The 126,486-nt window shown below is 42.3% G+C and overlaps 1 protein-coding gene and 1 non-coding gene across 3 annotated transcripts; one reads left to right on the top strand and one right to left on the bottom strand.

The window, feature by feature from the left end:
- The first annotated feature begins 2,454 nt into the window (after positions 1 to 2,454).
- LOC133764992 (U1 spliceosomal RNA) lies at positions 2,455 to 2,620 on the top strand. The gene has a single exon (XR_009866552.1). It is a non-coding gene; the product is annotated as a U1 spliceosomal RNA (small nuclear RNA).
- A 37,067-nt stretch (positions 2,621 to 39,687) lies between these two features.
- On the bottom strand, positions 39,688 to 114,307 carry ZC3H12C (zinc finger CCCH-type containing 12C). 2 transcript variants are annotated; one of them, XM_062196970.1, is made up of 6 exons: positions 114,218 to 114,307; positions 73,488 to 74,242; positions 52,788 to 52,927; positions 46,346 to 46,580; positions 42,900 to 43,006; positions 39,688 to 42,266 (listed from the first exon to the last, which is right to left on the bottom strand). In XM_062196970.1, exons 1-6 carry the CDS (start codon positions 114,239 to 114,241, stop codon positions 40,870 to 40,872), a joined length of 2,658 nt encoding a protein of 885 aa, XP_062052954.1. In that variant the 5' UTR covers positions 114,242 to 114,307; the 3' UTR covers positions 39,688 to 40,869. The 2 variants fall into 2 exon arrangements, with proteins under 2 accessions (XP_062052954.1, XP_062052955.1); XM_062196971.1 differs by lacking the exon at positions 114,218 to 114,307 and adding an exon at positions 114,003 to 114,073.
- Positions 114,308 to 126,486: the final 12,179 nt, after the last annotated feature.

Raw genomic sequence — 126,486 nt, 5'->3', positions numbered from 1 at the left:
CTCAAAGCCAGAAACATCTGGTGTCAAAAGAGGATTTTTATATACTGTTGTGCTTTATATTTAGTTTGTCTCTAAGAACGAGAATTATCACTTATAAAGTTATCAGACTTTTTTTGCAACTCTTTTTTTTTGACAGGCAGAGTTAGTGAGAAAGACAGAGAGAAAGGTCTTCCTTCCGTTGGTTCACACCCTCCCCCCCCCCAATGGCCGCTACAGCTGGCACTGTGCTGATCCGAAGCCAGGAGCTTCCTCCTGGTCTTCCATGCGGGTGCAGGGCCCAAGCACTTGGGCCATCCTCCACTGCATTCCTGGGCCACAGCAGAGAGCTGGACAGGAAGAGGAGCAACTGGGACAGAACTGGCGCCCCAACCAGGACTAGAACCCGGAGTACTGGCGCTGCAGGCGGAGGATTAGTCTAGTGAGCCGCAATGCCGGCTGCAACTCATTCTTGTTTATCATTAGAAGGATGTTCAGGGTATAAAAACCATTCCTACCTACATTATGTCCCAATTTTTATCACCTTGTTGCTTGGTGATTTTTAATAAACTTTTAAATTCCAAAAGCATCCCATTCTTTGCACAATAAAAAAATTTGTATTTTATTTAAAAGGCTTGAAATAAAATTATAAGGAATTATTAATGTTAGCATTAATTTACTGAACTGATAAAGCTTAGACATCATTAAGAGGAAAAAGTTAAATGTGGAACTGCAATGAGTGTTTTAAGTTTATTTTAAATGAGAACTGTATTTACATCTTTTATGCTTTAACTACAAATAATATACCTATCATATTTTAATGTAGTCTATCACATAGAGTGAATTTCAAAAACTCAGTGGATTCTTCAGATGTTTTTGGTAGCTTATATAATCTGGCAATCCAATTTCCTTCTAACACTGTCAGGTTGGAAAAATAGGCTCAAAACTGATCCATATGTTGAAGGTTATCACATTATCATCCTTTTCTTCAATTGAGTATTTTTTTTTTTTTATTTTTTTGACAGAGTGGATAGTGAGAGAGAAAGAGAGAAAGGTCTTCCTTTGCCATTGGTTCACCCTCCAATGGCCGCTGTGGCCGGTGCACTGCGCTGACCCGATGGCAGGAGCCAGGTGCTTCTCCTGGTCTCCCATGGGGTGCAGGGCCCAAGCACTTGGGCCATCCTCCACTGCCTTCCCCGGCCATAGCAGAGAGCTGGCCTGGAAGAGGGGCAACTGGGACAGAATCCGGCGCCCTGACCGGGACTAGAACCCGGTGTGCTGGCGCCACACGGCGCCGGCCTTCAATTGAGTAATTTTAACTCCCACTTTTTCGTTAGTACATCAACTTCTTAGTATGTTTATCTGTCAAGATTTTAAGAGCTGCCATTTTCCCTGTGGCAAGACCATGAGTCCCTATTTTATTTCCTCAATACTTTGACCTCCTTTAAATTCTTCATGTAAGAGTTTTCTGATTTGGGTTTGCATACACTGCTTTAGAAAGGGAAGTATCCATCATTATTTCCTGCAGAATTTTGATGTTAAAGATGGGCACTAAAACTATTAACATCTGGTACATCCCTAAAATTCAGGTTAGAGTTTGGCTCTATAGTAGCCACTCAGTGGTACCAGGCTCTTTATTTAGCAAATTCAGTTTAACGTATTGGGGCATTACAGGTAAGATTTAGATTGACTTGTTGACCCTTTGTTTTGGTTTGTCATAATGGAAGTTCAAACTTTTATCTTAGCTGTTACATTATTTACATTTTTCTATTACAATAATTTAAAATGGCAGTGCGATATTGCTGATTTGTGTTATTTGTATGCCCAGATTCCTCCATGCTATTGTAGCTAGCGCCAGTTGCTTCCATCCATGCAATTGTTATTTTTATTACTCTAATTGTTCTTCACTTTTATTTTAATGATCATTTTAGAATGTTGGATTCATTTTGATATTTATGCATGTCACTTAGTTCCTAAAAACAGTGGTACTGATTTTATAAGTAAATCTTACAGCCAAATGTCTATTTTCCTAAATGGGATCAGGGTCTCTTGAGATTATTTGATATTAAAGCAAGGTTATTTCTTTGGATGAATGAAGTGTATGAAATTCTTGCACTGTATTATATAATGTATGCCACGATATCTATCCCTTTTATTTTTTTAACAATTTTTCCCAACATTTTAAAATAAGTTGTTCTGATCTTATTTTAGAACTAGAAATGCATATATTTCTTAGACTCAATAAGGCAGTTTCTCCTCCCTTCATTTTTTTTAATGTATTCTGAAAAATCTATGAAATGAAAATTTTAGCTCTTTTGGCTTAAAGTTGCATGACGAATTAAACTGCTACAACAAAAGGAAGACCATTAGCAGGAAACAGTGACGAACAGAATGAGTACTCAGGTTTCTCAAATGTCTTGTTCTTGGGTAACCTACTTAATTTTCCTTTTATAGGTGAAATTTTAAATAAAGGTTAATATGCTTACCTGGCAGGGGAGATACCATGATCACGAAGGTGGTTTTCCCAGGGCGAGGCTCATCCATTGCACTCCGCCGGATGGGCTGGCCCCTTCGATTTCCCTAAATGCAGGAAACTCGACTGGCGTAATTTGTGGTAGTAGGGACTGCGTTTTCACTCTCCCCTGAATAACAACAAACAACAAAATAGAGGTTAATAAAGATAACCGAAAAGAAAACTTCATAATATTTTAAGTTTGGTATAGGACTGACAAACCAATCAAGTATAATATCTGATGATACCTGTATTAAATACTGAGAAATTGAACGGAGTTAGAGTTTTCAGTTGAATCATGTTTCTTTTCAATCTAACATAAAATTTGCCATCTTAATCATTTTCAAGTGCAGAGTTCAGTTGCCTTAAGTACGTTGGCAATGTTGTGCAACCATCAGCACTCTAGAACTTTTCATCCTTCGTCCTTGGTCCCTGGTGCCTGGTAAACCACCATTCTCCTTTTGCTTCTGAATTTGTCGTTTCTGGGTACCTCATCAAAGTGAATTCATAATGTCTATCCTTCTGTTCGTGACTTAATGTTTTAAAGGTTAATTCATTTAACATGTGTCAGGGTTTTCCTCTTAGAAGTGCATAACCCATTGTAGGTATACTCCACATGTCTGTCGATTTGTAGGTCCCTGCTCATTTGGGTGGTTTCCACTTTTTCAGTACTGTGAATAATGCTGCCGTGAATACTGGTGTACAGATTCTGTTAGATTTCTGCCTTCAGTGCTTTGGGGCAGATACCCAGAAATGGAATTGCTGGATAATAAGGTAATTCAGTGTTAAATTTTTTGAGGATGTGCTATACTATTCTCCACAGCAGTTACAGTATTTTATATTCTTAACAGCAATGCACAAAGGTACTAATTTTTCCTTAGCGCCTCACCAACAATATTTTCTGTGTGTGTGTGTGGTGGTGGTTTGCTTCCTTGTGTTTTTTTTTTTTTTTTTTTTTTTTTTTTTGACAGGCAGAGTTAGAGACAGAGAGAAAGGTCTTCCTTCCATTGGTTCACTCCTCAAATGGCCACCACAGCCTGTGTGCTGTGCCGATCCGAAGCCAGGAGCCAGGCACTTCCTCCTGGTCTCCCATGCGGGTGCAGGGCCCAAGCACCTGGGCCATCCTCCACTGCCTTCCTGCGCCACAGCAGAGAGCTGGACTGGAAGAGGCGCAGCCGGCGCCGCAGGTGGAGGATTAGGCTAGTGAGCCGCAGCGCCAGCCTGCTTCCTTGCTTTTGATAATAGGTATCCTAGTAGTGAAGTGGTATCTCATTCTGGTTTCGATTTGCATTTCCGTGAATTTCCCACATCACAAAAGATGTTAGACATCAGTACTATTGGTCATTTGTGTATCTTTGGAGAAATGTCTATTCAAATTTTGTTAATTTTTCATTTGAATTAAATTTTGTTATAGGGCTCCTTAATTTTGAGGAGTCAATATTTTTTTTGAAAGGCAGAGTGATAGGAAGAGACAGGTACTTTCCTTCCACTGGTTCATTCCCCACTTACTTGCAATAGCCAGGGTTAGACCAGATAGAAGTCAGAAGCCAGGAACTCCATCTGGTTTTCTCACGTGGGTGGCAGGAACCCAACTATCTACCACCATCATCTGCTGCCTCCCAGTTACATTAGCAGGAGGCTAGACAGAAAATGCTGAGTAGCTAGGACTTGAACCAAGCTGTGAGATACAGGATGTGGGCTTTGCAAGGAGTGGCTTTATCCATTGCTCCACTATGCCTGCCCTTAGGAAACTGGATGTTAATCTAAAATATGTTAGCTGCAAGTATTTTCTCCCAGGTTTTGGGTTGTCTGTCAGTAGTCACGTGTCCTTTGGTTGGCAAAAGGTTTTAATTTTGATGTGTCCCATTTTGTCGTTGCTGCCTATGCTTTTGGTTTTGTTTAAGAGGGAAAAAATATCTCTAATGAAGATTATTACTGAAGAGGTGATAACATATAGTGGTCAGTCTGGAGTTGATGGAGTTAAGAGAAGTCAATAGAACAGAGAACCTGGGTTGCTGTATTCTGACCAGGCTAGCGTAGGTTTGGTCAGTTATTTATGGAGCTTTGAGTCCTGTGCTGAGGTGGTTTAGTTTGATTTATGGCTTTCGAGAGGCACAGCTACAGAATGGAACAGTTACCTTGCTCAGAAAAAGAGAATTCATGTAGCCTTGTGTGAGATAGAGCACAAAGTGCAGAGACTATAAAAACAAATACGTGTACTGTGGTTATCTGAGAAAAGGCAGTGGCTGCAGCTTGGGAATAAACATTGTTAAGAATTTGAAGACTATATCTCTAAATCTAACTTGCTCTCTTGTTTGCTACATGTAAGTATACTTACTCTTGTGCTTGTTTCCTAAATTACCTCTTGAGACACTTAAGACTTTCTCTTCTTTTACTCAATAACTTTTGGGGGATGGGTTTTGTGGGTTCTTTTGTTTAAGATTTATTTATTTGAAAGAGTTGCAGACAGAGGGAGAGATCACCCATCTGCAAGTTCACTCCCCAGATAGCCACAATGGCCAGGGCTGGGCCGGGCAGAAACTATCTAGAATCTCGTTCCAAATCTTACATGCTGCAAATCTTACTTGACTTTGAATAACTGATTTCATAGTTCTGGATCAGATTGTTTGACAGTATTTTTCTGGAGTCACCTATGGATGCTTTCATGCCAGATGTACTGTCTTCTCAGAAGTGTTACTGAAAGGATTAATATCTGTGCTTTTGGGTTACTAATACTTGTTTATAGTGGAAAAACTTACATTAGAGTGGAGCTTAAAACAGTTTTATCCAACTCCTTCCTACTTAGATGATCCTGATGATGTAGAGGCTGGGCGGGGTGGGAAAATTAAAGGGGGAGTGACTGAAGAAACCTGAAGGGTGTTTTCAAACAGACTTTAGCAATTAGCCTTTTAGGTCGTTTTAAGTGGTTACAGCTACCAATACACCACTCTGAAGATTATCTCAGAACACAACATGCCCAACTATAACTGGTTACAACAGCTTCTGCAAATTTTTTTAAGTTGAGGTTACTCAATTATGCTCATCAACATGGCTTTTGATTGAGATATGCTGTGGTTCATCTGCTTATGCCTAACTGGTCTCAGATGTTTTCTTCTGACTTGCTTATTTACCTCCGATAGTTCCTAATACAAGTTGCGATCTAGTTCTCAATTGTAGGTCATAAGGGTTGAATATTGGTAGATGAGTCTTTTGGTATTCAGAGAGGCAGATAGCTTTTCACTAATTGTGAAATGTATCTTACAAATTATTGTTAGGTAGATGAAGTATAGAATTTTACAACTTTCTAACCTGTGTATTTTAAAAGCATTTCCATTGAAAGATGTAAAATATATTCAATAGTCTGTTTACTTTTTATTTCATTAATATTTACAAATGCTGTTAGTCATAGTAGCACATTGGGTTTTTTTGTTGTTTTTTTTTTAAAGATTTATTTATTTGAAAGTTATACAGAGAGAGGAGAGGCAGAGAGAGAGGTCTTCCATCTGATGGTTCACTCCCCAGATGGCCACCATGGCTGTAGCTGTGCCGATCTGAAGCCAGGTGCTTCTGGGTCTCCCCCGTGGGTGCAGGGGCCCCAAGGACTTGGGCCATCTTATGCTTTCCCAGGCCATAGCAGAGAGCTGGATTGGAAGTGGAGCACCCAGGTCTCGAACCCGTGCCCATATGGGATGCCGGCGCTTCAGGCCAGGGCGTTAACCCACTGTGCCACAGCGCCAGCCCCCACATTTGGGTTTCTTAACTGTCAGCTTAGATAAACCATCTGTAGTTTATTTCTAAGAAATACTAACATCTTTTAAAAGAAGCTGATCTTAAGTCTGAACGCTGTTGCTGGTGTAGCAGTTAAGGTGCTGCTCGGGACACTTAAATCCCGTAGCAGAGTGCCTGGGTTCGAGTCCTGACTGCACTCCCGACTCCAGCTTCCTGCTACTGTGCACCCTGGCAGAAGCAAGTGATGCACCCATGTGGGAGCCCTGGATTGAGTTCCTGGCTCCCAGCCCTTGCTGTTGCAGGTAGTTGGGGAGTCAATCAGCAGGTTGAAGTTCTCTCATTGCCTGTCTCTTCCTCTCAGATTTTTTTTTTTTTTTTAAGGTAGCGAGGGAAAGCATCATTCTGCCAATCCTTCTCATAGCTTTATTTTATATTCTTTTTACACATACTTTTTTTTCTCTCATATTTTTTAAAATGTTGGTAGTTATTTATAAAATTGAATCCCTGCCATTTAGTAATTTTATATAAATTTTTAAAATAACTTGAGGTATATCTCTATTTTTTAAAAACTTGAGTACCAGAAAATCCAAGGTCTAGAATTAGACCTTAAACCTCTGGATATAGTTTAATGTACTGGACAACGGTGCCTTCTAAGCTCTTATTTTAGGGGTAAATACATGAATTTGGAGGGCATGGGTTGTATCAAAGTTTTTTTTAAAGATTGATTTATTGGGGCTGATGCTGTGGTGTAGTGGGTAAAGCTGCCACCTGTGGTGCCAGCATCCCATATGGGTGCCGATTCGAATCCAGCCTGCTCCACTTCTGATCCAGCTCCCTGTTAATGTGCCTGGGGAAGCAGCAGAAGATGGCTCAGTTACTTGGGTCCCTGCACCCATCTGGGAGACTCAGAAGAAACTCTTGGCTCCAGGCTTCGGACTGGCCCAGCTCCAGCCATGGCAGCCATTTGGAGAGTGAACCAGCAGGTGGAAGATCTCTGTACTCTTTCAAATAAATCTTTTAAAAAAATGTATTCATCCATTTGAAAGAGCATTACAGGTTGTAGCTTTACCTGCTGTGCCCCAATGCAGGGCTCCTATATCAAAGTTTTGTATAACAAATATATCTGTTGGAAAAGTAGTTTCGCATCTTCAGAGGAGGTTATTGGTATGCACATTTTTGAAATGTTCTCAAACATTAGGCTTTAAACGTGTTCTACATCACTAGTGTCCTGTATGTAGGTAGGAAATAGTTCTGTGCCGTTTCTTATATATAAGCCATTATGTATTAGCTCTTGGACAAAGGATTTTCAATTGAATGGTGTTATTTATGAAAGGAATGCTGAGATGGAAGGCAAGGAGGCATGGCTCTTTCCCCATTTCATAAAATTAAGACATACACATGTACATCCATAAAGTTACTCATTTGTTCAATGAATTACAGAGGTGTCACTTTTCTTACAAAGCATTAAGTTTGGGAGAGGGATAAGACTGTCAAAGAAATTATAAAGTCAGGGAGTTGAGACATGCACTCATTCAGGTATAGATAGTAATGCGAACGCCAGAATGAAAGCGCTGCCAAATCCAGCCTCCTGCTCATGTGTGCACTGGGAGGCAGCAGGTGATGGTCAAATTCTTCAGTCCCTGTCACTCATGTGGAAGAGCTGAATTCAATTCCTGGCCTTTGGCTTCTGATCCAGTCTACAGACATTTGGGGAAGGAGCCAGCAGATGGAAACCTGCTCTTAAAGAACTGATTTTACAAAAAAAGGGCAGGAATTAGAAAAATCAGAGGGCAGATAGTTAACATTCATAAATATCAAAGTTACCTGAAGCTTATCTTTCTGAAGTTAAGAAAAATGATTTTAGACTATAGGTTTTAGGTAAAATAGTGCTCTCCGTGCCTGTAAACTTGGCCTTAGTTCTTAAGTGACTGGAGCCACATATTTTAGGGGATTACAACTATGTGTTTCAAAAGTGCTAACAGGGCTGGCGCCACGGCTCACTAGGCTAATCCTCTGCCTGCGGCACCGGCACACCGGGTTCTAGTCCTGGTTGTGGCACTGCTTCTGTCTCAGTTGCTCCTCTTCCTGTCCAGCTCTCTGCTGTGGCCCCGGAGTGCAGTGGAGGATGGCCCAAGTGCTTGGGCCCTGCACCCGCATGGGAGACCAGGAGAAGCACCTGACTCCTGGCTTCCGATAGGTGCAGCGCACCGGCCGTAGTGGCCACTTAGGTGGTGAACCAATGGAAAAAGGAAGACCTTTCTCTCTCTCTTTCTCCTAACTCTGCCTGTCAAAAAAAAAAGTGCTAACAGTTCATGCTGAAGAAACATCAGTCTTAGTGATCTCCCTCTTCCCTGAGAGCCGCACTAAATTCCAAGTTTGTGCAGCAGAGGGGCTCAGAAGCCCCCGGCTTGAGGTGGTCACCATCTTTCGCCTGCTGCTTCAGCTACTCTGCAATGCTGCGCTCTGCTCCCTGCCATGTCTGCCTAGCTTCTCTGGCCATGCTCAGACATTCTCAGTACTCAGATCACCACCTTGACAGCCCAGCGAATCCCCGACCCAGGGGTGCTTGCCCAGATTGGCCTTCCTTTTCAGCAAATGTTTTGTTACAGAAAATGTTTAGATCTAGACTTTTTTTCAGTTCAGAGCACAATACATACAGTGCCAGTCTGATGGGCATTCAGTTGTTAGGCTAGAGGTGAGGCAGCATAATGTGGGAGTAATGGTATTGGTTTGAGATTCCCACATCGGGTTTGAATCCTGACAAGGCCACTGCCAGTTTTGTGACCTTGGGAATCCACTCAGCCATCTAATTTTTTTTTTTTTTTTTTAAGGGAGTACTCCCGATAGCTGGTTCACTCCCCCCAAATGCTTGCACTCATGTTGGGCCAGACCCAATGTAGAAGCTGGGAACTCAGTCCAGGTCTCCCATAAGGCTGGCAGGGTTTCAATTGAGCCATCATCTGCTGCCTTCCAGGGCGTGCATTAGCAGGAAGCTGGAATCAGGGGCAGAGCCTGGACTTGAACTCAGGCCCTCTGGTACGGGATGCAAGCATTCCTACTGGCAGTTTGACTAGGCCAGCCACCTGCTCCCACTTAGCCATTTTGAACCCAACCTTATCTGTTCAATGGGAGTAACATTGTTAATCTTGGGAACGCTGTTTGTTATAGTAAACATGGAGCACTGTGCCTGCAGCCTTGGCATGTGGCAGGTGTTAATAAATACTAACTCCGGCCATCTTGTTTCAAGTTTTGACAGTCCATCGGGATTGTGGGTATTGGTGTTTGTGCCCTGGTCCTTTAGCTTCCGTTTTTTTAATGCTGTTTGTTCAGATTCTCCCAGAAGGTATTGCTCAACATGTTTACTGAGCATTTTCCAGGCCCTGTGCCCAGTGTGTGGACATGACAACAGGGTCTATCCTAAGCAGTAAATAGTTTGTACTTTACTCCCACTAATCAAAATACACAGGTGTGTGTCTCCGTGTGTGTGCTGACTAGTGAGGTTCCCTCGTCAACCTGTTAGAGCATTCCTAGGCTCAGTACCATCCTTGGCTCTTGGTGACTGTACCCAGTGGCACTGCTTCCGCTAGCACTTGTGTGCCGAAATCCCTAGCTCCAGCCAAAACTTCCCCCATCAACTTCAGACATATATCAAGTTCTGTATACATTTCCCCTTTGATGCCCAAAAAGCACATCAAACCAAACTCAAGATGGCCCCCATTCAACTTGCTCCTGCCTCCACTTTCCCCTTCTTGGGTGACGAATGCCAAGCCCATTCTTCCAGTTCAGTCAAGTCAAACCTTTGACCATGCCCATGCCTTCTTTTTCTCTCATAATCAACATTCAATCTCTAAATAGTAGCTCCTTATTCAAAATAGAGGCGATATCCAGAACACGACCACGTCACACGTCCTCCACGGCTGCCATCCTGTTCTAACCACAGGATTGCTTGGAGCGTCCAAGAGTCTTCCCTTGCACTTTCTCGAGTCCGTCCTTGTGGTTTTACAGTCTTCTAAGACAGTAGCTTTAAACAGCTAAGTCAGATCATGTCCCTTTCAAAATGCTCCAGGTTTTTTCATCAGTAAAAGCCATGTCTTCCTTACGGTCTTTTACAGCCCAGCATGATCTCTGCACATCATCTACTCATTTCCACTCTCATTAAACTGAATTCACACCGGCTTTGCTGGCACTCTTTAAGCCAGCCGCTCCGACCCGTGCCTCAGCCTGAGACGCTTGTACCCAGCTGTTTTTATGATTCACTCCCTTGCTGCCTTCCAGGATTTTACTTCCATGTTACCTCAATGAGTCCTTCTCCTACCACCCTATTTAAAATCCCATCTGCCCCGATGTTCCCTGTCCATTTCCTTATTTTTCTCTATAGCATTTACCATCTAGCATGTTAAGTATTTTTACCTAGTTGAACTGTTTATTGTCTGTCTCTTCCCGTTAGACTGTAAGCTCCACCAGGGCTGGAATTCGGTTTCCAACGCTGATCTAAACTTAGTTAATAGGCACTAGGCCAAATACATGAAATCGCCAATTCTTGGCCATCTTTGATTTATAAAAGCAATTCTGTATCTACTTCCTACAATGGAAGAATCAAGGGACTGAGTTGGGGGAAAATTATGGAGATGATAATCAGGGATGGGAAGGTGAGAAAAGCTGTGTAGGGCTGGCGTGGCCATTCCCACCTCAAAGGAGAAAACCAGCTGCTCCTGTTCTTGACATAAGTCAGGGTGATGCTAATGCTAGTGGGAGCAGACGAGCACAGCGCCCCCGGGGCTGCATCTGCCGGGGAGCTCACGGCCTCTCTAACGGATGTGAGTGCGGTGGGGGAGCAGGGGTGGCAGCAGCCCCTCAACTGCAGTAACCTACTGTTTTGATACCTCCCATCTTCCCAGATAAGCCACAAAATAGCTTCTGAAGAAAAGCATTGAGAGATTTTAAGTTGAAATAAAACTTTGTGCAATTTCCAATGATAATGTCAGGTCCTTCAAAAATTTTAGGAAATGTTTTGCAAGCCAAACGTACGTAATGTGCAGTTGCTTGCCAGAAGTGGTCCATTGGACACCAACTTAGAATCTTTGCCTTAAAGGATTCCAGGTAGAGGGAACAGCATATGCAAAGACGTTGAGGGAAGAGAAGGTTTGAGCTGTTTAAGGAAGAGTAAGGAGGTGGCAGGCACAGAGCTGAGCGAACCCAGCTGAGAGGGGTGTGGGAGGTGAATCTGGAGAGGAGCGAGGTCACAAGCAGCTTTCCATGCCACAGTGAGAAGCCTGCAGGGTCTACGCCAAATGTCCTGGTTTGACCCTAGAGGACAAACACATGGCTGTCAGAAAGAAGCGAAGAAAAGGCAAATTCAATGCCAGGGTGAGGAGGAGAAGGCACAGGCGTGTCAGGACGGAAGTGTAGCAAGAGGAGGCCGACACAGCTTGGCCCCCACCCGGCGAGCTGTGTACTCTGGGGCCGCACTGGCTGCGTCTGCCTGCAGGCAGCAGTGCCTTTTCCTGATGGGCACCAGCACGGCATGAAGGCCTGCAGGCATCCTTAAAGGCGGTGCCTTCTCCCATTTTAGAGTTCTGGAACCTGCCCAGAGACAACCACAGCGGCAGAGTCCGTGGGTGGATGTGGGTTTTCTTAGAAGCGGAGGCCATTCAATGTAAAGCCAACTGAAAGAGGTTGATGTGCCCTTAAAAGACTGTCTCGTCTGCACAGCACAAAAGAATGTTTCCACTCATTTAGAGGCCAAAGAAAAATGCTTTCAATATTGAGTGTAAGTTGAGTACAGGTAGCCGCGACCTGGAGATCAAACCTGTCGAACAAGACCAGGCTCATTCAGCTGTTCCTTGTGGGACAGTGACTCCCATCTGGCCAGAGCTCAGGGCTCATTTGCAAGATGAGGTGAATCCAGCATAAAGAGTTAAAGTCAAAATATATGATTTCCTCTTGTATGGGAGAAAAAAGATGTCTTTTTTTTAATTTACTGTTAAGACTTGAAATCAAGAAGGAGTTGAGCTCAAGAGGTCTTAGAAACCTAGAGAAGAAGGAAATAGGAGAAGTGGAGATAGATGGGGAGAGCAATAGGCTTTCCTGACCACCTAGTAGGTGTTGAATGAAATAGTTCAGAAACCTAGGGGGCAAGACCTTGGTGGGGGGAATTGATCCAGTCGAGAAAGAATTCAAGAGGTGGGGCATTAGAGGGCGGAAGCCTGGCGAGCTTCCAGATAGGGAAGAGGCTGGGGAGGAAAGTGGTCAGCCTTGTAGTGTAACTGGACCGCCTGGGTTCATGTCTGGAGGAGGAAAAGGCCAAGTAAGCTCTCAGATCTGAATGCACTAGGATGTTTACTTACAATTCTCCACAGTGTTTTTTTCTTTTTGTCACTTTTTAGAATATTTGAAGAGAGCACAGTAACATTCTTACAGATGCTCAATGTGATTTACTTGATTTGTTTTATAGATAAAAATGGATCAGCTTTCACTTTCCTTCCTTATGATTTTTCAAACTATTAGATTGTTGCCTGTGGAATTAAAATGGAAATTGAATTTTTAAGAAAAAAAGAAAACCACTACAGTTGCCTATATTTGCCTTTGGCTTGATAGATTCTAATTATCAAATTAGAGCACGGGTTGACACACTGAAGGTAAAATACTAAGTATCCATGGCTCTGTCCCAGACACGCACCTCTGTTGCTGTATACAAACTCAGCTACAGGCGTATGCAAATAAATGTGCATGCTATGTTCTCATAAACCTTTATGTAGAGACACCTAAGTTTGAATTTCATAATTTTCATGTGTTGTGAAATATCTTTTGATTTTTAAGAAATGTGGGGAAAACATTCTTAAATTACAGGCCACACAACACCAGGGAGGAGGCTGGATTTGATCCAGGAGCCACAGTTCACTGCTCCCCAATTCAAAGGACTTAGAACGCAGTCACGTTCTTCCAAGGGCCGGCGGTGTCGCTTCTCGGCTCTCTGCACTTTGATGTCATGGGACAGGAGTGTTCCTTCACTGTAATGAGATCTTATGCACCTGAACAGTGTTAGCAGAAGTAGCAGCCAGCACTGTGGGAGAAATGTAGCTGCTGCTTTTACTCAGCCTGAGCGTACCCATGGGCCTTTCTGCATGGATGGCTCCTTGGAGACCAATGGTTAATCACCAAAGATCACTGCAACAAATGGAAACTTTTCTCCAATTATTGCAGTATGAAAGCTTCCATCACTGTGTGACTGTTCTTAACACTTAAAAACTATATAGGGGTATATGTTTTATATATATGATACATATACATTATACAAGGAGACTTCGAAAATTTATGGACAACTGGAATTAAATTTAGGAGAAAACATTTGAGATCTATGCATAGGTTTTTCATAATGCATATTTTGTATGAACATTTTGAAGACCTTCAGGTATAAGGGAATTCTCTTAGTTAGCTCAAGATAAGCTAAGAGAAATCTGGCAGACGCCAAAACCATTCTTTCGAAGAGAAGACATGAAAGGCCCATAAGTTTAAGAAAAATTCACACCTAAAATAGTGATCAAGAAAAAGCAAATTAAAAGCACCATAAGGTACTGTCTGAATCTTATCAAGTTGACTGAATTCAAAAAGCAGAGTGATAGCAGTGTGAAGTGTGGCTGTATCCTTACTTTGGCAAACAGTTTGATGGTTACATGGTAAGCATACTCTGACACTCAGTTCCCCTCCCTGGCTTCTACTGCCCAAATAGGAGTACTATTGCTTATAATCATTGGGAGATGTGAGTAGAAGATGATATATACAGCTATAATATATTTATTCTAAAAATTATATGAGAAGCAAAGAACCAGGGCTCCCTTCTGCACCGATTCTCTCCCCCAAATGCCTGCAACAGCCAGAGGCCACGGCTAGTACCCAGGAATGATCCACATCTACCACATGGTCGGCAGAAAACCTATCATTTTAGCCATCAGCACTGTTGCCTCCAAGCGTCTACATTAGCAAGATGCTAGAATCAGGAGTGGAGCTGGGAGTCAAACCAAGGTATTCCAATATGGGGTGCAGGTGTCTCAACTGCTCAGCATCTGCTCCAGCTATGCTGTTCATAAACCTAGGAAGACTGAAAACAATCCAAACGTTCATCATCAGGGGAATGGGTACATTTTAGTGCATTCATAAAATACACTGACAGTAGTGAAAATCAATGAATCACAACCAAAGTCATGAAAATGTGTGTGTATATGTAATGAAGCCATCAGAGTTTTCCCCAAAGTTCATAGAAAATGGAATTAAAAGTTTATTTTGGTGCAAAGAACTTTGAAATTCATACATAATCTTTTTAAAAAGATGTATATTTATCTGAAGGCAGAGTTACAGAGAGGCAGAGTTACAGAGAGGCAGAGAGAGAGAGAGAATCTTCCATCCGCTGGCTTACTCCCCAAATAGCCGTAACAGCCAGAGCTGGGCCGATCTGAAGCCAGGAGCTTCTTCCAGGTCTCCCACGCAGGTGGGGCTGAAGGACTTGGGCCATCTTCTACTGCTTTCCCAGGCCAGAGCAGAGAGCTAGATTGGAAGTGGAGCAGCTGGGACTCGAACAGGCAGCCATATGAGATGCCAGCACTACAGGCAGCGGCTTTAACCACAGTACCAGCCCCCTTACATAATTTTTTAATAATACATTTTCTGTTAAGTTTTGAAGATCCTAAATTAGCATGAATTCCAAAATTTTTTGCACCAACATAAATTTAATGTGATTTGCATAAAATTTTTGAAGTTCTCTCATACTCTGATAGTTTTTGACATTTACATGTCTTACAGACCTCACCTTCCACGTTGTGCCTTGTCTTTTTATCTTTATGGTTTTTGGATGAATAAAACTTTTAAATTTTACTTATTTTATAAATCTTTCTCCATATGATATGTGGAGATTTTTTTTCCCTGTATGTGTGTTAAGAATTTCTTCTCTTGAGGTCATGAAAATATTCTATATATTCATCTAACAGTTTTGTGTTTTAAAATTTCTTCTAAAAGTTATTTTTACATTAAAATCTTAAGCTAAAAATAATTTACATATGATATGAAATATGGATCCATTTTGTCCTTTCTGGAAGAACGGCTGCTTTACAGCTAATTTAACAGTTCATCCTTTCTTTACTGATTGCATTCCTTTCCCGTATCAGCCTCTCTTCTGTTCCATCGGTCAGTGTCGCTGCCTGTCAGTCAACACCATTCTGTCCTGATTACTACAGCTTCCTTTAAAACTTTTTTCATTTATTTATTTGAGAGACAGGAAAAGAGAGGGAGAGACCTCCCATCTGCTTGTTCACTCCTCAAATGCCCACGAGCTGGGAACTCAATCTGGGTCCCACCTGCTGCCTCCCAGGGAGTGCACTAGCAGACAGCTGAACTCAGGAGTGGAGTTGGGACTGGAACCCAGGTAGTCTGATAGGGTATTCAGGTGTCCCAAGTGGTGTTTTAATTGCTATACCAAATACCCACCCTACTATTGCCTTTTTTTTTTTTTTTTTTTTGACAGGCAGAGTGGATAGTGAGAGAGAGAGACAGAGAGAAAGGTCTTCCTTTTTGCCGTTGGTTCACCCTCCAATGGCCGCTGCGGCCGGCGCATTGTGCTGATCCGAAGCCAGGAGCCAGGTGCTTCTCCTGGTCTCCCATGCAGGTGCAGGGCCTAAGGACTTGGGCCATCCTCCACTGCCTTCCTGGGCCATAGCAGAGAGCTGGCCTGGAAGAGAGGCAACCGGGATAGAATCCGGTGCCCCACTGGGACTAGAACCCAGGGTGCCGGCGCCGCAAGGCGGAGGATTAGCCTGTTAAGCCACGGCGCTGGCCCCTACTATTGCCTTTTTAAAAACAATATTTGAAAGGCAGTGAATTTCAAAAAGGCAGAGGCAGAGAGGCAGGCAGAGAGAGAGAGAGAGAAGGAGGGGACAAGGAGGGAGAGAGGGAGGGGGAGAGAGAGAGAAAAAAAAAAGAGAAAAAAACACAGAGGGAGAAGTCTTCCATCCACTGATTCACTCCCCAAATGGCCACAGTGGCTGGAGTTGGGCCAATCTGAAGCCAGGAACCAGGTGCGTCTTCCTGATCTCCCAGTTGGGTGCAGGGGCCCAAGCACTCAGGCCATTCTCCACTGCCCTCCCAGGTGCACCAACAGGGAGCTGGATCGGAAATGGAGAAGCTGGGACTTGAACTGGAGCCCACATGGGGTGGTAGCACGGCAGGTGGAGGCTTTACCTGCTATGCCACAGCGCTGGCCCCCTACTATTGCTTTTTAATGAGCCTTTGTATCTGATTGAGCTTTCTTGAAAAGTTTCTCCATATTGTTTTTTTATACTAAATTCCTGACTACTTTGGGCCTTTGTTATTCTATAGAAATTATAGATTTTAAATTGTAGGAAGGGGCCAGCACTGTGGTGTAGCAGGTAAAGTCATGTCTGTGGTGCATCTCATATGGCCGCCAGTTCAAGTCCTGTCTGCTCCACTTCCAATGCAGCTCTTTGCTGTAGCCTGGGAAAGCAGTAGAAGATGGCCCAACTCCTTGGAGCCCTGCATCCATGTGGAAGACCTGGAAGAAACTCCTGGCTCTTGGCTTTGGATCGGCCCAGCTCTGGCTGCTGTGGCCTTCTAGGGAGTGAACCAGCCGATGGAAGACCTCTCTCTGTCTCACACCCTCTAGCTCTCTTAAATAAATCTTTAAAAAATAAACTGTAGCAAAAAAATTAGTAGGACTTTCGGCCAGAAATAATTTGGGGAGAAATGACATGTGTGTAATCTTAAACATTTCCAGTGATAAATATGTTTTATCTCTCCATTGACTTAAGTCTTCCTTAATGCCCATCTGTGAAAGTGTTTAATTTTTTTCATGGTCATGCATTTCTCTATTTAGATTTCTTACTAAGCATGTAACTTTTTGCTCTCTATTTAAGAGTCGCATTTGAAAACTTTCTGTGACTGATGCAGAGAGATTCAACTGACTTTCATTTTCTGACCTTAAATTAAGAAATCTTGTCTAGTTCCTATGGTTTCTAGTGATTTGCCAACATTCAGTATTCCATCTAGTCATCTGCAAATGTTGACAGTTTTCAGTCTCTCTTCCCAATCCAGAAAGCTTTAGTTCTTTCTTATCCTACTGTGTCTATGACGGAAGCTTCTAGTCCAACGCTGGACATCAGTGGCTCCTGGTTTCAGATGGAAGAGGAATGCTTCTAACATCTTTAACATGTTGCCATTAAAGATGTTTTCTCTAGGTTTTTGGTGGAAGAACTTTATCAGATTAGTGAAACTTTATACTGTGCCTATTTTTTTTTAATGAAAAGGTTTTAAGATGTAATATTTAATGTAATATTTTAATATTATAGTTAATATTTTTAATATTTAAGCTGTTTCAGTTCCTGGAATAACTAGGTATGTGTCCCAACCTAAGGTTTCACACCACTCATGCTGTGAGTGTCCTGTCCAGCTAATTTGCCTGTATCTCCCCTACTTCTTCCCCTTTGTTGCGGGTTTCAACCAAACGTCTAATCTCATGGCACCACCTGGTGGCCAGCTTGAGGCACTTCTGACAGCGCCTTGCCGCCTTTCCTTCCCTGTTAGGGAAGCCTATGCGTGCGGCTTCCCGCGTTGGAACTGTGTACTCCTTTAATTCTCTTCTTTCACAAGCCTTACATTTCTCCGCTCTACTTTCCCATACTCCTTTCTTCCGTTGTTCTAAATTTCTCCCTGGACAGCCACAAAACCCATTTTATTCTTTTCTGCGTCCCATTACATGTCTGACCTAGTCACAGCTCTTCCTGGTGACCAGGAACAAAACACAGCTGTGAATCCCGACAGGACATGCGATGCAGCACAGTGCCAGCTCTGCAGACCCCCACGTCCTTGACAATACTTAACTCCCTTAAGATGTGCTTACATTTCTAGTGCTGCTTAGTCACCTTCTAATAAATTTTTCCCAGCTTAGCATCAAGGTCACATACTAACAAACAACAACAATCATAAAGTTGCTACTGTGGTTTTCAGCAAGCACAGCCCACCACACACCCCTAGGTACAGTACACAGCCCCCCTCCCCAACCAGCATCAGCAGTTCTAATTGCCTAACCCACAAGTGTAAGAAAAACTTTTTAAAAAAAGATTTAGTTATTTATTTGAAAGAGTTACACACACACACACAGAGAGAAAGAGAGAAAGAGAGAGAGAGAGAGAGAGAAAGAGAGAGAGAGAGAGAGAGAGGTCTTTCATCTGCTGATTCATTCCCTGATTGGCTGCAATGGCCAGAGCTGTGTCGATCTGAAGCCAGGAGCTTCTTCCAGGTCTTCCATGCAGGTGCAGGGGCCCAAGGACTTGGGCCATCTTCCACTACTTTCCCAGGCCATAGCAGAGAGCTGGATTGGAAGTGGAGCTGCCAGGACTCGAACCAGCGTACATATAGGATGCTGGCACTGCAGGCAGTGGCTTTACCTACTATGCCACAGCTCCCGCCCCAGGAAAAACTTTCAACAATGTTCTCAGTCACTTAGCAGTTTCCTGGTTGAGTTAATCACATCTTCATCTTTGGTGTATTTAAGCCTCGTCTCTGGGGCTGGCAGGTGGGTCAGCTGAGGCTGGAGGCCAGAGGCGGCGCTGGAGCTCACCTCTTAGGCACCAGCATATGAAGGTGTCTGGGGGGAGGCTGCGCTCACTGTACTAACCCATCCCAGTCTTCCAGGAGGCAGGCAGGACTAGTATTTTGAAAGTTTAGTCGAAGCTAGCAGCTACTGATTTCAAAGCTCATTTCACCAAGTGTTGTGCATGTGTTAGTCTGCTTGGTCCTGAAGCTTCAACAATGCCTGGAATCAGAGAGAGAGAATGTCCAATAAAATATGAAATCGTGAAGTCAGCATTACTCTCTAACGAAGCGCTGCCCTCTGTGGCTTTGGAGACTGTCATTCTCGGGAACTGGATGAGTTTGTGCCGAGTAGCTGCACCGTTAGCATTGATTTAAAAGGGAGATTTAAAGTCACCTCCACACTCTCATAGTAGATGGGAGTTGCGAAGGTGGATTGAAAAAAAGAACAAGGTTAAAGATGGTTACTGTTCGTGCGGCCTTTTGGTCGGCCAGTCAGCCCCCCACAATCCAGGGTGGCAAGGGTGCGCCTGGTGTTCTGGACCGCTGAGCAGGCAGGGTCCACCCTTCCCACTGGACTTCCTTTTGTTGTTTTGCTAACTGCTTTCTAACCTCTGATGTCTCTCTTGAAAGGTGGGGACCCAAGCTGTACGCCTTGTTCCAGATGCGCTCTTGCCAAAGCACTATCAAGCAGATGTAGCCGTCAGGAGGAAGGCTCCCATCCTCGCTAGGTAAGTGCAATTGGCAGCCAGCGCTGTGCCAGCCCACCTGCCCGAGGTGTCCACTGCCAGGATGCTGGCGGGGCCCTGTTCACCCGTAAGCCACAGCCTTCCGAGTGGTGAATCTGAAGTCACAGGAGCTGACCGAGACCCGCCTCCGGCACTGCACCATCTGCCTGCAGCCCCTCCCGCCTCTTTCTCCGCAGCTGGCGTGTCTGGGGTGCTCCGTCACAGAAGAGTGTCTTGCTCCAGCTTCATTTTGAGGTCAGCTGGAGTGTATGCAGAAGAGATTCTACTTGTAACCCCGATGAGCTAATCATGTGTGACGCTTGACAGTGTTCTCTGGCCCCTGGGGGAGCCTCTCCTCGCAGGAGTCAGAACAAGAGTCCCACAGTGCAAGCTCTCACACACACGACTGTGTTCTGTGGGGAGGTTTTTACGTCATATTAAATACTCAGATATACTTACAAAGTGCTGTACATTCCTATTGGGTAGAAAAATCAAGGAATTGGTTCATAAGCCAGGTTAGTGTTGACCTCAATTTGGTAATATTTCCAAATCACTTTTAGCGTGATTTCTATGCTGACAGGTTGTTTTCAAATGCTGACATTTCGTAGGCAGAGACTACTTTGAGCAATTCTGTTTTTAATGAACGTACAGCAGCACACTTTGGTTTGTGGCTCTTCGAGGGGCTCACTTCCTCCAACTTGCCAGTCAGGTCTCCCAGAGCTCTATAAACCTCAGTCTAGCTGAATGTGGATATATTTGAGACAAAACTGTAAGATTTGGAGTACGTGTCTATAACAGCAATATGATGGTTCCATTTTTTACGTGTGTTTGCTTAAGGGGGGAAATTTTTAGAAACCATTTGCTTCTTTGGCCTTGAAGTTTGGATATCTGCGAAGCGAGTTTAAGGTCACACGCACAGCACTCTGTTTCCCGACACCATGGAAACACGCTTTGCTTCAGAATCCACTGGAGGGCTGTGGCACATCCATCACCGTTTGTTCTCACTGCTTTGGAAAGGGGCGTACTTGGTGGAGAATTCGCAGAATCGGCTGGTCTCATTCCTGGTGTTTGAGCTACACATCCTTAGTGGTCTCTGCATTGCCACCAGCAATACCATTTCCTCCAACGCACATTTCAACCATTTCCTCCAATGCACAAATTCACTCACCCAACTCTTTGCAATTTGTTTGCTGATTGGCAAAAGCCTTCAAATTAAAATTTGCCTGATGCTTTCCAATTTTCCCTCCTCGCTTTTCAGCATTAATGGTTTTGCTTTTCAGAGGAAATCCTTGGAGTCAGTCTGACTCTGAGCTAAAGTCATCAGAAGTACAAAAAGAAAGTTGCATGCGTGACTCACCAGAAAAGATCAAATGAGACAAAGAGATCGTGAATTATCCGGAGACGAGTGGATGACGGAATCAAGGGAGCTGGCAAGTGCCACCTCCTTCAGCTTGAAATGTCACATACTTGGCAGCCTTGGAAGAACTGCTGGGCCCTTCCTTGGTTGATTATTGTGTTACTGACCCAAGATTAAAAAAAAAAAAAAAAAGGACAGGGACTTCCGAGTGGTTTTTTGTCCTCCTCCCACTGTCCTCAGGGCTCGGGCAGCCCACGGCTCTGTCATCCTGTCTTCCCCGTGCCCGGCTGCGGGCCTGAGGAATGATGGCAGTGAGGAATTAGAGGTGACATCTAAAGCCAAGGACAAGAGCTAGCTGCTCAGTTTCTTCAGGGCTAGAACTCCCGAAAGCCTCGGGACCAGGCAGCACCAGAGGCCGGCGCGGTCTGACACATGTCGGCCATGGGCCTCTTGCTGGGAGAGCTTGGCCTCGCCCTTCCTCCAATGCACTCAGCTCATCTGCAGCTTAAGGCCTGGGTTCACCCGCCCTGAAGGCTGTCTCTAGGGTCACAGGGAGCAGATGTCAGTGAGGTGGGCCCGTTCCTTGGACACACGTGCCTCCCAGGCTGCTCAACTCCTTCTCTTGGGGTTCTCGTCACAGAGTTTCCTGCGACGGTGAGGTGAAAGGCAGGCTGTTTATCCCCCGATCTTTTGTCTACATCATAATCCTGGATGGGGACACTGCAGGTATCTACTTGGTTAGATTCCTTATGAGATCAAAACCAGCGTGGTCCGCTGAGGGCAGAGTGCAGGCTTTGTGAGAGCACTTTGAGTGTGGCCCAGTCGGCGCGTGGCGGCCCCTTCCTCGGCCACACTCCATTCCTCTCGCCATTCGGTAATAAACTCGCCTGCGGCGAGTGAACATACAGCGTGCAGAAAGGTGCTTGGGCTCAAGCGGTTCTCAGCTTCGTTCTGGTCACAGTGTAGATTGTGCCGTCTTGCCTGACACTCCTGCTGTGTGTCTTCCCGCAGGTTCCTGGCAGCTGACATAAGGCGAGCTGCAGGACGAGCTGCAGGACGAGGACGTGCCCAGAACGCCTGCTGTCCTGAATGTGTGTGTCCCCCAATGTCCGGAGTCCTGGCTGGAACTGGAGGCACCGGGACTCAGCCCCTGTCCTGGGGCCCTGCTGTCCATTCGCACCTCATCTTGGTCAGCTGTCCCTTTTCCCTTTCTTGTTCTTTCTCTGTCTCTGCAAGCCCCGCCCAGTTGCCTTTCCTAGGGACAACCCTTAGGAAGATGGCCCAGGACCTGGGAACTCCACACTACACCTGCAGCTCCAATGCAGCATACACTGCACCTGTTTTCACGGCATCATCTGCCAAACAGAACCTACTTTTTTTTCAGCCCCTGCATGACTAGCTTATAAGGGGAGTCTAGAGAGAGAATTTACAACATTTTTCCACTTTTTCAAAAAACCTAAAGTATGCGACTTCCTCTCAGCTCTGAACTGAGAGCGATTGCTGGTGTGCAGCTCCACTGTGCACACAGCCTTGGAATCTGCAGAAATCCATGCCACGTCCCCATTCCTGTCCGGCTGTTTGTATAATTGTATATAAGTGTAGCAATAAATCTATTCTACCACCCACCTGCGGCTTCCTGTGCACTGGACTCTGCAGCCTGATGGGAGGCGGTGCCTGTCACCCTCTCCAGGGATTGCCCTCCTGGCCTCGCTGCCCCGTCTCAGGTTCTAGGCATCTCCAATTTCATCAAGTGTTCATTTGGAGTTGGCCAGTGTTTGGAGAAAAGAGGGTTGAAGAGAATAGAGTGGCAGAGCCGGGATGTGAAGTGACATTACTAATTCACAAGATGGCACCGGTCCTGGCACTCAGAGGTGGTTTGAATGTCTAAGGACTGAGGCTCAGAGGATTGGGTGACAGCTTGTGACACGAGTCGGCAGTTTTAATAGCCGCTCTTTGAGTTCTTCACGCACGCACGGCGCAGTGATGGCGTGACGGGCACAAAGGTAGCCTTCAACGATTTTCAGAAAAACCACACAAAATATGCCAACCTGACACGGAATCTTCCATCTGTCACTGATGTTTTTCAAGGACGCTAAATCTGTCTAGCTGTTTTAGAGACAGCCTCCTCCTACAAAGGACATATTAAGTAGGTAACCTTTTATTTGGCAGACAGAATAGTTTGTCTAATGTCAAGGAATATTGTTCCCGAACTGGTTTGTCATAGTTTATTTGAAATCTCTGGTTGTCAGGCATTTTTTTGTAACTTGAAAGGCAACCACGTTCTTTGTTGTGGTTTCTTATCAAATTGCTGTTTCTCGGGTCTCTCCAATGTAGGTAGAAGCTGGCATAGAGTCATTCAGTACTAAGGCCTGGGGATGCAATGCAACCAAAGTTGAAATGTCCTGCAGCAGGCGTCTGCAGCACGTGAAAAGACCATTATTCAGGTACTGCAAATATAGGGGCTGCGGGGCCAGTGTTGCAGTGGGGTGCGTTAAGTTGCCACCTGCAACTCTGGCATCCCACAGCAGAGTGCTAGTTCGAGTCCCAGCTGTTCCACTTCTGGTCCAGCTTCCTGCTAACGTGCCTGGAAAAGCAGTGGACGATGGTTCAAGCACATAGGCCCCTGCCACCCATGCAGGAGACATGGATGGTGTTCCTGGTTCATGGCTTCTGCCTGGCCACTCAGGGAGACAACTAGCAGATGGAAGCTCTCTGACAATCTCCCTTTTAAATAAATAAAATTTAAAAATACATATATATGGACTGGAGGGGCCTTAAGGCAGACATCTGTTGAGCCCTTTGTAGCACTGAGCAGGGACCTGTCTGAAGGATTGTATCACATCTGTTCTTCCTCTAACCTCTTAACGGATCCGTGAGAACCTGAGGTCCAGGCCAAAGACACAGGAGGCAGACTGGGCTGCTGCCCTCCATAGCAGATCCCATGGGCTCCCACTCTTCTTAACTTTCTCTACACCTTGTTTCTGGATAGCGATACAGGATACAATTACTTGAGGAGATAGGGAATAAGCTAGCAGTGACTTCTGGTTATAATACAGTAAGAGATGACCCCAAAGACAGATAATGCTGCAGAAATCCAAAGTTCGTACATTTTTACTTTAGGGAGTTGTGGAGCACTGAAGCTTTTCAGGCTAGGGGGTTCACACCTGGGCACGGCCATGGCTCTGCCACTAGTTAGTGGCGAGGCCTTGGACAGGAAACTCCAATGCTTCGGGCCTTTGATGCCTCCACTATAAAATGAGGTGTTTGGACCCAGTGATTTGAAGACCTTGTCTGTGCTTCGAGCTTCTCTTGTTTCGGGAAAGGAAAGAGAGGAGCATATTCTGAACACTAAAGACAAAGGACAGGAGATGGCAAAACAGGCACTTGATGGGCTCAAGAGAGCTAGGCAGATTGCTTCTACTCAAGTGCTAAGAATGCATCAAGGGGCTAGCACTGTGGCGCAGCAGGTTAAAGCCCCAGCCTGCAGCACCTGCATCCCACATGGGTGCCAGTTCCAGTCCCAGCTGCTCCGCTTCCCATCCAGCTCTATGCTATGGCCTGGGAAAGCAGCGGAAAATGGCCCACGTGCTTGGGCCCCTGCATTCATGCGGGAGACCTGGAAGAAGCTTCTGGCTCCTGGCTTTGAATTGGCACAGCTCTGGCTGTTGTGGCCAATTGGGGAGTGAACCAGCAGATGGATTACCTCTCTTTCTCTCTCTCCCTCTCTCTTTGTAATTCTTTTAAATTAATAAAATCTTAAAAAGAAAAGAAATGCATCAAGCTAATAGCTCACAGCAGCACCTAGTCAAAGCCCTTCCAGGACACAGCGTCAGTGCTCACTCTTCACGTCCTGCCCATGTCTGCTTGGCTCTCCCTTGTCCCAAGCAGAAAGACTAAATGCAGGCTTCTGTTGTCACAGCGACAGGCAGGTAGGAAGCAGAAACTCAGGACGATACTGAAAGGAACATTCCGCAGGACACTTCAATCCAGCAGAGTTTATCTGAGCCAAGGAAGATGACTTGTGAGTTGAGTGGCTCCCAGAACCAGAGCAGGTTCCAAGAACAATGTGATCAGTCAGCATTTACAGGAAAACAGAAGTGAGATGTGGAAAACGACTAAATGGGTTACAGCCTACTCACTGGGTTAATGGGTCACAGCTTAACGAGTTACATACAGCTATTGGATCTGCTACAGGCCCCTGAAGCCAACCAGAGCCCAGTCACTGGGATGAAATTCTTCATTGGCTTGATCTGCTGGGCCCAGTGCAGGTGCCTTGTTCAGCTCCGTGGCTTCCCACAGCTAGGACAAGCAGTTGCCTGAAACCAAGGCCCTGTCCCTCATGGCTCTGATGGACCCACTATCAGGCCTTAGTCTTTCCCCTTAACTCGCAGTTGCTCTGTTTCCACTTTAATGACCCCAAGTTAGCTCCTTACTAAAAATGAGCTCATTAAGGAAGTGGCGCATGGGTCAGGCTGGCCCCACAAGAACCTAGATTACAAGACACGGAGTTCAATTATCACCGTATAGTTACATCCTAATGTCAGACCCCGCTTTGCGACGCTTCACAGGAGCGCCAGGCCTTCATCGCAGTTATAACCAGCAACCCAGAGACCCCAGACCGAGGAATTCCCTTTCCATCACAGCACCTCCGAAGAACATGCCAGCCTCCTATCACGGACCAACCAGAGGCGCACACACCCGAGCTAATCACGCACTGCTTTCGAAGACTCACTCCTGCCCTTGGAGAGTCTGGGGAATGAGCCAGAACTGTGCTGTCTGCCTGCCCCCGCCCCTTCTGTGCTTTCTTCCACCAGCGCAATGCCAGTGGTGGGCGAGCTGCATGGACAGCACACCCATGAATTGCCCACAGCCACCAAACCCACCAGGGGCAGGAAGAGCATCCGATGGCCCTTGGAACTGTGGGAATCCAGTCCAGGTCACCTTCTATGTCCAACTCAGAGAGCAAAGTTGGTGGGGAGGAAGGGCGAGTCGGTTCTGACGACTAATAACCCACAACGACCCTGCAGGAACACCTTGGTGGGGAGGTCTCCCCTGCACCACACATACCCTGGGGCTTGCGGCTCACTCCTGTCCCACAAGGGTGCAAGAGCCATTTGGCTGCAAGTGTGGCAAGGCACCCGTGTAGCCCAGGGCTGTGCCTGGACTTCCCCGCCAGACTTGCCAGCTGCAGGAAGCACAGGGCTTCCCTACCCCTTGCTTTACAGAGGCATCCCCAGGCGCTCACCTGGGCCGGGTGCGTCTCACATCTGGCGCTCCCTACTAAGAAGCAAGCCCGCTGCCCCAGGCCGAGTGGGCGGTCTCCAGCTCTGGCTGCTTTAGCAAGGAGAAAGGCGGTCTCCCAGCCTCCGCCTGCTTCTTCTCCTGCCATCTCCCTCCATTGTCTGAGCACAGCGCTCTCACCGCATCCGAATCACCTGCGGCACTTGTCAAAACGCAGGCGCTGGGTTCCACTCCGAGTTTCTGATTCAGCAACTCACAGGTGGGGCCCAGGAACTGACCTTCCTAACAGGTTCCCAGGTGAGACCAAGGCTGGGGGATCAGGGACTGCACTTAAGACCCAAGTGGCTGGCGGAAGGCGGTCTATTTGTTGCTCCTTGCAGAATCTAGAAGGACCCAATGTTCTCCAGGCTGTCTGACCCAGCTGGGCGTCCTCTCTCACCTGGGGCCAGCAAACATCTCTGAGTCAGTATGAGTAACTCCGAGAAATCAATAGCGTCTTCCAGCCCACGGCCTTGGGGAGAAACAAACGCTTCCAAGTAGAACACAACATGAACCAACGCCAGCTCTCCATCAGTCCTGCCGGGGTGATCTGAAAACACTCCGAGAGGGAGACGCTGTGGTACTGTGCTCCAACCTTGGGAACACTGTGCAGGACTTTCTAATCACGAGGTTTTAAAACCTTTTCACTGAAATATGACAACCCAACCGTCGCAGATTAGGGAGGAGTGTGATGGATTGTCCCACACGGAGCACAAGCCCTCCAACAGAGGCCCCGCCCCCGGACGTCCCGGCCCGCCGCGCCATCAGCCCAAATTCAAACAAGATAGCCAAGTTCCACCTGGCTTGCACCTGGTATAAATGAGGTCGTTCAGCAGGCACCCTTTAACCCCTGTTTTCTTTTGCTCAACCGACACACGAATTCCTAAAGATGTTTTATACAGTCTGCCTTGTTGCTGACCACAGCACACAAGCACCTGTCATAGGCTGCCCGCCGCCTACCCAGCCCTTCCAGGCTCCCAGCCAGCGCGGAGGTCCCCGGGGAGCCAGTCCCCTCTGCAAATGTCAGCACCTGGACTTCCCCCGTCCCCCCACGTCTTCCTGCAAGCGTCCCTTCTCTTCTCTGTCCGCTTCTATTAGTCAGAAAGGGCCAGGCTCTACTGCCCCCCCCCCCCACCTCCATGGCAAAGGCCCCTTCCTGGCCCTGTGGGCATTTAGGGGCGTCTGGTGCCTCGCACCTCCTCGAAGGTCCGGCTTTCATCACCGCGCTGTTTCAGGATCACAGGATCACACGACCCCTCTCCGCTACAAGGGCACTGGGGAAGGTAGGGAGCCCAGGGCCCCTGGCGCCAGAGTATTCGATCGAGAGAACACGGGACACTGTGCTTTATAAAGTAAAGAAGGTTCCGGCTCACCGTTCTCGTGTCTGGAGGGTCCAAACAGCCTGTATGGCAATCAGGAGAGGGGTCCTGGCTGGGTCAGAGCGTGGCGACAAAGGGAACCAGCTACATGCAGAAGGGGCCAGGCACGCACGGCCTCCCTGGGCAACACGCACACTCTCTCTCACTGATTTCCTCTGCGGAAATGACGTCAACCCTCTCCCTCTTGGAGGCTGGTGCTCCCATGACCCCTCACCTGCCCCTAGGCCTCACCTCGTCCACTATCTCACCACCGTCTCCGCACCACGGCCCTGAGCTTCCAGCATACAAGTGTCGGGGTTCACACTCAGCGCCCACAAGCCACAGTAGTGTAATTTGCACACAAATCTCCAGACTTGTGAGGACTTGGGATGGGTGGGGGGCTGGCGACCAGTGGGTAGAGGCCGCGATGCAGGAAAGCCTCCTATAATGCACAGGACGGCCCCCAGCCCCCACCGCAGAGAAGGACCCCGGCCCTAAACAGCAACAGCTGTGCGGCGAGAGCCCCGCAGCGCGGTGCTGCTCCACCTGCTCCAGCTGGATCCCCACAGCGGGGGAAGTAAGGCCAGGCTGGGCTGTAGCCTGTGGCCCACGGCCCTGGCCTCTTCCGTGGCCCCGAAGACTCTAGAAGAAACGAAGCGTGGGAGAGAGCGCCTTAGGGGGAGGTGGGAGAACAGGGTCCTGTTCCCAGGCTCCAACACAGCAGGCTGCAGGGGACACGGCTTCCCAGCCGACTGGCGACTCCTCCCTCCGCTCTGAGACCAGCTGGCCACCCCTGCAGGGCGCGCTCAGGCCCCTTGTACCTGGAACCGCCCCGTATTTCTTCATCATTGTTTTTGGTTGGTGGTGGAACCAGGGCTGCCTAACCCACATTAGCAAGTCCAAGACGTCGCTCTTCACTGTCCGCACAGAGGAGCGGCTTCTCTGGTCCGTGCCCAGCACCGTCTGGAACAAGACATGGTCCAAGTCCGCTTCTACCATTTCCTGCTGTGTGGCGTTAGTCAAGTCACTGACTGTTTCCAGATTCCAACTTCTACATCCGTAAAAGAATGAATTGATCATTAGAATGCACGTACAATTTTTTTTTTCCCCAAATAAGTAAAATCTGTGAGTGCTTAGGACTCAGTGTCACTCAGCAAAGCTATGCGAGTGTCCTGGGTCCCTGGGGGCAGCCTGCTCACCCTGCCCTGGGGGACGGTTGCTGGGCAGAAAAGAAGAGACCTGGTACAAGTTCTGAGAGAGGACAGCACACGGCAAGCAGGACCAGAGAGAATACCAGCCTCCGGCCATTCAACAAATATTCACCATCACTCCGAGTCCCTGGCACTGCTCTCAACACTGGAGCTGGGAAGGAAAGCCTGGGCCATGGCGCAGAACAGGACGGGGTCCAGTCTGCCTGGGACATGGCGTGATGAGAACGGGAGGACAAGGGGCCTCCGCGCATTGGGCTCATGTGTCTTGGAGAATGAACTCTGTACCCCTGCGGAGATGAGGGAGGAAGCGCCCGGCGGCTGAACCTGCACAGTGACGGGCACAGCAGGGCAAGGTGCAGGTCTCCAGCTGGGAGACCTGTCTTTTGGCACCAATTACAAGGGCACTACAAAATGTTCATGGAAAATTAAAAGGTACTTTCATTTTGGTGCAAAAGATTTTGAAAGCCATAGTTTATTTTTTCCATAATATACATTTCCATGAATTTTTTGAAGATTCCTTTCATGCATGAATTTATATATGTATGTATATGTATATATATATATGTATATGTATATATATATATATATATGGTGCCAAAAAGGCTTATCTTCAAATTGTATCTTGCACAAATTTTTCTGAAGTACTCTCAGGTGTCCTAGGGTCTGGTGCTGGACATTCTACCCAGGTATATTATTTAATTGCATTGACAACCCTATGAGGTGGGTAAAAAGATTCCCTCTGCAACAGAGGAAGCAGCTGGGCTTCAAAGTTAAGGACCTGGGGCAGGGTTGGGTGCCAGCGGTGGTAGGCTGCTGCTTGGGATGCCAGCATACCACACCAGAATGCTGGCATCTAGTCTTGGCTCCACTCCTTGGGAAGCTAATGTGCACTCTGGGAGGCAGCAGGTGACAGTTCAAGTGCCTGGATCCCTGTCACCTACATGGAAGACCTTGTTTGAGTTCCTGACTTCAACCTGTCTCAGCCCTGGCTACTGTGGGCATTTGAGGAGCGAAGCAGCAGATGCAGGAGCTGTTTCCGTCTTTGTCTTTTCCTCTGTTCCTCTGTACCCCATCACCTCTCCTTCTCCCAACAGAAGTTGCCTGCAATCTGTAAATGAAGTTCTTAGGAGATGGCGGAGACACTTCCAAACTCTCTTTCCTGTCTGTCTTCAGTGTTCCCCTGCAACCTCTGGTTGGGGCCAGTGAGGAAGTAAGAGTTGAGACTGCTCACTTTTCCTGATGACTGAGTTAGGAGGCGATGGTGGGATGCAGAAGGCAGGAGCTGGGAGGGCCTCGGCCTGGGCAGAGGCTCTGGGCTTTGTAACTCGCCTAGCCCTCCGTGCTGTACTCCCTTACCACCTGGGGGCCCAGGGCCTGCCTCCTGCCATCAGGAACAGAGGCAAAGGAGTCAGCTTTACTAGCAGGTGCCTGGAACTCAGCTCCTCCCTGTGTCATTGGCAGTGTTTCCATGGGCATCCCATTCACCAGGGCTCTGGGCATTTTGTCTTCCTCTTGTTCATTTGGTAACATCTGTAGCAAACTCACAGATCTCAGAGTTCATTGAATAGCTTTTCATGCAGCTACCAAATTGTATTTGCCATCTTCCCTCATCTTTCCACGTGTATATTTGATGCAATTATTCAAATGAATGATAATTGCATCCTTGAAGTGGGGAGAGAAGAGCTTGGAAGGCTGACATGTGAGAAAGCCCAGGTGTCCTGGGGGGCTGGGGCTGAGGGTTCCAGCGCTGGCCTCTGGACCAGAGTGGGAAGTGCATTCAGGCCTTGGATGTTGTCTTCTTTCAGTATTCTGTCCCTCACTGAGTTCTCCTGGGGAACTGGGGAGGGAGTCTGCTTGGCCACCTGATTAAACTTGTCCTATTTCTAATCTCACGCTGAGTGTGTGCCAGTAGAAGGCACGGGGAAATGCAAAAGGCGGCAGCTTCAACCTAAAAGCTGTTGAGCTGGCATTGGGCGTTGTCAGCAGTCCTGGAGCAGAACCCCAGAGGGGCTCTGTGCATGTGTGGAAACGCTCGGAATCCAAGGAGTTCTAGGAGCACACAGGATCCTCAGGAGTGGAGACGGCAGCCCAGCCTCTCAGATGACTCCCTTCCCGCAGACAACTCACCAGTCACCGTCACTGCGGCAGTGGCCCCGGGGTCAGCCGGCCACCACCTCAAGGCTCAGGGCAGCCGGGTCTCTGGGTAAGTCTTTCCTGCAACACCAGGGGCATCTTTGTCCTGACTCCTCACGGGAATGCAGAGGGCTGGAGGTGCGTGGATAGATGGCAGCAGAGAAACCAGAGCTCCGGTTCCTCCTTTCCGGTGTTCCCCAGCTTTCAAGGGAAGGCGCAACAGGCTTAAGAACAGTATAACAGGTGCAGTATAACTGGCTTTCATTCCTCATCATACCAAGGCTGAGCAGGGACCTTTCCCAGCACATAGTGAAGTGGGGGAAGAGAATGTTGGACTGCACTCACCGGCTGCCCTTGAGTCAACACTTTGCCCTTTTTGAGCCTTACCATTCTCACTTTTAAAAGAGGGACGGTAAATAAACATTTTAAGTAGGGGCAATACCTGTTCCATGGTTTTATGTAAAAATACAGTATTAGAGCTTCAAACATGAGTGCTCTCTGCCAGCTGGGTCTCTCCCACTTTGAGCACCGCAGTGACAAGCTGGGAGGAAATGCTTACACGCAGAATCCTCCAGTGCCACCTGACATCTCCCCGGAAGTAAGCACCGTCCACCTGAGACGGCGAGCAACCATGGCACCAACTGTCCCAGTTGGCTCTGCAGGATTTTTTAAAGATTTATTTTTATTTGAGTGGCAGACAGAGAGAGAGAGAGAGAGAGAGAGAGAGAGAGAGAGGCAGAGGAGGAGAGGGAGAGAAGGGGAGAGGGAGAGAAGGGGAGAGGGGGACAGGGGGAGAGTGAGGGGGGAGAGGGAGAGGGAGAGAGAGAGAGACTTCCATCTGCTAGTTCACTCCCCAAATGGCAGCAATAAGCAGAGCTGGGCCCATCTGAAGCCAGGAGCTTCTTCCGGGTCTCCCATGTGGGTGCAAGGGCCCAAGCACTTGAGTCATCTTCCTCTTCTTTCCCAGGTGCATTAGCAAGGAGCTGAATAAAAAGTAGAGCAGCCAGGACTTGAATCAGTGCCTGTATATGATGCTGGCATTGCAGGTGGCAGCTTAACCTGCTACGCCCCAGCGCAGGTCCCTGCAGGTTCTTACAGAAAGGGACTAATCTGCCCTTTCACGTAGGTCAGCAGTCTGTGGGTGGAGGGAAAAGGTGCAGACAGGTTTGCTGGGGGTCAGCTTCAGGAGTGAATGTGGACTTCAAAGGGAGTCAGTCATGTACTCCAGGAGCTGCTGGACTGAGATTCTGGAATGTTCACATTCTTTCCTGTAATCATTACTTGTTAGTGCATTTGTTTTCCTTTGGTGAGATTTAGGAAATCTCTCAAGCCAGGAGGAGCCTGCTGATGGGAGCACCAAGGAGATGGACTGCGGAACTGTCTGAGGGGCGGAATGTCACATCTGAGGTCCTGAAAGTAGCCCTCACCATGGAACATACTGGATCAGAGGCAGCTTACCTGCACAGACACGGAGGGCTCTGATGAGAACGCCTGAAAATGGCCATGCCCTCTTTTACTTCTGGAACGCACACTAAGGTTCTGTTTGTCTGATGGCATTACGGGAGCAGGGCCCTCCTTGCTGTCTCTAATGACTCCCCAGCTGCCACGTCAAGGATGAGTCAAGGGTGTGTGTGGGGAGAACAGAGTTGGGGATTCGCCCTCTTAATTCTTAGGGTGGTGCCAGGCAGAGTTAGACAGTGAGAGAGAGAGACAGAGAGTTATAGACAGTGAGAGAGAGACAGAGAGGTCTTCCTTCCGTTGGTTCACTCCCCTAATGGCTGCCACGGCTGGCGCTGCGCCAATGGAAGCCAGGAGCTGGGTACTTCCTCCCGGTCTCCCATGCAGGTGCAGGGCCCAAGCACTTGGGCCATCCTCCACTGCCCTCCTGAGCCACAGCAGAGAGCTGGCCTGGAAGAGGAGCAACCAGGACAGAATCTGGTGCCCCAACCAGGACTAGAACCCAGAGTACCGGCGCCGCAGGTGGAGGATTAGCCTAGTGAGCCACCGCATCAGCCAAAAAAGGAAATCTTAAAAACACCATATGAACACCATAGACTTGACAGCAGCTACATACATTCAACTGGGGAGAGGCCCAACTGTTTTGTTTTGAATGAAATTCAAATAATAATGATAAATTCACCATGATAGTCACTTTAATAGCTCTCTCCCTTCCAAATGTGACTTCATTCATCAATGTGTATTAACCCTTTCTCTTTAGACAATAGTACCAGGTGGGGAAGAAACAGTTCCAGCTGGGGGAAGTACCTTTGGAGCCTCTCCCAACCTAATGCTTACCTTGGACAGGCTGAGTTCTCTGTCAATCAATAATTGAATCTGCACAGAGTCAAAGTAAACTGTCTACATCTCTAAGACCCCCAAACAGCTTAAGATAATTAAGTGAGCAAAAAAGCAAACCTGAAGCAGTTTAGGAAACACAAGAAAAGCAAATGTCTGAAAAATGAAGGAGGGAAAACACACTGTATGAAATACCATTTTCTTATAGCCTGACATAGAACCCAAGTGTGTTAAATCAGGATCATTATAATGTTTTGGTACTGTCACCAAATCTGAACTAGAGTACTCTCATTGGTAGAAAATTATTACAACTACGGAGTCAGGGAGGCATTTTCTAGAATATAAGAAAAAAAATGAAGATTCCTCTTTTACTTTACCAGCAGTGGGTAAATGCAGCATTGTTCTTATGCCCACCGCCATCACCGCCGTGTACAAGGGATCTTTAAAGTTACTGCTGGGCAAGTGTGGTGCAGGTTAAGTGCCTGTTTGGGACACCTGCATCCCTTCTCTGAATGCCTGGGTCATGTCCACCATTTCCAGAAGTGCCTCAGAAGGGAGTGGAAGATGGCCCACCTGCTTGGGTCCTTGCCTTGCATGTGGGAGACTGGGATAGAGTTCCTGGCTCCTAACTTGGTCTGACCCAGCCCCAGCTGTTGCGGATGTTTTGGGAGTGAACCAGTGGATAGAAGCTCTCTGCATCTCAACCTTTCAAATACATACATAAATAAATTTTTTAAAATTTTTTTTTTTTTTGTATTTGAGAGGTATAGTTATAGACACAGAGAAGGAGACGGAGAGAAAGGATTTCCATCCATTGGTTCACTTCCCAAATGGCAGCAATGGCCAGAGTTGGGCCCATTCGAAGCCAGGAGCTTCTTCCGGGTCTCCCATGTGGATGCAGGGGCCCAAGCAGTTGGATCATCTTCTACTGCTTTTCCAGGCCATAAGCAGAGAGCCGGATTGAAAGAGGAGCAGCAATATAGGATACTGGCAAAGCAGATGGAGACTTAGCCTATTATGCCACAGTGCCAGCCCCAACAGATGTTTTTAAAAAGAGTTACTGAGAAAGTTGGGCTCGTGTATTACAAAAAGCTGTGCCCATCCCAATTTATCTTTTCATTCCTTTTCTCCTTGACATTTTGAAGTTCTCTCATACTTAAAGGTAATAAGCCTGTGAGATAGGCACTCATATTTTACAACCAAATCTGAAAGATGTTGAAAGATGGTTTGTCCACATGCTACATGCTGTATGAGACCCCTTGTCTCTCCCCACCACACATAGCATGAGCGGGTCCAGGACGCAAACACAATCCAGGAGTACCCGCCCCCTGCAGTCTCTCCCAATCCATGGAGGCCTTGGTCAGAAGCAGACCATCTCCCCACAGCCATCGATGTGCTTCGGCCTCCAGATAGCCATGTCCAAGGAAGCCCTTGAAGGGAGACCCCACTTGCTGCTCCTTGTCTGCTCCCAGGGCCACTCAGGTGGCTTCACACAGCTCGGAGCTCAGTGAGAGCAAAGCCTCAGCCCGGCACACAGTACCACACCAAGAGGACCTCTGCGGTCGTCGTCCATCACCGGCCAGCCTTGGCGATCCGAGAAACTACGGGGCCATCCCCTGATAAGCAACCCATTTCAACCAGCACGCTCAGCCAGAGACCTGGAGGCACTTCTAAATCACCAGAAACAATCGCCTTAGAGACAGATGGGAAAACACTCACCGCAGCACATAACTTCCATTTGCACAGGAACTAATTATGCTTCTAACACACTGATCCTGCACATGTGCTTACACCACAGCACACTGATGATGCTATTAACACTGAACACAGGAAGCTGCAGGGCTGAAGCCCAGTGTGCTCACTTATTTAGCATCTGTGCTCCCAAGGGCTCGCTTACTCCACGGAACAAAAACAAACCACCACATAAAACACGGATTTTTAAATTTTTTCCCTTCAGTGAAACAATCACATAGCTGCTCTAATATGGATTTCCAGTAGGACTAAAACACTGCTTTTGGAATTGTAAAAATTTCATTACAAAAACACACAGCACAGACGGAGGATAACTAGAATCACGTCAGTTTATCAGAGGGTTGCTCTCAACACATTCTTTGCCTCACTTTTCCTATATGAAAAGTTTGCAGGATCAAATTGAAAATTCTACTATCAGCACACAACTATGGTCTATGAGAAAAAACCTAAAAAGAAAACCTAAAATAAGTAATCTGCTATGTCTCTGCAGAAATTTGCATGTTTGTGAGTGTTTAATATAGGGTAAGAAACTTAGGATTTCAAAAAACCTAAAGCCTCCTTCATATAAACAAACCATTGCTCTCCAACGTGTTTCTCCTTTGAGACTTAAACTGCTTTAGGAAGAAAGGTGGCAAGGCCTTCCTGGACAACATTTTGTTATTCATCTGTAATACTTGGGACAGAAAATTGGCCTATTTTGTACATGGCTTAAGAAATGCAACATTATACATTTTACAAAATTAAAACATGCACAGACATTTTCCACTGCCAAGTGTAAAAACTTCAATTGTTTTCAAGAACGAAAGACTAAGGATCTGAGGGAGAAAGCCCCTTCTAATACGTGACAGTGTTCTTATCACAGGAGCAAGAAGAAGACAGAAAAAATTATGTAACTATTTCAAATAATAAACCCTGTGAAAAGCTACAGCAATATTCCAATTTTCAAAGAAAGCATGACTACTTAAATGGATGGTAATGTTCATCACTATTTAATGTTCTCAGGAATATGGTATTGATGAAACACCATACAGAAAGTATTATGGGTGAACATGCTCAACAGTGTGTGTACTTCCAGTGAATTCCAGATTACACATGATCATAGCAGGAATATCATTCAGCACTGACAAGCCTAAGGTCTCTTAAAAATCTAAACATTTTGAGAGATGCACTTTGTTTCATAGGAAGAGTCACAATGTAACAGATATACTGACATTACAGCTACAATTATGCTACTGACAATCTTTAATTGTACAGAATACAGCTTGAGTAGGTGAAATTACAAGATAATTATCTTCTTTAAAACCATTTTTAAAGAAGGACAGATTTGTCATTTATTAGAAGCCAAAAACAAACAGAAAAATGTAACTGATAAAGACAGTCTTTAGAACATTTGCGGCTAATTTTCAAAATACAACGGAGTTTTTGGTCCATGAGGCCACTGAGAAATAAAAGGCAGGTAGAGGGTTCTCCTTTTCAATATTAATTCAAAGTTCCTGGAAAAATTTCAATACTTAGTAAAACATCTTTTTACAGAATACTTTAGATACAAGAAATACCGAATAAATAAAAGGTATGACCAGCTTAAAAAGAGAAATGACTATTGCCCTCTTAGAAAGGACATCAGTAACAACGAGAATTTTGGTGACCATCAACTGAAATAAAATTATTTCTTCTCAAAAGCACATCCTTCAGGGTTGACTCCTTAATGCTCTGTCCCTTCAGGGCAAGGATCAACAAACTAAGGCGCACAGGCCAGATTCTGCCTTGTTTCTGTAAATAAAGGTTTATTGGAATCCAGTCATATGCATTCATTTACACATTGTCTCTGGCTGCTTTTATTCTAGAGAGGCAGAGGCGAGCAGTGTTTAGAGATGATTCTCGAAGCCTGAATAATTTGCTGTCTGATACTTTACAGAAAAAGTTTGTCAACACTTGCCCTAAGGGCTTCCTTGACCAATGTCAAACAATTCAATTTTATTTAGTATTTTTGACCCTCTGCTCTCTCTTCTTCTAATGTACCTGTGTGATCAGCTTTTAATATATTTTGTTGGAATACACCTTGTAAGCTTAACATCACAGGTGTGTTTTCTTCTTTAGCCTGGAACATTTAGAACATAAGCTTATCTCTAGCCATAATGTGTTTGAGTTCCAGTCACTCAGGAGTTCTCCAGGAGCTAGAGGATAATAAAGTAGATGAGCCATATGCCAACAGAATGGCCAGAAAATTGTACCACTTATTTTATACTGAATAAGTTGGACAGCAAAAAAGTAACAGAAACCAAGTGCATTTACTTTAGAGTAAATGACATTAAATCAGAGGGAAAACAGCTTGAGAGTTTTCAAAACACACACACACACGCACACACACACAGCCATCCTCCCATACAGCACAAACTAAGAGCTATCACATAAAGCATATTTGTTTTATAAATATATTACTGTCTATATACATATAGATACATCCTTAAAAGGCAAGTTAAATAATTATTTATATAATCAATACAACTCTAAGGTTTTTTTTGTGTATTTTAAAATTACACGTTCTATTAAAATTACCAAAATAATTTTTAAAAAATACCAGGAATAAAACCAGTGAAGAGCTGCTTTCCATTTAAGTGGTTCTGATTCTCTCACTGGTCACACAGACCCCAGACTTGGTTAACACGACTGAAAGAAACACAGTTCATCCAGGGAAAAGGCAGCCACAGATGGCACTCACCTCTCCCCAGTTTTAATGCTTCATAACAAGTATGTATACATATTTATAAAACACTCTCTTTAGTTCTACTATACATTCTCATACATGAATTTTCGTGAAAACACAAAATTCAAGTTTTCACCAGTATCAAATATTTTATACTGGTGTGCATGTCTTTCAATGTTTTGTTAATGACAGACTATCAGGATACAGGGATCATACAAATGACACGGAAAATGTCTGTAACACATGCAAGACAGGAGAAAACACTAAGGGCCAGTATTTGGCCATTGGGTACTATTCCCTCTGGACTAAGACACACAGAGACTGCTAATTATGGTGGAAACTAGTCACCTGTCAATCGTTCAGGGGCCAGAATATTCCAGATTGAGTCATGTTTCTTCCACCAGTTGATCACTTCTGGCGAGTTCACTACTTATCAACATACCTCTCTCTGCTTATTAATTTATTGATTTTTAGCAGGTCTGATAAATAGGGATTAGGGAGGAAGTTTTGGTTAAAATGAAGGTCTGTGATCAGCTATGGATTTAATCTAATGATGGGCTCCTTTTATTTACTGCTTTGATAAAAAAAAGAATTTGCTGTACCTAATTCTGCCAATTGTGCTCAAAAAAACAAACAAAAAAGCAGGACAAATTATCCCCTGACCACAAGAAAACTGCTACTTATGAAACCACAATGAATGACACTGACGGACTTCAGAGTGGGTTGGGTGAGAGCTAGTCACCTAGTTCATGTGGCAGCACGGGATGTTATTTTTCCAGAAAAATAATGACAGTCCTCTAAAAATATTACAAGGTCAAATTAAAAGTGCCACACACATTTCATCTAACATGTCATTTAAAAAAATTTAGTAAGGTTTGGTAGAATCTTCAAATAATTAAAATATTGAAAAAAATGAGGCCAAACCTATAGGTACAATCAAAAAATGATTGCATATAAAAAATAAAAGGACCATGGCGAAAATAAAAAGATACTACATATTTGTAACCCGACTTTGGCACTCGTTTAGCCTCTACTTTTGAACATGTTCGATAGATAGTGACCGAGGAACTCAAGTGGAGCGATTTCGCAAGTGAGTGGGGTTGTTCTCAGACAGACACCACTCAGAATGGCTTGGGTGGCATCACTTGTCTGATTTCAGGGAACAGATGAGTGCCACACTCACTTCAAACACAACAGCAAGAACTGTGTAGAACACCGCTTTCCTGAATTAAGTTTGCTGAACACGGTTCAGATTATTGGATATGTCAATATGCACAATGCCTTTTAGAAGCATTTACTGTATACCCAAACCCTACTTCATGCGACACACAGTGTCACACAAGTAGTGAAAATGTTATCCTAGGCAAAGGTGCTCGGACATTATTTTCAGGCAGCATTTTACCTTTATTTTAAGTTCACACTAAGTAAGTTTTAGGAGAAAGAAAAATGCCAATAAATTTATTTAATATGTTTTAATATATTATATAAAACTAAGACAGACACTTTTATGTACCTAAATTGTTATTTTTATTTTCTACCCTATTCTAAACCTCAATTTTACTTTAAAAATTTGAATTTAAATAAGGGATAAAATGTTGCCCAAAAGTCTAATCATAGTTACACATTTGTGTTTTAACTAGATCTACAAATCAAAATAGTTCTTATAGTTAAAAAGATACAATTTGTATCAACAGTAAAAGGTACTTTCTGGTTTTTCAGGGCTTTCCTTCAAACGTGTAGAATAATTACAATGACCAGGGCATCCAGGCAGACTATGGAAACGGATCTGAATGTGTCTGTTACACATCGTAAAATGCAAAATCTGCAGGCAACAATCAAGCTCTGTCAATCACACAACTGCCTGCCAAGGATCCCAAAGCCTGTCTTCTAAACTGCAGAAATGAATTCGTTGCTAGCAAAACCCATGACTTTGAAACCAGAAATATCCCTTACTAATACTAGAACAGACTTTAGTCTGTATCTAAAACTACACTATTTGTGGCAAGAATCTGGCCTTAATAATATAACAGGCCCCCCCCAAGCCCAACCCCCCCCCCCCCAAAAAAAAACAACTACCTTCAGGAAAATGGAAAATATACAATATCTTACAAAAAATTTAAGTTACCATTTACAACTCCTCCATTACCGTTTCTATAGTGCAGTTATCAATAAGTGTTGCATATCGTCAACACATGAATCCACTCAGGCCAGCCTTCATAAATAGCAAGAAAGCTAAAGAGCATACTAAATATAAAAGTTGCATTGAGAATAGATTCATTAAAAACAAGCCAGTACTGTAAAAGGGTTATTTTATCCAGTATTATTATTGTGCCCCCAAAACAAAAAGACATACATATTAAAAATGCAGGCTAATGGAAATCTAGAAATTCAACTCCATTTCTACTGTCTAGAAGCACATTAGAGCTGGATTACAAAGCTCTAACCTGTAACAGTTACGGCTTTTGCCTTCTTTGTTAAAAAAAAAAAATGGAAACAATTTTTTTCCATTGATTGCATCTGCTTTCTTTTAAATTGACCATATTAAATTAACTAATTTCTTAACAAAAAACAATCCAAACAAAAAAAAGTGCCATACTGAAAATCAATTCATATATATATATGTATATATATATATATAGTGTTACCCATTTCAACATAAATTGGTAACTTACACTTTGTTTAAAATATAAAGTCAGTGCTGTAGTATATCTTTGTTTCTATAAATTATGATTATAGCACAAAGAAGCCCACGTTCCCCAAATAAAAATAACTTAAAAAGCTGTAAAAGATTCTAATTAAGCTTGGCTTGAAAAAACAGTTTGCTAGGTCTAATTAAATGTTCCACATTCTGAAGGTATTGTAATTGCTTGCAATTGATAGACAAACACCCAGTTAATAAAACATGAAACAAGGATAAAAAGTGCTGCATATAAACCCCTGATGCACCAAAGTTAATATCAAAGATCACGGATACATCTATTAAATCAAACTGGAAAAACTTCCAGCCAAGGATATAGCTTTAAAAAGGAAATGTTAAAAAAAGTTTGAATGTAAAGCAATCCCGGGATACTTCCACCGAGTGGGGCTATACATACAGATTCCATGGTACAGTATTTCACATAAATGGATACTACATGACCTCCTCACTGGGAAGGAGATCACATGTGCTATTGTAGCAAACCTCCTTCAGCATTTGAGCTGAACAAAAAACTACTAAACACCACAAAGATGCATCAGCTTTCAATAACCCAGTTGGGATTTCTCCACTAGAATGGCCGCGGCGAGCTGCTGGGGATCTGTCATGTGAGGGTTCCTTTTCATGACGATTCTCACAAGGTCAGGTGGGAAGATGTTGCACAGGTTGATGTAGATCTTTTCTCGGCTGTCTTGATACCTTGGAGGGTCTTGTGGCATTCCACAGTACGGGATTCGCCAGGTCGGCTCTTGCTGTTCAGGTAGGCTCTGGAAAGTGAACTGCTCGTAGCATGGCTGTGTGGAGTTGTCGGGCAAGGAGTAAGTCTGCCGGTACCCATACGTATCCATCCCGTAACTTGGCCTGTCCCAGCTGCCCAGCCCTTCCTGACGGGAATAAGGCTTCCTTTGTCTGGAAGGAGAGCTGTCATACAATCGAGAATCAGAAATGCTGTCTATTCTCGTGGCCACTAAGGACCTCCCTAGGTGCGGTGCCTTAGAGTGTGCTGAACTTGGGGGAGAGGGGTAATCACCAGGACAGCTGGACCGGGCACCCACGGCCGGGTGCTGCAGGTGCACAGCCAAGTGCGGGAGAGGAGGCTTGTGATGGAACTTTGGTTCTTCATGACTGTAACTTTGCACTCTGGTTAAGGGGTCGTGGAAATTCTGTAGGAAGGGTTGGGAATTAAGGCGGCTGTGAGGGTGCATGTGTTGACACTTCAGATTCTCTTCCAGCTGCGGGTCGGGAGAACTGACGTAGGACCGGTCGTTGTACCCCACGTAGGAGTCGCTGCTCCCACAGCTCATGCTGCCTTCACTACTGCAGTCAGAGGCGACAGAGCTGATTCTGTAGTCTGTGTCTAACGAGAACCGCCTCTCGGGGCTTCGCGGGCCCGAGATACTCAGGTTTGAGTATGCATTCAACATGGAATAATATCCTACGTCAACCGGGGAGTCACATTTTGGGTACTGTTCATAAGGCATTGGCGTTCCATGGTTTTTGGTTGCCATCATCATCGGAGGATATTGTCCCTGTGGTCTTTGATCCTGAGCTGGGAAATGAACCCCAGATGGAAGGCCATTGCTTAAAGATGTAGTGCTTTGGGGTTTTGCAGAAGAAGTAGCCGGAATACTAACTAAAGAAGGAACAGACCTGGTTTCCAATTTGTTTTTGGTGGGAAGCTTTTCTTCTAGGTCTTGGTAGACTTGAGTCCTGATGCTCGGATCTGATTGCCTCTTTGGAGCACCTCGTTTGACGTCAGAAGTGCTATCAGCCTTGGTGCTACAAGGAACACTGTTGCTTTTCACCAGTCCTCCTTCATTGGCAGCTTTGGCCACTGTATTTCTAGACATGGCACGAAGTTCATCAGCCACTGACCGCTGAGGCTGACTGCCCCTTTCGGGATGATAATATTTGCACTTGTGTCCGTAGGTGCACTTCTTTCCTATGAAGAGTAAAAGTGATTAGGCAAAGGAACATCCAGGCAGATCCTGAAAAGTCAGGCTGGCCCTGCTACCTTAGCTTGAAAAGAGGTGAAGTCAGGTAGGGGAGAGATGCTAAGCATTTCTCGGTTCCAAATTCTTGAGAAACGTCACCTTGTAGTCTTCTCACTTCCTTACTATCGAGAGCACTCCAAAAGTTGGCTGAAGATAAATAATGACTTCCAGAGTTTTGGGCTAATCCCCCACTTCCTCAGCTCACACCTGGCTCTTCTCTCCCAGTGGCAAATTGAGTAGGAAATTGAGTTTCGAAAGGCAGCACGTACTGCTGTGGTGGAATAACACCATGACCACCTGACTGTATCCTGATGCAAGAGCTGCCATCTCCTATGCTCCTGAAAACTCAATTGTGTAGGTTTAACTGAGCTTTTCTGAACTGTGTTTTAATTCTGGGAAATGTGCTTATATAGAACCCAAATAGTTAGAAATCATTCTTTTTTCTTGGCTAAGACATTTTCTTAAATATGGTTACAATTTACTATGCCATCTAACATTTCAAATATTTACTCTTATCAATAAATCTTTAACAAGGTATTGTTTTCTAAAGGTATATATTAAATATTCATAAAGAAAGGTACCATATGGACAGGGCTGCTTTTTGTGTTCAGGAACAATAGGTTTCTTCCTCAAGAAATTGTCCAGACTTGGGCCATGTCTGCCAAGAGGGTCATCCGGGGGCATGAATCTGTCATGGAGATAATAAAAAATGGTCTTTAATTCTAAAGATAGAGGACAAAGATTTCTTTACTTGAAATTTTAATCCAAGTGTTTTGAGTCAACATTTATGGAATAAGGAAATCAGTACATGAAGTTCTCTTTTCTTGACGAAAACAAAATTAAAATGTTTCAAGCTTAACTTGTATTTGTTTTAAATTCAAATATGTTTTGAGTCTAGCATGTTGTAATTAATTCTTTCCCTCAGCCTTGGGATTTTGTAAAGGATTTTAGAAAACAATACACTGACATTTTAAGAGAGCTTTGAGGGGCTGGTGCTGTGGTGTACTAGGCTGAGCCCACCCGCAGCGCTGCCATCCCATATGGGAGCCTGTTAGTGCCCCGGCTACTCCTCTTCTGATCCAGCACACTGCTATGGCCTGGGAAAGCAGTAGATGATGGTGCAAGTGCTTGGACCCCTGCATCCACATGGGAGACCCAGAAGAAGCTACTGGCTCCTGGCTTCAGATAGGCTCAATTCTGGCCATTGTGGGCATCTGGGGAATGAACCAATGGATGGAAGACCTTTCTCTGTCTCTTCCTCTCTGTAACTCTATTTCTCAAACAAATAAAAAATAAGATCTTTAAAAAAGCTTTATGGGGCTAGCACTGTGGCATAGTGGGCTAAGCTACCACCTGCAGCGCCAACATCCCATGTGGGTGCTGGTTCTAGTCCTGGCTGCTCCTCTTCTGATCCAGCTCTCTGTTATGGTGTGGGAAAGCAGCAGCAGATGGCCCAAATCCTTGGGCCCCTGCATCTGCAAGGGAGACCTGGAAGAATCTCCTGGCTCCTGGCTTCGGTTCAGCAAAGCTCTGGCCGTTGCGGCCATTTGGGGAATGAACCAGCGGATGGAAGACCTCTCTTTGTCTCTGCCTCTCTCTGTCTGTAACTCTACCTCTAAAGTAAATAAATATTAAAAAAGAGCTTTATGAACATTAATCTTGTGAAGTGAGATGGAACGAGAGGGCAATGATGCGGCTACAGAGGAGGAGGGCACATGGCAGAATGCAGTGGGAGGAGGGAGACTGACCAAGCACTAATTATTTGTCAGCTACTTTACAGACACTATTTCACATCACCCAGACAATAATGCCACAGAGTGGCTCCATTTTACAGAGTAGTACTCTTTTCCAACTCAGGTTTAGATGAATTAATTGATATCTAACATCACATGGCACAGTCAAGAGTCTATTATAAGTGACTCCAAAGTCTTATTTTCTTCCCAGTTATGCTGATGTGCTTCTCAGCTGAAGGAAACATCTTAGAGAAGTGAGCTGATTATTTTGGAATGATTGCACAATGAATGGAGGAAAGAAGAATTCATGGCATGTATAAAGACAGGAAGCTGAGATCAAAGACTCCTACTACTCCACATGTCACTGCTCAAACTTGAAATGAGCAAAATGTGAAAAATGTATGTAATGAGTGAACTCTTAGGGGTGCGTCAACATGACTTAATAACACTTAGCAAATAAAGTTTTTTGTTTTTGACAGGCAGAGTGGATAGTGAGAGAGGGAGACAGAGAGAAAGGGCTTCCTTTTTGCCGTTGGTTCACCCTCCAATGGCCGCTGCGGCCAGCGCATCTCGCTGATCCGAAGCCAGGAGCCAGGTGCTTCTCCTGGTCTCCCATGCGGGTGCAGGGCCCAAGGACTTGGGCCATCCTCCACTGCCTTCCTGGGCCATAGCAGAGAGCTGGCCTGGAAGAGGGGCAACCGGGATAGAATCTGGCACCCCAACTGGGACTAGAACCTGGTGTGCCGGCGCCGCAAGGCAGAGGATTAGCCTATTAAGCCACAGCGCCGGCTCAAGCAAATAAAGTTTTATAAGCAACACAGCAACATTAAAAGTAAAAAAGAAGACAAGGTCACTCCATAGTTTTAACAGTCATTTTTCATATCTGGGTTGGATTTATGTCATCTTCCATATTATTACAACATTTTACTTAGTTTAATTAAACAAATGTTTTATGCTTTGCCTTTTTACATAAAAATATTTTTCCATTTTTCTTAATAGCCTTCCTAATAAAAATTCTGAACCACTGAGTAATACTCCAGTAGGAGATTTCTCTGCTATACACTTGGTTACCTGTGAATCCTTGCAATCACAAGCAATACAGGAATGAACATATCTGGTCTTTTTTTCTTCATTTTAGGTTCTAAGAGTTGAGATGATTTGGATGACAGGGTACACATATTTTAGAAGCCTGTGCTAATGTATGCTAAACTGTTACATCAATTTACATGCATCTTTAACAGCATAAGGCACACACACAAAGTTTTGTGAATTATGTGTATGAGAAAAATACAATGTTTTTGGATTTAGTTTGCATTTTTGATTGGCGACCAGTGATTTTTTTCTGCATATTTGTAAATGTATTTCATCTAGGACATTTTTTGTCACAGTGTCTTGGCTTTCCATGCCTGAAATGCTCTCATGGGTTTTTCAGCCAGAATAGAATGCCTTAAGGGCTGATTCTGAGGTCGGAGTGCTATTTAAAGCGATGGTCACTCTATGAGTCTTCTGCGTGGACTGCTTCCCATGTTGGAGCATTCACTCCTTTTTGAGTCTATCTATTATTATTACCAAACCCTTAATCCTATCCATATCATCACTTTAACACTTAAGACAGTATTTTTACCACCCAGCTTAAGAGGATTTGGGGGCTTATGAAAAATTTTTAAACTGTACCCTTAGAAGTAAATCCATAGGAATGTATATGGAACTATATAGCTTTACAGGTAGAAACTTCATACACTTAATAATTACAACTTTAGGAACATGGTGATTCTTCCCACCATGCCCACCCTCCCACCCATGCTCCCAACCCCTCTACTTTCTCCCTCTCTTATTCCCACTCTTATTTTTTTACTGAGATCTATATAAATGTATTTACTTCTCATGAGACATACTTGTTCACATCATTTGTCCATTTGTGACTAGAGTTTAAATTGGTAAAAACAGCTTTAAAAGATCACATTTTTAGTAGGCTAAATGGTCTAAATTGATTTTGAAAAGGCAGTTTTTTGGGGGTGTCAGCCATTCCAGGTGCCTAGACGGAGTCTCACAAAACCTGTGCCTTCTGTGCTGTTAGTGACTTATGGTAAGGGCAGGGACTGGCACTCTCACAGGGCCTCCTGTGGCACAGTTCTACAGTTTGTGACTCCCATTGAGGATTCATACTGAAATCAGTTATTGGCACAAACCTGACTTAGGATTGGGTCAGTGGCAAAAAGAGGATTCTATAGCAGTTGCCAGGGTCTGTGCTGGAAAGGAAGCAGCATCACTAGTAGGTAAAAGGTTTTACTTACTTGTCATTGACAAAGGAATACATTAATAACCGCTCGTCGATGAACTTCTTCCATTCTGGTTTTTCGTTAGCCAGATCCCTGTAGTTATCATTGGACACAATGATACCATCTGACTCAAAAGCCAGCTTCACGATGAACCTGTCATCATAGCACACCACGCGCCTTCCCTGGACTCGCCGCGACGGTGTGAACACCAGGATTTTCTCCTTCTCTAACTTACGTAAAATTTCCTGATCTGCAAGAGTAATAAGAATCAAAGTTTAGGAACAAACAAAAACATAACATGTATGGCAATGTTCATTCAATGTGAGCCTTTTTATTTATTTTAATTAGGGATTATGATTTACAGTTTGAAGATATAACATCATTTGCAACTCCCTTCATTTTTTCTTCAAGAATTTCAATAATAAGGATGTTAAAAGATAGTTTAAAAAGGCATAAAACTTAAATATGATTAAGCAAATTCTGATTACATTGCATTTAAGCTTTTGCTGAAGAGCTGAAGCCACCAGCACTACCAGTGTGTTACAGGATCTTACCCAGCTCTTCTGCAAGGCCATTCTAACTATGTAGTTGTATATATGTAGATATGAACAACAGGTCTTCTTCCTTCAAAGTTTGTGTATTTAAAATTGTTTTATTATTTTTTTGAAAGCCAGAGAAGGAGAGAGAAAGAGAAGGAGGCAAGAAAGAAAGAGAGGAGGATGGAGAGGGGGAGAGACAGAGTGTGGGAGAGGGAGGGAGGAGGAAGGAGAGGGTGATTTCACACATACTGACACCCATATGCCAGAGTCCCAGGCAGTGCCTTTATCTACTATGCCACAACACTGGCCCTGGGGAAAAATTTTAAAACACAGAAAGTTAGGCCGGCGCCGCGGCTCTATAGGCTAATCCTCTGCCTGTGGCGCCGGCACACCGGGTTCTAGTCCTAGTTGGGGCGCCGGATTCTGTCCTGGTTGCCCCTCTTCCAGGCCAGCTCTCTGCTGTGGCCCGGGAGTGCAGTGGAGGGTGGCCCAAGTGCTTGGGCCCTGCACCCCATGGGAGACCAGGAGAAGCACCTGGCTCCTGCCTTTGGATCAGCGCGGTGCGGCGGCCATTGGAAGAAGACCTTTCTCTCTGTCTTTCTCTCTCACTGTCCACTCTGCCTGTCAAACAAACAAACAACAACAAAAAAAACCAAACCAAAACAAAACAAAAAAACAAAACAAAAAACACACACACACAGAAAGTTAAGAGAGAATGGAGCAGTGAGGCCAGAAGTGTTGTTATGGACATGGCTATTGAATGTTTTGTTTTCTTTGCTATGAGACATGGTGACAAATACCAGCTCCAATTTATTAAAAAAAAAAAAAAAAAAAGTATCTCTGGGGCAGGTGTTTGGCCTAGCAGTCGAGTTACCAGTTAGGATGCCTCATCCCATATCAGAGTACCTAACTAGCTCCTGATTCCAGTCTCCTGCTAATACAGACCCTGGGAGGCAGCAAATGATGGCTCAGGAGGTTGGGCTCCAGAACCCATATGGGAGACGTGGATGGAGTTCCTGGCTCCTACTTTGGCTCCCTGGCTGCTGTGGGCATTCGGTAGAGTATACTAAGGCAGGGAGCTCCTTCTCTGTCTCTCTTTGTCTCTTGAATAAGTAAATAAAATATTTTTTAAAGTCCATCTTGGGGCTGGTGCTGTGGCATAGTAGGTTAGATTGCTGTCTGTTTTGCCTGCATTCCATATGGGCGCTGGTTCCAGTCCTGGCTGCTCCACATCTGATTGAGCTCCCTGCTCTGTACCTGGGAAAGCAGCAGAAGATGGCCCAACTCCTTGGGCCCTTGCCCCCAAGCTTGGGTGGCTGTGGCCATTTAAGGAGTGAACCAGAAGATGGAAGACCTCTCTCTGTCTCTCTGTAACTCTGCGTTTCAAATAATAAATAAATAAATCTTTAAAAACCCATCTCTTCAACAGACAATTACTATGTGCCTACTCTGTGGTACATGCTGTGCTAGGTGTCTCTGGCCATGGAGATTAAGAATGGTCTGTCCTCAAAGAGGTCTCAGTCTCGCCACAAGGGACAAACAGGTGAACTAGGTAAGCAAGGGTTGCAATTGCCCTGGCAGAAGTATAAGCAGGGTACTTGGAAGAGGGAATGGAAGAGTGGCATGGGTCTGCTCTATACTGGCAGGAGGATTTAATGGTGTTCCTGACAAGTAAGTTCATTGAGACCAGAACCTTGGTTTAGAAAAGCAGCAGGGCAGTAGAAAGAAATGTGGGCATTAAAACCAGAAAAATCACAGAGAAATCTCAGGCGCTGCCACTTTGCACGTCAGACAGTCACAACAAATGCATCTGACAGGCTATGAGGAGATGGTGAGTTAACACACTTAGGGCCCCCAGCAGTGTGCTTGCTGGCAGGCTCTCCTTAAACATGCGCTCTTCAACTTAATATTAACAGGTGCATGTAACTTATTTTTAAAAAAAAAAATTCATAGAAAACCAATACAAAATCCAAGTCCCATTTCACTCACAGACATCGTCACATACAATTACTGTGTGTGTTTTCCTGATAAACATTTGGAGGGTTCCCATCAGTACCACCCAGCCAGCCCATGAGGTGCATGTAAGTAGTTGCTCAGTGTCTGTGGAATGAATGAATAAACGACCTACTAAAAGACGGATACTGGCTGGCGCCGTGGCTCACTAGGCTAATCCTCTGCCTGTGGCGCCGGCACCCCGGGTTCTAGCCCTGGTTGGGGCGCTGGTTCTGTCCCGGTTGCTCTTCTTCCAGTCCAGCTCTCTGCTGTGGCCCGGGAGTGCAGTGGAAGATGGCCCAAGTGCTTGGGCCCTGTGGCCCGGGAGTGCAGTGGAAGATGGCCCAAGTGCTTGGGCCCTGTGGCCCGGGAGTGCAGTGGAAGATGGCCCAAGTGCTTGGGCCCTGCACCCACATGGGAGACCAGGAGGAAGCTCCTGGCTCGTGGCTTCAGATCAGCACAGCGCGTCAGCCGTAGCGGCCATTTGGGGGGGGGGGGGGTGTGAACCAACGGAAGGAAGACCTTTCTCTCTGTCTCTCTAACTCTGCCTGTCCAAAACAAAACAAAACAAAACAAAAAACCGGATACTTGGAAGTCTTCAGTTGACATCCTGCAACAGGCTCACAGGTAACTCAAGGTACTCTACCATCTGTGAGGGTGCGCCTCACTGGAAAAATAGGGGAGGAAGCTGTGTGGCAGCCTCCTAGGAATCATTTGCTTAATTTGCATTTCTTTAACACTTAGTAAGGTTGGACTGATCCTAATAGTGTCCTAACTTAAACAAGCATGGGTTCAGCACAGTTGTGAGTTCACTAAATCTCTCCTTCCAGGCACTGTGCCTGATACACAGCTAGTTCTTGTGAGATATTTGTTAAACGAATGGAAGATTGGCAAAAGCGCTAGACTGAATCTATGATTCTGACAATGTTGACATCTATTTTTTTTTTAAACCAGGTTTCTTCTTTGACGCAGTGAAAGACTATTCAGTTTATCAGGTATTATCTGGTCGAGGGCTTTAGTCAAGAAGAGTACTCCCCAAGGGAGAAACACAGATGCCTTGGGTAATTCTGTCATTTTGCAAAGCAACCTGCAGAGTGGCACGCTCCAGACACCTAGCAGGCTGGTACTTTCATTTTTTATTTTATTTTTTTAAACAGCATTGGGTACTTTTATTATATATAACATAATAATGAACAAAAATTACTTGCATTCTCATGACACTTTTATAGGAAGATTTAATAAAAGAAAAATACTGAGATGTTCTTTCTGTGGAAAATGAATGAGTAACAGTGGCAGCCTGGAAGGACAAAATTTATTACAGTGGTCTAGTTGTGACTGCTACCTTCTCTCCTCATTAGCTTATTCTAGAAAAAGAATCATGATCCTGTGTACTCTAAGGTCTTTAAATGGAAGATTTTAGAGCTCTTAGTGACTCTAAGTCTGTGGTAAGCAGCACTATTAATCCCATGTAGATGTTTTCCTACTCAGAACTGTGAGAATGTCCTTCGCTATCAACAGCTTCATAGTGATTGTTTTTGTTCTCTTGTGTTTCATGGAGATAACCAATGTAAGCCATGCAAAGCGTTACCAATTGGTAACCAAAGGGTTACCAATTCCAAAGCCATTACAGGTTTGTTCTGTCAAAGAAACAATTATAAAGCCTCTTAAGACTAACAATTTGAGATCTAAAAATCTATTTTCCTCTTGACATGCCACGTTTTTATTACTACACTAGCATCCCTATAGCAATATTGCAATTATGATCATTTATTCAGTTCTTCAGCCAACTCGTTCAACTCCAATTTAGAGATTAAAAAAGATCTTGCGTGTCCTCTCCACTCCTCCTTCTCTTTATAGCCTAGGCATCTCAAACTTCCGCCTCTAGGAAGGAGACAATTGTGAGAGGAGTGAGGCTTGGAAATTGAACAGGTATTCAGCTTTCAACGTTATCTATGTGACATGGAGAAGTTGCTTAACTTCCTTGGGTCCAAATATCCCCATTGGCAAATCTCTAATTTTATTAGGAAGTAAAAAATGAGGTAAACATGTTGTTGCCCAAGTTATAGATAACTGGTAAAAAGTCCTTTTCTTTTACAACATATATTAGGCACAGCAATACTGACCATGTACACACTATCATCTGGGAACCTCCTCAATTACTTCAAGGAATTTATGTGGAACAGATATTTATGCTGTTATAATATTCTTGATTTACTGCTGGAAAATCCAAGACCCTCAGAGGTAAAGTGATGGAGCTTTGAATTAAAAAAAATTAAATACAGGGAAGATGTTCACAACTGCATAAGTGTTTATAGTCTGGTACACTTTGTGACTGCGGAAACTGCAACACAGACACTCCTGTTTTGCAAGTTCATACTCAACAAGCTAGCATTTCTTAGGCCAGTTTAAATACACAGCAGTGGTACAAACAGTATTTTCTGCTCCGCCACCATACATATGTAGCACAGGAGTACCCCCTCACCCATAGAAGACACATTCTGAGACATGTGCATGCCTGAGATCATGGATAGTACCAAACCTTATAAACGTTATTATGTCTTTCCCCATATGTAAATAACCTACAATAAAGTTATCTGTTAGGTACAGTGAGATTAACAACAATAGAACAATTTTAACAAAATACAATAATAATTATATGAACATGGCATCTATCTTGAAAGAACCAAGACAAATGTTAACATTTGCAGATTGTGGTTGGCTTTGGGTAACTGAAACCTCAGAATCTGAAACCACTGCAGCCATCTGGGGAGTAAACCAATGGATAGAACACTCCTTTCTCTCTCCCCCCTCCTCTCTCTCTCTGCCTCTGCCTCTCTGTAAGTCTCCTTTCAAATAAAATAAGTAAATCTTAAAAAAAAAAAAACCCACACTTTTTTTTTTTTATTTTTTTTTTTAATTTTTTTTTTTTGACAGGCAGAGTGGACAGTGAGAGAGAGAGACAGAGAGAAAGGTCTTCCTTTTGCCGTTGGTTCACCCTCCAATGGCCGCCGCGGTAGCGCGCTGCGACCGGCGCACCGCGCTGATCCGATGGCAGGAGCCAGGTGTTTATCTGGTCTCCCATGGGGTGCAGGGCCCAAGGGCTTGGGCCATCCTCCACTGCACTCCCTGGCCACAGCAGAGAGCTGGCCTGGAAGAGGGGCAACCGGGACAGGATCGGTGCCCCGACCGGGACTAGAACCCGGTGTGCCGGCGCCGCTAGGCGGAGGATTAGCCTATTGAGCCGCGGCGCCGGCCAAACCCACACTTTTATTAAAACCTCAACTATTATCCATTATAATCCTCAATGTTCTTAAAGTATTTTGTTTTATACGTATTTGTTTGTGAAACAATATTGAAAGTTTTCCTTCCACTTGCTTTTATTCCCAGAGAGGTCTTAAAGTCAACGTAAAATTTCCATGATGAAATCTAAACCAGCCTCAGCCACACCAAGCACTGTGCGCCACTCCTCTCCTCTTGATCTCACGTTCCTTTCACACTCAGAAAGCTTTCACGTCATTTACACACTTAGAGATTTTGCTTTCTGAGTTTACTTCACGCTAATTTTCTGTAGCATATTAGACAACTGGGGTCCAGGCAGGTTCAGTGTCTGGTGAGTGGCAGAGCTGGAAATTGGATCCAGGTCCCCTAGCTGCTGGCTGGCTGGCTGGGTCACAACTTTACAGAGTTTGAAGTCAAAATTTCCACATAACTGATAACAAGAGCAACACAGTGACATCTAGCAAGAATTAGTGTTTAGTTCACACAAGCAATTGTTTTCAAATTTGAAAACAACTTTAATGTCCCACCCAAAGAACGTGAGAGCCACACGGGTTGAGTAAATCAGAAACAAGCTATCTGACAGCACCAGTACCTGCACAAGGAGAACACGGAAGCCACGGGCGAACAGCTACCTGTGATGAGCTTACCTGTGATGAGCGCGTCAGGTCGGGACTGCTCTTTTCTCCAAGCAGGGACAAAAACCGTCACATCTTTGTGGCCTCTTTCCAAAAACCAATCCACTGCCAATTTGATTCCTCGGCAGGAAAATACTTCTTTATTTCCGTGGCTGAAAGATTGTTTTAGAACACTTAACAACACAACAAAATCTAAATTCAATCTAATTTAAAGTGTATAAACAGTAGTGATCATAAAATTACAACAGTAATAAGATTTCAAATTTAATGCACAGTCACAATTCAGAGGAACTGTTTAAAATTAGTAAGTACGTAAAAATCAGGAACAGTAAGTTAGTTAAAATAGAGATCTGTGAGAAAAAATAAGACAATTGGCATGATGATTGCATAGAAAATAGTGAAAAGTGAGTTTTCAAATGTAAAGCTGTAAAGGTTAATTAGTCAGAAAGATACAAGAGCTTTTTGGCTAGGATAGGGGAAAAGGGAAGTGCTTCAACCTCAGAAAGGAGAATTTTAGTCAAATGTAAAGAAGTCACACAGAAAACTACCTATAAAAGCAGTGGAAAGGAATACTTGCTAGTTTCTAAAAAGTTTGCTGTCTCAAGAGGCCTTAGGGGTACATTTCATTCAATGACTCAGTAATACGCAAAGTTTATTAGGTGATCAATGTAAAACAAAATACCACACACTCCCTGAGAGGAAAAGCATGTCCACAAGGCTTAATCTCATACAAGAAACACTTTCCCTATCCTACGATGAAAAGACACCTAGTTTCTGTTCAAATAAGATCCTGTTGGACAAGGATTAATGATGACAAAAGGGCATTCAAGACTGGATTAGCAGTCTCAGGGTCTCAAAGAACATGCTCAACTAAGAGTGCAGTCGTGCAGTATTTATCTAGCACCAGGCTCCCTGTGTACACTTTAACCTAACAATTCAAAAACAACACTCCCTTCAGTCTTTTTAAGGAAAAAGTTTCCTACTTTGAAAGTAATTAGTTATCTTTTTTTAACGTCAGAGCTCTAAAGGCTCCATTTCTTTCAGATACTGTTACTTCCAGGGCTGAATGACAGAATGTAGGGAAATACCTTGTTAACTTTTGGCATAAATCAAACATTAGGTACATTCATGTACTGTTGCAGGGGCCCCGGGAAGCTCTAGGTTGGTCTGACACAGGACTAAAGCATTTTTAGTCAAGAATAAACAGATCCATTCGCTTTACAGATGTGGAAGGCTGCACTGTACACAGGGTTAGGACAGGGGAAAAGGTCTCCTAGGCCTGTCTCCACGGTCCAGGGAAAGGTCAGAGGTGAAGCCAGATGTACCGCTGTTTCACTGAGGTCACGTTTTCTATGTGGGATGGGATACTTGATAGCCAAGCCAACACCTGAGCCCAGGGTGATGGCAGTGATGGCAGACTTCACGGAAAATACCGAGATCTAATCAGTCGTCCGAAAAACCGTAGAAAAAGATGCTATCTCTCGAGAACACATAGTCTTGTACCAAGTACTCTTTAAACACAAAAACTCAATTACTAAAATCTTACTATGGTTTCACACTGTATTAAGGCTTTGGAATTTATCAACTTATACTTTGCTAGTACACTCAAGATACTTGGTTTCCAAAGAGGCATTTAACTACCTCTGACTCCAAATGTGGACCTGCATTAGTCCTGGTAAGGGTGGCTGTGATGTTTTACTCGCTCTAGAAACTGAAAAACTCGTCCGCTAATTAAAGGACTTTCATAAAATGTGTGTAAACACAGACCATTTGCAATCATAGGTCAGAGATTCTGCAGACTGCAGAGATGGGGATCCAGGATGTTGTCTCAGGCAATTCCCATAATAAAGTCTGTCCTCTGGTCCTCTCCTGCCAGCACTGCGCCTTGGAGGGAGAAGGCAGGCAGGAGGATGGAAGGCGGCACACCCAGTGTCAACAGGAGCACGCAGGGCCTGGCTCCCGAGCAGATGGAACACATCCACTGCCAATCTTGTTTTAGATGGAAAATTACCTCCCATTTATTTAAATAACTGTAGTCAAGTCACCTGCTATTTGCAGCTGAACACATCCTAACTGTGCTGCTGGGCATATAAAAAAATCAAAGAAAACTGGCACCACTCTATTAATACCAGGAAAAAAATAAATACTTTAATACTGCTACTACTTGATTAGCAATAAAAGTTACTACATAATAGTAAAAAGGACAATCCACAAGAAGCTACAGTAATTCTGAACTTTGTCTTCATAACATACAGCAAGGTAAAAGGTCACAGGATCACTAGAAGAAATGAACAAATATCATATAAGCTGACATATGAAATATGTCATATCAGCTGACAGATGAAATAGAAACTCTAATAAGGCTACAGATAATCCTAACAATCTAAGTGACACACAAATTCTGGAGAATGTTACAAAAGAGAAAGCATTTCTTTTTTTTTTTTTTTTAATTTATTTATTGATTTTGAAAGTCAGAGTTACAGACAGAGATAGAGATCTTTCATCTTCTGGTCCACTTCCCAGATGGCTTCAACGCTTGGAGGCTGGGTCAGGCTGAAGCCATGAATCTCCTCCAGGTCTCCTATGTGGGTGACAGGGGCCAAATACTTGGGCCATTTTCCACTGCTTTTCCCAGGCCATTGGCCAGGAGCTGGATTGAGTAGAGCAGCTGGGACGTAAACCTGTGCACATATGGGATGTTGGCATCGCAGGTGGCGGCTTTACCCGCTATACCACAACCTTGGTTCTGAGAAAGTCTTTCTAAGAACAAATTCAAGTTTTATAAAATTGGTTTTATAGTAGGCAATAGGCCATATTTCAACAAATATCAGGAACTGATATCATACATAAAATATTCTTTGATCACAATTTATCATATTGCAGATATAAAGTTCTTAAGGGGTTGCAACACCATTAAAACCAACTAAAAATTTTAATTTAAAAATGATTCAGTTTGTAGTAGTAACTAAAAAAACTGAAAAAAAAATGATAAGAACTTTAAGCAGAGAACCTATGGGAAAGGCTAAGAGAAGAGTAAAATGAAAGGAACAGTATGCTGTTTTCATGGATGCTGGTGCTCAGTTTACAAAGACAGCAACTGTCCTCCAGTCAATCTCTACAGGCCACTGCAGTTCCAATCAGATTCCCCACAAGGCTTTTCACAGAACCTGAGAAATTGATCCTAAAGTTTACATGGAAAAACAAAAGGTCAGGAATAAGATATGTTACAAGTGCATGAGACAAAGATGGGCTATACAACAAATGAAGGCAACTGGTTCTATACATGACAAAAATAAAGCTGCAATTTTCTTTCATACAATAGACAAAGAATAAATTGTAGACAAAGATTTAAATGTGAACTAAAACTCTATAAAACTTCCAGAGAAATTATAGGAGATATTCATATCAGGTTAGGGCGTCATTTCTTTTTATTTTAAAGATTTACTCATTTACTTGAAAGTCAAGAGTTATAGAGAAAGAGATGGAGAGACAGAAATATTTTCCATCTGCTGGTTCACCTCTCAAATGGCCTCAATAGCCAGCATTGGGCCGGGTCAAAGCCAGGAGCCTCCTCCAGGTCTCTGGTATGGGTGGCAATGGTCCAAACACTTGGGCCATCTTCCACTTATTTTCCCTGGCTATTAGCAAAGAGCTGGGTCAGAAGTGGAGCAGCCAAGACACAAACTGGCATCTGTATGGCTTTACCTGTGATGCCACAACACCAGCCCCACAATATTTGTTAAGAAAAACCACACAATCACATGCTATCAAGGAAAAGGTAGACATGATGGAACACAAAAGACTCCATAATAAAAAAAAAAAATCACAGATTGGGAGAAGATATTTGCAGCATACAGGAACATCAAAAGGTTTTACCCAGAAAAACAGGTAACCAAAAGATCTGAATAGTCAATTCATAGAAGGAACCCAAATGACCAATAAATATATGAAAAGACACTCCCTAGCAGAGAAATGCAAATTAAAGCCAAAATGAGACACTACTTCACACCCATCAGATTGGTAAAAATAAAGTCTGCAAACACCAGATGTTGCCAAGAATGTGTGAGAGTAGGAACTCATACATTACAGGTGGGAGTGTAAATTGGTATAATTATTTGGGAAAGCTATTTAGCAATACTTTATGAAGTTGAAGCCGTGCTTTCTCTAAAACACTGGAATTCTATATCCAGGTATAGTAAAATCCAACAGTAATTTGAAATTAAATTTAATTCAATTATCAATCGACTTTTATCCTCTCCCCAGACTTAGGCCTCACAGTGGGCAGGATAACATCCTTATCTTTTATAGGGGGAGGGAGAGGCAGCCAAGTGGAGATGCGCATGGTGGAAATCTGATCTGGCCAAAAAATACTAACCAGGAAATCCTTAAGACAGATGTACTGCTCATGTCTTCAGAGTCCCTGTCAGTCACCAAGATCCAGATTCATCCCTAGTAACATCTAAGTCTGAATAGAAAACCACAGGTGGCTCTAAACTGTAGATAGGATTTAAGACCAGAAGGGATATTGGGAGACTCAGTTTTGAACTTATTGAGGCCTGCTCAAGGATGTGACCAATCATACATCCTAGATACAATATAAAGGGTGACTTCAGGAGTTACTGATGAATCATAAAATCAGTGTAACCTAGGAAAGATCGGACATCAAAGTATGTGCTATGCAGCTACTGACAAAAACTATCTGTTGACTATCTACTAAAAAACAATCTTAACTTTAATTCCAAATAAGTAGACAAGAAAATCTCCATACTCCTGGAGCCACTTATTTGCTTTGTACATGCTTCAGGATTCTTTGGCTCAATAATAAAATTAGCGAATTCTATATTTATGAATTAGCATGTTTCTTTGGTTCTCAATTTCTCTTTTATTCTGACAATGTGGCCATAGGAGGCTGGTATACCTCAAGAAAGTCTTCTGCTGGCTAACTTCATTGGATTTTTGATCACCATTGTCGCAGTAAGAGGTCCTGACTTTACTAAGAAGTCTCCACCAAGGCTACGTGGGCACAGGGGGATCGGGTTCTCGGGGAAAGTTTTTTTTTTTTTTTTTTTTTTGACAGGTAGAGTTACAGAGAGTGAGAGAGAGAGAGACAGAGACAAAAGTCTTCCTTCCGTTGGTTCATTCCCCAAATGGCCACTACAGCCAGCGCTGCGCCAATCCAAAGCCAGGAGCCAGGTGCTTCTTCCTGGTCTCCCATGCGGGTGCAGGGCCCAAGCACTTGGGCCATCCTCCACTGCACTCCCAGGCCACAGCAGAGAGCTGGACTGGAAAAGGAGCAACAGGGGCTAGAACCCAGCAGCCATATGGGATGCCGGCGCCGCAGGCGGAGGATTAACCAAGTGAGCCACAGTGCCGGCCCCTGGGGAAACATTTTTTGAGGTAAATTTTGAGATACTCAAATTTTTAGCAAAATTGGTAATATGAGCTTGAAGATTCCATCTGATTCACCGCTGGCTGTAATAACAGAAAAATAGAAGCCCACGATGTTGCCAGTAGATCTCTTTATTACAGATCAAAAGGCTTATTTTACTCAGTCACATTTGGAATAGGTAGACTTAGAAAAATCCTCCTTTGCAATGGCCAGAGGAAGGCTCATTTGAAGTAGACAAACTGATGTATTTTACAAAGATTCTAAGAAAAATCCTACTCAAAGTAAAAGGGTTATTGATGTTTCTGGACCACAGGAAATAAAAGAACGACCTGGTCAGTTCTTGGCCCTTTTCTGCTGTGGCTCCTTTTTGCTATTTGTACTCCTCGTCACTGCTTTTTGTTTCAACCTGGGGCTAGAGAGTGGGGCAATGGCCTTCCGCCTGCCTGGATGTCCTGACACCTACAGGATCTGGGAACCACTTTCACTCGGAACTGGACGAATTGTCATCTTTCTTAGAATATTCTAACAGAGATTCCTTCTCTAACACTCCTTTAAACTGGACAAGCAAAACACAGTTTTGGAAGCAGAAATGACGAACAGGAAGGAATGAGGAGTGTGAGAATTTGAACAGGGAGCTATCTTAGACTTAAGGTGTCAGGGTGGCTAGTGATTGCTCTGGGAACCTGAACCAACGGAGAAACAAAACCAAAGGAGTCAGGACACCAAACAGCAAAATGAGACCAAAACTACTGTGCCATACAAACCAACTTATTTTTCAATTCAATGTCTAAAAAAATTGGCCTTACCCTCTTGGAGCTCCTGTGATTCAAACGTGTTTTGTAAGAGATCCAGGACTACCAGGTAGGTCACATGGGGTAAGAGTGCTTATGTCCCTTTTCACAGTTGATGTTACTCATCTTAAGAGTTGTTTTTCGAGGCTGGTGCGTGGTGCGTGGCGTAGTGCGTTAAGCCACTGTCTGCAGTGCTGGCATCCCACATGGGCACCGTTTGATGCACCTGGGAAAGCAGCAAAGATGGCCCGAGTGCTTGGGCCCCCTGCACTCACGTAGGAGACCCCAGATGAAGCTCCTGGCTCCAGGCTTTGGCCTGGCCCAGCCCTGGCAGTTGCAGCCACGTGGGGAGCAAACCAGTGGATGGAAGAATCTCTCTCTCTCTCTCTGTTTCTTCCATCTCTATGTAACTCTGCCTTTCAAATAAATAAATAAATATCTTTAAAAAAAAAAAAAAAAGAGGAGTTGTTTTTCAGAGCTCTGGGAAGATCTGCAAAAACCTGCCGAGGTGCCATGCAGCCTGTGTTTTCGCTGACAGCCCCGTGTGTGAGGATGCGCCTCGGCTGCTGCACGGAGGGGCGAGTGTGGCCTCCGGCGGACTTTGCTTGACTAATGAAACAGACACAACAGGGACAGGCGACAAACTGTGCATGGCAGTCTGGGACACTTCCTGCAGGAGCTGACGGGGAGAAGCTGCACTGCGCTTTCATCAGGCATTTTCTAAATCAGCGAGGACGGAGGTAGACCCTCACTTCTGTCCACTTCTGTGCAATCTACTACCAGGAATTCAAGCATAAATAAGAGAAAAGGAGCTTGCACGGTAAGGGCAAATTCCTTACATAGTGGCAATAGCAACCCAACTTTGCGAGAAGATGGAGACAGATAAAGGAGACAAAAAGGAACCAGAGACTGCAGTGCTCCTACCTAGTTGGGATTGCTCCTTCCTGAGGCCAGTAGCAAATAAGGGAAGCCAAGTCAATAGGGCACTGTGTATGGAGGCAGGATCCCGGGAAAAGGAACGCTGGAAGAGTGTGAGGAAGACGCAAGGGCCGCAAGCCAACCAGGAAGCTTTACCACCTCCTCCAGGAGGCTCTTGCCCTAAGGAAACAGGGCAGGAAATAGCAGGCAAATCATGCAAACCATGAGCAAAACTGACATAATGGAGGCAGCTCCGAGCAGGGATTGGGAGAATCTCATGCTTGCTTGCTTTTCCTGCCTTTATCTTTCCGGACTTACTCTTTTCCTGTCTTTTCTTGTGAATACTGGAGTCATATATTTTGCAGTTTCTAATGACATTTCTTGTTTTACTCTGACCCAGAAAAAACAAGTTGTGGGTTTCTCTGGACAATCTTCTAACTGTTCTTTCTCCTCCAAGATTTCTGAGCAAATCCACTGTTACAGGAACATACTTCTTGTCTCTTTAACACTGCTACACTGTTAAGCAGGGACCTGCTGAATAAACTAAGGACTACCATATTTTGTACTCTTCACAGAGTAGTTTTGAAACCTTTGGGGGGCCGGCGCTGTGGCTCAGTGGGTTAAAGCCCCCGCCTGCGGCGCCCACATCCCATATGGGCACTCGTTCGAGATCCAGCTGCTTCACTTCTGATCCAACTTCTCTGCTGTGGCCTGGGAAAGCAGTGGAAGATGGCCCAAGTGCTTGGGCCCCTGCACCCACATGGGAGACCCGGAAGAGGCTCCTGGCTTTGGATCAGCTCAGCTCTGGCCATGGTGGTCATTTGGGGAGTCTACCAGCGGATGTAAGACCTCTCTCTCTCTCTGTAACTTTGTCTTTCAAATAAATAAAACACGTCTAAAAAAAAAAAAAAAAACCCTTGGGAGATAAGATATCCTGACTTGCGAGGATATGCTCATTTTTACTGACATTGAGTGTGTGTGTTGGGGATATTTTGTGTTAAGGGCAAAATTTTCAACAATAAGAATTTCTAACACCACTTGTATCCAAAACATTATATCAATGGAAACTAGAATGAACTGTTGATTTATTTATAGTTATCACAACTTCCTCAACAAATGCCTGTCTTTCACTGTAGAAATCATACCATGCTATCAGATGAAATTAACTTTCAGCTCAAGCTGTGAAAACCACTATTAACATTTGGACTGGGTTAAGTAGCACTCCATTCCTTCTATCCAGGAATGCTTTCTCACAGTTGCAGACATACACAGCTCCCTATGATCTAGAAAAGTGGAAATGTACAGGAACTAACATGACCACAAATTATTTTGACAAATGAATATATTCTTCATAACACTTTAATTAGCATAACTTTTTACTATGCTGTAAATTTACTTTGTCTCACAGATCTAATAGGTTTATCTTTTATCTCTTCATATTTACTATTTTAATATATCTTAAAAGCACATAAATTTTATTTTTCTCTTCTCAATAGAAGGGCAATTTTATAAAAAATGAAAATAGTATACTTGTGATTCTCTATATCATCATATATAACTGACAGTGAAGAAATAAGGCATATTATTTGCTTATTAATGCCATAAAACCAGCTGCCTATTATGGTTACTAGAATATAAAGGTATATCTTGTAATGCAGAGAAAAATTCAGGCATTCACCAATTTTAATGCAATATTTCTCACTCTGCGACCTAGAAAAGGGGAACCCTGGGCCATCCACTCCATCTGCCGCATCTGGGAAGCGAGATTTCACTTACTACATTTTCTTCAGTTAGTTCTGTCTCTATCAATTAGTCCAAGGCTAACCACCGGACAGGAAGGGCTAGTTTAGGACTGTTAACTGTTATCTTTCAGTGGTAGATATGAAGAATAACTAACAAGCATGAGAAACCCAAAAGGGGAATGAAGGCATTTATTAAAGGAGACTGCCTCTTTTTAATACTTTTACAGCACTGAAGAAAAAAGGAACGAAGCAGTCTCTTGCCAATTAACTTGTGAGTTCATCGACTTTGAAGTTACAATTTAGATAAAATACTTGCAAAGAACCTTGGAAATTACAGGTAATTTTTATTGTCTTCTTTAGTTTCTAAAATTAATGTAATAAGTATTATCGTTTCATAATATCTAAAATCTAATTATAAAAGCTATACCTAAGAATGTTACATTTTGGCATTTCAACCAGAGAGTTCTTTCCAGGAGTAGGCCAATATAGTGACAATAACACCGTCCTTATACTTAGACAGGAGTTTAAGTCCTTTCTATACCACTTTTCTGTGTGACCCTGGGCATGCTCTCATTTTAAACTTCAATTTCTCATAAATAGAATGGTGATAACCCCACCCAACTGAGTGAGAACTGAATGGGCTAATACACACACAAAAACCCAAAAACTACCAGAATGCCTCATAACACAAAAGCCCCCAACAAACACTAATTCCTTTACTTTCTCATGTCCCTTTAGTCCTGATGTTTCAAAAATGGGAAAAAAAACACTTGTTTTGGAATGAAAACAAAATCAATAAAATAAATCTTTTTACTTAGTAGCAAAAACTAGAAGATTAAAGTATGATCATAAAACTTCTATGACTTTTATAGGTCATAATAATAGGCCACTTTCATGGTAAGGACACAAGTTAGCCTGGTGTCAGTGAACTGCCTGGAATGAAAATATAATGGTAAAAAGTGTCTTTTTCAAACTATAAAACTGCATTTTAATCTTCAGTACCAAAATCTTTCAAGTTTAGATACAGTCAGCTTACTTAGAGAAATTCAGTATATCAGGGTGTACTGGATGTAAATCACAGAGTAACTAATATTAATAAATATTTTCTGAATACTAAATTATTAATATGAAGCCAAGGTGCTTGTCAAATATTTGGTGAACTGATTTTATTGTTTTCCTCAAGGCCTGGTTATATATAACCATGTTGAACATACAAAAATAACTTTAATTTTAAAGAACTCTTTTATAAAAGTGGCATTAAGAACTTCTTAATGAATGCATTTTTCAATAATTTATGATTGTAAAAAGAAATCATCTCACATATATCCTATGTCCCTTTAGCAGGGAGAAGTACAGTTTGCGATCACCTATATGGAAATAAAAGAATGATGTACTTTCTATCATTGTACTCCAGTTAAATCTCATATTATAGTTGAGAACCTACAAATAATTCCATGTCACTGACTCATGGGCATCTGAAATTTTTTTTGTATTGAAGGTTCACAACTTTTATTTAATTAGTTAATTAATGCACAGCTGTTTTGGTAGTCTTAAAAGCCACTATTCTTTTGGCGTTCTCATCTTTTCCAATATACCAAATAAGTTTGAAGCTAAAGTTAATTGTCAAGATATTAGACAGTAAACATACCGCCAAAAAACTAAATCCCTGCTCCTTGTTATAGATCATTTAAATTAATGCTTATTAAGTAATGTTCCAAAGAAAAATTCCATGGCAAAGCACAGAAACCCTTCTGATGTTTAGGGAATGGAGTTTCAAGTAGAAAACACAGTCACACATATACATCCAATTCAAACAGAACTCTGCTGTGCTTGTTGTAAACACTGGGCTTCCATGTAGGATCTGCAGGACTTCACTGCTTTAATGAAAATTAAAAGTCTCAAAAATCACCGAATTAGGCTAAAAAGAAGTCTAATATGAAATCATTGTTATCTTCCAGCTGGCCATGAACACAATAGCATTCCAGTCAAAAGCGGTAACTTTGAGAACTGCAAAGACATAAGAAAGACGGAAAGGACGAAGATTTCCTTTACCTTATAAAATATATAATTTGAGTGAAAATTAGAGGAAGCACATTAGCTAGTCTAGATCTGGGTAGACCAGCGGTCTGAAGATGATGAAGAAACATCTGTTACATATATATATATATATATATATATATAAAGGTCTTATTAACAATAGTAGAGAACATGGCCTCTAATCCATTTCTTCATTTTTTTTTTTTTTTGACAGGCAGAGTGGACAGTGAGAGAGAGAGAGAGACAGAGAGAAAGGTCTTCCTTTGTTGTTGGTTCACCCTCCAATGGCCGCTGCGGCCAGCGCATCTCGCTGATCCAAAGCCAGGAGCCAGATGCTTCTCCTGGTCTCCCATGTGGGTGCAGGGCCCAAGGGCTTGGGCCATCCTCCACTGCACTCTCGGGCCACAGCAGAGAGCTGGCCTGGAAGAGGGGCAACCGGGATAGAATCCGGTGCCCCGACCGGGACTAGAACCTGGTGTGCCGGTGCCGCAGGTGGAAGATTAGCCTATTGAGCCGTGGCGCCGGCCCCATTTCTTCATTTTTAAGTTTTATTTATTTATTTACTTGAAAGTTAAAGTGAAAGACAGAAAGGGAGACATAGACAGAAAGAGAGATTGATCTTCTATCCATGGTTCACTCCCCAAATGCCTGCAACAGCTGGGGCTGGGACAGGCTGAAGCCAGGAGACAGGAATTCCATCCAGGTCTCCCACATCATGGGTAGCAGGAATCCAAGTACTTGGGCCATCATCTGATGCCTTCCCAGGCACATCAGCAGGAAGCCAGACTGAAGCAGAGGGAGGACTGGATCCTCGGCACTCTGATATGGGAATGTGGGCATCCTCAGCAATGGCTTAACCTGCTGTATCACGATGCCTGCCCCTACATTTCTTAACATATGAGGTGAAGGTATGTGGTTAACTTTATTTACATGCAACAGGATAACTAAGGCTGCTGTTTTCTAGGTAAAGCTTCAACACACACATTTGAGATAAGAGGAAAATTTATAGCTCCTAGTTTTGATCTGGCCCAGTCACAGTCATTGTGAACATTTGAGGAGTAATCCAGTAATGAGATTGCCCTCTGTCTCTCAAATAAACAAATAAGTAATTTAAGAATTAAATACATGGTATTGATGACAACTAGAATTATGTACTTAGAGTTATAGAGAGATGCAATGGGACATAAATAATATTTTTTTGTGTCAGACCCCAGATTGATAGAACTAAACAAAAATTAGTTCTGAGCCACTGATTTTTTTTTCAAGTTAATTATTAACTAGCTAATGTGGCAGACAGAGAGCTCCTAACTGTTGGATTACATCCAAACTCATGCAATAGTCCCTGGCTGGTGCAGAAGCCTAGAGCTAAGAACTCAATCCATGTCTCCACGTGGGTGACATGGACCCAATCACTTGAGAGCAATCACCACTGCTTCCCAAGGCCTCGGCAGGAAGCTGGAGTCAAACACAGAGCAGGGTACCCAGGCGTTCTGAAAAGAGATGCAGGCATCCCAGAACCTCTAGGCCAAACACCTGCTCAGGATTCTTTTCCTAGTCTCTAAGGATTTGCATTGAAAACTAACTGGTAACACCTATGACACACAGAGGGAAATTAAGTTGTCTTGAACTGTTGCTTCTAGTAAACATTTCATAAAAGGTTGTACAATAGAAATATGATGTGAATGTCATATGTAATTTTAAATTATCAACTGTAGCACATTAGAATAAGTAAAAACAGTTGAAATTAATTTTAGTCTTTCATTTAATTCTATATATAAGAAATTACTTTAACATGGAATAACATTGAAATAGTTAACATATTTTTCAACCACATCTTTGAAATCTGGTATGTATTTTAGATTTAAGGAATATCTCTTTGGACTACATATATTTCATGAATTCAGTAACCACATGTACCTAGTGGTTACCATATTGGAACATGCTGATTTACTGCACAAACTTTGATATAATTTTATTAAGAGAGACAACAACAAATTTTAATAAACTGGCAATTTTTAGTCTCTCCTGCAGTCTAAATCAAACATCTGTACTAGATGTCCAGGATGTCAGTGCCGTACTTACATGACAATCAGGCAACAAGGGCTGCAAACTGACCAAACAACGAAAGGCAAACTGCAGAGTTGAGGCAAGATGGCCTTCCATTTTCTAATTTATATTGAAGACGTCTCAAGTTCCTGCAACTTCACATAGCAGATTTGATACAGGAAAGGCACTGGAGTTTTTTAGGAGTCCAATGAGCTATCCATTGTGCAACAGAGCCACCTAGGTGTCATAGTCTTTTAACATTAATCAGAAACTTACTTCATTGCACAGATCGCAGTGTTTATAGATGGGCTTAGCTCACCATTCTTGATACAAAGGAAAGTCATCAAAAATTAGGCATTTTCTTTGTTCATATTCTGAGGTTAAAATATATATCTTGTTTCTGTTTAAAGTTTAAGAAAATTATTTCAATGATTCACCTAGACTGGTTTCCTACATTCTGTTTGACATTCACATTTGTTAACACCAGCTGCCTTCCAACTTGAGTGGTTTTTCGGGGGCAGGGTATACACTGTCAAGCAAACAGTTGGTTTATTTCTCTGTTCCGTGCCATTTGACTGGTATACAGAAGCAATGTTATCTTAGTGCATCTTTTTCCAGAGTGGTCCACAAGTGACACTTGCATATATTTTCAAATTTAAGTAGATTTTCTTGTCTTCAATCTTAAATCCATTCTATTTTTTTTTTAAAATATTTATTTATTTGAAAGTCAAGAGGTTCAGAAAGAGAGGGGGAGAGGGAGAGAGGGAGAGAGGGAGAGGGAGAGAGAGAGATCTTCCATCACTGGTTCACTCTCAGATGACTGCAACGCCCAGAGCTTCATCCGGGTCCTCTCACTGGGTGGCAGGGGCCCTAAGCATTTGGGCCATCTTCAGCCGCTTTTCTCAGGTCATTAGCAGGGGGCTGGATTGGAAGTGGAGCAGCCAGGACATGAACTGGTGCCCATGTGGCATGCTGGAGTTGCAGGCAGTGGGTATGCCTGCTAAGCCACAATGCTGGCCCCAATTCTCTATAAATTCTCCTAGAGAGGAATGATCTTTCTAAAGGAAAATTTTACTGTGCCATTTGCCCCTCAGTTAAATTCTTCTAGTGTTTAATAGAGAGGTAACACAAGCATGGATCCTATAAGCCAGGTTCACCATTTTTAGTAAACAAACACATTGATCTTAATACTCTGCACAGACATGTTCCAATAACGCCAACTCACCAGTCAGGGCATTTACTTTAATCCCAGAAACTGGCAAGATTGAAGACCTTCAAGGACGGATGGGGGAAACATTTCAATAGTTTGTTCATATCAAAGAGACCTGGGTGTCTGGTTGTATTCCCACACTAAACAGGAGGACCTGTGCTACAACATGGTGTGGAGGTAGTGAGGGGCACCTGGTTTGCTTTTGCTTCTTATTCCCCACTCTTACTTTATATAAATTTTGGGTGAAGGTGAAGTAGAATGCAAAAATTTAGTTAATATTAGTGAAGTCAAGTCATGGAAAATAATGAAGAAATCAAACACTTTTAAGGATCAAATTGCTCTGACATCAACTTCTCATACTCTCACCCCTGATGGTTCACAAGATTGTGCTTAACGACATGACAAATCACATGAACCTCAAGCCACAGGGACATTAAAAGCAGGGGGTGCATTAGAGGAAACGCAGGAATTCATTCTAATGGATACCCATGGACAGACACTAGTTCTATGTCCCACTGGTGAGCTCACCCAAGTTTAATACAATCACAGATTTAGAAGAATTGTGAAGCTAATGAGAGGAAAGAGAAATCAGTCTCACAGGAATTTCATTTCAGAAATATAACAATATTAATCTTGCTTTGTTTCCATGTCTATATCTGGAGTACAAATTTCATGGCATACCTACATTATTAAATATCTTCCCTATTAAGGAAGTGAGACCTATTGCTGATCGATCAATGTGCTGAACTACTGAGGTTTTTTGTTTTTGTTTTTTTCTTTTGGAATTAAAATTAGTTTCACTCTTCTGTCAGGAATTCTTTGTCCAACTCCATCAAACATAAATTCTATTCTGCTTCATAAATCAGAAACTAAGCATTCTAAAATCTTATATGCAAGTTTAGTGTTTTCTCTAAACATATTTTCCTCTCTTTTTTATTTTTACACACTGATATCCTCGTTGATCCTATAATCAGCAGTGAAATAGCTGTCATAAAGAATGCTAGATTAAGTTCCAGGTATGTTTTTGTGAATTTTTGGTGAACCGCTCATTCAACAAACTTACTCAGAGCTTTTATCATGGTGACACATTTTTCAAAGGACATTTATAAGCTAAAAGAAAAAGTATGCTTCCCCTCAAGGCAACATGGGAGCTTGTGCTATATATTCTGGGGGCAATTTTGGATTCTGCCCAGCTTGAAGAGCCTGTGTCTTCTGTGACATGCTAGAAATCATCACTGCAAACACTAGTGCTATAAACTTGAAGTAGAAATTAAAATTAACCCATCGGTCATAAGAACACAATAGACTGTTAAACTGCTATGTTTGTTAAATATTGAATAAAAAAATTGAGATAATTAAGTTTAAACACTGAATAAAAAATTGATAACTAAGTTTTCGTTGTATTTTTTTCCTGTACTCTGGATTGAGATGAGTTAGCTCTTGAAGACACTGGCTCCTTAATGTAATAATAACTATAATTTACTGAATGCCTACAATACACTAAACGCTTGGCACTAATCCTAACAGGAAGCCTGCAAATTAAGAATTTCCGGCCGGCGCCACGGCTCACTAGCCTAATCCTCCGCCTGTGGCACCGGACCCCGGGGTTCTACTCCCGGTTGGGTCTCTGGATTCTGTCCCAGTTGCTCTTCTTCCAGTCTAGCTTTTTGCTGTGGCCCGGGAGTGCAGTGGAGGATGGCCCAAGTCCTTGGGCCCTGCATCCGCATGGGAGACCAGGAGGAAGCACCTGGCTCCTGGCTTCGGATCAGCGCGGTGTGCCGGCCGTAGCGGCCATTTTGGGGGTGAACAAACGGAAGGAAGATCTTTCTCTCTCTCACTGTCTAACTACCTGCCCCCCCTCCCCCCCCCAAAAAAAAAAAAAAGAATTTCCACTTCTACAATTTTGAAAACAGAGGCTGGAGGGTTTAGACACATTGCTCAGAATCACAAAGGTAGTACACAGAGAATGAAATATCCTTTCTAAAAAGTCTGCTTAGTGATTTTAACAAAAATGCTGTTGCTCTCCTGCTTCTTAAGTTTACATTTAAAGGACTCATTTTTATCAGTTCTACTGTTAATATTTAAATGAAAGTAAAATATAAATTCACCTTATATAGGGAATAGTTCTGTCTGGGAGATAAGAAAGGAAATACAACAGTACTTTATTCTTAACCATTCTCACACCTACTTCTTATATATAGTCTATTACATGTATGATTTATTATATGTAATAGATTTGCCTCATTTATCGTAAGCAGAAAGTTAACTTGAAAAGTAAGAAGCGATGACACTTCTGCAACATGGAATGAGTGAATTTCTTCTGTATTTTTTGATCTTAAGATTTTTGGAGCTGAAGTAGATATGCATTTTTAAGTGACTTTGCTACTTTAAACAGCCTTATAAATGGCAGAATGGAAAAGTTCACTATAAATTTTCATGAGCTCTGGCACTTTCAAAAAATTATGGACGTGGTACAACATTTTATTTTGACTGACAGTATAATGTTGCTATAATAAAAATTCCTGTCAACTTGTTCTCTCCTGAAATGCCTGAAGCCCAGCAGTTTAAGTGTCAGATTAAAATATGTGATGGAGAGAAGACACCACCAATCTGCATGTCCCCTCTTTATAGCAAGGGAAACAGGATGGTGCCAGCATCACATGGGATTTAAGAAGTTTGTTTTCATAATTATAAGAATGGGTTGTTTGATGCTTTAACGATGCCCTCTATTTTTGTTACAGTTTTCCTGTGGATAATTCCTCCCCATGTCAGATGAGTGAAGTTCAGAGATTTATGTAAATTCTCAGTTATCCAAATATTTCCACTAGGAACTAGGTTTCAGCCATATGAGTTAGTATGAGGCTGACCTACTTTGACATCACTTATCTAAATGATATTCAGCTTAAAAATTCATCTCTATAGGCTCCAAGTTTTAAGTTTCAAGCTGTTTTTTCTTCTAAAAGATCTGTTTCTGCCCATGCATTTTCTTCCAGTGCCAAATGTGTGTTTGCACCTTTCTTGTCTCCTATTGGATAATTCTGCTTCAAAAATGAAAGTCCTCCCACAGTACTGCTCTCTTACTGCCCTGTGCAGCTAGCTGCCTTCTCCCCTCCCCTCAGCTTATATAGTTTCATCCTTAAAAACAAAACTAAAAAAAAAAAAATCATTTCCCAACTTTTTCCTCATGTCCTCTCCTTCCTCTGTCAACTTCCTCGAACAACAGTCCAGATCTATTCCCTCATTTCTTTACTTCCTGCCAACGGGCTTCTATCTTTAAGACCATATGGCATTCTTGAAGACAATGACTTCCTGGCTGTCATGTCTTCTGATTTTTTTTTTTTTTTTTTTTTGGTACAACCTATAGGATATCTCACCTTAAAACCTTCCTCTTTCACCTGGATGACATTCATATGTCCCTTGGTTTCTCTAGCACTGTGCTTTTTCCTAACACTAGTGTTTGCTGTGCTACCATTCCCAAGGGTCATCACTTTCTTCTAACTCCTGACCCACAGGGATCAATACTTTTGATTCTCAACACTGGCTATACATTAGACATAACTGTGGTAGTTTTTAAATAATACAGTTATTTGGACTCTTCCATGTCCCCACTGAGTCCAAGAGCATAAAGCTGGAATATATGTGTGTGTGTATATATATTGAAGAACTCCTATGGTAATTCTGGCACAGAGCCATGGTTGCAGGTGTTCATTAAGGATCTATGACCTTTCCTCACCTCTCTGTCCTTTGGCAATTTTGTGGCTTCTGGCCTTACATATTATTATGAAGGTAATCATTCTGTAGTTCTGAATTATTGCAAGAAAAAAGTCTGTGGCCATATTTGGGCAAGATCAAATATTCAGATCCTATAAGTTTCATTTACTTATAATTGAAACTTAGGTAGTTCTGCCTCCACTTGAAAAAGTTTTCTGCAGGAACACAAGCTGGTCCTCCTCACACTTCATGTGGAAGAACTTGTTCTCACCTACAGGAGACAGTAGTCCTCAAGTCTCTGCACATACCACTATTAGAAGTATTGTTTTAAAAACAAAAGAATGCCTGGGCTGCAACTTGAACTTGATTTGGTAGGTCTGCATGAGCTCTACAACTACCTTGTCCATTACAGTAAACAATAGTCACATATGGCTATGGAGCACTCAAAATATGGTTATTCCAAGGTGAGACGTGCTGTAAGTATAAGATACACACCAGATTCCCAAGACTTAATACCAAAAGAATAATTCAAATTATCCCATTAATAACTTTTTTTATTGATTACATGTTGGAATATATTTGATATGTTGGCTTAAATAGAATATATTAGTCACATTAACTCAACCTGTTTGTTTGCTTTTTAATGTAGGTATGACACTGTGGTTTGCATTGTACAAGGGTATTTCAATTCGTGGGACATGGAATTAAAAGATGAGTTTAGGGATGGACATCTGACCTAGCAGTTAAGATGCTGGTTACAATGCTTATGTCCCATGTGAGAGTACCTGGGTCTGATATTCCCTCTGGTGCCTGAACCCAGCTTCCTGCTAATACAGATTCTGGGAGGCACTAGTGCTGGCTCCAGTAAGTGGGTTACTGCCACCCATGTGGGAATCCTGGATTGAGTTCCTCTTGCCCAGGACCATTGCAAGTATTTGGGGAGTGAACCAGAGGATGGGAGCTCCCTCTATCTCTCTTCTGGACTCAATTAACTTGAAAAAAATAAAAACACATTAAAAAAAAATAAAAATTTATTTTTGTGTGAAAAATCTTGAAATCCATACACACAAAGCAGGGGTAGGGAAACTTTTTTCTGCAAAGGGTTCTTTGGATATTTATATCATCATTTGCAGGCCATACAAAATGATCAACTTAAAAAAATTAACCTGCTATAGATTTATTGAACGTGAAGCCCTTCCTACAGTTGAGGGGGTTAGACCAAGTGATTTTGTGCACTTTATAGAGCCTGTGGGCTGGATGTTTCCAACCATTTAATAAAGGGTTTGCAGAAAATTCACGAAGGGGCTGGCGCTGTGGCATAGTAGGTTGTTAAGCCTCTGCTTGCAGTGCCAGCATCCCATATGGGTGCTGGTTTTGAGTCCCAGATGCTCCACTTCTGATCCAGCTCCCTGCTAAAGCAGCAGAAGATGGCCTAAGTGCCTGGGTCCCTGCACCCACCTGGGAGACCTGGGGGAAGCTCCTGGCTTCTGGCTTTGGCCTGGCCCAGCCCCAGCCATTGTAGCCATTTGGGGAGTGAACTAGCAGATGGAAGATATTTCTCTCCTCCCTATCTCTGTCTTTCAAGTAAAAAAAAAAAAAAAAACTTAAAAAAAGGGAAAGTTCATGAAAATATATAGTGTGAAAAAACTATGCATAGTTAAGAATTTTTTGGCACCAAAATAAGCTCATGTCTTATTTCCATTTTCCATGAAATTTTTGAAGCACTCACATGTCTCCACTGAATAGCGCTGCTAAATCTGCATTTTTTTTTTAAACTATTTGAGGAGCGAGAGGGAGAAAAAGAGTGTGTGTGTTTGAGTGAGCAAGCCCAGCTACTGTTTCCTTCCCCAAATGCCCACACCGCCTCTGGCTGGGTCAGGGCTGGAAACTCAACTGAGGTGTCTCCTGTCCTTGAGCCCTCCTCCTCAGACATCTCTTCTCCTTCCTTCCCGGCATTAACTCTAACTACTGCTGGGTCTTCTACACAGCTACACTTAACTGTGGTCAGGGCTTTCAAGATGCATATTAGCAAGAAGCTGGAATTGGAAGTGGAGCCGGGATCTGAACCCTGGTACACTGCTATGAGGTACGGGCATCACGGGCAGCACTTTAACCACTGGATCAAATGCCTATCTCAAAAATCTGCATTTTTGAACAAGGGTGATTCTGCATTAGGCATCTTCAGACCATCTTTTGAGAAACAATACACCAAACTCCAAGCTCTCCAGAACAAATGCTTTTATATATCCTTTTTTCCTCCATAGTACTCTGAATACTGTTAATTACATACTGATTGAATTTACATGCACTTTACATTCTGAACCATCAAATGTATCCCAAAATTTCATTAGAAGTTTTGTTTTTGTAACCCTTCCCCCACCAGCACATTCCTAAATAATTCTTTTTGTATTTCTCCAATGGAACAAAAAACTTCAAACTACATCTCTGATTTGCTCCCAAGTCAATAAAATAGTTTATTTTCTGAAAGAATTAGGACTTTTTCCCCACTATGGTTATTTAACTTGATGTAAAAATAGGCTATTTTGACTAGATTCCAAAACTGATGAGTGTCATCATACTCAGGTTTTCCATTTAAAACTAGTGATTAACACTACAGCAAGAACATACACTGAAGTTTACGTTAGTAACTGGGCTGGAGGAAGGACAAGAGACATAAGTGAGAAAGGGGTCTATTCGGGGCAGATAACATGAGGCTGGCTGAGCGCGCTGGAAGAAGGGACATAAAACTGATGTTTTCTAAAGCTCATGTTAGGACACAAAATGTTGACTGCAATGACTGGGAGAAATAACTCAGAAACAACTCTGAGAGACTGTTTAGTTATCATTCTAGGAGTTTTCTTCACTTACCTCATTGCCACGTTGCTGCCATCAATAACGATTGGTCTCAGATTTTCCCCATCATCTGCTACAACCTCTTGCACCGGAGATTCAGACCTTTGAGACTCCAGGGAAGTCGTTTCTCTCGTTGTACTGGTAACTGTGCTAACTGTTTGATCTGTCTCGCTTTTATTTCCAAGCTTGACCAGTTCTCCCAAAATGTCATTGATTAAAGCATCGGTACCAAGTTTGTTTAGCACAAGCTGAACCTGTTCTTCAGAATAACCTAACTTAAGTGCAAACTCCAGCTTTGTTTGGTATTCTCGAACCACATCGGGGGGTTTCTTCACTTCCTTGGATGTAGTCTGGGACTCTTCAGGTTTAAACTCTTGCAAAATTTCATTGTGTTTGAGTATGTGAGGCTCTAAACAGGGAGACCTACACAGTTGTCGGTGAGTCTTGGTTAATAAGCATGGCTCTACTGAAATGCTTCCCAATTGTTCCGACTCATGATCAGAATTTGTGCTTTCCTCGGAGTCACCAGAGCTCACATTCTCCTCAGACACCTCTTTTTCCTCCTTCTCGGCACTAACTGTATCCATTGCTGGTTTTTCTAGCATTGGCCAGGGCACAGCTGCACTTAACTGTGGGTCTGTGCTCTCCACATAAAGGTGGCCAAGGTCATTCCCCAGGTGATCCTTCAAGCCCATGAAGCTGTTCCGTGGTGTACTTGACTCCACTTTGCTGTGTTTTCTGTATTCCTGAATGCAAAGCACCCCGTACTCCTAAAGAAAAATGTAAAGTATTTAGAATTACATACTTACTGTTGTATCTCTATTTCAATAAAGAAGACAAAAAAGAATTGCCAGACCACTGAATGCCCACTTTGTATTGTGTCTACATATTTTCATACCTCATAACACTTAAAAAAATTATTTATTTGAAGTGCAGAGAAACACAGAGAGGGGAGAGAAAAAGGAGAGAGAGGTAGAGGGAGGGAGAAGAAGGATGGGGGAAGAGAGAAAGAAAGATCTTCCATCTGTTGGTTCACTCCTCAAATGGCCTCAACAGCCAGGGCTGTGCCAGGCTGAAGACAGAAGCCAGGAGCTTCTTACTGGTCTCCCACGTGGGTGCAGGGGCCCAAGCACTTTGGCCATCTTCTGCTGCTTTCCCAGGCACATTAGCAGGGATCAGGATCATAAGTGGAGCAGATGGGATTTGAACTGGCACTTTATGGGATGCTGGCACTGCAGTCCGAGGCTCAACCTTCTACGCCACAGCATCAACCCCCAAAGGTCATAACATTTTTATTTTCTTTCCCCCAAAAACCTTTTATTTAAGGAATACAAACTTCATGCATTTCATAAGTACAAACTTTAGGAATATAGTGATTCTTCCCACTGTATCAGCCCTCCCACCTACACTCCCACCTGTCTTCCTCTTCCCTCTCATATTCCCATTCTTATTTTTTACTAAGATCTATTTTCAATTAACTTTATATACAAATGATTAACTCTATACTAAGAGTTCAACAAATAGTATATTAAAAAAAAAACAAAAAACTGTTCCTCAACAGTCAAGACACTCATAACATTTTTGCCAAGATAGTAGCATGCCCTATTTTTCAAATGAAGACTTTACGAATTTAGAAAGGCCGTAATTCCTCCAAGGCAATAAAGTGAAAAAGCAGTGGAACTTTTTTTATTTTATAGGTTTTGTCTGACTCTCAAATTCATGTTTTTTCTCACTATATCACACTGCTTCTCAAGTTTGAGCAAAGAGATTTTTCCTCTTTTAGAAAGGCTTAGGTTTGTAAAGTGACACATGGAATATAGTCAAAACATATGTTTGTCATGTCACGACAGGTGATGTACATTTTCCCTAACAGAATTCATAATATTCTGTAGATACTCTAAAGAGAAACCCATGTAGAAACAAAGGAAAACATTAGCTTATCATACCTGAAAAACTACATTAATGTGAATGAAGTTTAACAACTGTCTAAAGAAGTTCCCCAAATGACTGACACTGAAATGAAAGAGCAGATATTCTAAAATGGGTAACAAAGTGAATTCTATTTCATTTAGAGATGAACACAGTTTTGTCCTAATAATCATGATTTTGTGAACACTGAACATGGTAACAGACTGTACTTTTTAGTATTATGCTACTCTTAGTAAATGGCAGGGACACTGAGGTTTCTTTCATTCCAGGAAAAAGAAAAGTTCTTTTAATCTATATTCATTTATAGAAAGGAAAGCAATTCAATATGTCACATAACATTAACAGCAAACAATTAAATATATTAAATAATGTTATCTCAGTTTCTTGAATTTTATGGCAGAAAACACTTCAGTATTCCACTAGATTAATCAACCATTAATCTCCATTTGGTTAAAAAAACAACTTCTGTTTTTTTTTATGCAGAAATATTTTTATGATTTAAATTGCAATTGCCATTTTACTATTTTTTCTTAAAGTTTATTGAAAATGATAGTTATTTCTCTACTAGAAATGGGTTAGAAAAATAAAAAGAAAGTTACTTTCTTTTGTGCTTCATTGTAAGGACTATGTCCACATCAGTGGTTTATCTATTAAGGAAATTGCAATATTCAACTCATGTATAACATTAACAAACCAGTGGTAGCTGAATGAGACTGTCATAAGACACCTACTTAAATCACCTAAAAAAGAAACTAGGAAAACATTTTATTCCGAAGCTCTTCAACATCACACAATATAAAAGAGTTATTATAAAAATGTTAAAAGGAAATGCTAAGTGATTTTCTGAGAAGATTCAAGTTTGAAAATATACCTGGTAACCTCTTTAAAGTATTTCTACATTAATGCAATAACTTTTATTAACTATGTTAGCTATGATAATAAAGAGAAGATGACATGTACTCTTCAGCTTGACATCAATATATTTAAAATTCCTTCCATGTAGAACTCCTGTGCACTTCCACAGGGGTTTCTTCATGGTTTATTCCCTGAGAAGATAGTTAACTTTTAATATCATTGCTCCATATTACAGCATTCATTAGTTTTAAGGAAACATCAGACTCTCCTAGCTCCTGATTGCTCAACTGACAAAAGGAAATACCCCTTAAAAAAGCCCTATATACATCTGCTTTTTTATGAAAATGTAGCCATTTCAATTTTTCCTATTAATATAAGATAGGCATGGGCCCAATTATTTAGAACAAGGGATTTTAAAAGCAAATCTTTACACTCTATGATTTATTAACTACTGTAATATACTAACGCCATAGCACAAGTAACAAATCACAATAGCATCCTAATAAAGGGATACAGTTTAAAGAAAAATCCACATGATGGCCTTCGTAGAGCTCCCACCAAAAGTATCTTAAACAAGGCAAATCTATTGGAGGCTGGGCTGCCTGGCAACCAGAAGCTGGTTGCTAAGCTGCACTCCTTTAACATGCCATCATGAATGCTAACACAGTGAAAGAATAATTTGGTATGAACAAAAGCCTATAAAAGAGACTGGGACTTAAGTGCGTCTGGTTTACCCTCTGAGAACAATGCAGCTGCCAAACCAATCTGGAAGCTCCGACATCATTGTTCTGTAAACCCCGCAATCTGCTCTGACTGCAGGAAGTGCATTTAATGGGGAACGTTTCTGATCTCCCCTGAAAAGTTTGGGTTTTGCATAAGTGCTGTTGTGAGATAATTCTTCAAGATAATGACTTGCTGACCAAATCCCTGCATTGGGCTAGGAAATATTATTTTAATATTGAGTGGAAGAGCTTTCTTTCTTTTCTTTTTTTCGTTCTGGACTATATCAGATGAGATGCACACCTTATTAAAAAGACAGCCAATAGGGGACATTAAAATGAAATTTTTTGTTTAAAGGCTAGGTTAAATTACTTTTAACATTTCCACTTTTTCCAAGAAACAAAAACCAGATACCAAAAAGTTTTTAAAGTGAAACTTAACCACTCTGAAAAAAAAGTATTTAAACTTTCTACATTGTCTTCAATTTAAAGTTTTTATATAAAATGTCAAAGATACTACCTAAATCTATAATATATAGTTTACTATATGACAATACTAAAAAGGCAGAAAAATGGGTTTATCAATTGCTTGTTGTTTTATAATATTGAACCAAATGAAACTCATTTGTGTACCAATGTATTTAATGAATGTCACATATCTTTAACTTGTGATAACTCAATGTAATTTGTATATAACACTCAGATAAAAAGTTTGCAATAATTATATTCATTTTTAATGCTTAGGGAAATGTACACTTGAACTACTTTTTAAAATTAACACTTTGTTAGACAACATAATTTTTGTTTCAAAATATTCTGGTTAGACATTTTCTCACAGTGACAGGCCTCTCTTCATCCTGTGGATTTCACTGGTTCAGAGAAAGTTATCCTATGTCATCAAGGCTTAACTAAGCAGTAAAATGATTTTTAGTTTCTATAGAGCAAGAGACTAAATATGAAATAATACAAATAATGATGATTGAGTTCAATTTCTAGGACTACCATATATATTGTCCAACATATAACAGAAATCTAAAATGACCTGATTTGTACTGATCCATATGGTGTAAAGATTTGATTCTACGTAATCATGTGTAATCAGCAAAAGGCTCCTAAGATTTAATAGGGCATTTAAAAGCCATCCAGAAATTGGCAATATTCTGAAATCAATCAACAAAAATTAAATACTAAAGTTTTAAAAACTGGTATTATTTTCAAAGCCTCATGGAATATTTGTTCATGTAATGGAATGTAAAAATCTTATAAGAAGTCACTGTAAGAAACTTTAGAACAAAGAATGGCATATAGGCTTTATTTCTGTTCAGTGTGAGATAAAAAAGAACACAACATCACAACATGTATCACTACATGTAAGGCAGAAACTTCTTTTCTCCTTATTTCTAAACAAATATCAGACTTAAGTTTTACATTTACTGGAACGCAAACATATAAATCATCTTATATTTAACCAACTAAATATTAACTAATCAGAGTAATATTTCTCTTTTCAAGAAGCAGCAGCATGGTTCTATGCACAAAGAAGCTGAGTTTATACCTTATGAAGTTTATAGTTTTATAAGCTTTATATTTTATTAGTTTATAGTTATGATAAACTTTCAAGAAATATGGCTTATGTTTTAAACTTTATGTTGAAGATTCATTATAATTACCCTTCTCTTACTATATTAATGAACACAAACAATGGTGGGCAAAAATGTGATGATCTAAAAACAGATTTCCACAGTTAGTAAGTCTGTAGATGTCCCTCAGATACTTCATTGGAAACTCTGTTTTTCTCTCTAAAGGCAAGCTAAAAATTAAATAACACTATCTGTTGGAAAAGAACTACATTGTCATGTTAATTTTCTAGATGAAGTCTCATTCTTTAAGTTTCTATAAAGACACTTTATATTAGTTGGGTGCAAGTTTATGATATAACTACTGTTTACTAGAAACATATCACATTCTCAGAAATTCTTTCACTTAGTGAAGAGATTTTTCTGAAAGTTTTCATTAGATAACTTGGATACTCCTTCATCTCACATCAAGCCAAAACAATTTCTTTTTTATATTTAAAACAGCCTCAGATTAATCAGGAATATTAGACCATAAACATGGTATACTAATTTATTTGTTTGTAATGTAAAGTTACAATGCCATGAAAGAGGGTTCTGGTTGTTATCCAAATGGTAATACTATGAGAACAATGGAAATGAAATAATGAATATGTAATAAATACCTACTGCTGTAGTCTCTGTGTGTTTAATTACCATTGTATTTGAGTGAGTGCTGTTGTCCGCATCCCGCAACTAACAAAGGCAGGATGTCCCTTTGAACAGATTGGTTAATGCTCTGGGGCAACAGATGTCTACTGGAACTGCAGGAGACCAGCAACTGGTGGCCTGCCCATCTTCTGAAAACTTTCAATAGACGAATGCATATGCTCACACAATAGGGCATGTGGGAGAAATGGAAACCTCTTTTTAACCCTTTCTGCTCTTCCTTTCCTTCCCAACTGCGAGATCAAAGTCTTTGTCTCCTCCTGGCTTCCCCATAACAGAACTCTTGAAAGCAAAGTTCTTGGAATGGTATCTTCAGTCTAATATCTGAAACTAGCACAAAGGGAAAAAGGGTGAGAGAAGAGAAATTAGAAAGTGTAGATGAATGCTGAAATTGCTGACAAGGCAACTGAATGCTTACTCACCATATTTAAAATAAGCTATCTGAAACATTTACCTATGTCAATCCATCTCCCCAAGGTAGACTTTCAAGACAATAGAAAATCTATCAAATATTACTATAATTTTATAACAGTAAGGCATGACAGTGACATCTCAAGAAACCAAAGAATCTGAGAAGATAAAACCTAAATCCACTATTTATCAAAAAAAGAAAAAAAAAAAAAAACCACAGCATTTGCTCCAAATGATTAATTATATGTCATGCCTAATGTCTTAGAAATATTCATGGAGCTATTAGTAATTATTTTAAAAACTCCAGAATATTAAAACATAAGCATTTGCTTCAAAGACATGTATTACAGAAGGAACTGAATTTTCTGAATGTTGACACTATGTAATAATTTGTAGGCTTTCATGAGGTGCTATCTTTTAAAGAGTTTACATTAATACTCTAAATATTTAGTAAAGTTGAACTTTCAAGGCATTAAGTAGCACAAATACTCACGTTAGCAGGAAAATACAAAGACATTGGTTGCTGTAGCAGCCTCAGCAGTAACTCCTTAACACAATTTCAGCTGCAGACTTCCAGGCAGGCAAGAAGAACAATGAATGGTTGAACAGATGGAATGGCAATGTCTTTGCTTAACCTATTACCGAGTGGAATAACAGCCAATCATAGGCCAGAAAGCTCACAATTAGTGGGCCAGGCAGATGCAAGACAACCTCAGCACCCTGCGTCAGGTTCGGAGGTTTCTAAGATAAGCAAGTTGATGTCATGCTCGGGTCTGCCTGGGCAGCATGTGCATTAACGAGGGGTGTGCAACAACAATAGGCCATACAAAGCTGACTGGTAGGCAGCTGCTCTATGAGAGCAGAGTCATTAGGGAGCAGGCTGCCAAGAAGAAACACCTGGCTTGGGCAGACTTCAGCTTTTCCTCCTTGTTTTTAATGCATGAGACAAAGGAAGCAATTATATTTTAAAGTAGTAAAAGTTGCATGTTTCCAAAAAGTTGAGGCTATATGCCAGCCTATTAGTTTTTCATTTTTATTTGAGAAATAAAGAAATGAGGTGTGTCAAAGCAGCAACAGACTATTGCAGCAATCCCTTTTCTTTAATAAGCGAGTTACTGGTAAAATGAGATAGGAGGTTTTAGAAAACTATTTCCCTGAAAATATGGGGAAATTTGTATTTTAAATTATGTTTATGTGTTAAAAGACAGTAAAACTAAAAAGAGGTGATGAAAATAAGATTGTAAAAGAGAAAGATTTAAGAGCTTACAAAGATAATTTATCTTTTAAAATTTCACTGAAAATAGATTAAACAAACACTGGTTAAATTTTTCACCTACCATGTAACTGAAATTCAGTTACAGTTTATAATCTGTAGAGATCTAGAAATACTTTTGCAGATTATATCATTCATTACATGAATATTTTTGTAAAATTAAAAGTGACAAATTTATAAATTGAGTATTTGAAACTTTCCAACACAACTACATCACAGAAACAAGTTGTATTGCTCATTATAGTTATTAACCCTATAACTGTTTCTACATGAAGCATACTCCAGTGTTTTGGGGGTTAAAAATAAGTATTTCAATTCAACACAGAATAAAATTCATTCCAACTCTGTGCTACATAAATCATATAAACTGTACATTTAGACAAAATTATTTCAGTGCAACCTAAAATCACAGAACCTATCTTATGTATGTAAAATAGCAGTGTGAAATTCTTTTATTATGGTTGCTAAATATATAATTAAATAGAGGCAAAATCTTCTATCACTATACTTTCTAAAAGTTTGTGCTTAATAGAATTTGTAAGACTTAATACTAAAATTTTTGGTTCAGGATGAAGTGAACATTTTAAATGTTAATGGCATTTTTGAAGAGTATAAAGTATTCAGCAAGTCCCATCAGTGAGGAAGTTTGTTATCCCTGGTCTATTTCAGTGTTTCAGATGACAGTATTTATAATACTTGACTACTGGTTTTTGAGGGCTCCATAAGTTGTACCTTGAGTGGCCTCTGATTATGTAAAAAATTCATTGAAAATTCACCTTATACCATAAGGTGCTGTGAAGATAGTCCCCTACTTAAGAGAAAGGAAAAGTACAGCTGTTCTACTTGCCTAATGTGATGTAGAACACACACACACACACCACACATACACATCCTCTTCATTCCAGTACAAATTAGAAGAGTGAAGGCCAAGAGCTGATCTAAACACATAATTTACCGATACGAACTGATGGATGCAGAGTCTAGATTTTTCCATTAAGTGATCATGAACTCTAAAGATATAACACTTGGTTAAAGCACTGCAAGTAATCTAAATTAATTTTTCTTTTCTACAATACAGAGGCTACTCAAAATTAGGATCATTTGTGAATACTTAAAAAAAAAAACACTGATTGGAACTTCTGATCCTATAACCTTATTGTATTCACTCTAATGCAAATGAGATCTTTTCTATTAACAAAATAAGATCCATTCCATATGGTTAAAATTTTTCTATCTTACCAAAATTACTCCTTATGCCTGCTAAAAACCCCAAAACTACTGTTTCCAGAAAGAAAACTAAAATGTGCCATATATTGCAGATCACCCATTTGTCTGAAGTGTGCCATTCCAAAAAATGTTGGCAAATTTAAAAAAATCTGTGAAAATGTTTAAGAACTAAATATACTTACTGGCTTCTATATGTCAAGTTAGAACTATTCTTTTTCTGCCAGGGTTATTGTAATGTTACTGGAATAATTAAATCCATGATCTAATTTCATAAGCCCAATAGAGATCAAGATAAAGCATCTCTAGCATTACAGTTTGTTGAGAATTTACAATGTGGGTTACACAGAATTCAAATTTCATGTCTGCGTAAGTGTTGGAACATTCCAGAAATGAAGTTAGGGGTGTGTGTGTGGTGGGGGGAGGTGATTGTGGTAGTTGGAAGAAATAAGATCACTGCTTTGGCCAGTGCTCTGTAATTCTGGTAAAATTGAGTTTGGTTAAACAAAATAAAAATGGAAAAAAAAAAACAACAGGCTTCCACACAAAGTAGGTACCACTAAAACCGAATGAAACTTAACAGCTATGCACTGACTAGAAGAGAGAGTGAGGTCAGTATTTATGAATTCATATTAAAACTGTTTTGTTTATAGAAAGGAAACTTCTTCGTGTGAATAGACAATCTTCTCTTTTTTCCATGGGCTTTCTTCTTTCTCTTTATCCCCTGCTACTATAGTTACTACTTTACAGTTTTAATTCAGGAGGAGGAGGCATCTTCTCACTCGGCCACAGCTAGCACAAAGAATGAGAGAAAACTACCCAAGAGCTCAGCGGGAAGCCTGATCTATAGCACTGGATTAAGCTTTTTTGCAAACAGCAAATAAAGGCAGTGATCTGAAAAAGCTAATCAGATCCTGCTGTGGTATTTAGACTATGTTGGTTGCTAGTATTGGATAATGTTAAGCACATTAAAACATCTGTAGGTAAAAAGACAGCCTCAGTCTAGCTTTCCCAGTCACATGGCCCTGGTTCACTTGCCACTGGAGACCAAATACAAACAGCTGTGCTGGGCTCTGTTTGGGTCACTGCAATAAATGAAGAACAGTGCACACTTATGACAGAAAAAAAAGGACAGGTTAGGAAGACACTAGAATCTGTCAACATCAAGGGTGAGTCTGGATAAAGAAATTATGGGACATGCACTCTATAGAATACTGTACAGCAGTCAAAAACAATGAAACCCGGTCATTTGCAACAAGATGGAGGAATCTGGAAAACATCATGCTGAGTGAATTAAGCCAGTCCCAAAGAGACAAATATCATTTGTTTTCCCTGATCGGTGACAACTAACTTGAGCACCAAAGGGGAAACCTGTTGAAGTGAAATGGACACTATAAGAAACAATGACCTGATCAGCTCTTGTCCTGACTATTGATGTACAATGTAATACTTTATCCTTTTTAGTATTATTATTATTATTATTTGTTGTTGTTGTTGTTCTAGTACTAGTGGTTGAACTCTATAATTAACACACAATTATTCTTAGGTGTTTAAATTTTAACTGAAAAGTGATCCCTGTTAAATATAAGAGTGGGAAAAAGAGAGGGAGGAAATGTACAATTTGGGACATGCTCAATCAGACTTGCCCCAAATGGTGGAGTTAGAAACGTGCCAGGGGATTCCAATACAATCCCATCAAGGTGGCATGTACCAATGCCATCTCACTAGTCCAAGTGATCAATTTCAGTTCACAATTGATCACTCTGATAGGTCTAAGAGTCAAAGGGATCACACAAACAAGACTAGTGTCTGCGAATACTAACTGATAGAATCAAAAAGGGAGAGAACGATCCAACATGGGAAGCGGGATACACAGCAGACTCATAGAATGGCAGATGTCCTAAATAGCACTCTGGCCTCAGAATCAGCCCTCAAGGCATTTGGATCTGGCTGAAGAGCCCATGAGCGTATTGAAGGCATGGAAAGCCAAGACACCATGGAAAAAAAAACAAAAAAAAGAAGACCTAAATGAAAGATTTCTGCGAGTGAGATCCCAGTGGAAAGAATGGGGCCATCAAAGAAGGAGGTACCTTTCTCTGAAGGGAGGAGAAAACTTCCACTTTGACTATGACCCTGTCGGAATAAAATCAAAGTCGGCGAACCCTAAAGGCTTCCATAGCCTTGGCAACTCATGACTAGAGCCTAGGAAGATTACTGACACCATAAACAAGAGTGTCAAATTGTTAAATCAACAACAGGAGTCACTGTGTACTTACATCCCATGTGGGATCTGTCCTTAATGTGTTGTCTAATGTGAAGTGATGCTCTAACTAGTACTAAAACAGTATTTTCACACTTTGTGTTTCTGTGTGGGTGCAAACTGGTGAAATCTTTACTAATTATATACAGAATTGATCTTCTGTATATAAAGATAATTGGAAACGAAAAAAAAAACACCTGTTGTTAAATTGGAAATTGCATAGAAAATTAATTAATTTAAAAAAAATATCATGTAGGATCTCTGTCTTTAATGTGCTGTTATTTAATGCTATAACTAGTACTCCAACAGTATTTTTTCACTTTGTGTTGCTATGTGGGGGCAAACTGTTGAAATCTTTACTTAATATATACTGAACTGATCTTCTGTATAGAAAGAGAATTGAAAATGAATCTTGATGTGAATGGAAGGGGAGAGGGAGCGGGAAAGGGGAGGGTTGTGGGTGGGAGGGAACTTATGGGGGGGGGAGCCATTGTACTAGAAGCTGTACTTTGGAAATTTATATTCATTAAATAAAAGTAAAAAAAAAAAAAAAAAGGTGAGTCTAACTTTTGAAACTTCCAGCATTTAAGAGGGCCTCCCTTTCTGAGGCCTGAATGTCAAACAGTGGGCTTTGGTGCTGGAGTCTGGAATCAATTTTTTTGCCCACAGTGATCCAAGCCCACTTCCTGGTGCTTCTCTCTTCATACAGACTTGTTTCTCTTTGAGCTAATATAATCCATTTTGATCCTAACAATAACACTATGGAAGTAAGATTATTATATCAAATTTTCTCAATTACTCGAAAAAGGTTGAAAGGTTAAAATTTATGCAAAAAATTGCTATTATTTTTGAGATCTTAAAAAAAATGAGTCAAGGCCAGGGTTGTGCTGCAGCAGGTTAAGCTGCCACTTATAGCATTAGCATCCCATATAGGAGTGTCAGGGTTCAAGTGTTGGCAGCTTCACTTCTGACCTAGCTCCCTGCTAATATACTTGGGAAAGCATCAGAGAATGGCTCTTGGGCCCCTGCCATCCATGTGAGAGACCCAAAAGGAATTCCAGGCTACTGGCTTTGGCCTGGCCCTGCCCGGGGCCACTGTGGCCATTGGGGAGTGAACCAGCAGATGGAAGATATTTATCTCTCCCATTTTTTCTGTCTCTTACTCTTGCCTAACCTGTTACTCTGCCAGTCAAATGAATAATTTTGAATGAATCTTTATAAAAATGATCCAAAAAAATTCACAATGTAAAAGAATACAGCAAAAATCAATCAAAGTCAATCAAACACAAACTCCAGTATCTTAAGTTACTATATTTAGAAAGTCAGATGAGCATGAGATCTTTCATTTATAAAACTGCTCTTAGTGTTCTTTGAAAAGCACTAACTTCAAGGTACAAAACAATGCTAAGAACATAACCTCTATGACTTAAAGACAAACGGCTGCAGGTCTGGACAGCTCTAGTTAAAAGTCACAGGGTCAGCTGGATCAAGCAGCCAATAACATCATCTCTGACATGTCCACTCCAGAACGTTCTGTAGGAAAGGTGAGACATGCTTCTAATTCCCCTTTTCCAACAAAAACCAAGCCACATCTCAGGCAGGAGACAGTCTGGGAAAGTCCCCACATCAGCCCGTATTTGGAACCTGCCCTGAATCGAATCCCTCCAAAGTACAAAGTGCTAGAGGAATGCAGCCTTACATTTAACATTAACTGTATGAAAAGATTCTCAACTATAATTAGGATCAGATATTTAAGACAGATCAAGTAGAAATGATTTTACATCAAATGAACTTAAACTGAAATGTATTATGTGAGAATAGTGTGGCATTACATAGAAAAATACATTACTAACTGATAAGGCAACAAACATCTATAAAAATGGTACTACTAGAACAGAGGGTGCAAATGAGAAACGCTCCAAACATATTTCTGTCATTTCCCCAATGACATAGCCACTCTCCCATTTCTCAAGTTCATATTAAACACAGCGGTGGAGCTGGGTCTAGGAGAAGTAGGTTAAAGCTATCACCAAGATGCAGCTACCCCTGTGGCCCTAAAATAAACTAATTGTGTTTTAATATGAAGAAAACTACGTTTCCTATCTACACCAAGAAATAAATTGTATCAGAAGTTATATTTTAGTAGAAGTCATATTTGCTCCTAAAAAATACCATGCAATTACTAATAAGTAAATATAAGATGAAAAGGAAAAACTCTAAGATACACTAAATGTATACTAGATATACTAGATATGTCAATTGAACCCTTTATCTATTAGAAAGATAAACAAACTTTTTTTTTAAATTTATTTAAAGGACTTGGGACATTTACTGGCAGCACACAGCAGAGGTCATAGGATCAAAGCAAGAACTCAACACTTGAGCCTTTGGAAGGTCAGAGTCCAGGACAGAATCCAGGGTTTCAGTGGCAAAGCTTCTAGAATTTCCGTGTATGATGACTTAGCACTATCTGTTCTTTGACTCTACGGTCGCCACACAAGGTGCTAATTCTTGAGACACGGAATCACAGCAGCACAGTTTAGGGAATAACTTCACTGCTTTGCTCAATTACCATGGCCAGGAGAAGGTGGAGCCTTGATTGGCAGCTTGATCAGAACCGTATATGGAAATGGATTTGGGAGTTCCTGAGGTGCACCTGTATCAACAAAATCATGGGAGGAGAAAAAACTTGGTGGACAGAAACATCAGAAATCTACTAAAAAAGGACATTTTATACACTAGACAGAGATGTTTATATGGGCCCCATGAAATCCATCAAAATGACTTTAAAAGTGGTAAAGAAAAAAATTTCTGAAGGTAAAACAAAATAAAGGGAATAATATTAAATAAAAAATGGAAATCCATGTTTGTGATTAATTTTTCATACTTAACAAAAGGAAATTATGAGATATACTCCTATCACTTTTGGAGCACACACTGACTCCTTGGCTTCATTTTCACATCTATGAACAGTAACATGTCTCACCCCCAACTTCCTTTGAAGCAGCTCTCCACTGTCTCAACACTGCATTCTTGAAATTTCAGTCAACTTTATTGATTTCTTTTTCTTTTTGTTAAAGATTTATTTATTTATTTCAAAGTCGGAGTTACAAAGACAGAGAGAGAGAGAGAGAGAGAGAGGTCTTCCATCTGCTGGTTCACCCCTGCAATGGCCTCAATGGCCAGGACTGGGCCAGGCTGAAGTCAGGAGCCAGGACCTTCATCCAGGTCTCCCATGTGGATGGCAGGGGTCCAAACACTTGGGCCATCATCTGCTGCTTTCCCCAGGTCATTAGCAGGGAGCTGGATGGGAAGTAGAACAGTCAGGATAGGAACCAGCACCCATATGGGATGCTGGCATCGTAGGCAGTAGCTTTACCCATGATGTCACAACTATGGCCTCTAGTTTTTAATTTATATAATACATTCTTAAAATACAGTTTATCAATTCCTGATTATTTTTTTCTTCTCAAGCTTCTCATTGTCATAGTCATGAACATCTCCTAGATTAGTTTTGTTTCTCAACTGATTTCTTTTTTTGTGTAAAGATTTATTTATTTATTTGAAAGAGTTACACAGAGAGAGAAGAAGAGGTCTTCCATCCACTGGTTCACTCCCCAGATGGCTGCAAAAGCTAGAGCTGTGCCTACCCAAAGCCAGGAGCCAGGAGCTTCTTCTGGGTCTCCCATGCAGGTACAGGGGCCCAAGGACTTAGGCCATCTTCCACTGCTTTCTCAGGCCATAGTAGAGAGATGGATTGGAAGTGGAGCAGCTGGGACTTGAGCAGGCGCCCATATGGGAGGCTAGTCTGCAGGCTGGCACTACAGGCAGCAGAACTGCTACGCCACAGTGCTGGCTCCTCTCAATTGATTTCTTTCCTTGACTACCTCCCTAAGAAGTTGCCTTAGGAATAATTTTCAACCAAATCACTCTAATAGTAAAAAAAAAAAAAAAAAAAAAAAAAAAAAAAAAAAAAAAATAGGGGCCAGCGCTGTGGCATAGCAAGTAAAGCTGTCACCTGCAGTGCTGGCATCCTGTATGGATGCTGGTTGGAGTCCTGGCTATTCCACTTCCGATCCAGCTCTCTGCTATGGCCTGGGTGTAAGGGAAAGGATTTATTGGGGGAAACCCGAAAGACCGGAGGGAAGGGGCAAAGAAGGAAAAGAGGGAGAAGGAGAACATAAGAGAGCGATCGAGAGAGAAAGAGAGAGAGAGATAGAGACAGAGACATGGAGAAAAAAGAGACAGAGAAATTGAGAGAGAAAGAGACAGAGAGGGAGAGAGGTCAGGAGACAGAGAGAAAGAGAGCCACACATTCAGGAACAGGTGCTCTTAAAACTTTTCGGGGAGGAGGGGGAGGCAGGGAAGTAGGAGCAGTGAATCCCATTAGGATGGGGGTGGAGCTGACATGGGTGATTGGGCCATGTGGCCACCTGGCTTCCAGCAGTGGTGGCGGGGGCTAGGGCCTAGGATGGTGTCAAGGTGTAGATCGCACCATATATAAGACTGAGCCATTTTACTAACTCTGGGAAAGCAGCAGAAGATGGCCCAAGTCCTTGGGCATCTGCACTCATGTGGGAGACCCAAAAGAAGCTCCTAGCTCCTGGCTTTGGATCAGCCCAGCTCCAGCTGTTGTGGCCAATTGGGGAGTGAACCAGTGGATGTAAGACCTCTCTCATTCTCTCTGCCTCTCCTCTCTCTGTGAACTCTGACTTACAAATGAATAAATAAATCTTGGCCGGCATTGTGGCTCAATAGGCTAATCCTCCGCCTAGTGGTGCCAGCACACCGGGTTCTAGTCCCGGTTGGGGCGCCAGATTCTGTCCCAGTTGCCCCTCTTCCAGGCCAGCTCTCTGCTGTGGCTCGGGAGTGCAGTGGAGGATGGCCCAAGTGCTTGGGCCCTGCACCCGCATGGGAGACCAGGAGAAGCACCTGGCTCCTGGCTTTGGATCAGCGCGGTGCGCCGACTGCAGTGCGCTGGCCATGGCGGCCATTGGAGGGTGAACCAACAGCAAAGGAAGACCTTTCTGTCTCTCTCTCTCACTGTCCACTCTGCCTGTCAAAAATAAAATAATAATAATAATAATAATAAAAATAAATAAATCTTAAAAAAAAATTAAAAATCTGAGTTACACAGGTGAAGTCACCGACATCCCAAATGGACACTGGTTCAAGTCCTGGTTGCTCCACTTGTGATCCAGCTCCCTGCTAATGCACCTGGGAAAGCAGCAGAATACGGCCCAAGTACTTGGGCCTCTGCACCCACGAGGGAGACCTGGAAGACACTCTCTCTCTAACTCTGCTCTACAAATAAATAAATCCTAAAAAAATAATCTGAGCTACAAATCACAGGCCTCAGGAGGGTCCTCTGCTTTGTTTTCAAAGTTGTCTACAACCTGGATCTCCTCAGCCCCGTAATCTTACTTCCCACTTTCCCGCAGGTGAAGGGAGAGAAAAAGTGAAGTTATAGGTGCTGAAATAAATTTCCTTTAAGTCCAGTACTGCCTCACGCATATCACACGCGTCTCCCAAGCTCAACTCCAGTCTTCTTTTTCCATTACATCTTCTTGGATTAGTCTAGTTTTGTTTATTTCCTGGTCCTTTGGTTTCTATAATGTGACTGTCTAGAACTAAGGCAGGAAAAAGACCTGTTCAAATTCCACCAATATTCTCAACAATAAACATGCTCTGATAGAAAGAACTAAAAATTGGTTTCGTTATTAAGAAAAAAAGGGGGCCGGCGCCATGGCTTAACAGGCTAATCCTCCACCTTGCGGCGCCGGCACACCGGGTTCTAGTCCCAGTTGTGGCGCCGGATTCTATCCTGGTTCCCCTCTTCCAAGCCAGCTCTCTGCTAGGGCCCAGGAAGGCAGTGGAGAATGGCCCAAGTGCTTGGGCCCCTGCACCCACATGGGAGACCAGGAAGAAGCACCTGGCTCCTGGCTTCTTATTGGCACAGCATTCATGGTGGCCATTTGGGGAGTGAACCAACGGAGGGAATATTTTTCTCTCTGTCTCTCTCTTTCTCTCTCTCTCATTGTCTGGAACTCTACAAATTAATTAAAAAAAAAAAAAAAAAAAGAATGTATTCCTTGCCCTTGAATCTCAATTGGGTCTCACACCCTACTGCCTTCATACCCCACCCCCCACAACCACCTGAAAGACCACTTCTAGGAATTCCCCTCTGCCTGCTACTCCCTACCCACACCCCCAACCCGGAGCCCTCCTAAAATATCAAAAGGCCTGGCCCCTGGGGGTCGGGGCCTTCTGCCAGTATTCCATCATGTGTACAAATGCTAATCTAACAGAACAGCTAAAGCAGGAAGAGTAGAAAGAGAAAACTCAAGAGGAAAAAAGGATATATATGATTTTACAGAACAGCTATATAAAGGTAGCTAAAGGGGGTAGTGATGTGGTGTAGAAGTTAGTTAAGTCTCTATCTGCGGTGGCAGCATCCCATATGGGCACCTGTTTCATCCTGGCTGCTCCACTTCTGATCCAGCTTCCTGCTAATGTGCCTGGGAAAGCAGCAGCAGATGGCCCAACTACGGTGGTTGTGGCCATTATGGGGATGAATCAGTTGATGGAAGACCTCTCTGTTTCTCTTTCTCTTTCTCTCTTTCTCTTTCCACCTCTTTCTCCTTCTTTCCCTGTATCTCTGCCTTTCAAATAAACAAAAAATAATTTTAAAAAATAACAGAAATTGTGAGTAAAAGATAACCAAAATATGCAATTTTTACATAAAACAAAGTACATATACATTACTTGAATTAGAAAAATAATTAGATGGCACTTAAATGACACTACTGCTTATAGTAGTGATAACAGTTTCAGTGGCAGCATCAAATGTTGGTCATGATTCATTTCTTCTCTTCTAATGCCATTTTCTACAACAGTCCTCACTTTCCACCTGGAACAGGTTCATTTCTGTACATCATTATCTTTAGGCTGCTCATACCAAATGGCACTATGAGCGCGACTTGTCCTTGTAAACGTGTTAAATCCCTCCACTTAGGGAGGGAAGTATCATTACATTCTTGGAATTGTATCTATGAACTACATGGTAAGTGCATATATTACTAAAAATAAATTGAAAATAAATAAATTGCTCCAATTAGATTGGCTATTAAATAAAAGAGAAAAGATAGCAAGTGCTGGTGAGGATGTGGAGAAAAGGGGGCCTTGCACATTGGTGGGAATGTAAATACGTGCAGGCACTATGCTGCCTGGAGATGCCTCAGCAATCCCAAACCTGGGTTTATATGCAAGGGAAATAGAAGCCTTCTGTTCAATAGAAACCTGCATTCTCAAGCTCAGAGCAGCCCTGTTCACAATGGCCAAGAATGGAAACCTAAGTGTCTATCACTAATGAATGGGTAAGAAAATATGATATGTAAATACAATGCAATACTATTCAGCCACAAAAAATAAAATCTTATTCACAACAACATGGATGGAACTAGAGGTCATTATGTTAAGTGAAATAAGCCAAGCAAACACAGAAAGACAAGAGTCCCATGATCTCACTCATACGTGGATTCTAAAAACAAGAAGGTTTAGAAGTTAAAAATATGATGGTTTACTTTTATCAGTGGGCTGGGAAAGGAAACAGGGAGAGAGTAGTGGGGAAAGGTTGATTTCTAGGTGCTAAGTTAAAGCTAGACAGGGGTAACAAGTTCGGGTGTTCTATTGCACAGTAGGAACAGATAATGTTAATGCTATGTACACTTTTCTCTTTAAAAAAAATCTAGAAGACAGAATTTTGGATTTTTTACTATAAACAAATGTTAAATGTTTGAGGAAAGGGGGCTGGCGCTGTGTCATATTGGGTAAAGCCGCCCCCTGCAGTGCTGACATTCCATACGGTCTCCAGTTCAAGTGCCAGTTGCTCTACTTCTGATCCAGCTCCCTGCTAATGATGCCTGGGAAAGCAGTAGAAGATGATACAAGTCCTTGGGCCCCTGTACCCACGTGAGAGACCCAGAAGAAGCTCCTGGCTCTTCGCTTTGGATTGGCCCAGCTCCAGCCATTGAGGCCATTTGGGGAGTGAATCAGCAGATGTAAGACCTCTCCCTCTGCCTCTGCCTCTCTGTAACTTTATCTTTCAAATAATAAATAAATCTTAGAAAACATGTTTGAGGAAAAAGATAATTTACCCTGACTGGACATTATACAATGTATACATGTATAACACCACATGGTACCCCAGAAATACATAAATTTTTATAAGGCTGTTAAAATTTTTTCAAATAAAATTTTTTTCACTTTTCTAATGTTTTTTAAAAATAATAATTCTAGAGAGTAAGCTAGTTTAAAAGCACTTAATCCAAAGCATTATTAGGAAACTGACAAGCTGCAAAAAACAATTGTATTGGAGTTAAAAGGGGTTTGTCTGTTCTTGCTAATGGTATATAAGAGAGTATAAATGGTATATCAAATGTGTTCCCTTATAAAGGAACAGATGGAAAAATTAAGACATGACATGATAGTGAATAATCGAAGAGGGACTACAAATGTACTATGACAAGTAAAAGTATAATATTAACTAAGTTGGATCAAAATATAAATTCTTAAAAATCAATGTGGAAAATATGACTGTTTATATCACTTCTTATTAAGATGAGAAATTAAATGCTTGTGATAGTTCTGCTAACAGCCTCATACAACTGCCTTTAAATAATGCATACTACTGATTTTAGACAAATTCTTTGGTATATAAGAAACTGCAAAACACTGAGAAGTGAAAAAAAAAGAGTAGACATGTTAGAAATTACTTAGTGAATTACTAAGTGAAACTGGCATAAAAGTTTACAATAACATTTTTCATTATAGAGTTCTGTTCATGTCAGTAGGTGACGTAATAATTAAGATAGTAAGAATTCTAAGTACAAATGCACATATGCTGTTAGCAGTTACATATGGAACAGTTACATATGGAACAGCTGCCCATGCCATTTGATTACAAACTCTAACAGGGCAGGGCGTCTTGGGTTGTGTTTTCTGGGGTATCTCCACCACCTACAAGAGTATCTGCAACATAACAGATGCTGAATCAACAGATGCTAAATAAACGATGGCCAAAATCTCTTTTGTTTACCTTCCTAATATAACTCACACTTGAGTCAAATCCACATTTTTAAAGCAGTGAGTCTCTCAGCTAAGGCTGCACATTGGAGTCACCCTGGGAGATTTAAAAATATACTGATGTCATGGTGCCACCCCTACAGAATCTGTTCTTACTGGTCTGGGGAAGCCTGGCCACAGGTGTTTTAAAAGCTTCTCAGGTGATTCTGGTGTGCAGTCAAGTTTGTAAACATGCAAAGTTTGTTTCTTCTGGAATACTTTTTTCCATAACTTCTAATTAACTCCAATCCATTACTATTGAAGATTCAGCTAAAATTCTAACTCTGCCGTGATACCATTCCTGGAATGCTAAAATAATGCTGGAACAACCAACAACAAAATCCTTCTTTGAATGATTAAAGTTTTGTACAGGGTTTGGCATATGGCTATGGCATGATAAATGCTTAAAATGGTGCATAATTCTGGGAGGATGCCACATAACAGAAACTCAATAAACATTTATTGACAGAATGATATAGGGTGGATGTTGTTGGCACAGTGACTTAAGCTACTGCTTGGGATCCCTGTATTCCATATTGGAGTGCATGGGATTGAGTGCAGCCTCCACTTCTAATCCAGCTTCCTGGATGAGAAAGCAGCAGATGATGACCCAAGAACTTGAGTTTTTGCCACCCTCATGAGAGACCTGGATGGGGTTCCTGGCTCCTGGTTTTGGCCTGGCCCAGTTCTGGCTGTTGTGGACATTTGGGGAACAAACCAGCAGACTGAAGATCGATCTCTCTCTCCCTCCCTCCCTCCCTCCCTCTATGTAGCTCTAGCTCTTTCAAATAAAACTTCAAAGAATGATGTACAGTAGATCCTCATTATTTACATTATATATTTATCAACTTATTTACTTGCTAAAATTTGTAACCCCCAAATTAATACTCATAGGGCTTTTTGAGGTCATTCCAGTGACATATACATAGGAAAGTGGTAAAAATTTGAGTTGCCCAAGGCATACAATCCAGCAGAGGTTGAACAGGGCAAAGCTTTCTATTCATGCTTCAGGTCTCATTCTGTAAACAGTGTCCTTTGTTCTGCAGTCTATTTAGTGCTGTTTTCTCCATTTTTGTTGGTGAATTCAGTGTTTTAAATAACCTCCAAGTATAGTGCTGAAATGCTGTCTAGTGACCATCAGTGCAAGAAGGCCGTGATATGTCTTAAGGAGAAAAACGTGAGTTAGATAACTTCGTTCAGAAAGGAGTTATGGTGCTGATGGCTCTGAGCCACCCCCCCCCCCCTTTTTTTTGACAAGCAGAGTGGACAGTGAGAGAGAGAGACAGAGAGAAAGGTCTTCCTTTTCTGTTGGTTCACCCTCCAAATGCCAAATGGCCGCTATGGCCGGTGCACTGTGACCTGGGCTGCGCAGATCCGAAGCCAGGAACCAGGTGCTTGCTCCCATAGGGTGCAGGGCCCAAGCACCTGGGCCATCCTCCACTGCCTTCTCGGGCCACAGCAGAGAGCTGGACTGGAAGAGGAGCAACCGGGACAGAATCTAGCACCCCAACCAAGACTAGAACCGGAGGCCTGCGCCGCAGGTGGAGGATTAGCCTAGTGAGCCGCGGTGCCGGCCCTGAGTTCCCTTTTAATGATATGGGTGTATATATACACACACACATATATGCAATAAGATGTCTTAAAACACGTGTAAAACTAGGTTGTGTAATAACGGAATAATGACAGTTTGGCCAGAGGCTTGCAGGAACCTAGCCCTGTATGTTCTCTAGGAGCAGCAAATGGTTCAGTGCTCACCAGTTCATCGCCGCAACTTCACAGAACACAGCTACAATACGAAGCAATTGTCAATGCTCCCTCTCTTCAGAACTCTTACCGATCTTAACTATAGTTTTTAATACCAGGTTCCCTCAGCAAATGGAATCTCCTCCATGCCAGACACTGAGACTACATCAAGAACAAAGGATGACCTCTCTGGCTCCAGCTTACAGTGTAGCATGGTGAGGGGCAGGGGAGAAAATGTGAACAGAGAGTACAGGTCCCATGATGGCAAGTGGTTAAATAAGACCTAGGAATCAGGGAAGGCTTCTGCTACAGGATGCTATTTGTGCAGCCATCTGAATGCAGTGAAAGAAGAGAGATAAGGCACTGGTCAGAGTGTGGGGGTCCATGCAATATCGGACACGAAGCCTAATACTAACAGGACACTATTGAGAGGGGATTAGCACCTTTTTAAAAGAGGATCCAATGAGCTCCTTTGTTTCCCTTCCAGCACTTGCAAATACAACAAGCTGGGCCATGCTGAAGCCAGGAACCAGGAGTTTCTTCCGGATGGGTGCAGGGGCTCAAGCACTTGGGCCATCTTCTGCTTCTTTCCCAGGTGCATTAACAAGAAGCTGGATCAGAAGTGGAGTATGAGCCAGCATCCATATGGGATGCTGGCACTGTGGCTGACTCCTTAATGTTTCTCTTACACAGTGTTTCACTGAGCTCTTGGGTTTTCTAGGTATATATAATAAATCAAATTGCCTCTTCTTTACCAGTTTTTTTAAATCTTGCCCCAAGCTTCTACTTGCATTGTAATGTTAAAGAACATGATCATTTTGCATTGTTCCCCATGTAAATGGAAATGACTCTAGTGTTTTTATACCAAATATATGTAAAACAGCTTTGGGCAAGTTAACCTCCCCTCGCTTGCTTCAGCTTTCTCAACTGTGGGGGGAAAAAAAGGACTTTTTTTTTTTCCTGAAATTTAATAAGCTAATAAATATAAAATTCCTAGGATCTGTAATAATAAGCATTTTCTTAACTTGCTTTGCCACATTTTGATATCATTATTTTGTTGACTTAAAGGGGTATGGGGCCGGCACCTCGGTTCAATAGGCTAATCCTCTGCTTGCAGTAACCACACCCAGGGTTCTAGTCCGGGTCGGGGCGCTGGATTCTGTCCTGGTTGCTCTTCTTCCAGTCCAGCTCTCTGCTGTGGCCCGAGAAGGCAGTGGGGGATGACCCAGATGCTTGGGCCCTGCACCTGCATAGGAGACCAGGAGGAAGCACCTGGCTCCTGGCTTCGGATCAGCGCAGTGCGCAGGCCGCAGCGTGCTGGCTGCAGCGGCCATTGAGGGGTGAACCAACGGAAAAGCAAGACCTTTCTCTCTGTCTCTCTCTCTCTCTCACTGTCCACTCTGCCTGTCAAAAAAAAAAAAAAAAAAAAAAGGGATATGGCAGGGCTGGCACTGTGACATAGCAGGTAAAGCTTCCACCTGTGATGCAGGCACCCTATATGAGCACCAGTTCTAGTCCTGGCTGCTCTACTTTCCATCCAGCTCCCTGCTAATGTGCCTGGGAAAGCAGAGAGAATAGCCAAAAGGCGTGGGTCCCTGCACCCATGTGGAGATCTCTCTCTTTCTCCCTCTTTCTATGTAACTCTTTCAAGTAAATAAATCTTTTTTTGTTTGTTTGTTTTTTTTTTAAAGGGATATGGAGAGCAGTGTTAAACTTAGCCGTTAAGAGGCTGGTGGGGATGCCCATGTTCCATATTGGAGTACATGGGTTTGATGCATGGTTTTAGCTCTGGACTCAGTTTCCTAATAATTCAGACCCTGGGAGGCAGTAGTGATGGTTCAAATAACTGTTCCTGCCACCCATGGAGGAGATCTGGATTAGGTTTCTGGCTCTCAGCTTTTCCTGGTCCAGTACCAGCCACTGCAGGCATTTGAGGAGTTAAGCTGTAGATGGGAGCTCTTTCTCTGTCTCTCAAATACATGACATACACACATACGTACATACATTTTTAAATACGTAGCTCTCTCCAAATTATTTCTCATTACCAAACCACTGGCCAATGAAAAAGGGAGGTAGACTAGATTGGACCACTTAGTCCTATTGAGCCACCATTAACTGTAGAGATCAGACTTGCCAGAATTCTGAAACTTGTCTCTGAACACTTTGGTAGCTTTGGGATCCGCATGGGAGGAAGGCCTATACATCCAGGAATGGAGAAGTCCCTACCTGAACTCCCGGGGAAGAAAAGTCCTTGTCAAGGTCCCCGCGGGTGCCTAAAGGTCAACCAATGAGGATTAGACCCGCCTCAACCTTTAACCCCCATGCCCGGAATCTATAAAAGGAGCACTCCCAATCTCTGATGCGAGACTTCCCCGGCGCCTGCTCTGTTGCTCTGTTGGGGCCGTGGAACCTCGCCCGGGAGCGGAACCCCAATAAAAGCCTGTGAATTAATTGATTCGTCTGCCTGGGAAGATTTGTTACGGGCCGGACACCTTGCACACTTAACTATAAATTCCAGGGTACAATTTCCTCTGGCATAGAATCCAAAGAAAAAGAGGATGAATAAAAGGGTGATTTTATAATGTATGGACATAAGGACCAATACCATACCACATTCTCTCCCCCAAAACTAATCAAGTACCTTCATGCCTCTGTATCTGTTTCCTCAGCTACCAAAAAAGTGATAATAACACCATCAACAGTGTAGGGTTTTATAAGGATTAAATGAGTTAATGTAACATTAACTTAAAATAGTGCCTGTCAGGGCCGGCACTGTGGCATTATTAACTGTGGGTTAATTCCCTGGCTTGAAGCACCAGCATCCCATATGGGCGCCAGTTCTAGTCCCAGCCGCTCCTCTTCCGATCCAGCTCTCTGCTATGGCCTGGGAAAGCTTTAGAAGATGGCCCAAGTCCTTGGGCCCCTGCACCTGCGGGGGAGACCCAGAAGAAGCTGCAGTCTCCTGGTTAGGAATCGGCACAGCTCCGGCCATTGTGGCCAATTGGGGAGTGAACCATCGGATGGAAGACCTCTCTCTCTCTCTCTCTTTCTGCCTCTTCTCTTTGTGTGTAACTCTTTCAAATAAACAAATAAATAAATCTTTAAAAAAAAAAAACAGTGCCTGTCACAAAGTGAATGCTAAAACATATCTTTAAAAAGGTTTACACATAAGGGGAAACTGCAGTACAAAACCCAATTTTCATGCCTTGTTTTATGTTTTCATTGCTGCACTCCTATACCCATTAACCTCCTTTCATAGAAGAGTGCTTACCACAGAATTTTCTAAAGTAATCAATTGCTACACTTTGAGTTGGCTTTCTCAAAAGATTCATAGATTATTAACCATTGAGAAGCTAAATTGACTAAGGAGTTAATTTTATTGATAATAATTTGATTTACATACAGAGTACCTTAGCTCTTAGGGAATTTTATAGATATTAGCTGGTGACCAAATTTTTTAAAAAAAATTCTTTACAAATAATACTGCTTTAAAGAAATACTTTGACAAGAGACAGGAATAAAGCAGCATAAGCCATGATTATCCAAACTAAATAAGAGTGTAAGATAGTATCCAATGAATTCACTTCCCAACTCAAGAAACATTTATCTGAACGCTGACTGTGAGAAAGGGATAACGCAGAAGTTAGAAGGATGAACATGGTTGCTACTCTCTTTTTTAAAAATTTTTTTAAGATTTATTTATTATTAGAGAGACAGAGAGAGAGGTCTTCCATCTCCTGGTTCACTCCTCAAATGCCTGCAACGGCCAGAGCTGGACTGATCTGAAGCCAGGAGCTTCTTCCAGGTCTCTCAAGTGCATGCAGGGGCCCAAACCCCTGCCATAAGCAGAGAACTGGATCGAAGAGGAGCAGCTGGGACATGAACTGGTGCCTATATTGGGATGCTACCAGCCCCAACTATTGCTACTCTTAAGGAGGGTAACATTTAGCAGGAGGAGCCCATGTTGTAGTGTCGTGAGTAAAGCCGCAGCTGGTGACTTGCTGGAATCCCATATGGGTGCCAGTTCATGTCCTGGCTGCTCCACTTCTGATCCAGCTCCCTGCTAATGGCCTCGGAAAAGCAGCAGAGGATGGCACAAGTGTTTGGGCCCCTGCTACCCATGTGGGAGACCTGGAAGAAGCTCCTGACTCCTGGTTTCTCCTTGGCCCAGCCCTTGTCATTGCAGTCATTTGGGAAGTGAACCAGCAGATGGAAGATTTCTCTCTCCATCTCTTCCTCTCTCTCTCTGTAAACTCTTTCAGATAAATAAATCTTAAAAAAAAATTTACCAGGGAAATAAATGCATATCGGTATAATACAAGGCATGCCAAAGGTAATGGTATTAACAAAGACACATTACAGAATCCAAAAACAAAGCCTAAGATTTGGGAATATTCTAAGAGGCAACACATACGCTGAATAAGGAAAGACAGCAATGGCATATTTTTATACACACTGTGGGGTACCTGTGTATGGTAGTGGGAAGAGGAGAGTAAGGAAGGCAGTGAAATAAAAGGACCCTGCTCAAAAAAACAACAGGATCAAAGGCACAGAAGCGTGAGAGACGCTAACACACACAGCACTGTTCGACTGATCCATAAACAGAACGTTCTTCAAAGAGTTCATGGAAAATGGGTATTATGAAAAAAACTATGCATGGATTTAAAAAAACACAAGAAAATAAACTTATCTCTAAGTTTAATTTTTCCATGAAGTTTTTCAAGTGTCTGAGATTGCTGCAGAAGAGGCTAGAAAGTGAAGATGTGCTAGTTCATGGCAAGTCTTGAATGCCATATTAACGAGTTTCACTTCTGGTGATGGGAAACAACTGAAAGTTCTGGAGAACGGGAATAATGATTTCTACTCACATTTTAGAAAGGTAATGAGGAATCACTGAAGGTTTTTGAGCATGTGAATAACTTGTTCCTAACTATATTATATGTGGTAGCTCCAGCTGTATTTGTTTTGGGAGGTAGGAAACACAAAAGACAGTAAGTCAGGAAGGTATAATAATCTAAACAGAAGGTGACCAGGATCTAAAGGTTAGGCAGAAAAAAAGAAAGAAACATGAGACATTTTCCAAGACAGAGCCAACAGGTCTAATCAAGATTAGAAACTAAAGACAAAAGAGGACAGGATTGCATTACAAAAGGGGCCAACATACAATACAATCATCAAAATATTTTAAATTATAATATAGTGAAATAAATAACAGGATGTAGCAGCAGATCTAATAATAACACTCATGATTTTGAAGAAGTTACAAGTACAAATGCTATTAGTGGGTTTGGTGCTGACATTCACAACTAGAGAAAGCACTAAACTTCAATTAGAGAGCATGAAACATCCCATCCATCAACATAGGGTCATCAAATTCTACTCACTGACCCTTTGGGAAGCCACAGGACACGTGTTAAAAACTCCTCGTTAGGAAACAGGAGTGTGCTGGAGAAGAGATGACACATAGGTTCAGCAGAAAAATAAGATACAAGGAGATATTTATGCAGGTGGTAAAGTAGGACAGGAACTGTTTCAAAAGCCTCTCCCTCCCCATGTTGGGGGGATAAGAACTTGAGAAGAATGGATTCAGTAGAGCAGGAGATGTGAAAGAGACATGTGCACACACATCAGTGAATGAATGATTGAGATAAACCGCGAGCACAGTAACTCAGAGACCAAAAGCAGAAACACCAGTGAGGTGGAGAGAATAGCATTCTTGTGTCCGTCAGACAATCTCTGGCTCGACTTCATATTGTAGTTCTCGGTAAAACTAACCAGCCTACCACTCTCAACTCCTCGGTCCTTCCCTGCGTCCACAGGACCCAGTGGGCCAGGACTGACAGAGTGAAGAGGGGAAGGTAAGAGAAAAGGCCTTCCTCAGGAGCACGTCAACTTTTCCTGTGCTGTTCCTCCTTTTCTTTTCAAAGATTTATTTATTTGAAAGGCAGAGTTACACAGAGAGACAGAGAGAGACAGAGAGGTCTTCCATCTGCTGGTTCACTCGCCAAATGGCTGCAACAGCCAGAGCTGGGCTGGTCCAAAGCCAGGACCAGCTTCTTCCGGGTCTCTGGAAGAAGATCAATTTGGGCCATCCTCCGCTGCCCTCTCAGGGAGCTGGGTTGGCATGGGAGCAGCAGGGACTCTAACTGGAGCCCATATGGGATGCCAGTGCCACAGGTGGTGGCTTTATCTGCTACACCATTACCACTACGCCAACCCTGCTCTTCCTCCTTTTCTAACCAACCCTTCTTTCTTTCTTTCCAGCACTTCAGATACCTAGATGCGCTTGGCAACCTAAATATTCTCACCCTGATTGCTCCTTCTGATATTTTCCCCATAAAAATCAAAATCCTCAAGGGAAAATCTGTTAGGGTGTTAAGATACTTTCACATCTAAGTAGGGAGGCCCTCAAGGAAGGGGGTAAGTGCAATGGATTTTGTAAGGACAGCCCGATAAACCAAACAATTACTCCAACTAAAAAATTGAGGAAATGCTGTTAAATATAAGAATCTTAGAATACTTCTGGTCTCTGGCTTTCCTTCCTTAATCCCACACCTTTCCTCCTCTGTGCTTGTGCGCTAATGCGTTTATGTGTAGGTGCACATATGCACCCACATGGAAAGAAGGATGTGAGTGGGCATGGAATCAGCTTACTCCATTTCTCTTGGAAGAAACTTTCAACCTATTGGGTTTGATAAACAAAAGTTACTGGGGAAGCAAAGATTTGGCAGTTAACTGACCAATCAGTGTTCAGAACCAGTATTTCTACAATAAGCAACTGAGCATTTTATTTTACCTTCTAATTCTGATTCTCTTTTTTAAGAGGTAACACGAAAAGTTGAGCAAAAGGCTATCACACATTGGGAAGCATGAGAAGTCTATACACTTTAGGTTTATAAATGAAAATTATTTCAGGATTTTGATCATATATAAAGCCATGTAGAACTGTCTCATTTACATAAGGTATATATCCTGAAATATACATGCAATCTATTAAAATGTACAGAAAAGTTAAGGACTCATTTGTTACCAAAGTAGGAAATAAATACTTATGATCTACCTGTAATTTTGAGGACTGCTCAGGCCCAAGAATCAGCAGCCATTAGCACATCTGCCAAACTAGCATTCTGGCTGCTGGCTGCCACTCAGGAGTTCCAAAGTATTTTGTGCACCTGCCAGGTCTTCACTCAGGTGCAATCCCAGCATGAAATGGTCTCAAAGCTGTGCTGCAGCTGCCAACCAGGCACAGGCTCCCCAGCCATCCGGGCCAGCAGGAAAACTCCCTGCCTCAACCAAGCTCACAAATGCACTTTGTGCATTTTTTCTTATAAACTGATTCCTGATTCAAAACAATCATACTTGATATACATACTACCCATACTCTGAAGCATTTTTTTTTTTTTTTAAATACAGAAAAGCTTTTCTATCTTGTGGAATCAGGATTTGGCTTTAGTTGCTTATTATGCTCTGCTCATGTTCTTATTCAAAAGAAAGGTTGAGTCCACTATTACTTTGAACAGTTTATACATCCCAACCATAACCAGGACATGAAAAATTCATTTCTATTTATGAAATTTTACCATCTCACAGTTAGGGTGGGAGTACTCAGAAGATACTCCCTATTAAACTGGAAACAAGAGCAGAGAGGCCACAACTCCCAACCCCCAGGCAATTCTAGAAAACCCACAGAAGGGAGCACAATGAGGGCCATGGCGGGACATCTATCAGCAGGAAGATTCTATTTAAGGACTTAAATATTTTTAAAACAAGCTGGGAGGTCAGTTTATTGTGAAAGTTACAACAGCCTATCCTTACATGAATGGGACACAATGCCTGATAACCCAAAGTATTAGATTTATTACTCTTATTCATGGGTCTTAAATGATGATTATGTGTATACCTAAACTCCAAGGTATACAGGTATTTAAACAACAACAACAAAAACCTACTTCAATTGCTCACATAATATTACTATTCACTCTGGGTGGTTTGATTTTTAAGGATGAGATGCAGACATTTATACTAGACCAGATTTTCCAGGCACTGAAGAAAATCTCAAAGCTTGAGAGTAGAAACACACTCTGACCATTACACATAAAAATGAGAGCTTAGCAGCAGGTGGATAGCCAAAAACAATCACAAACCTTAAAAAAAAAAAAGTAACTATAAATTAAAACTCCTTTCCAAATAACTCTGTAGTTTAATAAAAGACGTTTTAGAGTATTTAGAAATGGATAATAAAATGATAATCTATAGGAAGTGGCCAAACTGATAATCAAAGAAAAATTTATGTTGTAAATACATTTAATAGAAATCAAGAAACAAAATAATTAACCATTTATATTGGAAAGAGTAAACTGAGCAAATAAACCAAAATAAAGGTGGACAAAAAATAAAATCAAAAGCAGAAACAAATTAGGAAGCAAAAATAAAAAGTAAAACTGCTTAATAAAAAGGAGAGCTGGTTCTAAATGACAGATGAATGAATGAATGAATGAATGAATGGTTTCTGAAAAGTCTGACAAAGAGATCTGGGAGCTCTACAAATACATTCCACTGTAAGTTTTCAGTGCAATGGAAAAAGTTCTTTAAATGTAACATTTCTGCATAAATCTCTGTACCAACTATTAAGAAACTATAATCAAAACTGACTTATGAAGAGACTTGCAAGTATGAACAATCACGGAAGAAGTGAAAACTTTGTTCAAAGATTTATGTAGCTTCTTCCCCTCCAGATAAAGGACTCTCTTCCATAGGTTCTATGATGTGTTCTAGCAAAATCTCAAAGCTTCCAGCAACTCTCATTTTATTTAGATTATTCTAGGGTGCTGAAGAAGACGGAAGGCATTCCAGCTAGTTTATGAGGCTAGGGCAACTGTTGACAAAACCCAACAAAAACATCACTAACCTCCCTTAGAAGACGTATAGATAAATCTTAATTAGATTTAAAAGCCCAAAATGTAAGAAAATTATTTAGCATACTCAAATTATAATAATGAATTAACCAGGTAGGTTTTATTCAATATCAACAGATTTTCCAAACTTGAACAACCTTGCTAATTCAACTTATTACATGTACTAAATGCTGCTGTGTCAGATTTGAGTGTGGAAAATGACCTGAGATATCAAGAGTGTCTACAGTTTTCATTTGAGCAGCTGAAAATGAGGCGATAACATTTATTCAACTTGAGAAAGAAACAAACTTGAAGGTAATTTTAGTTTCAGATACCAATAGCTCTCTAAGTGGAGCTGACTACAAGTCAGTAGTGAGTGAAACTCAGGATTGCAGACATAAATACAGTAGGTCTCAGCATGCAGATGGTAGTTTAGAATATAATGTTGGCTGGATTCATTTTGGAATAGTGTAGAAGAAAGACAAGAGTAAGCAAAATGTTAGTAACCTTAGTGGAGAAAGACACTCTCCGGATTTGTGACTGCCATATTTTCATGTAGTATCTATGTTGCTATACCGAATCACTTTTCAACACGGTAAACTGTGAGTTCAGTGCAAAAATTATTTAATCATAACATCACAATGTCACAATGCATTGCCTGCTAACCTCTGGAAAATTCAGTGGCACTTCTCTTTGGAGTTTATAAATTATGTGAGTCTTTTTGAGGGGCAGGAAATGGTGCTTTGCAAAGATGCCTAAGGGCGTGGGTAAGGAGGGTACAGGAACAACAATCCTGCTACTTCATTTGAAGGGTTTTGTTCCGGGGAGCACAAATTTCCTTTACTATTACTCATATTTTAAGGTATGATGTAACAAGTGGACAACTATAAAAAAATAGGCCTCAAAATGTAGAATGCTGAGATAACAACAGAACTAGTAGGTGGGCTGAAATCAGTAAGATTTCAATTTTCCTGGATTTATGCTGATGGACTGCATGTTCAAGAAAAAAGGAAGAGATTATGTCTCAATACTGAAAATATATTGAAGACGTTTCTTAAAAGATATTTAGAGATGTAATCATTTCAGGGATTCCCCTTTTAACATGCAAGTCTATTTTTATGTCTCTCACATTTAACTCTTACAACAATTTTCATAATATGCATATATAAGCACAGGACACCTGTGTTTAAAAACAGTCACCAGCATTTTAAAAAGCAAAATACCAAAATGAAAGCCCAGTAAAATTAGAAATAAGCCCTATATGCCTATTAATCAATACTGTTCTTTGATTTTAGCCACTGTAATACAACAAGGGAAAAAAAAAAAGATACAATTGAAATACTGGGGGGAAAACAGATATTAGGGCATTACTTCCCAAAAATCAAGAGAATCAACTGAAAAAATGTTGGTTCTAGGCCCTAAAATGTATCTACCAGTACGTAAAAATGTTCAATGGGTACTCAAATGGTATATAAAAATGAACAACTTTCTTTTTTACCAGCTACTACGAGGTATAAAACTTGGTACAGGCTGAGATACCCTTACCTAAAATGCTTGAGTCCAGAAGTGTTTCTGATTTTTTATTCGGAATGTTTGCACATACATCATGGGATATCCTGGGGATAGGACCCAAGTTCAAACACAAAATAATGTATATTTCATATATGCCTAATGTACATAGTCTGCAGGCACTTTTATACAATATTTTAAATGATTTTTGTGCATCAAACAAAACTTCATGGTGTGGAATCTCCTAGTTTCAGTGGAATGTTGACTTCAAAAAACTTCAGATTTTGGGGTTTTTTGGATTTTGGATTAAGGATGCTCAATGTTTATATAACAAGGGAAATTGTGCTCCAATAAAGGGCCCAAGGATTTAGGTTCAGCCACACACATTATCACTTAATTTCCAGTCATGATATTACAATGAAAAATCTTATTTCATGTAATTTTACAGCCAAAAAAAAAGCTGGTGCTTAGGGAAATTAATAAGAAATCTGTGTAACATCACATACATAACCAGTTAGTGTGCCAACAGGAACTCAGACTCAGTCTTCATTACTCTACAAAAGCAGATTGTCAGCACTATTATGACTATTCTCGTCTATCAAATTAGCAAACACAGGCAGCGTGGGGAAACAGTGGGAGGTGCAGAGAGACGGACATTCATGCACCACTGCTATGTCTATAAACTGGTGCAACATTTCTAGAGGACAATTTGCATGATTACACCTGGAATATGTTAAAAATATCAATGTGGACACTGACCTACTTACACATTTATCTCACTGTGACTTATTACAATGAGAAAAAAGAAAAAATTGGTTACAATCTAAATATCTAACAACATAACCTTGATTAAGTTATAGCACTTGAACATACTAAATGACATTCAGCCAATAAAAATGATCTCCTAAAAGGATATTCAATGACAGAGAAGAACTACTATAAGATATTCAGTGAAAAGAAACAAAAAGATAAAATAAAAATAAAACAGAAAAGAAGGAAAAAGAAACAAACTACACAAGCACATGAGGAATCCTTTTTAAAAGTTGATGGAAAATCTGTATTATGAAAAAACTATGCCTAGGTTTCAAAAATTTTTGCAACAAAATAAACTTTCAATTCCATTTCCCCGTGAATTCTAAAGTAACCTGTTCTTTTTTAAAAAAGATTTATTTATTTATTTGAAAGTCAGAGTTACATAGAGAGAGGAGAGGCAAGGAGGGAGGAGAGAGAAAGAGAGAGAGAGGTCTTCATCTGCTGGTTCACTCCCCAAATGGCCGCAACGGCCAGAGCTGCGCTGATCTGAAGCCATGGGTCTCCCATGCTGGGCAAGGGCCCAGGCACTTGGACCATCTGCTGTCCCAGGCCACAGCAGAGAGCTGGATCAGAGGTGGAGCAGCCGGACTCAAACTGGCACCCATGTGGGATGCCAGCACTGCAGGCAGCGGCTTTACCTGCTATGCCACAGCGCCGGCCCCAAACCTGTACTTTTTAAAAAGGTTATGTTATATGGATTAAACGACTTAAAAATAAAAGCAAAGAGTGGAAGGCATTTAGCCTAGCAGTTAAGCTGCTTGGGTTTGATTCCTGGCTCTGGCTGCTGATTCCAGTTTTCTGCTCAAGTAGTCCCTAGGAGGCAGCAGTGATGGCTCAAATAATTGGGTTCTAGCTACTCACATGGCCAACCTGGATTGAACTGCCAGCTCCTGGCTTTCCATGGGCCCAATTCCAGCCACTGTGGCCATTTAGGAAGTGAACCAGCAGGTGGGTCTCCCTTTGTTTATTTTCCAGTTTTTCAAATAAATTTTTTAAAATTATAAAAAGGTTAAAAAATAAAACAAGGATATAAAAATTATCTCTAAGTAAGAATTATAGATGATTTTCACAACCATTTTACATCTTGTCTATATTTACAAATGTGATAAAATATATTTAAATATTAAACTCAGAATTTAATTTTAAAAATCAAATTGAAGTACTCAAAATAATCAAAATGCAGTTTCTCCATTGAAATCCATTTTTACAATGCATGGCACTGCTGATTTTATTTTACATTGTTTATGCCCACAATTTTTATCTTACTTAAATCACTTTTCTTAGTAAACAGAAATAATGGGACCAGCATTGTGGCATACTGGATTAAGCAACCTCCTCTGATGATGGCATCCCTTATGGACACCAGTTCATGTCTTAGCTGCTCCACTTCTAATCCAGCTCCCCAGTAATGTGCATGGGAAAAGCAGCAGAGGAAGGCCCAAATGCTTGGGCTCTTGCACCCAGTTGAGAGAACCCTGGGTTCACCCTGGTCCAGGCTGGGCTGGCTGTTGTGGCCATTTGGGGAATAAACCAGTAGATGGAAGACCTCTCTCTACTGTCTCTCCCTCTCTCTCTGTAACTCTGACTTTCAAATCAATAAAATAAATCTTAAAAGGAAAAAAATAAAATGTACTTTACCTAAATAGATCATTTACTGCACATTTTAAGTCTTTTAGATCTGTACTAGTCATTTAAAATTATAGAAGCATTCCAGATAATATCTAATACATAAGATCACCAATTCAATGGGGCCATCAGAGAAAATGATGACAAAGATTTTTTTAAAAGTGTTAAGTCAACAATGAGCAGATAGCTTAATTACACAGGGACACTGTTCCCAAGTGTACAAAATGATAAAAATAAATTGGAAAGTAAAAGCCAAGATTTGAAACAGACTAAATCACAGAATAGGGATAAAAGTAAGCCCACATAATTTTGAATAGGAAATGAGCACAGATGACTAAGAACAAAGAACAAAAGCTAATTTTAGCTTCACCCTAAAAGACATAAAGATTTGAAAGCCCTTTGAAAATCTTAAAATATAAACTGACGTATTAGAAGCAATAAAAGTAAATGATTTTACAGAAATCTTAAATGTAGGAATTCCAATTAATCAGAATACAACTGAGACCCAGGGGATAAACAGAAAAACAAAACATAAATATGGATACGGCTAAATCCTTTCACAATTTTGAATGCCTTCTTTGTGTCAAGCACTTTTACATTTGTTATCTTGAATCAGTAGATAGTGTTTGACAGATTAGAAAGCAAAGAGAAACTGAGAGACTTATGTAGGGTCACAACCAGAAAATGGGAAAGCCAGTGTTCAAATTCCAGGTCTAGCTGATCTCAGACACTCTACCTCCTTCTCAAGACAGTACAAATTTTAGTTCTTCGATCCAGACTACCTGAGTTTCTTTTCTACCTAAAACTTTTATTTTAGACATGATAGCATGTTGTAATCCAGTCTTACAGCAGGTACCTCAGCAAATTAGAGGGAAGGGGTAACAATATCGTCAAGCAGAGAACTATAAAATCATTGATAAAAATCAATATAGGGGCTGGCACTGTGGCACAGCAGGTTAAATCACCGGTGTGAAGCACCGGCAACCCATATGGGTGCTGGTTCTGCTCCACTTCTGATCCAGCTCCCTGCTAATGCGCCCGGGAAAGCAGTGAAGGATTGCTCAAGTCCTTGGGGCCCTGCACCCATGTGGGAGACCCGGAAGAAGTGCCTGGCTCCTGGCTTTGGATCAGCTCAGCTCTAGCTGTTGTAGCAATTTGGAGAGTCAATCAACGGATGGAAGACTTTCTCTCTCTCTTTACCTCTCTTTGTAACTGTCTTTCAAATAAAGAACTATGTACCTCTAAATAAAAAAAGAATCTATATAAATAATTTATTCTGCTGCTCTACTCCTAATCTAAAACAAACAAGCTTAACAGGTACCGCTATTCAGAATACATCAGAAATATCAGTAACCTTGGCCAACTTCACCTCTCCAGCATCAGTCAAGCAAAACAATAATAAAAGCCTTATACAGTTGTTGTCAAGCTAAATTAGAAAGTACATGTAAAGTCCTTAAGCCTGACATTGACATAACGTCCAGTATGTTAGCTTTTATTTTCCAAAATAAGTGAAATTATAGACTTGACTGAAGCCAGAAACTCCATCTGGGTTTTCCCACATGGGTGGCAGAGGCCTAAGCACTTGAACCATCATATGCTGCCTCCCAGAATGCATTAGCAAGTAGTGGAGTAGCCAAGACTCTGACGGGCACTCCATGATGGGATGTGGGCATCCAGCCGTGGCTCAGCCCACTAGTGCCACAGTGCCCACCCCAAGAATTATGACTCATCTCAGACCCCTTTACTTGCTTCTGATCTTTTCCACCATTAGCAGATTTAAGTACTACATGACATGTAATATTAAAAATATATTCATGAAATATCTACCATGTGCCAAACCATGGAGAAGAATCAGGATAAAACCATGTGGACCACAGTCCTTGCCCTCCCTCAGTGAGCCTGAAGACTGCTAACAAGATAAAACAAACACACCTAAGCAAAGCATGAGGTACGATCAACAGTCAGTATTATCAATTAATCCTATGACAAATGTATGCACTAGGTAGTTTTTCTCTATTTTATAAAGAGCAGAGACAGAAAACAGAAGAAATGAAGAAACAATAAACAATCATCTAATATGCAAGTCAGGAGATTTCAGATGGCTTTAATTTTATCTAGGTTTCACTTCTTCTTAATCAACTTGTACAACTTCATAATTTAAAATATAAATATAAAAGTTAACATTAAAATTAGATATTAAAGCTCATCAAATTATCAAAGAGTTTAAAAATGAATTAAACATGGGATGAAATCAGGATGCTCTTTGCTAATGGTGAGCATATCAAAACTTTTTTGAAAAAGTTTTTAGCCATCAAAAACTTTAAAGCTTCTCTCTGATCATTACTTCTAGGAATCCATCCTAAATATATAAATGCAGAGAAAAATTTTTTGCTGAATGTTTAATGAATGCATTATGACATTAAAACACTGAGAAGAAACAAGTCTAAATGATGTAGGAAATTATTAAGTAACATTGTCATGAAAAAGTATTTGAAATATTTTTAATGTCATAAGAAAATCCTTAATGCATGTTAAATGGGAATGGGAAGGTGGAATACAAAGTTTCATAGACAGTAGATTTCTAAGTACACAGGACAGTGAAATCTCTTCTGTAGAAATAAACTCTTAAGAAAAAAATGATTCTATTGTATCATTTAAACTGATAACAGAAGAATCTATTAACATGTATGAGATTACAGAAACCTTAGCATCTAACAAAGACTTATCCTAACTAAGCTGGAACTCTCCCTCTGCCATCACCAATTGCGGGACCAATGTTGAAGGCCCAAGGGGCATATTAGCAGTTGAAACACAAGCAGCTTTCTTAGAATATTTGATAGATTTGAGATTCAATCTCAGAATCTCAATATTTTAAAGTTTGGAATCATGATTTTTATTATTCACTTACAATCTTATTTAATATTTCTCTTTCTAATAAAAACTATATCCTAAAACTTTACTTGCTACCTTAATCATCCAAAATCCCTCATCATCCGTTACATAACCCAAATACTGTTCCACTCATTCCTGTTTTCTTGCCATGGTTCCTTGTCTCATACTCTCACCTAGAAATGACTGCCCCCCAACTCTGCCTACCTGCATCCTACCTTAATTTTTTTTTAATTTACTTATTTTCATTTTATTTGAAAGACAGATGGAGAGATATCCTCCATCCATCACTTCCCAAATGCCTGCATTTGGCCTGGGGCTGGGCCAGGCCAAAGCCAGGAGCTGGGAACTCAATCTGGGTCATTTACATGGGTGACAGGGGCCTAAGGACTTCAGCCATCTGCTGCTGCTGCCTCCTAGAGAATGCATTTCCAGGAAGCGGGGTCCAAAGTGGAGCTGGAATTCAAATCAGGCATGCAGATATGGATCTTAATTGCTGAGCCAAATGCCTGTCCCTGGATGCTACCTTGAGTCCTTCCCTAGTGTCTGAATTTTGGACTTATCTGTCCATGCAAATAAGTCTCCACTTAGCATCAAGGTCAGGGTCTTACAAGGAACCTAGATTGCTACTCAATAATTATTTGCTGGAGGAAGAGAAATGTAGGTTTCAAATGAACAATAACAGCAGGTTAGTTAATAATTAATCCTACATCCCAACATTAAAGATTTTTTTAAAAATTCCCTACTTATATTTCGTTTCTTTAAAACTGCTATCAAATTAGAATAAAAGAATTCTTATGAATTTATATACAAAACAATGAAAGACACTAAAAATGGATAAAATGAGAGCAACCCCTTTACACTATGGTTTCCTAGAATGAAGTAGAATGAGAAAAACATTTTAAAGATAATTTCTATTAACTACTTGGGGTCCAATTTAGCAGATGTAACCCATGAAAAAACAGCCCCAGAGATGCCTGCAGTATAAAAATAGGATATTTTTATTACTCTGGTAATTAAAACAAAAATTTAGTAAAAGGAAGTGACTAATAAAAACTCCCATCGGCATAAAACATTCCAAGTTTCTGTTTCCAATCCTTCAATATTTCCCACTATGTTAAAATAGTTGCATTGGGCTATTAAAGAGGCTAAAAAATTTTTGAATCTTTTTTGGTTGTTGTTTTATATTGTATTTTATTATGTTTGCTAAATATTTTTATTATGACCAGATGCTAGAAATGTAACTGTAACTTACTTTGAAAGTAAAACCCATTTTTTAAGTAAAAATACTCAAATATTTTTAATTATAGATATTTGGTCGACTATTCTGGTATTTTTATGGTATCTTCAAATAGAAAGACTTAGGTAACTTAATATAAGGCCACCAAAAAGGAAGAAAACAGGTGAACACTGTGGCAAGTCTGAAATAGGCATCTTCCTGAGCTTATCACAAGGATTAATTTTGTAAAATGCATCCCACATGGGCTCCAGTTCCAGCCTCAGCTGCTCCACTTCTGATCTAGCTCCCTGCTAATGAGCCTAGGAAAGCAGCAGAGGATGGCCCAAGTCCTTGGGCCCTGCACCCATGTGGGAGACCTGGAAGAAGCTCTGGCTCCTGGCTTTGCCTTGGCTCAGCCCTGGTTGTTGCAGCCACTTGGGGATTGAACCAGTGCATGGAAGATCTCTCTCTCTCTCTCTCTCTCTCTGTAATACTGCCTTTCAAATAAATAAATATCTTTAAAAATATTTTTGTAAATCTTTGGTGAAGCTATTATATATATATATATCTTCAAATACCAAAGAACAGTACAATTAAGAAATTACTACTAAAAATAATGGGATATATGTGATTAAATGAGAGTCATACCCTCTAACCCAAGAACATATTTAATATGTGTCCGTATACTGCCTTGGTGACACCTTATGGTTCTTGGAAAGTCCAGAAAAATGTGAGGCACAGCTTTAGAAAATGAGGAACCAACCTAACAACTTTCCCAAATTTCTAAGTAATACAGTATTTAGGCCCAAGAAACTCCGTATCTATTCTAAGATGCTTAAAAAAAAAAAAAAGGCATCTGAATCACTAAGAGCCTGGTGGGCCTGGAGATACTGCAACACAGGCTTGCAACCAATAGGAAAACTTTCCCTGGTTCTGGCTTAGATTTCACCTCTTTATCACAAAACTCCCAGCACAAACCGGCATTGTCAGCGGATGCCCACATGTCAAGAGACCCCAGCTAGCATAAGCAAGCAGCTGGAAGGTAGCGCTCTGGTCCACGACTTCAAGGGGGTCAAAGAGAAAACAGCTTAAGGAAGAAAAGTGAGATTTCATCTCTCCAAGTTACATGTGCAATACCTCTTTGTAGGGAGTTCAGAATGGGAACTGGCCGCGCTCTGAGAAAAGGGAGACCGGGCCGGAGGCTGAGGGGTCAGGGCCAGGGTGGGAAGGAATGGCCTGGAAGGGGTGAGGGCTGTTCGTTAGGACCGGCCAGGAGAGCGGCGGCGGTTTGGATGGAGGGGTGGTAATAAAGCTAGCGGCCGGGGCTGGATCCGAGAGGTCCGACCCGGCCACCCCGACCCCACGACAGCGCCCAGGGCCAGAGTCGCAGAAGCGGAGCTGCGGGTCCGCTTCCATCGGGGGCGCCCGAGCCCGCCTCCGTGTCGGCGGCCGTGCCCCCCGGCGGGTGGCAGTGGACGGTGCCCTAGGCCGCGGGGCCGGGGACACCGGCCTCACCTCGCCCGAAATCCCGGCGGGGACGGCGCTGCCCGCCGCTGGGATGCGCTGGGCTCTCCGCTCCGCACCGCCGGAGGGGAACGAGCGCCGTGACCCCACCTCCGGGAGCCCCGACCCGCTCGGGCCTGGAGAGCACCCGGCGCGGCCGCCCCGGCCCCGGCCCTGGCCCGGACTCCGACCCCTCCCTCCGCCCGGCTCCCTCGGGACCGCGCTCGCCGCCCCGCTACCCCCTTCCCGGGAACAAACCTTGGAGCCGCTGCCCGGCATGACCAACCCCGCGAGGAAGCGGCGAGCCGGCGCCGGGGCCCGCGGCGACCGCGGCCACCTCGGCCCTCGCCGCGCCGAGCCGCGCCCGCCCGCCCGCCCTTCCCCGCGGGCCGCGGCCCCGGCGCCCTCCTCCCCGGGCTTGCACAACTCACACCCCCCAACGCGCGCGCACACGGATCTGTTGCTCAACCTACTTGCAGCCTCTTCTCAGCAGCCATCACAGCATGCCCTGGAAGCCGGGGCAGCCCCGGGGCCCTCCGGTAGGCGGCCGCCTCTCGCCTCAGCCCTGGGCCGCCGCGGCCGCCGCTAGGGCGCGGGGCAAGCGGGAGGCTCCCCCATGCTGCTCGCCAGCCCGGCCCGCCGGCCGCCCCGGCACGACCGGGCCCCTCGGCTCTGCCCGCCGCCCGCGCCGCTGCTCGGCGGGCGAGAGCGAACCTGGCTCTGCCGCCCGCTGCCTCGCTCCTCGCCCGCCCGCCTGCAACCGCCGCCGCGCCGCTTCCTCCTCCTCCCCTTCTCTCCTTTCCTTCTCCTCCTTCGCCGCCTCTGGAGAAGAGGTTGGCAAACCAGCACCTGCTGCTGGAGATCGCCGAGAACTGAAACAGGAAACCCCGAGCCAAGGGGAAAACCCGGGAGGCGTGGAGAGGGGTGAGGGGAGCTGCTGGAACCTGTCGGGCGCGACCCAGCCCAGCCGCCGGGGCTGCCCGAGGTTGCCGCGCCTCCTCCCCTCGCGCCCATTCCCATTCCCGGCCCTACCCTGGGGTCCCGACATTCCCTCGCGGCTCCCCCATTCCGGTCCCGCAGGGCGCCTCTCCCCTCGCCACCTCCTACTCCCCCTCGCAGAAACAGGGCTCGTGCCCAGGGCGGTCAGGGAAATCGACGGTCCTTCTCGGGGCATGGTTCCCGTAGTTGTTTTCTTATTATCCAACATTCCGTAATGAGGGAGAACCACACCCTGCATGAACAACACCAGTTAAGGGTATTGAAACAAATCGAAGGGTTGAGAATTTCACCCAGGGAAAGGACTTCTTTTGGCGAGCAAATTGGTCCTGTTGCAAACGGCAATCACGTTAATCCTTGGAAAAATCCAGATCTCTCTAAAGAGGTGGGGGAGGAAGCAAGCCCTCTGGGCTGAGGTGGACGCCTGAGTTACAAGTTGGAAAAGCACTGAGGTCGGAGAGCCTCTCTGCTTCACTGAATTGTACAGCACAACCTAGGTCAAATTTCAGAAACGTTCAAATACTCTTACTCACCTTCCTGTCCTCACTCCTAGCCTTGGACGGATGCATTTGCTTCTGCAGCTAAGAGGGAAAGACACCTGATGGACTGTGCCCCTACCATGTGCCACAGACCAAGTAGCATGTTTGAAACGTTTATCCCATTCAATTGTCACTACAGCCTTGTGGGCTGGGTATTATAATGCTTTCTCCCTTAGCAAGTTGAGGTTAGAAAATTTGCTGACTGGGGCCAGCACTGTGATGTAGCAGGTTAACGCCCTGGCCTGAAGCGTCAGCATCCCATATGGGCACTGTTTCTAGTCCCAGCTGTTCCTCTTCCAATTCAGCTCTCTGCTGTGGCCTGGCAAAGTAGTAGAAAATGGTCCAGCTCCTTGGGCCCCTGCACCCACGTGGGAGACCCAGAAGAAACTCTTGGCTCCTGGCTTCGGATTGGCTCAGCTCTGGCCATTACGGCCATCTGGGGAGTGAACCAGCAGATGGAAGGCCTCTCTCTCTGTCTCTACCTCTCTCTGTAACTCTGTCTTTTAAATAAATAAAATAAATCTTAAAAAAGAAAAATTTCTGGCAACTGCACAGCTTGAATGTGAAGGATCCAGATATGTCACACACAAAGCACATATTTGTTTCCCTGGAGCAAGGTGCATGCCCGTGATCAACCTTTTCACCTTTAATAAGATAATTTCTTGCCTCTGAATTGTTTGCAATAGGCACATATGGTTTAAGCCTAGATCTGCTGAATTTTGCTTGGACTTCTTAACGGCAGTGATATTCATGGTGCTTATTGGGGCTTCAAGTTCATAGTTTCCAGTTTAAGGTTCTCTACCAAAAAAATCTGCCTATGTGGCTCAGCTGAGTAGCACAGATGTCCCACTTCTTTGGACAGCATCTGCAGCTCTTTAGCTATTGATGATGGGGTCCCAGCTAAGCACAGGATCCTGGAGGATCCTGAATCTGCCTGTGATAGGAAAAGAGAGAGGCTTCCTGAGTCGGCTTTCTACTTCACTAGACCAGTTGGGGACCTTTTAAAGAAACTTGAAGACAAGTAGGCTGGCTTCCCTGGCTCACAGTTTTTAGTACCACCTAGAAGGATATTCTGAACAAGCAGCTCCTGTGTACTGGGCCAAACCTTCAGAAGTCTCTGGAACAGGATTAGTGGCAACAACTTTGAGTCTGGCTGGCTGGGGACAATAGATGACAGCATCTGTGGCATGATTTTAGTGATGCCAGGAAGTTCCCTAGTCCATGATAAACTCATACTGCCCACACCGTCTACCTCTCGCACTGACTCAGCTAAATTCCATTCAATATTGATCAAGCACTGTTAAAGATCAGGGCACTCTGCTAGTGATGAGTAATTGTTACAATAGCTAACATTTAATGAGTGCTTGCCAGGTTCTAGATACTATTCCAAGCCGGTTGTCTGTGTTATATAATGCCCACAAAACTCCTATGAGGGAAGACCCACCACTATTTCCATTCAACGGTTGAGCAAACTGACACCGAGATTACAGTCAGTCAGTAACAGAGAGTGCAAGGACTAAAATGTCGGCAGTGCCCATTATATAAATATCATACAGTAACTGCCTTTGGTAGCCTTCCTATTAAGTTGGGAAGATAAAAACACAAAAGTTTGCCTGTCAAAAATAAAAAAAAAAAAACACAAAAGTTAAAAGACAAAATATGCATGTCAGATAGATGCCATGGCTAATGTCATAAAGTATCAGAAGACAGAGGAAACACTTTAGGGTGGAGTGGTTGGGAGACTTACATAGAAGATGAGTCTGCATTTGCAGAAGGGGGAATTTGAGCCGGATTGTGATGGATGAATAGCATTTTGATAGGTGGAGCAGATAAGGAAAGATTTTTCTGTGGAACTGACAGCATAAACAAACACAAGGTGCCAGGGAAATTTGGACCACAATATAGGAAGAAACTTTCATGGGTTCAGGGAATGTTGGGACAATATAAACAAACCCAGAGGCAATTTAGTTTGACCCTCCTTTTTATTTTGCAAATGGTGAAACTAAGGATCAAGTAGTGAATTTCTGATAGGAAAGCTTCAAAATAGGCCCTAGGCAAATATGGCACAAATTGGGGGATTACCAATTCTGGATGACCTTTTTTAATAGAAAATTTTTATTTAATAAATATAAATTTCTTTAGTACAACTTTTGGATTATAGTGGTTCTTCCCCCCACAACCACCCTCCCACCTGCAAAACATCCCATCTACTCCCTCTCCCATCCCATTTTTCATTAAGATTCATTTTTTAATTATCTTTATATAAAGAAGATCAACTATATACGAGAGTGAAGATTTCAACAGTTTGCACCCACACAGACACACAAAATATAAAGTACTGTTTGAAGACTAGTTTTACAGTTAATTCTCATCGTACAACACATTAAGGACAGAAGTTCCACATGGGGAGCAAGTGCACAGTGACTCCTGTTGTTGATTTAACAACTGACACTCTTGTTTATGATGTCAGTAATCACCCGAGGCTCTTGTCATGAGCTGCCAAGGCTATGGAAGCCTCTTGAGTTCACAACTCTAACCTTATTTAGACAAGGCCATAATCAAAGTGGAAGTTCTCTCCTCCCTTCAGAGAAAGGTACCTTCCTCTTTGATGGCCCTTTCTTTCCACTGGGATCTCACTCATGGAGATCTTTCATTTAGGTCATTTTTTGCCACAGTGTCTTTGCTTTTCTGGATGACCTTAAATTCTATTTTAGTTACAAAACTGAGTCTGGACCTTGACTTGTGACTTGCATGTAATTAAAGACCTTGAGTGGTCATAGCTCTGTCTTAGGCTAAGTCCTGGGGGCAACCTCACTAGTTAAAAGCAATGGGCTAGAGAGGACACCTGGGAGCAGAACAGCTGCAAAGGAAGCCTTCTGCTTTCTAACTTCTAACTCCCAGGCAGACTCCCACACACTTAGGTTCACATCTGGGCCATAAAAGGTAGTTTCCAATGCCCACCACACCCCACTGTGGCTGCCTTAGAGTGGAACTTTCAATCACCCAGCCACCTTGTCAAGACTTCTAGGGGCTTCAACATGTCAGCGTCAGGTTCCATGCTGGCACAGACCCCTGGCAAATGGCTTCTAGATCAGTACAGTGGTGTTCTTAGGATTTCTCAGGGGAAATGTGTGGACCTAATGGTTATTCTTGGGGTTGAAAGACAGTTATTTCTCCTATTTTCATGTCTCATTCCTCTTCCATTTCTGGCAAAACACTTACATTAGTTGAAGTAAGGTCATCTGTTTGCTCAGGGCACCTTCATCTCCAGTTGGTTTCCTCTGATTGGAGAGCTTCACACGCACTTCTCCCAGTGACTGCCCACGGCTTCTTCTATGTCTTCTTGAAAAGTTCTGGTTAACTGTAACGAACCATGGAATGTCCAGGTTCATTAAACATCGTTACCCTCCAGGGCCATTTACTAAGCACTATCTGTGTAAGGCAGAAACAGAAGGCTGAACACATTCAAGCCCATTTGCTGCAATGACTGGCCAGAGTTGCTCTTTAAGACTGAGTTCTTAGGGAAAGGAAACTAGGGAGCATGAGATAGAGGCTGTTGACCAGTCTCAGGGCTTCTTTCTTCAGAAGCGTGACCACACGTATGACTCTTCCTTTTCCTCCCAGTGCTTGTGGGAGGCCAACAGAAAAAGCTACCACACAGCCAGAAGAGTAGCAACCTGCGAGTGTCAGACAGTCATGTGCCGGCTTTTCTGTCTCAACCACGCAGCATGGGTGTTCTACTTTCACCGTGTTACGCGAGTGGAGGGATTTTGAAAACAATGCACACTTAATATAGAAAAAAAATGTATGTAAGGTGACCTCTTTGTCATCTCTGAAAGGACTCTATCAATTCCAATGCAGTTCAACTGGTCCAGAAGTTTTAAGATTTTTGTTTCAGTGTGGGATTTCAAGTGCACTAAAGCAGCCTCTTCATCTCTCCAAGCCTTTGTTGTTTTAGAAGGAATTATACAAAGTTGAGATACTCAGCAATGGATTTATAGTGCTTTCAGGTTAGAGTACGTCTCTGTTAAAAGTCTGTATTGCAGGAATATTAATTGTAGCATCATTTGCAAAGGCAAAAATATAGAATCGTCATCACCATCCTAAGTGTCCATTAATAGGGGGCAGTTTAAATAAACTGCAGCATCACCATACATTTTTATGTCATTCCCAGCTATAGAATGGTCTATATGTATGAAATAAACTCTAGGATGTGTTGTTTACTGATACAGAAAGGTGAAGACCACTGGATGAGAGGATTTTTAAGAATTTATTAAAAATGGAATTAAAGGATATTTATTTGGATATAAAATTTTTGAAATTTATGCATAGTTATTTCATAGACATTTTCTATAAACTTTTTTGAAGACCTCATATATTGCATGCTAACATTTGTACCAAAGAAAATTTCTGTGTTTGCTTATATATCCACATCTCTGGTTGACACACAAGAAACTGTTCATACTGGTTATCTCTGTGAAGGGTAACTGGATAATTGGAAAGAAAGAGGTGGAAGAGAGATCTGCCTCTAACTCTACACCTTTGTATAACTTTTGACTTTTAATTTGGGCACTTGAATTAACTATTCAAAAACCTTTTTTAAAAAGCTACATTTATTGCTGACTTGTGCTTTGTCCACGCCTTTCCATTAGAGTCTATAAATACCCATCTATTTTTTTCTTTTCAAATAGCTCCCAGTCACAAGGAAGATGAAAATAAGGAAGTCCTATGAGTTGCACGTGTGGAGCCCGGGGCTTCCCAACCAAGAAAAGATTCCTGTGATCATGTGCAAGGGGAGATCCCAAATTGCTCAAGGATCTCCAGCCAGTATTAATGAGATGAGTCATTGTTTTTACACTGCCAAACTCTTACTTCAGATTCTACCGAGATTCTTAATGGGAACTGTTTTATCCAGGGGGAACATGCAGGAACGTTCTCATTGGCAGACATAGGAAGAAGGCACATAACAGCAGGTCAGTATGCATGGAGCATGTACATTTTTTCATAATATGCATCACCTGGAATCATGTTTGCATATTTGCTTGATTGTCTGCTTTCCCATGAAGGCAGGGGCTCTGTCGTGCTCCCTGCAATGTTCTGTGCTCTTTTGTGCCTGGCAGGTGCAAGGCCTTCATGTAGGCCACAGTAAAAGGAGTACCCAAGGACTCTTCAATCTCTGACTGCTTATTCAGGCACCAATCTGTTAAAAGGAGTAAAGACATGGCCATGAGAACTAGGTTTTGGGCAAGTTGTAATTCAAATATCAAAGGAGCTGGGGAATTAAAAATAGGCAAGGAACCAACTACTGGACTAGCAGAAGGCAGGGACTTAGTTTTTAAAAAAGAAAACACAAAAGCAATGATCAAAAAAAATTTAAAAATCCCCCTAAACAAATACAAAGAGACTAAACATAAAACAGAAGAGAGAACTCCATAACGAGGGCTGAAGTTTACAGGAAGAACAAGATCATCAGCAGAGCAAGTTTGCTGCCAAGTCACTGTAGCACAAGAAACTCACGTGGTTGGGCTGGATCAAGTCACCTTGACTTAGGGTCAAGAGGAGTCCCTTCAGGCAGGAGATATTAACCATATCTCCATGAGTCCCAGAAGTACATGCCACAGGCTTCAGTGGGAGATGATTGAGGTTAAAGAGATAAATAGGTTGGAGCCATCTGATGGCCTTAATACTTTCAGTAGACCACAGATCAGGCATTTGGGAGAGGTGAGCTGTGACTTTAGAGGAGCTATTTATCATCTGCCCTTTCTATTTTTGTGGAGAGTCTACAGTATACAAGTTCTAAGTCAAACTCTACTTGGGGATACAGTAGAGATATTCACCCATGCCTATAACTCATGGTCCTTCATTTTGATCAAGACATACTCTTTGAAACAATATCAGTAGTCACTTGAAATGTTTCTCCACTTTCCAATCACCATATGACTTCTTTTAGTTTTTTTTTTTTTTTTTTGACAGGCAGAGTTAGACAGAGATTGAGAGAGAGAGAGAGACAGAGAGAGACAGAGAGAAAGGTCTTCCTTCCATTGGTTCACCCCCTAAATGGCCGCCATGTCCAGCGCTCTGCGACGATCGGAAACCAGGAGCCAGGTGCTTCTCCTGGTCTCCCATGCGGGTGCAGGGCCCAAGCACTTGGGCCATCCTCCACTGCACTCCCCGGCCATAGCAGAGAGCTAGCCTGGAAGAGGAGCAACCGGGACAGAACTGGTGCCCTAACTAGAACCCGGTGTGCCGGCGCCGCAGGCGGAGGATTAGCCTAGTGAGCCACAGCGCCAGCGACTTCTTTTAGTTTTTGAGCATGTAAGATTTATTGAAAGGATTAGACCTTCTGGATCATTCCTTGAAACATCTATTTCTTTTTTGTCTTAAAGATTTATTTATTTATTTATTTATTTGAAAGTCAGAGCTACAGAGAGAGAGAGAGACAGAGAGACAAAGAGATCTTCCTTTTGCTGATTCACTCCTCAAAATGGCTGCAATGGCTGGAACCAGGCCAGGCTAATGTCAGGAGCCTGGAACTCCATCCATGTCTTCCATATGGGCCACCTTCTGCTGCTATCTCAGGCACATTAGCAGGGAGTTGGATTGGAAGTGGAGCATCTGGGACTCAAACCTGTACCCATATGGGTTGCCGGCACCACAGGCAGTGTCTTAACTTGCTGTGCCACAATGCCAGCCCCAGAAGCATTTTCTCTCAAAGTGAACATTATCTGTCTTTTTCATTCCTTACTTTCTAATAGAGATCCCTCTAGAGAAATTCAGGAACTTGTCGTTTTATTTTAGATAACTACAAGAGGCAGTTACGTGTTCAGTATGCTTTGGCAAGGACAACTTGTTTACAAGAAGACACTGTCCTGATGAAACCTATTATCACTGCTTTTTGTGGTTTGCATTGTTAAAATTTGTTTGCAAGGAACATTTTAGAGTGTTGGTAGGATAGGGTCTATATAATTGCTCATATTGTCTTAGTGGTCAAGTCCTTATGTACAAAGCAGGAATGGCATTTCCCAAGACATTCTTTTTTAAATATTTATTTCTTTATTTGAAAGTCAGAGTTACAGAGACAGAAGGAGAGACTGATCTTTCATCCACGGGTTCACTCCCCACAGGGCCACAACGGCCAGAACTGGGCCAGTCTGAAGCCAAGAGCTAGGAGCCTCTTCCAGGTGTCCCACGTGGGTGGCAGGGGCCCAAACACTTAGGCCATCTTCTGCTGCTTTTCCCAGGCCATAGCAGAGAGCTGGATGGAAGCAGAACAGCCAGGATACAGCGCCAATATGGGATACAAGCATTGCAGGCAGCGGCTTTACTTGCTATGCCACAACGCCGGCTACTAGGAATCAGTTTTCTTTTTTTTTTAAGATTTAATTTATTTATTTGAAGGACAGAGTTACAGAGAGAGGTGGAGACACAGAGAGAGGTCTTCCACCCACTGGTTCACTCCCCAAATGGCTGCATCCGCTGGTGCTGAGCCGATTTGAAGTCAGGAGCCAGGAGCATTCTTTGGGTCTCCCACGTGGGTACAGGGGCCCAAGGACTTAGGCCATCTTCTACTGCTTTCCCAGGCCATAGCAGAGAGCTGGATTGGAAGTGGAGCAGCCAGGACTTGAACTGGCACCCATATGGGATGCCAGTGCAGCAGGCCAGGGCTTTAACCCACTGTGCCACAGTGCCGGCTCCTAGGAATCAGTTTTTAACACAGTTTTCTGTCAACCTTGGAGGTTCATTCCTTTCACACATGTTGGTTGAGGACCTACCACGTGCCAGGCACTGTGCGGATGCATCATTATTTCCTTAGGCAGACTTGGGGAATTCCCACGCTGAAAGCAGGGGCTGCTTCCTTCCTATTCTGCCAGTGCCTCTCTCCCACCACTGGCACCTCTGCTCCTTTTCCCCAGCCGCGTTGGCCTTCTTGCCCTTACTGACTCTCTCTAGGGAACATCCTTTTGCAAATATCTACAAGGCTTTCCCTTCGTGCCCTTCAGACTTCTGCTCAAATGCCACCTTATGAAAGAAACCATCCCTCAACACTCTTTTTTTTTTTTTTTAATTTCTATTTACTTATTTATTTGAGAAGGAGAGAGAGAGGAAGAGAAGAAGAGAGAGACCAACTCTTCCACCAACTGGTTTATTCCCCAAATGCCCTCAACACCCTGGAAGCTGGAAGCCAAAGAACTCTTATCTGGATCCCCCACATGGGTGGCAGGGACCCAACTACTCGAGCCATCGTCTGCTGCCTCCCAGGGTCTGTATTAGTAGAAAGCTTCCTGCTCCAGCATTCTAGCTTGAATATCACAGATACCCTCCTTTTATATACATTCTAGTCACTAGCCATCCATCAATGCTGGTACTTTTCATAGCACTATTATCATTGGATTCATATCTATATGAAGGAGACTGCTATGGCTTCAGCATTAGTTAACACAGGATGAAAGTTATAGATTCCTGATAGTACCATGATTTTGAGGTTTGGAGATGAGGATAAGAATCAGAATGTAAGAATTAGATTCCCTCTTGTTGATAAGAAATAATTTTACAGGAGAGGTAGAGCAGCAGTATATGAATGGAAATATGCTGACTTGAAGGTGAAAACAGAAAACTTGATGTAAAGAGAACACAGCAATGCCATCCTCCCTGGGCTGTGTCATGAGACACCTGAGGGATTGTAGGTTAGATTTTCTTCAAAGAGGTCCCCAAATGGGTACCACAATGAGACAAGGTAAGGAGAGAAGTCTGTGGCTTTCCAGGTGTCTGCTGCCCATTACAGTCAGCAGAGCGTGCAGCCTAATCAAGCCTTGGCTTACACTGCAGACTCTGGACTCTTGGACTTCTACGAGTCTGCTTCTTTCCTGCTTCCCCCTTTCCTTCTCATGATTGGTTTCTTTGGGGGTTTTTCTTCTTCTGTCTATCCCTACAAATAATTCCTCTCTGACTCATTATCTTCTGGCTCCACACAGATTTTTTTCATCCTTTCCTGTGGCATTAGCTTCCAGTATATATCCCAATATACAACTAAACCAATACAAGAAATATACATATAAACAAATGTGCTGTGAAAAGAAATGAGATTAGAGTGGAATACAGGTAGGTTTGGGCTGGCCTGTGGGTTGGGGATCAGAGAAGGTGTCTTTTAAATCCCATTTGAGCTGAGATGATATTCAGGCACCAGCCACACAAAGCACATTCCAGGTAGAGCAAAAAAGGCGAGGAGCTGCCGATAATGTAATCTGGGAAGTTCAAGGTGGAGAATGAAGAGCTGTGAACACTGGAGCTTGGTGAAGAAGGGGAGGAGCTTGACCTAAGAGGAGGCCTGACCTTGGTTTTTATTTTATTTATTTTAATTTTTATTTATTTATTTGAGAGGGACGCAGAGAGAGAAAGAACAGAGTGCTCGCATTCACTGGTTCACTCTTCAAATATCTGACTGGCCTGGGTGTGCCAGGGTGGAAATTGTGAGCTAGGAACTCAATCTAGGCCCCCTCCTCCCACTTGGGTGGCAGAAATCCATTTGGTTGAACCATAACTCCTGACTCCCAGGGTCTTCACTGACAAGCAGATGGGGTCAGGAACCAGAACTGGGCATCAAACCCAGGTTCTCCAGTCTGGGCTGCCGGTATCTTCATTACTAGACTAAATGCTTGCTGCCCAGTCTTTTTAAATGGATCATGTGCTCTCCAGTTTGTCCCAGGCCTCATGTCTCCCCATGGGCTCACCTCTGGCCAGCCTCACTTAATTAGCTTACCTGCTTGGCCTGTGTACGCATTTAAGTTATGACCTTTCCTGCTCTTGGTGAACTGCACTGGCAATTATGAAAAGATGCCCAACTCTTGTTCACTTCTAGGCCTTCAAATAAATAAGCTGCTGTCTCTGCTTGCAACACCTTCCCCTAATAGCTTTGTGAGCAAAGATTTAGCTCAGTACTTCATTCCATTCTAGCAGGCCTTCTTTGATCTTATCAGCTAGGGTTAGATGTCCCTCCTCTATGCTTACAGACTCCCATGTGGTAACCAAGTTGAGCAACTTCCTCCAAATCAGACAACAGAGGCAGGCTTTGAACCCATGCTCTTAACCTCCATGCCTCAAAAGGCTGTTGGGAGAATTACATAGAGTGATGTGAGTTAAGTGCTTAGCACAAGCGTTAACCTTTGGAAAACACTCAATAAATGTCAGCTCTCATTGCAAACACAACTCTTCCCCCCGAGAAGCTTATCTTTAAATGAGGCAGCTAAAAGTCTAGTATATAATGAATAAATGGGAGAAAATTATTAGAATACTTAGATGAATCTTTAATTTTAATTGCTTCTGCTATTTGCATGCCCTTCTGTAAGTTCTTGCCATTCAATAACAGTGATGGTGATAATTCTTTGGGAAAGAAAATATTGGGGTTGGCACTGTGGTACAGTAGGTTAAACCATCACCTGCAGCACCAGCATACCATATGGGTGTTGGTTTGTGTCCAGGCTGCTCTACTTCCAATCCAGCTTCCAGTTAATGTGCCTGAGAATACAGCAGAAGATGGCCCAAGTCTCTGGGCCCTTGAACCAACTTGGGAGACTCAGAAGAAGCTCTTGTCTCCCAGCTTTTGCTTGGCCAAACCCAGGTTGTTGTGGCCATCTGGGGGAGTGAATCAGTGGATGGAAGATCTCTCTCCTCTCTGTAACTCTCTTTCAAATGAGTAAATAAATCTTTAAAAAATGAAAAAGAAAATATTAAAAGGAAAATCAGGACTTACAGTGAAAGATGGAAAATTCAGTTTTAGACTTGCTGTTCCTGAGTTGCTTCTGGAATATTTAATTAGAGAGGACTATAGGCTCTATAAATGGAAGGACAATTCACCCTTTTGTTGAAGCATCACCAGTGATTCTTCTGTTCCTTCACTTTCACATCCAACCCAACTGCCTTACTGGTTCTGCTTTCAAAATACATTTGTGATCTGCCGTCTTCTCCTCTACCATCACCCTTTCCCTGTGCCTTGCTTTCTCCATCTATAAAATGGGGTACTAATTATGTTTACCCTAAGGAGTTGTTGTAGGGTAATATATGTAAAGCACTCAAAATGCTGCTTGCTCAGCATGGAGGGGAAGGTAACACCAAAAGGTAGAGGGGGGGCTAAGGTTGTGCGGCACTATGGAGTCCAAGGGATGGATGATTCTGGAAAAGTAGTTATCAGAAATCAGGAAGACCGGGAGCTT

Source organism: Lepus europaeus, chromosome 7, assembly GCF_033115175.1.
Source record: "Lepus europaeus isolate LE1 chromosome 7, mLepTim1.pri, whole genome shotgun sequence".
Classification (NCBI taxonomy): Eukaryota; Metazoa; Chordata; class Mammalia; order Lagomorpha; family Leporidae; genus Lepus; species Lepus europaeus.
Note: the sequence above shows the minus strand (reverse complement) of the source record. Positions and strands in the feature narration are given on the sequence as shown.

What these genes read in the sequence shown, in the direction of transcription:
- ZC3H12C (XM_062196970.1), bottom strand. Translation starts at nt 114,241, where the DNA reads ATGGCTGCTGAGAAGAGGCTGCAA. An exon ending in TATTCCTTTGTCAATGACAA is followed by an intron (nt 43,007 to 46,345) that starts GTAAGTAAAACC and finishes TCTCCATGACAG; the next exon opens with ATTCATGCCCCCGGATGACC. An exon ending in AAAGCAGCCCTGTCCATATG is followed by an intron (nt 42,267 to 42,899) that starts GTACCTTTCTTT and finishes TACTCTTCATAG; the next exon opens with GAAAGAAGTGCACCTACGGA.